General features: G+C 38.9%; 9 protein-coding genes across 13 annotated transcripts in view; 4 read left to right on the forward strand and 5 right to left on the reverse strand.

Moving 5' to 3' along the window:
• dera (deoxyribose-phosphate aldolase (putative)) overlaps positions 1-4804 on the reverse strand; it is a 6027-nt gene extending 1223 nt beyond the window's left edge. Inside the window, exons 1-3 of the mRNA XM_055006852.1 lie at positions 4647-4804; positions 2617-2714; positions 1685-1832 (exon numbers count right to left, since the gene is read on the reverse strand). Of these exons, the coding sequence (XP_054862827.1) occupies positions 1685-1832; positions 2617-2714; positions 4647-4677 (277 nt within the window). The 5' untranslated portion in view covers positions 4678-4804. The remainder of the gene's footprint in view (positions 1-1684; positions 1833-2616; positions 2715-4646) is intronic.
• A 792-nt stretch (positions 4805-5596) lies between these two features.
• hmga2 (high mobility group AT-hook 2) lies at positions 5597-23859 on the reverse strand. Its single transcript, XM_023286515.3, has 5 exons — positions 23353-23859; positions 22045-22131; positions 17318-17368; positions 12763-12795; positions 5597-9801 (listed from the first exon to the last, which is right to left on the reverse strand). The coding sequence occupies exons 1-5, from the start codon at positions 23458-23460 to the stop codon at positions 9757-9759; spliced, it is 324 nt and encodes a 107-aa protein (XP_023142283.1). The 5' UTR covers positions 23461-23859; the 3' UTR covers positions 5597-9756.
• A 1228-nt stretch (positions 23860-25087) lies between these two features.
• Positions 25088-46081, reverse strand: msrb3 (methionine sulfoxide reductase B3). 4 transcript variants are annotated; one of them, XM_023286525.3, is made up of 7 exons: positions 45865-46081; positions 38939-39047; positions 31964-32072; positions 30033-30110; positions 29723-29751; positions 27910-28007; positions 25088-27161 (listed from the first exon to the last, which is right to left on the reverse strand). In XM_023286525.3, the coding sequence occupies exons 1-7, from the start codon at positions 45898-45900 to the stop codon at positions 26982-26984; spliced, it is 639 nt and encodes a 212-aa protein (XP_023142293.1). In that variant the 5' UTR covers positions 45901-46081; the 3' UTR covers positions 25088-26981. The 4 variants fall into 4 exon arrangements, with proteins under 4 accessions (XP_023142293.1, XP_023142298.1, XP_023142294.1 ...); XM_023286530.3 differs by lacking the exon at positions 38939-39047 and adding an exon at positions 35599-35744 and having other exon boundaries at positions 45865-46072; XM_023286526.3 differs by lacking the exon at positions 38939-39047 and adding an exon at positions 35599-35749 and having other exon boundaries at positions 45865-46071.
• A 5920-nt stretch (positions 46082-52001) lies between these two features.
• On the forward strand, positions 52002-68087 carry lemd3 (LEM domain containing 3). The gene is made up of 13 exons (XM_023286516.3): positions 52002-53370; positions 54168-54208; positions 54403-54472; positions 56287-56360; positions 57375-57454; positions 57549-57694; positions 58014-58115; positions 58255-58357; positions 61763-61941; positions 62648-62729; positions 62818-62923; positions 63017-63095; positions 65849-68087. The coding sequence occupies exons 1-13, from the start codon at positions 52026-52028 to the stop codon at positions 66019-66021; spliced, it is 2580 nt and encodes an 859-aa protein (XP_023142284.2). The 5' UTR covers positions 52002-52025; the 3' UTR covers positions 66022-68087.
• Positions 68088-70585: 2498 nt separating this feature from the next.
• On the reverse strand, positions 70586-78699 carry tmbim4 (transmembrane BAX inhibitor motif containing 4). The gene is made up of 7 exons (XM_023286531.3): positions 78477-78699; positions 77905-78013; positions 76510-76615; positions 76087-76120; positions 75884-76001; positions 73480-73525; positions 70586-71788 (listed from the first exon to the last, which is right to left on the reverse strand). Exons 1-7 carry the CDS (start codon positions 78565-78567, stop codon positions 71582-71584), a joined length of 711 nt encoding a protein of 236 aa, XP_023142299.1. The 5' UTR covers positions 78568-78699; the 3' UTR covers positions 70586-71581.
• Positions 78700-79223: 524 nt separating this feature from the next.
• On the forward strand, positions 79224-84738 carry b2m (beta-2-microglobulin). Its single transcript, XM_035955558.2, has 5 exons — positions 79224-79392; positions 81689-81822; positions 83384-83659; positions 83992-84027; positions 84132-84738. Exons 2-4 carry the CDS (start codon positions 81762-81764, stop codon positions 84003-84005), a joined length of 351 nt encoding a protein of 116 aa, XP_035811451.2. The 5' UTR covers positions 79224-79392; positions 81689-81761; the 3' UTR covers positions 84006-84027; positions 84132-84738.
• Positions 84739-101594: 16856 nt separating this feature from the next.
• On the forward strand, positions 101595-118319 carry LOC111579283 (chloride anion exchanger). The gene is made up of 21 exons (XM_023286508.3): positions 101595-101747; positions 102320-102496; positions 104248-104387; positions 105600-105710; positions 105792-105952; positions 107749-107913; positions 108012-108164; positions 108448-108530; positions 109480-109627; positions 109733-109846; positions 112028-112105; positions 112212-112307; positions 112441-112547; positions 113212-113281; positions 113977-114069; positions 114288-114383; positions 115095-115322; positions 115405-115459; positions 117455-117600; positions 117691-117750; positions 117981-118319. The coding sequence occupies exons 2-21, from the start codon at positions 102366-102368 to the stop codon at positions 118005-118007; spliced, it is 2262 nt and encodes a 753-aa protein (XP_023142276.2). The 5' UTR covers positions 101595-101747; positions 102320-102365; the 3' UTR covers positions 118008-118319.
• A 4021-nt stretch (positions 118320-122340) lies between these two features.
• On the reverse strand, positions 122341-127734 carry cbll1 (Cbl proto-oncogene-like 1, E3 ubiquitin protein ligase). 2 transcript variants are annotated; one of them, XM_035955557.2, is made up of 6 exons: positions 127619-127734; positions 126466-126612; positions 124543-124649; positions 124268-124351; positions 124117-124190; positions 122341-123674 (listed from the first exon to the last, which is right to left on the reverse strand). In XM_035955557.2, the coding sequence occupies exons 1-6, from the start codon at positions 127629-127631 to the stop codon at positions 122660-122662; spliced, it is 1440 nt and encodes a 479-aa protein (XP_035811450.1). In that variant the 5' UTR covers positions 127632-127734; the 3' UTR covers positions 122341-122659. The 2 variants fall into 2 exon arrangements, with proteins under 2 accessions (XP_035811450.1, XP_023142279.1); XM_023286511.3 differs by having other exon boundaries at positions 126448-126612.
• A 1869-nt stretch (positions 127735-129603) lies between these two features.
• The window catches only part of ppp6r2a (protein phosphatase 6, regulatory subunit 2a), a 16407-nt gene continuing 1831 nt past the window's right edge, over positions 129604-144179 (forward strand). Inside the window, exons 1-23 of the mRNA XM_023286504.3 lie at positions 129604-130026; positions 132398-132567; positions 133355-133609; positions 134501-134687; positions 134839-134976; positions 135083-135148; positions 135316-135428; positions 135728-135841; positions 136116-136242; positions 136524-136676; positions 137189-137413; positions 137553-137617; positions 138837-138952; positions 139046-139131; positions 139763-139843; positions 139923-140020; positions 140232-140289; positions 140948-141075; positions 141164-141288; positions 141364-141508; positions 141974-142062; positions 142233-142425; positions 143828-143935. Coding sequence (XP_023142272.2) covers positions 133383-133609; positions 134501-134687; positions 134839-134976; positions 135083-135148; positions 135316-135428; positions 135728-135841; positions 136116-136242; positions 136524-136676; positions 137189-137413; positions 137553-137617; positions 138837-138952; positions 139046-139131; positions 139763-139843; positions 139923-140020; positions 140232-140289; positions 140948-141075; positions 141164-141288; positions 141364-141508; positions 141974-142062; positions 142233-142425; positions 143828-143935 — 2642 coding nt within the window. The 5' untranslated portion in view covers positions 129604-130026; positions 132398-132567; positions 133355-133382. The remainder of the gene's footprint in view (positions 130027-132397; positions 132568-133354; positions 133610-134500; positions 134688-134838; positions 134977-135082; positions 135149-135315; positions 135429-135727; positions 135842-136115; positions 136243-136523; positions 136677-137188; positions 137414-137552; positions 137618-138836; positions 138953-139045; positions 139132-139762; positions 139844-139922; positions 140021-140231; positions 140290-140947; positions 141076-141163; positions 141289-141363; positions 141509-141973; positions 142063-142232; positions 142426-143827; positions 143936-144179) is intronic.

The raw sequence follows: 144179 nt of genomic DNA on the forward strand, positions 1-144179 counted from the left end.
GCAAGGATCTAGTGAGGAGAAAACAACCTGGATAAGAGCCATAAAACAAGTTCAAGTGATAATAGGACCATGGTGTCTACAGACAGTGCAGACGAAATAAGAATTTTCATTTATTGTATTTGCAGTCTGTCAAGTGCAAAGGTGTTCAGTGAAGAGCTGTTTTTTTTGTCTCTTCTTGAAGACTGAACAGAATTTGGTAACTTGTTCCACCACTGGGGAACCACAGAGGAGAAGAGTCCAGCTATGGACCATCCCTGTTGTGGTGGTTGGATCAGGAACCTTTTGTTGGCTGAGTGTAGTGAGCAGGAGGGAGTGTAGACCTGAATGAGAGAGTTCAGGTAGGAGGGAGCTGTTTTCATTCTAGTTTTGAATATAGGTGTCAGAGTTTTGAATTTAATGTGGGCAGCAACTGGAAGCCAGTGAAGCAAATACGTTGAAATAAGCACTAACCCACTACAATCTGTCCAACTGTCTGTTTGTGTTTAGTTACCTGCCTAATTTATTCTAGCAAAGTCACCATGTTCCCCCATCTCTGCAATTAACTTGGGGGTAGAGTGCTATTATCACAGAGAAATATAATCAATAAGATAAATTAACTGTGAAAGTATGAAAACAACACCCAAGTTCAGATAAGACTCTATTAAGTATTTTTGTATTTTTCAAAAAACAAGTTAGTCAGTGAAAAGAAGATTAAATGGTCATTTTGATACCTGAATTAACTATTTAAAGCTAAAACTCTTTATTTTGTAACATAGTAAACTGAATGACTGGGTTATGCGCTGTTGGCAAGAAAAAATAAGACATAACATGTCAGCTCAGACTCAGGAGAAGTGACATTATTCTCATACACATAAAAAATTCAGTTATTTTCAATTAGCAGAAAAATCATCAATAATGAACGTGATCATCATCTGGGCTTAATCTGCTACTTTTTTTCTTTATGAGTGCAGTCTATTTGCCATTTAGTTGAAAACGTTAAAAATATTTGATTGCTTCATTCTTTCTGCACTTTCTTTAACTACAGAATGCAGCTGATTTATTTAAATTGATGACCATGTATGAGACACTCTGCAGGCATCAGCACCTCAACACACAAGGAAACTGAGACATGATCTATAGTGATAAGGCTGAGTGGAAAACATTTACATTTACCAACTTGACTTCTGCACAACACAAATGATGGTCCCAACCCCATTAAGAAGGCAAAAAATTCCACAAATGAACCTTGACAAGGCACATCTGTGAAGTGAAAACCATTTCAGGTTCTACCTCATGAAGCTCATCCTGAGAATATCAAGAGTGTTCAAAGCAGGAATCAAAGCAAAGGTTGGCTATTTTGAAGAATCTAAAATATAACACGTTTTGACTTATTTCACACTTTTCTGTTTACTACATAATTCCATATGTGTTCATTCATAGTTTTGATGCCTTCAGTGAGAATCTACAATGTAAATAGTCATGAAAATAAAGAAAAAACTATTAAATGAGAAGGTGTGTCCAAACTTTTGACTGGTAGTGTAACTCTGTACTCCACACCTCATCCCTCACATTCCAAACCACTTTTATCCAATTGGCAAAATACATTTTTTTCCTAATCCTAATCCATATTTAAAACATAAATAATAAAACATCACAGAGTGGCCATATCAGTGAACAGTATGTTAAACAAACAGCAGGAGCAGACCTTTGTCATGCATGTCTATCTTCTTTAGTAGGTCGTATCTGACAGGCTGGATGGCTTTCATAGAGAGACGATGGACGTTGGATGGTGTATCATCTCCAGCCAGAGTTGTCAGGTCGATACATGTTACAGCGTTCAGCAACCACGCAGTCTGCAGGACAAAAAATAAATAAAAAAACAGAAAATGTCACTCAAAATGACAGAGAAGGGTCTTAATTTTTCTCCATCTTCTGAAATAAATCTCACTGTTTTAGAAAAAAGTCTAACAGAAAGCAGCGTGGACATTAATGTGAGACTATTTCCTTAGATTCAGTGACAAATACTCTGAGACATTACATATTTGTCACGCTTAACATTTTGTCATAGTGTAAATACTATTATTTTCTGACTACACGTTTAATATTTGATTTTTGTTTGGGAGTTGCACACAGTTGTGCAGAACAGAGAAAAATAAGCAGAGATAAACATACAGGTACAGACATGTAAAAAAAAAAAAAAAGTTTGGGGTCACCCAGACAATTTAACATTTTCCATGAAAAGTCACACTTTTATTCATGTGCTAACATAACTGCACAAGGGTTTTCTAATCATCAATTAGCCTTTCAACACCATTAGCTAACACAATGTAGCATTAGAACACAGGAGTGATGGTTGCTGGAAATGTTCCTCTGTACCTCTATGGAGATATTCCATTAAAAATCAGCTGTTTCCAGCTAGAATAGTCATTTACCACATTAACAATGTCAAGACTGGATTTATCATTCATTTCATGTTATCTTCATTGAAAAAACGGATTTTCTTTCAAAACTAAGGACATTTCTAAGTGACTCCAAACTTTTGAGCGGTAGTGTGTCAAAGCAGTATGGGGTTCTTGTCATCATGTAATTATGGACACTGCAACATACACTGGCTGCAGTTCAATAAAAAGAGCTCACCTGCCACTGCTTCTTGGGGGTCTTCTGTCCTTGGATACGTTGAGCCCTCTTCAGAACAGACTGTGGGTTCACTCTCACTTTGCATATCTTTTTCAGGTCTGACATCCAGCAGTCGGTAGGAATATAGAAAAAAGTACACTCAGTGCATATAAGTATGTGGGGTCATTATTTTTTTTCCTTTAGTATTTGTAATAGTTGCTTTAATCAGGGGGCAAACATATTCTAAATAGCATATGGGTTGTTCCAACTCAAATCATCAAATATTTTATAGCAGTTTGAAATTATTTTTCCATAAAATATGGAAAGGTCTTTCTGAGATCAAAATATTTTTTTACACATTGAAATTTGTGGCTATTTTTGAATAACTTTATCTCTAGTGAGTCAGAATTTAAAACATTGGATCAGTAGGTGAGTAGATGAGTGAGTTGAAATATGAAAAGAACAACTGATGCCATTATAATAAGTCTCATTTTTAAACACATCAACAAAAAAATACATGATGCAGAAGACAACTAATGATATTTTCTGAACCATTTAGTGTAAATACAAACCAAAATACACACAATATTTTATAATATGGAATACTTTGACATGCAATAACAGAGAGTCAGGAGGAGCTTTTCCCCTCAAGCTGTCAGGACTGTCAACTCTGACCTCCAGTCAGCAGCTCACAAACAAGGATCAGAAAACTGTACATATTACAACATTCCACATGCACATCAGACTGCACATCCACTACCTCTTGCACTGTGTACATTTCATAAATATGTCCATTTGACCTGTCTGTATTTCTTGTATATTATAGTTTTACCTATTTGTATTATTTGTATTTTTCTCTAGTATGTTATATTTTTATCAATTTTAACACTTGTATTGATAAAGCCTGGTGGACAGTCACTGCATTTTACTGCTACACTGTATGTGGATGTGAAGAATAAAAAAATCTAATCTAATCTGATCAACATTATAAAAATATGAAAAATAGAAGAGGACATAGCTTTGCTCTACCCATTCTTTAATCTGTTCGATGATGTTAATTCCAGCGTTTCATGTTATTCACTGTTTTCTTCTTCTTCTAGCAGATAAAAAGGTTATGCTAACAGGGTTCCATGTATAATAATTATTATTTAAAATATTATGTTCATTTAAAAAAATGTCCCCGCAAGTACAAGAGACATCAATGAAAAAAAATAATACAGAAAAAAGGAAATTAAAATTTCATTTTAACCGTTTTATTTGAATTTGGTCATCAGAGGGGAGGACGAGAGAAAAATGGCATTTTAGGGGGAACTCCAGAGTTATTTGGTATTTTAAAAACATTTTCAAACACTCTTTTCTCCTAGTTTTTTTTTTAGATTTGGTCTCAGGACAAGTGCATTTACACAGCAACTGCATGTTTTAGTATTTTCTACATGGATCATTTGAAATTTGATGGGTGGGGCATAAAATGTCCTCCAATTCTGGAATGAGCCTCATCGCTCTGTTGTCAAAACAGAAAGCCAAAGTAGCCACTGTGTTTGAACCCTGTCTTGTTTTCATTTGACCACATTAGAAGCAGCACTGAGCTCCAGTCAGCTGATCAGGGTGATGGGAGTCACGCGGACCCAGTTACAGTCCTGAAGGGTCTGACTGCAGGTCCAGGAGGAACATACTGCAGGAAGACAGAATGTCAAATAGAACACTGCATGGAGAAAACTTTGTGCTAGCAGTGTTTCTTTAACTGCTATTTCACGACCTGTGTGTAAAAAGTTAAGCTGTACAGTAACATGCTTCTGTTCTGCAGGTCAGTTACCTCTGTGTTAATTATTAAACTGCAAAAAGTTAAATCTCGGATAATTTAACTATTTTTCTTGACTGTTGTACTTTTAGTATTAAACGCTGTGAGGTGGCATTTTGTCCAAAGAAAATCCCAGAATTATTAGCTAATAATTGAAGGCTTTGTAAACAGAGATCATCACACGTGTTGTAAAGTGACATCCTTTCAGCGCCAGATGTTTCAGAACAGGTTTCCTCTACAGGGTTCTACTCACCCAGCACCGTGCCTGGATTCCTGGCCGACATATTTACAGATCTACACAATGTGTCTCTACTGACATTAACAGCAAAACATCAGCCCGACGTCTGAACTCGACCCTAAACTAACCACTTCCTGACTACAAGCAGCCTGGCGTTAAGGGGAGGGTCCTATAGAGCTGCACGTTTACAGCCTTTATTCCAATATAGCGCCACCAACAGCAGTGGAGGATCACTACAGTGTGCGACTTCAGGGCTTAAAGCAGGGCTGTCAAACTGATTTTAGTTCAGGTTCCACATTCAGCCCAGTTTCATCTCTAGTGGGCCGGACCAGTAAAATCACAGCATAATAGTCTAAAAGTAACGGCAACTCCATTTTTTCCCCTTGTTTTAGTGCCAAATGTACATTCTGAAAATATTCTCTTTTAAGGAATTATCTTTTTACAAACCGTCATGAACAACTTGAAATTTCTTCACCAACATTATGCCTCAGTTTATCATTTACACATTACAATTTACAGATCAAAGGCACAAAAAACATTTAGTCACAGGTATCTGGTACTGAATGATATAGTATGTTACTTTATGATCAAAACGACAAGTCAGACAAAAAAAAAAAACAAAAAACAACACACCAAAGACAAAATACTACAAAAACGAGACACAAAATGACAAAAGCAAGAAACAAAGTTACTAAAAATGAGACAAACGACATGAACCAAACAAAAAAGACACAAAAAATTTTGATAAAAAAGTTACAAAGTGACAAAAGAAATGGACAAATGACAAAAGCGAGACAAAAAAAACAGAAAACGACAAAAACGACACATAAAACAACAAATAAAGCGAAATACAAAATGACAAAAATAAGACAAAAAACACGTGAGACAAAAAGGAAACACAAAGCGACAAAGTCAGACAAAAAACAACCAAAGCGAGGCAAAATATTACAAAAATGAGACACAAAATGACAAAAGAACAATGAACAATCTAGTATTGTACTTTATGATCAAAACAACTTGTCATGGTCTAGAAATTATCTTAAATTTACAGTTTTACAAATTTACAATCTGCAAGTTAATGTCATCTCAGTCATTTTTGCACTTTACAAAGTCGTCCCGTGAGCCGGATTGGACCCTCTGACAGGCCATTTTTGGCCCACGGGCCGCATGTTTGATGCCCCTGACTTAAAGGATGATTCCACTCAAAGTATACTCAGAAATTCTAAAGTTTATTTAAGATGTACATTAGCAGTCAACAGTTGGGACACACCTTCTCATTGGTGAATGAGATGGTGCTGCAGTCCTAAAATACAGATCATATCTAATGTCAGAATAACTGAAAGTGAAAGTAAACCAACACAATCATTCCATGTCAACACTGGAGGTAGGTATTCATTTAGATCAGCCTGTTTGAGGTATTGCACATATATAAGTAGTACACAACTCTTAGAAAACCCCAACTAACTTAACTTGAAGCTAAAAACAACAAATAAAACAGCTATATATTCACATCATGTATTGTCTTACAAACTAGATGCTTATTAACTTTAACTCAGTTGTGTAAATCACTACAAAATAAATTCAAGTTAACAGGTTGTCCAAAAAAAAGTTACAGTTTGTAAATGTGGGAAAATATGCTTCAGTACAATCTTTATAATCAAATTAACATTGTGTCAAATAAGAAAACAGCACTTAATACATGGGCTGTTACTGCTTTCTAGATAAAAAAAACCAGACCAAAGTAAACCTAAAAATGTCAGGTAACTCAGTGCCAGGTGGAGACAAACTCTGTATAGCGCATTTTAAAAAAGTTTAACTTTTTTATTTCATTCTTATGCCAAATTTACATTTATAATATACTGTAAAAACATTTAAAGATATGCCCTCCGCACAAAAGCAGTGGCATACTGTAGATTATTGTGATATGAGATTATTCATATTAAAAAACTAATTTTGGTTTAAGTAGTTTTGAGTTCAGTCATTTACTTTTTTAGGGAATAACCATATGGTAACACTACAAAAAAATCAAATAAGGACATACGGATATGGAAATTGAGAATGGAAATTCAGTCACATTATTAAGTTAACACTTCCCTGCAGCTTTGCAACAGAAGGTCAGCAGACAAGTGATCAAGTAAATACTTCAGTTTAAATGTCAGAAAGACCAGACTTCAGCACAGACAATGTTACATCACGTACATAATGAAGAACATAAACATCATGGCCAGTGAGAAACTCTCATTCTCCTTTTGTAAGTGCATCTTTAGTTTTAGTGCCTTCTCTTGTTGGCTCTGCTTCTGGGTTCAATGAATGGTTTATCAAAACAATGGGCAAATGTATCCTCAGCACAGGATAGATGGTCACAGGTGTGAATAATAAAGCTGGTGCAGTAAAAAGTAGAATTTTCTTTTAATGTCGATGCACATGTCTCTATCATATCTAACATTTGCTTCTTACTGAAGGGTTTACCTGACTGAAATAAACAAAAACTGCAGACAACTACCATTCCCCCATGACAAGACAACAAACACCACAACCTTGCTTCAATGTATAAAGTTAAACCACATTATCAAATAGAAGAATACACATTGCCTTCCCGCTCACTGGTATGCATAAACTTAGCAACAGCGTTCATGAGTTGGTTGTGCTGAGTTAGAGGTCGTTTGGAATCATGAGAAGATATTATATATGAGTGACCAGCAAGCACTGGTATACCATCAGGTTTCCTGAAAGACAAGGCTCCTGAGACTTAGAGTGCAAGAGGAGCCATCCAATGTGATGGACTGCTGAATTCAGGTAGCAAGCATGTTATGAGGTAATGTGTGATTTGTTCTTGTAGTTTTGTTCTTGAGGCTTTTTGTAAAACAGACAAAGTCTGTGAATGTCTTTGCATATTGTAATAAATGCTAAAATGCATTGTTGAAGCTAGATAGAACATATATAATGAAGCTATGTCCATGAGCTTGTTCATTTAAGTCAACAAACAACAACTACAGCTGTCTAAGGAAATGTCAACCAGTTTGGTTGAGAATTAATAACATCCTTCATCTTGTTCTAATGCAACGCTCTGCTGGGAAACCCTGAGTCCTGACAGTCATGTGGATGTTTGACATGTACCACCAACCTAAACATTACAGGACAAGCAACTCCCCAAACCCCTAACCCCCCATGGCAACAGCAGTCCTTGATGCCAGTTTCCACCCTCAGCAGGACAATGCACCCCAACACACCACAAAAACTGCTCAGGAGTGACCCGGAGAACACGACAGAGCTAAGCTGTTAACCTGGGTTCCACACTCTCCAGATCCAAATCTTATTGAGGATCTGTGGGATGTAACAGGATCAGCCTGATCTAGGTAGGTCCCACCCTGTAACCCACAGGACCCACAGAATTCACTGACTCAAAAACAGCTTTTATCCCCAAGCTGTCAAATGTCTGCTCCCTCCCCCAAAATGACAATATCACATATCACAAGTGCAAAATCTATGTCAGTGCAATCCATATTTCATGTGCAATAATCATGTGTAGAGTAGGTCTCTAACCACAAACAGTTTCCATACTGTATATTTGCTCTTATGTTGTATATATTTTAAGTTTTCTCTCATGTTGTATATATTTTAGGGTGTGTTATATAGTCTGTTTTCAATGCTGCTATTCAGAGAGTACCAAACCGATTTTCATTGTTTTCTGTAACAGTGACAATAAAGATTTATTCTATTCTATTTTATTCTATTTTTGTTTGCAAACTGCCAGTGGACTTGAGCCTATCCCGGCTGGCATTAGGTGTTTGGCAGGGTGCATGCTGGACATTTCACTGTTCTACCACAGGACTAAAAGACAGACTGACTGAATAAAGTTATAAAGTTTATTACTTGGTTAGACTGCCTTTTATACAAATTTAACAATCATCCTGAACACTGCCCTGTGCACTGAAATAATAGCAGACAGTTTTGTCTGACTTCTAAGGTCTAATTTGTCCAATGAGTCAGTAAATCCAGCCTGCACCCTGCATAGCCTTTATTATCATTATCATTAATCATTTCAATCATTACCATTTCAATAAAGGAATTCAGTTCAGTCATAGATTTCAGCAACTAATCCCCAACTAATGGTTGGTTATTGGCATGACTGGCCTTGGTTATATGAGACACATGAGCCACATTGTCAAGGAAAACTTTTGGGACCAGGCAATACTGCAACCTATGACAAAACTTTGCACTAGGTGCTGTTTCCACCCTGCATATTATTCGAAAGAACAACCAGAAGAAGATGGATTTACTGTAAATGTAAAGTGGTCTCTATGAGGACTTGGCCAGTGTGATGGATGACTGAGGCACGATCTCTGTGTCCTCGTCTTTGACAGTCTAACACCAATTTGGGTGACAGTGAAGCCGGCAGAGGATTGGTTTAGTTTCAAAGATAAAACAGATATTTTGAACAGAAGGCATTTGTTTTGCATTTCTATATGACAAAACCAGATTGTTCTAGTGTCTTTTCTGCTGGCGGTAATTAGTGCATTAGTCAACAATCATCAGCTGTGAGAAAGACTATCTGTGTGTGCCTATGTCAGAGAGATAGAGAACTAGGGTGACACACTGAGTGAATATGATCAGCACCTCAGTCCTGTGGTGTTCAGAATGATGAGCTGGTGGTAACTCTCTCATTCACTTAGAAGATGATTATTCACTGAGGATCCTAATTCCAAAATTAGGGATGTGACCCCACTAACACGTGTCTGTCTGTGATTCTCTTTAGTTTACTCTTGTTGAGAAGGGTACGTTTGTTATACGTGAGTAATGAGATATCCGCGTGTTGTCTGTTTTAATGGGTAGGTGTTAAGATCTATTTTTATCTGCCATACAATTAGTAAACATGATATTTTGGTTTTTTTATTTTGGTTTTTTTATTATGTTGCTGCATTCTGAATGGTCGAGCTAAAACTGCAACAAAAGAATTTAAAGATTCCGACAAGTACTCGACATTTCTTCCTGTTAAGCAACAGATCAGTGTAGATGCACTCATAGAACTCAAAACTGAAAGAATTAAAAAAAAAGTGGTTAAGGCAATCTTTTTCCTTTGAAAGACCTGACAGTTGAATGAGGTAGAGATTCATGGTGTTGAAGTCTAGTCCTCCTCTGGGGACTCTCCTGTCTCTTCTTCTTGTTCTTCCTGTAAATCAAAACAAGATGGTCTATGTCATTTAAACTCTTTTTGATCTTTTGTAATACCTATTTCATTCCACGGAGTCTTCCAGTGTCACTTTATGATGGCACAACCAGTGTTCCTTAGTCATTTGTTTACGGAGTAAATGAAGCAGAGTCATTCATTCTGTGTCATAAAATAAAGAGATAGGCTTGACAAGAAATGGCCCTTGATAAAGAATCTTTATACTGCAATGATTCTGATAACCATGGTAAACACACTCATGTTATGCTTTGCTTTTTCTTCCTTCATTTGTATTTCTCATAGTCATAGGGCTTATGTTTACATTTACTACACGACTAGCTTAAAATGGCACATATTGCTTTTAAGAAAAGTTTGGCTATTAAAAAAATCGAACAAACATTACCCGAACAGTCTTTAACATTTATTATGTGTTTTACTACCGTTTATGCAGTAGCTGCTGTCATGGTATGACTCTACAGATGTGTCTCATATAATTAGAATATGGTGGAAATGTTTTTCATCAGACCTTGTTCAAAGTGAATTCTGTATAAATTTGACCCATTACTTATAAACTGAAATATCTCAAACCTTTCTTTGTTTTAACCTTGATATCGGCTTACAGCTCATGAAACCCTCCCAAAATACATCTCAAAATATTAGAATACTTCAAACGATCCACAAAAATCCATTCAAAAAAAGGATCTATAATGCAGAAATTTACAAACTCTGAGAAGTATGTTCAAGTATTGTCTGTTAATACTTAGTCAGGGCTCAATTTACTGCAGCAGCACAGCTTGGCATGGAGGCAATCAGCCTGTGGTACTGCTGAGTTGTAATAGCTGTCCAGGTTGCCTTGACAACTATCTTCAACTCTTCTTTATTGTTGGGTCTGGCTCGTCCCATTCTCTTCTTCACAATACACCACAGATTTTCAATCGGGTTCAGATCTGGTGAGTTGGCTGGCCAGTCTAGCACTGTAATCCCATAGACAGTGAGCATTTCTGAGTGGTTTTAGCAGTATAGGGAGATGCCAGATCTCCAACAAACTCTTCAACAGACAGAAGCATGTAGCGCTCCAAAATCTGATGGCAGCCGGCAGCGTTGACATACACACACACACACACACACACACACACACACACACACACACACACACACACACACACACACACACACACACACACACACACACACACACACACACACACATTCACACACATTCACACACACTATGCACTTTAACCACTCAGATTCAGGACTCTGATGTTTAAACCATGTGATGATCTTTGAATGTTGTGATTGTTTGTCTATGAATGATTTCTGAATGCTGTTGCTGACTTCATGCTGTTTTTGTGTTGATTTTGTGCTGTTTTTGTGTGCATGGAAGAGATGCCAGTCTGAATTTCATTGTACTTGTGTAATGACAATAAAGAATTCTATTCTATTCTACTTCAGACTCACTGCACATAAACTGAAATATGTCAAGCCTTTATTTGTTTTGATAGTAATGGCTTACAGCTCAGATGCTGAGGTTGTCTTGATAGCTGCCTTCAGCTATTGTTTATTATTGGCTCTGGTTCGCCCCATTCTCCTCTTGACAACAAGGCACAGATTTTCTGTGGGGTTCAGATCTGGTGAGTTGGCTGGCTAATCTAGCACTGTAATGCCATGGTCAGTGAACTATTTCTGAGTGGTTTTGGCAGTGTGAAGAGATGCCAGGTCTTGCTGGAAAACAAAATCTGCATCTCTAAAAAGCTCTTCAGCAGATGGAAGCATGTAGTGCTCCAAATACGATGGTAGCCAGCTGCACTGATTTTGGACAGATTATGCATGATGGACCAACATCAGCAGACAGCATGGTCCCCCAAATCATCACTGACTGCAGATACTTCACATTGGACTTCAAAAAACGTTGATCCTGTGGCACTCCATTCTTCCTCCAAACTATGGGACCTTAATTTCCTATATGAAATGCAAAATTTACTTTCATCTGAAAAGAGGACTTTGGACTACTGAGAAACAGTCCAGTTATTTTCTCCGGAGCCCACGTAAGACACTTCTGACATTGCTAGATGTTCAGGAAGGACTTGACAATAGGAGTTCGACACTTGCAGCCCATTTCCTGGACACATCTATGCATGGTGGCTCTGAATGCACTGGCTCTAGTCTTAGTCCACTGCTTGTTAATCTCCCACAGATTCTTGCATCTGCTTTTCTTGGACATCCTCTCAAGTCTGCAGTCATCCCTTTTACTTGTGCACCTTTTTCTACCACACTTTTTCCTTCCAGTTAACTTTCCATTTATATGCTTTGATACAGCACTCTGTAAACAGCAGCCCTTTCAGCAATGCATTCTTGAGTCTTACCCCCCTTGCAGAGGGTGTCAATAATTATCTTCTGGACAGCTGTCAAGTAAGCAGTCTTCTCCATGATTGTGGTTGTGTGTACTGAACCAGACTAAGAATTTAAAAGCTCTCTGCAGGTGTTTTGAGTTAATTAGCTGATTTGAGCCCTTCTCAGGACTGTGTGGGACTGTCTGGGGGTTCTTGATTGATATCTCTGTGGCCCTCTGTGAAATATTCTAATATTCTGATATTGATTTCTCATTAAAGTTAAAACAAATAAAGGCTCAACATATTTCATTTTGTGTATACTGAGTCTAAAAGATATACAGTTTTCCCTTTGAGCAATGTCTGCTGAAAAACGTTGAATGTTTTCTACCATATTCTAATAATATGAGATGTGCCTGTATTTGAGAATGATTACAGAGTAATGTAGAATATGTGTGTATATAGCCTGAATTTAGCAAAGACATTTAGTGCATACAAAGTAAAAAGTTTGAAGCAAAGAATAACAGTCTAATGAGGATTACAAAATAATTCATCTTACAAGTGTATATGTCTGTGTGTGTGTGTGTGTGTGTGTGTGTGTGTGTGTGTGTATACTGTCTTTGAGATCTCTTACTTGAGCTGGCTTTTTCTGAATGACTTGCTGTGGCTGCAAAAAGAAAAGAAGGGAAAGGTAAGTGTTGTTCCACTGAATATCATAAACAAAAAGAAGTTACCTCTTCCAGCGGCGTCCAAGGCAGCAGCCAGCCAGAGGTGCTCCACATGTGCTTTTTATCTTTTAATTTTTTCACTTCTCCTGCATTATATTTGAAGTATTAGGCTACATTTGTTATAAGTAGAAGAATCTGGCCCCAGACTTTGTTTCAACATTTTGTCATTTTGGAAATACTTTTCAATGGCTGCTCCCCGTTGGTGATCCTGTTTCCACACTGACTGTTACCTACCTCTCTTTGGATTTGTTTCATCATACCCGCACATACCTCCAAAGACACGCATTCCTGGATTATGCAAATGACATCTCTCACCTCACTCGCCAAGCTGCTGTCAGCCACGTGGCTTAGTTTTGCTTTCGGGGTTACCTTTGTAATTATCACTCCTGCTCAACTACTTGTTTATTGTGCTTCTCTGCTAATTTTGCCTTTTGTTATCTCAGCATTCTTGTATAGACGCTGAGCAGTTTGACTTCTGTGTTTCTGCTCTGTTCTTGTGCGCCTGTGAATTCTACTATCCCCCTCCCGTTTACCTGTCCAAACCTTGTTATACTCAGTTCTGGTTAGTTCCCTGCTCTGTATTTATCCTGTCTTTTAAGATTAAGTCTGCTTTGTATTTTGTGATTCGCATAATGGCTTTGTCTCCCTCCTGGGCTTCTAATGGTAGTTCCATGGTACTTTTTTGGCTTCCATGGTACTTCCTGCGTAGTTGTGTTGCCTGCAGCGTAATTCCCTGTATTGGCCGTTAGTGTCTCTAGTCCCAGTTCCCGTTATCGTGTATGTGTGTGTTATTGTAAATAAATTGTTAAATCTTCAATCTGTGTGACATGTCTCTCTGTCTGCACTTGGGTCTCTGTACAAACTGTGACATTACGACCTGCTCAGGCAGGAATATGTTGCTGCAGGTGGATGCTCCACTAATGGTCTGGATCACCAACTACCTCACAACTTTTTCACACTTTGTGAGGCTGCAGAGGGCCAAGTCAGAAACAATACTGGAAAGCATTGGTGCACCTCAGGACAGATTCCTGTCACCCTCTTGTTCACTCTCTACACCTCTGACTTCAGATACTGTTCACAGTCCTGCCATTTGCAGAAGTTCCTTCCTTAGTGGGCTGTATCAGCAGGGGGCAGGAGGCTGTGTGGTGGACAGCTCTGTAATGTTTCATCAACCACCTACTGTTTAACATCCCAAAAACTAAAGAGTTAGTGGTGGATATCAGGAGGTACAGGACCACTCAGAGCCCAGTCATTATCAAGGGAACAGAGGTGGACATACTCAAGGATTACAAGTACCTCAGTGTCTACATAGACAATATGGACTAAAAACACAGAGGCTCTTTAAAAGAAAGGTCAGAGTTATCTGTTTTTTCTCAGCAGAGTGAGATCTTTAAACATGTGCAGTACTATGCTGCAGATGTGTTATCACTTGGTGCTGGCCAGCATCATTTTCGATGCTGTAGTGTTCTGGGGCAGCAGGGTAAAGACAGCTAATGCTAACAGACTCAACAAGGTCACCGGGAAAGCTGGTTCTGTCCTGGAAGTGTAGCTGGAGTCTTTGGCAGAGGTGTCAGAGAGACGGATGCTGAGGAAACTACTGCTCAGAGCAGCTTCAGCTGTAGCCTGGGACCATCGAGGAGCAGCACACAATGTCACAGGGGGACTTTGCTAACAGTGGCCATCCAACTGTGCAACTCCTCCCCTTTCTGTAGGAACGGCAGTTAAAATATGAATTGTTCGCATACTCCACCCATGGCAGAAAGATGCTCCAGACAGTCAGATTCTCAGAGGTGACACAGCACTGGAGGATCTCCAGCCTTGAATGGCCCAATAAGTCTGGCCATGGGATTGAGGATGGAAACCAGAGGTTAAACTGACAGTTGCTCCCAGGGCCTTGCAGAATGTTTTCCAAACCTCACCACTGCACCAGAGTCGTTTGGGGATCTGCATGGGCTGGAGGAGACTGGAACTGGACTGGTTGGAGGTTCTAGCATAACAGCAAAACCTAGAAATCCTAATTCTAATTCGAAGTCATTTGACACTTAATAGTCAAAATGATCCTTAATCATTAAACTTATGCCTATCATGATTATAAGATATTCATTGGAATTTCATTCCAAGAATTCCTAAATTGTCATCCATAGCTTCATTGGAATTTCATCATGGACATGTCCATGACATCATTATTGATTTGTGCAAAAATAAATCATACGCATCAAAATATGAGTAGATGAAAAGTCTACAGCACCGTTCAAAAGTTTGGGGTCTTCCAGAAAATTCCATGTTTTCCATGAAAACTCACTTTTATTCATGTGCTAACATAATTGCACAAGGGTTTTCTAATCATCAGTTAGCCTTTCAACACCATTAGCTAACACAATGTAGCATTAGAACACAGGAGTGATGGTTGCTGGAAATGTTCCTCTGTACCCCTATGGAGATATTCCATTAAAAATCAGCTGTTTCCAGCTAGAATAGTCATTTATCACATTAACAATGTCTAGACTGGATTAATCATTCATTTCATCTTATCTTCATTGAAAAAAAATGCTTTTCTTTCAAAAATAAGGACATTTCTAAGTGACCACAAACTTTTGAACGGTAGTGTGAGTATTTGACCAGATTGAGATACAGACACACAACTCTCTATATACATTTACAAATAGTCTTGCTACAATAATACCCCATTAAAAAAGAATGACTAGGATGGAACAGCAGGTCACATTGTACTTTTCTTCACTTCAGTCAGGTGAGCTGTCACACATAGTCACAGTTTATCAGCTGAAGTTCTTTATTTTGTTACTTAGAGGTGCTCCTCTACAATGCCACCATGTTAATGCATTGGTGAGGCCAACAACATGCCATGTCCCATGTCTGAAAGGGCTCAAGGTGCTAATTCATTTACAACCAAATGTAGATTTTTAGGTAGACATCAAGAGGTCAAGGAATCATAAATATCCATACCACATTTCATGGAAATCTGAATCTGTACCACAATAAATGTACAGTCTATATCCAGCAGTAAGCATGTCCAAAACCTCCACAATGACTTCTTTATCACAACTTGATTTTTTTGTTGTTTTTTTTATGTGCACTTATTATCATAACATTGTATTAATCCAAAGCAGCCGAATCAGACTGTCATTGACATGACTTTAATTTTTGAGGGGATTATGGAACATCACATATGTAAACAGCAATCAAAGGTGCTTAACAAAGAGGAAACGTCAAATGAATGCACAAGTAATTATTTTAATTGATGTTGCATTGAGATATTTGAAAATGAAGATATTCCTAATTGGTCAAAATTTCAGATGTCAATATTTCAATTATGACCTTTAATTTGTTCAAAAAGGTTTGACTGAAATGTTCTGTAAATCATAAACCTTTAAGTATTTATAGTGGAAAAAAAATGTGTCGGCCCATAGATGAAACTGCAATATGTGTAAGTTTATGGTTCATTGTTGGTGTTTGTGTCAGCTGTTCTTAGCAATATTTGATCATATAAACAGGTTGAAGTTGTGTCATGCATCGCATTATGGTGAAGCTATTGTGACTACTTTCAATCTTCATTACAGGGAATGAGACACAAGCAACAGGCATGACATACAGTAGATGTGTGAGATGTTCAAAACTGCTACTTTTGACAGTTGAATGAAATCAACTTTTGTAAGTACTAAACATTACAAAATTAAACAAGAAAAGCATTCAGAGAACGCAGGACTCCGCCAAGGCTGCTCAGTCGTATGATTTCCGACAGATGAAATCTTTAAAAAAATTGTGGTCCACAGCGGTGGATTTGTTGTGGGATCACAATCATGTGATCGTCAGCAGGCAGCTGACATAGTGTTCACTTGTCATAGTTACAGTGACGCCGTGCCGCTATCTCACAATTATACAAAAATCTTTAACAAATCCGTGGATCCAGACTATAAGCTGCATCACTGCCAAAATTTAATCACTTGGTCCTTGTGTCATTTCTGACCTTCCCTGAAAATTTCATCCAAATCCGTTAGTCCGGATGTTGCTAACAGACAGACAGACAGACAGACAGACAGACAGACAGACAGACAGACAGACAGACGGCAGTCATCATATAACTCTGCTGTGTTCCTTGGTGGAGTAACAAACATTTGACTGTAGTTGTTGCTACCAAAGGTGACCCAACCAGTTATTAGCTTTGGGGTACAATTATTTTTTCATGGGATGATGTAGATTTTCAGTAATTCTTCATTAAACCATAGTTTTCAAACAGCATTTTGTAGGCTAACATTCAATAAATATTAGTTTGATCTGAAACATTTAAGTGTGACTAATATGCAAAAATAGATTTCTGTTACGGGGCAAATACTTTTGCACAGCACTGTACGTATTTGCAGTTCTTTTTGCTGACATTTGTTCCAGCTTCCAGCATACCAACAGCAGACACAAGCTCAGACCTGAGGAGAACCACTTGCTTACCCATTTCCTGGGTCGCCCCCTGGGTCTTTTCTCCTCCATTGCCTCAGTTTTCTGTGAAAACATAAAGTAAAGTATAACTGAAAAGTTTTTGTTGCATTGCCTCACATGAATTATGGTCTGGAGGGTTTTTTTCAAAGTTAACCATGTTTACTGTAGTGGATTATCTAACTAAAGAAGTTTCAAATTTCCACCAGTTGTATTTTCTATAGTACTGAACTGTAAGCAGCATTTATTTGGAAGGGAGGACAAACACAATCACATACCACAGTCACAAAAATACATTATAATTGTGTACATGAATTGTGAGAAGTATCAAACATATGGCATATGATTTGTAGAAAAACAGTGAACACTTACACTTTCATTTGAAATGGTAAAGTGAACTTGCTATATTCTACACCAGTTTCATCAGTACACAGACTATAGACGATTCTTCTGTTGTCTTAAGATGACAATTCCAACAATTGTAAAGATGCAGTACACAGCATGTGGTACATGGTACAACAGACAATCGGCTGCATGATGCTCTGGATGGACACCTGTATGAATATAACATCCCATTTTACTGCACCCCCAAAATAACTCAAACTTCGCCAAGCCTTTAAGAAAGAGTGGGACAACATTCCACAAGCCAGCATCGACAACCTTAATTACTATTTGCTTCTTAATATATCAAAAATTAATAAAATTTCCTTTGATGTTTATCTACATTCTGCCTAGATCAAAGACAATTGGTGTCCAAATCCTCACTTTCAACATTAACAAAGCATCTTTTATCATCAAAAGTTATGTTGTACACTGAAATGAAGGAAAACATTTCTTTTATGTGCTTGAAAAAGACCAAGTGTGGTCAAATCCCTAATAAATCATTGGACCTATGTGAGCATTCATGCCATTTCCAGTACCAAGTCTGGTGTGGATACACCGCACCACTAAAAACTGTTGTCTTTGTCATTAAATAAAAGCAAGCTATTAGCTTGTGCCAAGCAGGAAAGGAACTAGTTAGGAGCCTCCCAAGACAAGCATAAGAATACAACACAACGATGATGTGATGTTCAGTAGCAGGTATCTGTCATGGCTTATTACACTGCACAATGGCAAGATAATCTGTGTACTGTAATCCCAGTTCTCTGTTTGCGATGCTGCATTTTTAATGTGGAGATTTAATGGTCTGAAAGGTAAAACCCTGTTGAATTAATCATCAGTGTGCTTTATGTGTCTCAGCAAAGCAAGTGTGCAATAGCCCTAAACAGCAGGGATCTGACGTGGAAACCTACCATAAATGCCACCTTTTTTAAAAGAACAAAAATGTTTGTGAGAGTAAAACCATAAGACCTCAAAACAAAAAAAATAGGCTGGTAGGTTTCAAATTCCATTCTTTTGCCATCACTTAAAAAAGTCATTGGCTTGGAGTCAAAATTCTTTAATCGTGTTACTTTTTCAATTCCAGAAATTTGTACAGAAAAGTCTTAAGACCTTGATGCTGTCAATAATGGACCTTTTGAGTTTTCACCAACGTTGTTGTTGTGGTAGCGCATTGTTCACCATAAAACAGTAAAGTGTTTTTGAGGGGCTAGAGATGCTTTAAAACTCACATAATTGGCATCAGAAGGGTTTTGTTATGTGATGTGGTTCTTGGGTTTGTGGTGTGACAAGGGAGCTTTAAAGCAGCCCTAACAACAGCATCAGAGAAGCCCTCAAGGTACATTTCACCAAGATTTCAAAATTTTAAGTTTACAAATTATGCATTATTTCAAGAAAGGTGTACAACATTTTATGTTTTGACGTAAGGTAAGTAATAGTCCAGTCAAGAACAATTTCATTTTCTTATAGATGCCTGTCAGAGACAGCACACGTGATTGGTATAGGAAAGAGAAGTCTTAAAGGTGTGAACTGACCAGGGTTCCTCTCATCTGAAAAGACTGATATCTTCATTATTTATCATAACAATGCCACGTGAGACGAGACTAGATTATTGTTAGAGCAGACTGGCTCACTTTTCAAAGTGCTAGGAATGTTTATAATGGTTCATGATGGCAAAAGAGCACTAAGACTTCCGTCATTCTGAGCTTAAAACCGCTTAGTCTTAGAATTACCTGCCCTGTCCTCTCTGGGATGCATCACAACCCAAATGTTATTTTGATATTTCGGTAAAATTCCAAACTATTCCCTGGATCAGTTTCTCTGTAATCTTGTCTTACTCATCAGCTTGACTTCTCATGCACACTTCACTCGATGCGTGTACACAAACCTGTGAGCGTGATGCTGAGGTGTGGCTGCATGGTTCTATCAACATGGAAGCACAAAAACACTGGCTAGTTCCCGTGTTTACATATGTGTTCTTGTTGGCCATTATGTTTTACAGGTTATGCAGTAGCTAGTGGACTAGTATAATGAAAAAGCATTGTTGCGAATTCTTCTTCAGTAACTGTACAGACTGTGAATGTAGATCATTTCTGTTTACGCTGGTTTATAAGTTAACTACATGAGTTCTGTCTTATGGTGCTGAGTCGACTAAATGCATGAAATAAAAAGTGCGCATTTGCGCAGGTAGTCTGCTGTGAAGGTGATTATTCTCCAGTAGGAACTTTGATGCACGTATCCATCAATCTAGTATCTATACGCCTCTTAATCCACATTAGGGTCATGGGGGGCTGAAGTCTATCCCAGCTCACTTAGGGTGAAGGCAGGAGACACCTGGACAGGTCACCAGTCTATCACAGGACTACACATAGAGATAAACAATCACACTCACATTCACACCTACACTTGTCCCCAGTGTCTCCGGTGTCCCGGTGTTTCTTGTGCTCCTTGAGACGAACCATATCACCACTTCCGGGCTTGTTTTGATCAGCATTACAAGCTGGCTATAAAGCGGACAGCAGAACTACAGCAGTACCACTGAAGCTGCGATCACCAAGTCCGTTCATTCTTTCTTTCTTTTGGGATCTTTTTTTTTCAATTTACCGGGAGAACGGAGGACCTTCGGCACCGGGAACTATGAGTGGACACAGGGACCAGCCCGGTGAAAGCTCTGGCTCCCAAGAGCCCACCGGGGCCGCGGACACACTGAAGAGGAGACCTGGGAGACCAAGGAAGATCCACAAAGTAAGAGTGACTGCTGTTCACTGAATCTGCTCTGAAAGAGACAGGAGTCCTGTCTGTCACTGAGAATCTCATTACACACAGTGGGATCAAGGTGGGGTTTAAATAGAACACAGTCCAGACACCTCACTATGGTGGGAGAGTAGAACTTTAGCATTGTGTTTTGCCATGCTGCTCTCATCTTGTGGCAGTCTGCCTTAAAATGTGTTGAATTTGTTGCATTTGTTATTGATTGTTTGGGTGTACAGTCCACCCTTCCACTATGCACCTGACCTGAAGCTCCACAAGTTTCCAGCAATTTACAGCTGGAGGTTGTTTTTCCAACTATACTGCTGTTTAAATGAATATATCCATCCATACTAATTATTAATGTATGTATTCCTGACTTTGGCTAATGTTTACAACTGAAAAGATGAGTAAGAAGAGGAAAGTGAGGATGGATGTATTTGTGCAAATTTTCCATGAGTTAAATCAGGGGTGTAATGACTAATGAGGGTTCTAAAGGTGCTTATATGAATATATTTACAGAGGTTATTCATCAGTGAGTTACAGACCCACAAAAAATTCACACCACAATCATGTCCATTTACACAGTAGACTACACTGTTACTGTGGGTAACAAAAACCAGACTGTTTTATAAAGGTATGTCTCAGAAGTAATCCTCAGCTAATTTTTGAGTAGCCTGGAGTTTGATTTGAATGTAATGTACAATACATTTTGAAACAAGAAAAACACTCACAGAGCAGTAGTCCGCCAAGGCTGCTCTGTCATTGTATCATTTCCGATGGATAAGTCCTGATAATTCCACAGCAGTGGATTTGTAGTAGCATCACAATCATGTGATCATCAGCAGGCAGCTGATGTAGTGTTCACTTGTTGTCATAGTTACAGTGGCACCGTGCCGCTATCTCGCAATGATACAGAAATCTTTATCAAATCCATGGATCCAGACTATAAGCCACATCACTGATCTAATCAATTGGTCCTTGTGTCATTTCTGACCTTCCCTGAAAATTTCATCCAAATCTGTTTATCTGTTTTTGAGTAATGTTGCTAACAGACAGATTGACAGACAGACCAACGCCAATCATCACATAACTACTCCACCTTCGAGGAGTAATGAATATAGATGATTATGCAAATACAGAGATCCTAAAGGAACCATCCAGAACAGTTTGCCTTTAAATTGTGTACAATACACAGAAAAGGCAAAGAAACTAAAAAAAAAAAAAGGTTATTGTTTGGATGAAATGGAAACAAAGAAACTTGACTTGGAGAACTTCAGCTCAGAACTGGGTTAGACATAAAACCTGAGAAACACTGACACTGTGATCATTCTTATTGACTGTAAATTATACCATTTCTCCTCCCATTTTTAGCATTCTTTCAATCTTCTTTCTATACATGTGGATGGCCTCAATTGTAGATGAAAAATCCAACATGTTTAGTTCATCCTTATGAGAATCATTGGCACAGACTTGACCAGAACAATTAAAACTTTACAGTTACTGGTCCATCGTGTTTATTTGTTGAACCATGCACTGCCATAGAATGTAAATTAATAATGTTGCCAAAAGTTACCTTAAGAAACATGTGTCATTCTGGTGTTTGGGCTCCTCACCTTCTGCGCTGCCTTGGAGGGGCCCTTGTTCTTACTTCCTTTGGGGCGGCCCCTCGGGCGCTTTGGGACAGGCTCTCCACTGGGCTCCTAAAAGGAAGGCAGTGTATGGCATGAATGTCAGGGGTACCGAGGACAGGAAGCAAAGATTAGAACCCAACTACATTTTTGAATATTAGATTATTACTTCACCAAGGAATGCGGCAGAGTTACGTGACAACCGACATACGTTTGTCTGTCTGTCTGTCTCTCTGTCTGTGTGTTAGCAACATTACTCAAAAACAGACGAACGGATTTGGAAGAAATTTTCGGGGAAGGTCAGAAATGACACAAGGACCAAGTGATTAGATTTTGGCAGTGATGCGGCTTATAGTCTGGATCCATGGATTTGATAAAGATTTCTGTATCATTGTGAGATAGTGGCACTGTAACTAAGACAACAAGTGAACACTACATCAGCTGCCTGCTGACAATCACATGATTGTGATGCTACTACAAATCCACCACTGTGGAATTATCAGGACTTATCTGTCAGAAATGATATGACAGAGCAGCCTTGGCGGAGTACTGCTCGCTCTGTGAGTGTTTTTCTTGTTTCAAAATGTATTGTACATTTCAATCAAACTCTAGGCTACTTAAAAAATTAGCTGAGGATTACTTCTGAGACATACCTTTATAAAACAGTCTGGTTTTTGTTACCCACAGTAACAGTGTAGTCTACTGTGTAAATGGACATGATTGTGGTGTGAATTTCTTGTAGGTCTGTAACTCACTGATGAATAACCTCTGTAAATATATTCATATAAGCACCTTTAGAACCCTCATTAGTCATTACACCCCTGATTTAACTCATGGAAAATTTGCACAAATACATCCATCCTCACTTTCCTCTTCTTACTCATCTTTTCAGTTGTAAACATTAGCCAAAGTCAGGACTGCATACATTAGTGATTAGTATGGATGGATATATTCATTTAAACAGCAGTATAGTTGGAAAAACAACATCCAGCTGCAAATTTGTGGAAACCCGTGGAGCTTCAGGTCAGGTGCATAGTGGAAGGGTGGACTGCACACCCAAACAATCAATAACAAATGCAACAAATTCAACACATTTTAAGGCAGACTGCCACAAGATGAGAGCAGCATGGCAAAACACAATGCTAAAGTTCTACTCTCCCACCATAGTGAGGTGTCTGGACTGTGTTCTATTTAAACCCCACCTTGATCCCACTGTGTGTAATGAGATTCTCAGTGACAGACAGGACTCCTGTCTCTTTCAGAGCAGATTCAGTGAACAGCAGTCACTCTTACTTTGTGGATCTTCCTTGGTCTCCCCGGTCTCCTCTTCAGTGTGTCCGCGGCCCCGGTGGGCTCCTGGGAGCCAGAGCTTTCACCGGGCTGGTCCCTGTGTCCACTCATAGTTCCCGGTGCCGAAGGTCCTCCGTTCTCCCCGTAAATTGAAAAAAAAGATCCCAAAAGAAAGAAAGAACCCTCGGACTTGGTGATCGCAGCTTCAGTGGTACTGCTGTAGTTCTGCTGTCCGCTTTATAGCCAGCTTGTAATGCTGATCAAAACAAGCCCGGAAGTGGTGATATGGTTTGTCTCAAGGAGCACAAGAAACACCGGGACACCGGAGACACCGGAGACACCGGGGACAGCGCCCTCAGCTCCAACACGGACACAACACACCGCGGCACCGGGAAGGACCAGCGAGACCTGACAGTCTGTACGGAGCGTGTGGGAGTGTGGGAATACTACATCCAAAAGCAGGCTCCACTCAATGAGGATCAGGTTTACAAACAAAAGGAGAAAGAAAGAAGTCACCTCTGTCGTGGGAGGATAACACACCGGGGTAGGAGGGTCTGAGTGGAAGCAGTGAAAACACAAGGGGGAATCCTGGCTGCGGCCCAGACATGACAGGACATGGCCTTTATGATGTAAGTTCACATTTTACAGCTTTCAGTGTAAGACAACACCCATTAAAATTCACACGTGAGAAATATGGAGTGGTCCAGATCATTAAAGTGAAGAGATGTTGCTGCCACAAAACTAGAGGCTCATTCCAGAACTGGAGGACATTTTACATCCTACCCATCAAATTTCAAATAATCCATATAAAAAATATTAAAACATGCAGTTATAGTGTAAATGTACTTCTCTTGACACCAAATCTAAAAAAAATTAAAAAAAAAAACTAGGAGAAAAGAATGTTTGAAAATGTTTTTAAAATATCAAATAATTCTAGAGTTCCCCCTAAAATGTCATTTTTCTCTTATCCCACCCCTCTGATGACCAAATTGAACCTCGAATAAAACAGTTACAATGAAATTTAAATCTCTTTTTTTTGTATTATTTTTTCATTGATGTCTCTTGTAATTGTGGGAACATTTTTTAATCAACATAATATTTTAAATAATTATTATTATGCATGGAACGTGTGTCCCACAACATGTTAGCATAACCTTTTTAGCTGGTAGAAGAAGAAAACTGAATCACATGAAATGCTGGAATTAACATCATCAAACAATTTTCCTAAAGAATGGGTAGCACAAATTTATGTCCTCTCTTCTATTTTTCATATTTTCATAATATTGTCAGCCTTGATTGAATGTCTCACTCTACCTCATATTATCAGGATCAGACTCATTCTTTCGACTGTTTTCCATCAGTCAGTTTGTCCTCTTGGTCAGCATTAACAGCAGCTAAATATCTAGCTTCTACTGCTGAGAAAAAGATCACATTAGCATGGATTAGCAACCCTGTTACTGTGATTAGAGTAGGGTTAGCAAACAACACATAAAACATGGAATAAAAATTGTACCCATCTTATAATAATAATAGAACCATACACTGGCTTAAAGCAAGCGTATTTTGTATGCTACTGATGACAGTGTTCATGCAGATGTTCTGTTGAAGTAAATTTTGAATAAAACTGTGACAATAGTTTGCAACTATGAACAGCCATGTGATTAACTACTGTGAGATGTTGTAACTGTTAGACAGTCCTGCTATTTACAATTTTCAAATAAAGAACAATGAAACTGTAGTGTTTCTATATATTTTTATTCACTCGTTGACTATTTGAATCCATGCTGTGAACAAAAACTCAAAAGGAAGGGACAAATATAGAAGGTGACATACAGGCAACCGTACATTATTTGTCCACAATATCATGTAATCTGTCACAGTACGCTTTGTCACTGCTGAAAGGCCACTTGCATAGACAATATTATTAAATCAACTTCTTAGTATTAAATATCACTTCAAAAACATATTCTACTAAAATCTTCTAAAAGTTACAATAACAAAGCCCTCCACGGTGTATGCAGGTCTGTTCACTATCATCCCATTCTCTCTAAAATGATGCTAGTGCATTCTCAGTTGTTTTCAGAGAAATGTGCTACATCTGCCTTATTACACTTGTTTCTAATGTATCCCAAGTAACAATTCAAATAGACATTCATTTTAATTTATTGTATTATTTTACAGTTGGCCCTTTTCAGCCAGCCAATCAAGTATTAGATGGGATGGGACTTGTCAATTTGGTAACCCAGAAAATAAAAATCATATATGAATGGGTAGTATTTTTGACCAAACTGTGATACTTTCATAAACATGTAGCTTTGATACTTCATCATAGCCAAGGAGCAAGAGAAAACCACAAGTAAAGAAGTGAAAATCATATTTCATGATGGTCTCATGGATGGTTGTCGTTAATACTTGGGCCTGTACAATAAAGAGAGCTCAACATCCCCGGGATTTCTTTTCAGTATCTGACTTCACTATACATAACCTAACATAAAGCTGGTTATGAAGTTGGTAAGTCAATCCAGGGTTTCTGAATGTGGCTATGAGCCTGTTCACATGAAAAGTGCCATGCTTGCAAAGAACTGTGAGTACCACATCCTCTTCCTGCTCTTTTTCCAAAGTCTGTACAAATGTTAACGTGCTCAACATCCATCTATTATCTATATATCACTTAATCCTCATTAGGGTCGCAGAGGGGCTGGAGTCTTTTCCAGCTGACTTAGGGTGAAGACTTAGGGTTAGGTAATACTACACAATTGGGCTGCACAGTGGATCAGTGGTTAGCACCATTGCCTTGCAGCTAGAAGATCCTCAGTTCAGCTCCCAGCCTTCCTGGGATCTATCTGCATGGAGTTTGCATGGTTGGGTTTTCTTCAGGTACTCCAACTTCCTCTCACAGTCCAAAAACATGCTGAGGTTAATTGGTGATTCTAAATTGTCCGTAGGTGTGAATGTGAGTGTGATTGTTTGTCTCTATATGTAGCCCTGTGATAGACTGGTGACCTGTCCAAGGTGTCCCCTGCATTCACCCTAAGTCAGCTGGGATAGACTCCAAGCCCCCAATGACCCTAATATGGATTAAGTGGTGCATAGATAAAGAATGGATGGAATACTGAACAATTCAATATGAATCCTTTGTCACAAGTCCAAACAAATTGACTTTGACTGTCAGGACTCACACATGAAGACCAAATGCCCCAACCAGCTAATTTCAGGATGGGACAAAAATGTAATCAAGCCAATGTCAGAGACTGATAGACAATTATGAAAAACACCTACAAGCTCAACTAAAGAAAGTCATACTACAGGGTGCAATACCAGTTTCTTAAGCCAAGGGTGTACTTTACATTTAATAAATGGCTGATAAATCTTTCTGGTGGTTGTATACAAGCATACTAACCTTATTTGTAGGCACTGTGTAAAAGAAGATCAAAAATGGATTGGACAATTGTACATTACAGAGTTGTTGGTTAGTAACTGAAGCCTGAGCATATTCTTTCCTTTCAAAATATTATCACTTATCTCTTTACAAAGTAGATTATTAATGTAAAACACCTAACTATTTTATTCATGCAAACTGTTGGACTCTCCCTATAAAGCTGTCAGTGGGTTGTCGTTTCTGTATCTTTGTTTCAGGGCTCAGTCTTTCCGTCACTCTCTGAGCTATGAGCAGCTCCAGGGTTGGCCGTGGAGCTGGAAGTGGAGGAGGCTGTGTCTTTGGGCTGAAAAGCCAAAGAGGCAGAGTTAATGCAGTAGCGTTTTCCTGTGGGTCTTGGACCATCATCAAACAGGTGTCCCAGATGAGCTCCACACTGAAAGAAAGAAATTATTGGAATTTAGCAATTTGAAAATGTTCTCTATGATCATTTTAACCTAGTACAATTATCTGTCAAAAATACTCTTCTTATTATGATCTACATTATTTTATTTGCATTGTTTTGTTGTTTTGTTTTTTGATGAGGGAGGGTGTTTTATTTTGAGTGTAGCATCTTGTGGACACAAGGAAGTGGCCAGTTCTGGCTCCCTCTCCAGTGAAAGCTCTTACTTTCCAAATGTGTCAGTCTAATACAAATATAAGTTATTTCCAAAAATGTGGAAAATGAGGCATATCTTTTATGCCATACCCCAACAATGCATAAGGACATTCTTTAAAAATAAAAAAGTAGGGCATCCAGATAGCTGAGCTGGTTGAGCGGGCATCCCATAAACAGCGGCTCATGGCCCTTTGCTGCATGTCTTTCCCCGACTCTTCTCCTCACGTTTCCTGTCTCTCTCTCCACTGTCTACTTCAATAAAGGCTAAAAAAAAAAAAAAAAAAAAAAAAAAAGCCCCAGAAAAATTTTTTAAAAAGTTTCTTTTCAAAACAGATACAGCAATAGGGTCAAATTGTTGTTTCTAGACCATATATTTTGAAATGTTATTTTTATAACATAATTATATCTGTTTATTATAGCTAGTTTTGTTTTAGTACAATAATAGACAATTTCTCTTTTACATGTTTTTTTTTCCTGTGAAATATTGGAGGAAATTTGTAGCATTCACACTGTGTTTATTATGTACCTGGCTGCAGGTAGTCTCTACCCGGTGCATCCCATAGGAGAAATCATCTGTCAGAGTGATGGACTCCTCCTTTATAATGTCAAAGAAGGACGGCCAACCTAAACCAAGAACATGGAAGGGACACATTAGCAACCAGATAATGGGACGTGGAAATGGAAGTGATGAATATCATGCAGCACTGGTCTTTCCATATGTGTGATGTGGGATGGTGTGTAGGGTTGACTTTGGCCCACATTGGAATGTTTCAACAACTACTGGATGGACTGTCATCAAATCTGGCACAGATATTCATGGTTCCCACATGGTGAAATCAAATCTTCCCCTCTTGTACCTGTCTTTTCCTCGTTTTACCATCCTCACATCAAAACTATATATTCTTTTACAATATTTTGACTGAAAGTATGGCCTGACATCATGTATTAGTAAGCTGTACCTTCTATTAAATGCACTGTAGCAAATGTTGGTATGCTAATATTACAGCTGCGGTGCGACACTGTTACCAAGTTATTAAATTCATCTTTATGAATCACGTGTCGAAAATCAGGGCCCAATCTTTGACTGAAAGAAAATAGACTGAACAAAAAGATCAGTCTTCTAAATTAGTCTCATAAAATACATTGAACTATCACTCTGATATTTTGATAAATAACTAAATTGATAACTATAACAAAATCACCATATCAGTTGCTAAGTTGAAGGATTTTGCAGTATTATATGGTAGAGATGGCAGCATTCACTCTTATGCAACATTAATCAGACCAGCAGATATACACATAAGCATTTATTAAAGGAAAAAGAAGCAAAAGACACAATATTTACAAAATAATCTAACCATATGAACTTACAAGAAGATTTAAGAATGTACACTACCGCTCGAAAGTTTGGGGTCACCCAGACAATTCCATGTGTTCCATGAAAACTCACACTTTTATTCATGTGCTAACATAACTGCACAAAGGTTTTCTAATCATCAATTAGCCTTTCAACACCATTAGCTAACACAATGTAGCATTAGAACACAGGAGTGATGGTTGCTGGAAATGTTCCTCTGTACCTCTAACCACCAGCTGTCTTTCTGATATCAAATAAGAATCACTGATCGCTTACCACCACATTAAGAATCTAAAAAAGGGACCCTGAGTCAACAGCATTTCTAAAGGTAGTATATGAGTAAATTAATCTTAGTCAGGATTTTTTCTTTTGAACATAATATGGTATTTTCTCTGAAAAATCCAGTATATAGCCTTACTTCAAGAACAGCATTGGATGCTAAATTTAAGCACAGTTTTCCACACACTGAAAAATACATTTTAAGTCTTTTCTTTGTATCAACACAAATCTATTTTTTTAGCTAGCTAGCTGTGCTAGTTTTAGGATATTTATGGGTTCTTTAAGACTTTAGTTTCAAAAAACTTTGAATGTGAAATGTTCTGGATCTGTTGGCATATGATTTGGGCATTTTTTTTCTTTATACAAGTTTTATTAGGAAAAGATTCAAGACTCAAGACCTTTATTTATCACAAACACAATTAGAATAGTATAATTGTGGCAATACCAGAACTGTATTGCCAATATGAACCCTTGTTTTATAACCACATTTTCTCCCAAATGCAGCAATACAACAGTGAGACTGGCAGCTGAACCAGGCAACTTAGAGCAAATAATCAAAGAGTCAACTATTCTTGGTCACAAATAAAGAATTTCAAGTCTCATAAATGTGGTCTGTTGTAGCAAAACACAGGCCCAGCTTGTAAAAATGGCAAAGCAAAGAAAGCAGAGGTACAAATGAGAAGCTGACAGCAGTTCAACTTACCTGATCCCGAATCAAATTTAGAGTTTGAGCTATAAAAAAAAGAAAAATGTCAGTTAGAAATAGTGTGTTAATTCAAGTACTCAAAATGGCTTTGTCTCTCTTATGAAAGTCTTTGTAACGTAGCGGAGTGTTGCGGCTCTCGCCATCTGTCAAAAAAAAATCTATTCAAGAAAAGGTCCCAACTGATCACTACAGTTGCTGATTCTCTGGACTCTTAAGATGTGTTATCAATGGCACCATTTCTTTCTGTAACCTTATTCCATGTCAGTATACATATTGATTTGCTAACACAAGGAAACATTTCTCTTACCTGAACAGGAAGGCCCCACAGACAACACACGTATAGGTACCATCATCTTTATGATGTGCAAACTCTCCAGTAAAGGCACTGTGGAAAAAGTTGTATTATTAGTACAACTGAATGGCTTGCCACCATGAACAAACAAGAACTTGTTTTGTTTTCAGTATGGTCCAGTCATTGTGCAGCAGCAAATATTATATTCATGAGACCAAACTAGTGTCTGTGCTTTTAAAGACAAATATTTTATTATTTATATTCAAAGGTTTTTAAATGATTTGTTAAAGTAGTTGTGTAAACATCGTATCTCTGATCAGTTTATCAAGATAAAGTCTGTTTAAAAATTTACTCCAACGATTGTGGAGATGTGAGTGTCCTGGTTAGACAGCCAGCATTAGAAGCTATTCAGATGACTGGGTGGACAGCGCTTACAGTCACCCACCGAGAGCAGCCTTATCTCAGCAAAACTTTTTAAAATCTGTCACTAGCTCTGACGGTTCCATAGAGTTTAAACAGGGATATAAGTAGTTTTCAAAATCAAATCAAATCAAATCAAGTGAAGCTTTATTGTCCTTATATCAGACGAGATAACATTTCTCCAGGATCCAAAAACCAGATCAGCAGTTTAGTATTGTGGCAGCTTGTGGAATGAAGCTGTTTATCAGTCTGGTGGTTCTTCCTCTGATGCTCCTCAAACCTTCGCCTGATGGTAGCAGTTCAAAGAGTTTATGGAGAGGGTGTGAGGAGTCCCTGACAATGTTCAGTACCCTGCTCCTGTTTTACGTGTATGTAATGGTCACACTTTGGCCTCATAGTGTAATTACTCCAACAAGGAATGCAGATGATCAGTGTTGGTTTGTCTGTCTGTCTGTTAGCAACATTACTCAAAAACAGGATTTCAATGAAATTTTCAGGGAAGGTCAGAAATGACACGAGGACCAAGTGATTAGATTTTGGCAGAGATGTGGCTTATAGTCTGGATCCCTGGATCCATGGATTTGTTAAAGATATCTGTATCATTGCAAGATAGCGGCATGGCGTCTCTGTAACTATGACAACAAGTGAACACTACCTCAGCTGCCTGCTGACGATCACATGATTGGGGATCCTACTACAAATCTACTGTTGAGGACCTCAAATTTTTTAAAGATTTCATCTGTCAGAAATCATACAAAGACTGAGCAGCCTTGGCAGAGTACTGTGCTTTCCAAGTGCTTTTCTTGTGTTTTTTATTGTTCAAAGGAAAATTGGTTTGAATAACGTCAAAGTTCATTTTTATAACGTTGCTCCTCATTATGGCAAATTTTATTTTCAATGACCAATTCTTTTTTTTAGTGACAACCTATACAGTCTCTGTTTTAGCTCCAGAGCAGTTCAGACTATTAGACCCTACTGCATATTCGGAAAAAGATTTCAAATACTGAATGGAATGGAGTGACATTGGAGGCGAGTGAAATAAAACTCGACAATATTAAATGTGTCTGGAATCACATCGTTCACTCATTCACTATTCCCTATGTACTGTATCGGCACTCAATCATGAGCAGCAACATGAAATTTTGGACAACCTAATGAAGTGACAGTATGTAGAGCATACTACAAGGAAAAATGAAGTTATTTTGGACATGGCCATTGAATGAAATTCTGAAAATCTGGAATGAAAGTAAAGGCTGTTAAATGAAACTCTGAGAATAGAGAATGAAGCTTGTATCCCTGAGTGGTTATGACATTCTTTTCTTAAAAACGACTGATTTGTGGATTGCCATGGAATAGCTGTTGAACACCATCAAATGCAGCTGTAAATGGCTTAGATTGCATGCAAGTACAGTTTATTTTCTAAATAAATACCATGACATAAACAGTGAGCGATCACTAAAACTCTGAGGCATGGCAAAGACAATAACTTAATTTTAAAGTTGATATGGGACAGCAGTTCCTCCCACCTCTCAGTTCCTCTCTCCTGGGTGATGTGGTACTGCATTGGTGTAAGGCGTTTCCTCAGGTCCTCCTGAGAGAAGCTTACTGGCCATGTCTTCTTAGTCCTACGTGCTCCTGAGACCAAATGAAGGGAGGACAAAATATTATAACTATGCAGGTCTTCTGATGGTGCCAGGAAAAAAAGAAATACCATTATAATGTCCCTCACGTTCCCCAGGATCATTACCTCTCAAACCATCAGGGGCTTTCAGCTCAACCTCTGATTCGCGTTTTTTTTTTTTTTTTAACCACAGCCTATAGATATATAAAATGTATCTGGAAAAATTTAGATTTATACATCAAGCACTAAACAAGATACATTTGTTTTTATCTTTCCTAGTACCTGAGATACTGTCGTTCAACACATAACCTCGAATTTCAATGTGTGAAAAAAAGGTCCTAAAAGTAGCCTGACAGGCATTTTTTTTTAAATGTAAAAATCTCAGAAAGCATTTGACATAACAAGGAAAAAACACTCAAATAGCTTTAGAAATATTTATATTTTCTGGTAATAAATTTTCAGGCAAATCAGCAAGGTTGAGCAGAAATTATTCTAAAAACTTCATGATTTGAGACGGAACAACCCAGCTACACCTCTACAAACTACCTCATGAAGCTCATCCAGAGAATGCCAAGAGTGTGCAAAGCAGTAATCTAAGCAAAGGGTGGCTATTTAGAAGAATCTAAAATATAAAACACGTTTTGACTTATTTTGCACGTTTTTGTTTACTACATAATTCCATATGTGTTCATTCATAGTTTTGATGCCTTCAGTGAGAATCTACAATGTAAATAGTCATGAAAATAAAGAAAAAGCATTAAATGAGAAGGTGTGTCCAAACATTTGACTGGCATTATGAGCAATAAAACATTTTAACATCAGGGTCAATTTGTTAAATAAAACCAAACCACACAGTGCATGGAAGCTGCAAAAGCGCCAAGTGAGGAATTGTTAGAGCATTCTGTGTGACAGCAGCATGTGAGCAGAGCTACAAATTGAACAGATGCTGAACTCGATCCATTTTAAAGTTTCTCTTCAAAATGGTTTAAAGTATCTCTTTAAAATATCTGTAATCAGTGGTGATACAGCAGGAACATGTCAATTCAAGTATTTATTTCAGAATGTTCACCAGAGTTTCTTTGAGATTAAAAGTCTAGCCTTCTGTCGAGTCAGAAACGATGGAACTGTTGAGAGGTCAATGAATCACTTGACATTAAAGTGATATTGCACAGGGGTTTACTCACTTTTGCTGGATACAGTATTTTGAGAATTTTGCATACATATACACTGCCCAGCCAAAAAAAAAAGTCGCACACTCTAATATCTTGTTGGACTGCCTTTAGCTGTGAGTATGGCACTCATTCCCTGAGGCATCGTTTTGATAAGCTTCTGCAATGTCAGAGCACTTATTTCTGTCCAGAGATGCATTCGTTTTTTACCAAGATCTTATATTACTGATGGGAGAGTCGGACCGCTACACAAAGTCTTCTCTAGTACATCCCAAAGATTCTCAATGGGGCTGAGGTCTGGACTCTGTGGAGGTCAATCCATGTGTGAAAATGACGTCTCATGCTCCCTAATCCACTCATCCACAGTGTGAGCCCCATGAATCCTGACATCATCATCTTGGAATGTGCCCATGCCATGAGGGAAGAAAAACTCCACTGATGGAAAGACCTGGTCATTCAGTATATTCAGGTTGTCAGCTGACCTCATTCTTTGGGAACATAACGTTGCTGAACCTGACCAACCCCAGATCATAACCCTAACCCCCACAGGCTGGTAGGCACTAGACATGATGAGTTCATCACTTCATCTGCCTCTCTTCTTTCCCTGATGCCCCCTTAAGTTTGGAACAGGGTAAATCTGGACTCATCAGACCACATGACTGACCACATTTCTTCCTGGAAGATGATGGTTCTCCACTATCCTTCAGGTTTCAATAACGCGTTGGACAGTTCTTAACCTGATTTTAGTAGTTTCAGAAATCTCCTTAGTTGTTTTCTTTGCTTGATGCAGGACAATAATTTGGCCCTTCTGAGACAGATTGACATCGTTTCTACAACCACAGGATATGTCTTCCGACATGATTGTTTAAGAAATGAGAAGCTCCTCCCTGCATCAGCTAGGGTCAGATAACTTGTTGCAGCTGAAACGTATTCATCACTGCAGTAATAATCCAGTGGAAGGCTCTTACATATTTGCTTAGTTCAATCCCGGTGGCGATTTTTATTTTTTGGCCAGGTAGTGTATATGCATATGCCACTTGAAAGTTTGTGAACCCACCAAACATGGTCGTTGTTTTTAAAGAAAAAAAATAAATTAATAGCCTTATGAAATGGACATCCAAATTCAAATTGGTAAAACAGACCTGCCAAATAAGCAACACACAAAAAGAGCTATATTTTCATTATTTATTCAACGAAAGTAATTTATCTATCAAAAAACTGAAATCTGCTATGTTCAAAACTATGTGAGCGACCCATAGCGATGCAGCGGTCATGGCTTCAAATCCATCCCATGTCCATTTACTGCATGCCATTCCACGATTCTTCTACCCATGTTTACTGTCTCTCTCTTCACTGTCCTATACATGACAAAGGCAAAAAGTCCGAAACAATAACTTTAAAAAAAAACTGTCTTTTAAAACAACCCTAGTATTTCTATGCTGCATGAACATGGGAACATATATCCATATAATTTTAAATGCCAAAATAAAAACAAATTAGACAAAGCAAAATACAGTAGACATTGTTCTAAATGTTTGCTTTTACATGTGCATTCACGATATCATAAGTGAATAAATAAGGTATTGTTTACCTGAATTAAGGTGTATTGTGAAGAGCTGTCTGTCATGTCTGCCATTAGCAGTGCCAATGAGCACAGTGTGTAGATTTTCACTTTGGCATGGAAAATGCAACTATATCTCCAAAACTACTTGTATCTCCTCATTAAAACTAATTGCATGGCAATGGCCATGCTTTGTATTTCCTTCCTCCTTGTTTGTTGTGATGTGAATTAATTTTAGTGTGGTGTGAAAAATTCAAGTTAACAGTTAATTCATTGAGTTGTGAATAATAAGAGGATAAGCACAGCTTTTAAAGATGTTATTTATGGCATACTAATTGCAATACGAGAAAGCAAATACATATATGTATTTTATTTAATTTCCTTTGTTTTTATTATTTATATAATAAGTTTAATAAAACTAGCAGTATAAAATGAAACAGCAGTATTTTAAAATAGGTAATATCCAATCAAAGCATGTGGAGAGATGACTATATGTGCTATAACTGAAAAAAAATATGTTTTTTGACAGTATTTTTAATATGGATCATTTATGACTTAAAAAGTTTTAGGTCCAATAACCAATCATGTTCAGATTTGGTCCAATTGTGAAGCTTTCAAGCAATGTTCAATGCAAAAATTTAATGACTATTCCCTGAGAGGACAAATCAAATGTAAGAAAAAACTGAAAGCAGGTCACATCCCTCTTAACACATGCAGACTTTAGAAGTAAAGACATGCTGACACACCAGTGCAGTGTTAAGACTTTAGAGATACAGAGCACAGCAGGCACACAGCACCCAGTCAGTGGACCTGAGGGAAGACTGCAGGATTTCAGAGCAACAGGTTGACTCTTGGTTATTAGGTGTAGCAGATTGAAGCCCGACATGGCTGCTGTAGAAAGGCACTTCCACCCACTACTAGAACCAAACGCCCTTCAGCAGGGCTACAACCAAGGACTGTGCTGCATAAAGGGGAGCAAACAGAGGAAGAAACAACACAAGACAACACAGGTCAAGTTAATGAACAATATCAGACACAAAACTGACGTCTGACGTTACGTTGGGCATATTGCGTCACTTCCTGTTTCTAGCGCTGTGTTGTGTTTTCTGACTATCCTAACTCATTCATCTTATCTGATATTCACATTCTGTGTAATGCGAAAGTTTTGAATAGTAGCATACATTTGTTCTCTTCAAGCACCTATTACTCAAATTCCTTCACAAATCTTGTATTTCATCTGCTATCTCTGGTCCACTAGCATAGCAGTTAGCATGGCTTATCTCTCTCCCTCTTCCTCTCCTTCGCTCTCCTGCTCAGTGTGTCACATGTTCATTTATTCCTCTGCCTCCTTTAATGATAATGGTACGTGTAATAAATGTAGTCTTTTTGTAGCTCTGGAGGCAAAACTCTCTGAATTGGATGCGCAGCTCCACACCATGGAAAGCAACCCGCTAGCAGCTAGCCAGGCACCCATAGCTGGTGTGGACTGCAATAGCATAGCTGCTAGTGTAGCTTCTGCTAGCCGTCCCCTAGCAGCTCCCAGGCAGCCGGGAAGCCAGGGTAGCTGGGTGACGGTTAGTGGGAAACGTAGACCTAAGCTCAAACCCTCTGTCCCAGTTTACCACTAACCGCTTCATGTTTCTTATTGTTTTTCTCCACTCAGCAACACACCCACTGAGAAACCAACTCTGATCATTGACAGCTCCATAGTCAGAAACATGAAGTTAGCAGGACCAGCGACAATAGTCAAATGCTTCCCAGGGGCCAGAGGGGCGACATAGGAGCAAGTTTGAAACTGCTGGCTAAGGACAAACATAAACACAGTAAGATTATTATTCACAGCGTTGGTAATGACACAGAGTTTAGCCAATCGGAGGTCACCAAAGTTAGTGTGGCATCGGTGTGTAACTTTGTCAAAACCATGTTGGACTCCGTAGTTTTCTCTAGACCCTTGCCTGATCTGACCAGCGACGATATGTTTAGCCGCATGCAGTCGTTTGAACGCTGGCTGCCGAGGTGGTGTCTGGCAAACGGCGTGGGCTTTATAGACAATTGGAGCTCGTTATGGGAAAAACCTGGTCTGATTAGGAGAGACGGCATCCATCCCACTTTGGCTGGTGCAGCGCTCATCTCTGGAAACATGGCTGATGTTTATTAGAACTCCTAAAGCATGACGACCCAGAGTTAAGACCAGGACGCAGAGTTGAAGTATTACACACATCTCTGTAGCCACCTTACAGCTGTCACTCTTCAGTAGCTCAGTTAAGTCCACTCAGACTGTCTGTCCTCCGACCACCAAAATTCAACAAATTAAACACATCAAAAAATAAACTAAAGAAATAGTAACCATAAAAATCTGATCAAAATGAATACCGCTATTTCAACAGAGCAAAGACACATGACAGTTAAATGTGGCTTGTTAAATATTAGATCTCTCTCGTCTAAATCTTTGCTAGTACATGATTTTACAACTGATCAACAGATTGATTTGTTCTGTTTGGCTGAAACCGGGTTGCAGCAGGAAGAATATGTTAGTCTGAATGAATCAACTCATACTAACTGTCATATTCCTCGAATCCCAGGCCGAGGAGGAGGAGTGTCAGCAATTTACCACTTAATAATGAACCACAGACCTAAACCTGGTTACAGCTCATTAGAAAATCTTCCTCTTAGTCTCTCACACCCAGACTGGAAAACTCAGAAACCAGTTTTATTTGTTGCTGTATATCGTCCGCCTGCTCCTTACTCTGAGTTTTTATCTGAATCCTCAGACTTTTTATCTGATTTAGTGCTTCATTCAGATAAAGTCATTATTGTGGGTGACTTTAACATTCACGTTGACAGTGACAGCCTTACGACTGCATTTAGTTCATTATTGGACTCAAATGGCTTTTCTCAATGCGTAAATAAACCAACTCACAGTTTTAATCACTCCCTTGACCTTGTTCTGACATATGGCATAGAAACTGAACAGCTTATAGTGTTTCCTCAGAACCCACTTCTGTCTGATAATGTTTTGATAACGTTTGACAATGCTGTAACTAAATTTAAGGAAATGATTCCATCACTATTTACCTCAGCACCATATATTGATACAATGGACTACAGATGAAAATTAGCCCTCGAGGCTAAATCTGGCATATTTACATGTGGACATTTCTTGACTCATGTTGATTAATATGCACTGTCCCATCTTAAATAAATAAATAAATAAATAAATAAATAAAAAAATAAATAAATGGAGGGCAGTGATTATAACTTTACCCACACTGCGTACAACACTCGATAGTGTTGCACCTCTGAAAAAAGAAAGTTATATCTCAGAGAGGGCCTGCTCCTTGGTGCAATTCCCAGCTGGGGACTTTAAAGCAGGAATCCCGAAAGCTGGAAAGGAAGTGGTATTCCACTAGTTTAGAGGAAGTTTATGTAGCTTGGAAAAATAGTCTAGTAATTTATTTAAAAAAAAAAAATTAAAAAAAAGCTCTTTGTAATGCCAGGACAGCATATCATCCACCATTAATAGAGGAAAACGAGAACAACTCCAGGTTTCTCTTCAGCACTGTAGCCAGGCTGACAAAGAGTCAGAGCTCTGTTGAGCCTTGTATTCCTTTAGCTCTGAGCAGTAACAACTTCATGAGCTTCTCTACAGCTAAAATTAAGATCAGAGAAAAAATGAATCTTGCCCTTCCTACAACTGCCACAATTGTATCATCGAGTGCAGTTGCTGTAAAACTAGCTGTAAGACCTGATGGATATTTAGAATTCGTCACTCCTATACATCTCTCTGAGCTAATTTCAACAGTTTCTACATCCAAACCATCACCATCACCATAAAGAGGAACAACTCCTATGTATCTATTAGTGTTGAATACTGAAAGGGCTGGCACTGATGCTGCAGAAGGAGACTACACTAGAGCGAATACATATATCTCGACTTCTTGAAGAATGCCTTGAGATGCTGCTAATGTTGCTCTCAGAAACAGTATGGATCTTGGTAGTAAATATTGCAACGAAGAACCAAGAGACAGAGACACATATAGTGTGCCTCATTCTGTTGAAATGTTTGTCACTGTAGTTTGCACAGTGCTACAGCCTACATTCCACAATCGCATATGGACACATCAACATTGCAGCTAACAGGTTACTCTACCTAGAAGAACAGCAGGCAGCGCACGGTGGCAGACTGAGCTGCTGCCTTGCCCAAGGGCATGGTGTCGGGCAATGACGAACCCACGTCTGAGTAGGACAGCCATGACACACTAAAGAGAGTGAGAGAGAGTAAGAGTGAGAGTAAGAGAAGTACAGCCATTAGGTTTTTCTATAACCGCAAAAGTATTAATTGATGGGATTTATTCACTGTTCTTTGGCTGTTATTTCGTTAAAAACACAACACCGCAATGTTAAAACCTCTATAATGACTTACCTGATGTAGACTTCTGAAATAAGTCTTATATTTCCTCCACGCATTTCATATTACTTTCTCCTCCCATCCTAATGCTCTGCTACTATCTTACAAATCTCATTCACTATGGAAAAGTCAGAATGGAAATAATTTGTTTGGTTGACTTCAACAGTAGGCTTGATGGTTCCTCCTCCAATAATAGAATAGAATAGAAATACAGCTGTTCAGCTAACGGCTGACCCTACTAGAGTGAATTATCAACCTTTATCTTTGTTGGATTAGATTCTGGTTTCTAACCCTGAAAGGATAACTAAATCTGGTGTTGTGTCAGACTTTTAGTAATCCTTCTGTTATCTGGAAAGACTATTGATGTAGGTTGCTTTATTCAAGACTTAATTATTATAAACTGGATCATATTTCAGTTGATTCCTTTTTGTTGACAAAAGAAGCCAAAGTATCCGTTGAAAACCAGTGCAAGCACAAGGAGGACATACAGACTCCACACCAAAGACCTTCGAGCTATGAGGTGACAGTGCTAGCCATTATCCACATTGTTGCCCTCTGTCTTTGGATCCCAATACTGTAATTCTTCTTTTCTCAAACTGCATCACTACCAGTGGCTCACAAAAATTTTTGTCTATTGATGTTTTCCATGCTCTGTGAGTTAAAAATAAAGAAGCAGTACTTGCTGACTTATTCCATCTGTCTCATTCAATGTCACCCACATGGAAATGATTATTTTTATATAATTTTTGTCCTTTATTTGTACTATTGCAAAAGTTCTTTTAAAAAAACATATCAATTATTGTGTGCAAATGTTCCACCAAAGCTTGGACTCTAGCCTCCTCCTCCATGGGGGCCATTGCTTTTTCTTATTCATGCTGTTCAGCTTATCGCTGGATTGCTTTTGCTGATGCATACATCAGCTGGTTGGCCTCAGTAATGATCATAGTAGGGATAGTTCATAGCACTGCATTCATATCTTCCAGCAGCCTTTCGGAGGGTACTTTATTACTCAGCCATGGTAATCGGCTCCACCACTCCAAAACCTTAATTTTATTCGTTTTGAGCTGCTCAGAGGTGGACTTGCTTGTGTGCTTTGGGTCATTTTCGTGCTGCATAACACGTGTGCTTGAGCTTCAGGTCATGAACTGATGGGCGGATATTCTCCAGGAGGATTTTCTTATAGAGAGTTGCCCAGTAAAGCTGTTACTTGCCACAATGTGTATAGTACTGTGGCCCCCTATAATTGTGATGTTAAACTATGCTAGTTTGAATTCAAGGCTCCATCAATTATGACAAGTCGCCCAGGTCCTTTGGAAGCAACCTCAAACCATCACACTACCACCACTATGTTTCACTGTGGGTGTGATGTCTGATAAAGTGATGATTTGTTCTCTCTCACTGCCTTATTTTGCTTAACTTTTTAAAAATCATTTTGATCCAAACCTGATTTCATAGAACAATGCATGGATCAGGCTTGTTCCAATGCATCTTGCAGATGCTTGATCAGATTCTAACCTAAGCGGGATCAGTACACTGGGGTCTTTGTTGTGTTTCTCAAATCATTCCTACGCAGTCCTTGCCATGTGGCGGGAGGCACTGTCTTCCTGTCAGTGAATGCTGGCGTTGGTGAATGCCATTGCTATGAAGGTGTGTGTGGCCTGGAGAAATATTTATTTGGAAAGGTAGGCCTGCAAATTTTAAACAGTTTTTTTAACTGATAATCAGCCGCATTATCATTCAATAATCAATTAATCTTCAAAATTAATAAAGTACAGTGGATGTTTTTCCATACACTACTAAAGACTGTTAACATTCACCACAAAATCAGACCACGTAGTCATTTTTATATTGGAAAGATGTTCCAGCAACATTTGTCTCATTTCCTGCTTGTAAGGACCGCTACAGATGTCTTTGTTATGGCAGTCCTTTGCTATTCAAATTCCCCACAATGATCTCTGCTTGCCAACACAGAACTGCCCTGAGTCTCAGCTACCACCTCCTAGGATTACTACAGTATGAAACACAGTAAGTACGCTACAGTCTTCAATCTCAGCAAACAGTACAAGGTTCCCCTTGGTGGTGCTATCAGGTACTATTGCAAATTTATAAAACATTGTCTGACATGCATTTCCCTCATCCTCTACCTTACTGACTAATATATTCTAACATGTTAAATTAATAATGCCAATTAATTAACAATTACTCATGAACCTACCCAGTGGGCCGCTAACAGCCAAAGCAACATTCACGTGAGTGACAGGTCCCAAGATTTACCAGCAAAATGTCACATTATTCATGACACTTGTCAGTGGTTTTAATGTTGTGGCTGATTAGTGAAATATACTTGCATGTTTGTTGTCATTGAAAAAGCTCGACCGATTCAAAGACTCAAAAGGCAACAGCTTTTAAACAGGAACAATAATAAAAAAAAATCTTTATCAGTGGGCCTTATACAGGACCATCAACAGTTTAACCCAGTAAAGGGTTTAAAACTACAAAGCTAGCATAGTTTAACATCACAATTACAGGGAGCCACAATCAGGCATAGTAAGTAAACTGCAATGCTACTACTAGGAGTTACTATACACATGGTGGCAAATAACAGGTTTACTGGGTAGTTCTGCAGTATGGGGTAATCTGGGTCATATCTGCACAGCGGCACAAGGTCAACTGATCAGTGTAGGTACCACAGAGAGCTTCACAGATGAATTTCTTCATTTGTGTGATTTAACCTGAATTTCTACTTTGAAGTTTAAAGTCACACCATTCCTCCTATCACTTCTTGGAACTGTCACCACTTCTGTTTAAATGACTGTGGTAACTGGGCACATACAGCTAGCATAGGACAACTTTGCTAACGAACATTTACAGTTTTGAGTTGATTTATAGAGGTTAAAACAGTCTAATGAATGTTGACAATCTCTTTTCTGTATAGACCAAGTATTGTTTATGACTGAATTACTGTCCTTGTAGTACAGGCTACAGAAAATAGATTTGGAAAAACTTGCAAAAATTGCATTAGCAGAAGCTGAAAAAGGCTGAACGTTGGCCACTAGAGGAAAGGTGAGAGAACAAAAGCCATACTTGTATGAAAGTAGACTTAAAAGAGTAAATTAATCAGTTGACTAAGCTATGAAGATGTGTTAATTGTTTTTAAAAGTTAAAAATTAAATTTTAAACTCATGGAGAGGAAGGAGCTGTTAAAAGGAATTAAAAATGAGAGATGTGGATTTCTATGGGATTGTCATAAAAAGCAAAATCTCCAATATGTACAAAGTTTTACACATTACAAATTGTGTTTCGGTGACTCTTTAGCCTCTCTCTCTCTGAGAGTCTAGGCCAGCTTTAGTCTGTCTATAAATTGTGGTTTTACATCTGGAATTGGTCTAATGTAATGTAGATGTGAAAAAAAGTTTAGAAAAATAGATCTTTTTTTCATAATCACACCTAGAGTAAAGGTTTGACAAATCAGAAAATGTTCCAGAGACTCAAGCTTCTCTGGGACACTGTAGTCCAGATTTCACCAATCTATAGCCCATTAGCCTATGTAGCGTTCTTTTAATTGATCTGGACTTGGTTTAATATGGACAAGATCTGAAAAAAAAAAAAAAACTTTTTTTGCATTTTCACAAATTTGAAACTGGATTTCAATGTTTCAACATACAGGGTTACCAGAAAGGTCTAATGCATGGGTTTACATCATAAAAATGTGGGGGGAAACTTGAAGAGAAGCTGTAATTTAAGTTTCTCTTAACTGTCGAATCTTTCAGGTTCCTGGGTGCACACACTGATGAAGATCTCTGCTGAACTACCAACACCACCACAACAGTGAAGAAGGCCCAACAGCAACTCCACTTCCCGAGGATCCTCAGAAAAAATTATTTGCAGGAAAGGCTGCTAGTGTCATTTTACCGCTGTTCTGTCAAGAGCAGTGGACAGAAGAGCCCTCCAGAGGATCATAAACACCACCCAGAAGATCATCGGCTGCTCAGTGCCTTTTTTGATGGACTTACTCAGCTCTCCTGCCTCAGCAGGGAATTAAACACTCTTCAGGACCGGTCCCATCCTGGACAACATCTGTTTAACCCACTGCCCTCAGGTTGATGCGTCACGTCCATCAAATCATGAACAAACATATTGAATAAAAGCTTCTAACCAAGAGTCCTAAGAGAATTGAACTCCTCCAAACACACAAACTGTCTGGGCCTGTCTTGTTCCTACGAGCAACTGAACTACAACCTTGTGCATCATGTATTTATTTACTGAAACTCCATGTTTACATATGTTTACATACAACTGTGCAATGTTGCTCTACTTAAGACATACTTTTATCATATGTTCAGCAATGTGCAAGATCCAGAAGTGCAACATCAGCTGCCTCATTTTGTTGTACACTGGAATGACAATAAAGGAATTCTATTCTATTGTCACTAGATGGCAGTATGGTGTAGCACATTGGAATGCCTTGTATAAGACTGTATAAGAAAGATGGACTAGCAATCAGCTGCACGAATGAAGCCTACCTGGAAGTGTCAAAAACTTGCAGTACTACTACGTCCGACAGGGGCTGGCACCAAAAAGCTCTGGCTCCATAGACCCCAATTCGGCACAGGAAAACGTAAAATACGAAAGACTGCTTTTCTACAGCTCAGGATTTTTGTTTTCATTAGCTTTCATGGTCAAAATCAGAGATCAGGTGGCCAATCTGAAAATGAATCAATACTTGAACTTTATATAAAGCATCACAGTTTTAGTGACATCATGGGGCGTGGCTGCTTGATTGACAGTCTGATCTGGAATGACTGGCAAGTCCTATGGAGGAGGCAGCCTTGATGGACACTTTAACTGCCCATTGGCCTGTTTTACCCAGTTTTTGACCTTCAGTTGATTCAGTACAGTAACTAAATGTTTGTTACTCCGCCAAGGAACACGGCAGACATGCTACGATCGCCGTTGGTCTGTCTGTCTGTCTATTTGCAACATTACTCAAAAACGGACCAACAGATTTCAATGAAATTTTCAGGGAAGGTCAGAAATGACACAAGGACCAAGTGATTACATTTTGGCAGTGATGCGGCTTATAGTCTGGATCCATGGATTTGTTAAAGATTTCTGTATCATTGCCAGATAGCAGCACGGCGTCACTGTAACTATGACAACAAGTGAACACTACATCAGCTGTCTGCTGATGATCACGATTGTGATCCTACAACAAATGCACTGCTGTGGACCACGAATTTTTAAAAAGATTTCATTTGTCGGAAATCATATGACTGAGCAGCGTTGACGGAGTACTGCACTCTCTGAGTGCTTTTCTTGTTTTCTTATTGGTGCTGTAATAATGCACTTTTTTGCAACTTTAGTGTCAGATATAATGTGTGCAATGCACTCCAGATGTAGGCACAGTTTATTTCTCTGTGTATTGACCAGAGAAGAGAGTTAGCATCCAGTAAATATTACCTTTAATGTGAATTAGCAATGCTAACCAAGCTAGCTAATAGTCGCAGCCTGATTAAAGTTAATGTAGCAGCATTAAGCTAACGATGTTTGTGTTGTGTTAGTATAATGTGGTACATTTAATTAATGAAACTATCAGTGGAGACGCTGAATCACATTAATGTAATGTTTAGAAAACCCAAATGCAATTACATTCTGTGTTGTGTAACGGAAGTTAGTCACAGCTAACAAGTAACAAGTTGACAAAACTGACTTGCATCCCTGTTAACACCAACTAAGGAAACGTAACGTGAGATTTACAGAACCACTTTTAAGCACAATGTCAGAGCACATTTACCAGCAGAGGTTACAGTCTAATGGTAACTTACAGTAACTTCAGTTATAATAACATAGGTCACTGCTTTTATATGCAGTATTGTCCAGATATGGACATGAAAACAAGTTACTAAGAGGCCTTTAACACTTACCTGTAGAGTTTAGCCCCACACTTGGTTGCTAACTTTGTTAGCAGCAGCGCCTGAAAACCATACAGTCTATGCTGTAAACACAGCAGCAGCCGGTAAATGTGGGCGGGTAGAGAGTACTCGGCTCTCAGTCAGTCTGACCAATCATTACTCTATGGTTCGGCCTTCTTACATTCTCTTTTTCGTCTCCAAAAATGCAAACAAAATCCTGAGCCGTTTCACAATATGCGTACTTGAAACGTCGTCATTTTCTCGGTGCAGAAAGCAACGGGTGACGTCTCGGCAGCTACCTTTCTCATAGTTTACGGTTTGAGGCTTCACCATCTTGAGTGTTTATGTAATGTGGCCATATTGAAACACCGGTGGGGTTGTGAAGCTACACTATATCTCCAACTGAAAGCTTTACTCCGACGCTTCTAGTACAGTCATGATGACGACGCTTGTATTGTGAAGTGCCAAAGCTACACTAATGTTTTGTGTTGAGTTATGCCTCTCTATACCTCGTTGTGTTTGATAACACCAGAGCAGAATATTAATACTGGATACACTGCTACCGCAGAGTTTTGTTTCCACTTTGACAAGTTGTTAGCCCTTTCTAAATCTGTTAAGATTTTGAATTCCTCTATTCCTCAACATACACAAACTCTTGAAACAGCACAAAATCGCCGTATGTCACGGTTTCTGCTGCCTAGGACAACGGTTCTTAATTGTAAATTAGTGCATAAAATACATAAGACACAAACATACCAGAGGAAAGAAGAAGCAGAAAAGCGACGCTGGCATAAAGTGTTGCGTAGTTCTCGATAATCCTCCAGAGTCAGCTCCTTACATTAGCCACTAGCTAGCCCTGGCTCACAGCTAACACTCTGCTCGGTTAGCAGCACAACAGGCTAGAATGTCAGGACCTTCACATCTCCAATTATGGCCAGGACCGCTTCAGTTTCCATCTGGCTGTCACATACCAGCCCCGTCACAGCATGATGCAATACTGTATGCAAACCAAACTGTTAACTTCCTCTCATTTAATTGAATTATTAATAAACAACTAAAACAACACCTGGCAGTAGACAGAATGAATTCTGATTGTGTTAAATGCTATCCTGTACGTTATATATAAACGCAGCTTTAACCCTTAGATACATCAGTGGGTCAAAAATTACCCGGTGAGGTGGTTTTCTTGTAATATCTTTGTAATTAAAAGTTTCGATCATTTCATATTCCAGCTATTCCCCAAAAAATGTTTTTGACATCATTCCATTTAATTTTTTAAGTTGTCTTTGATACTTCTGTAGAAATTGTTATATTTGTATTACTACCCCAAGCTCTTTATCGCTGGTAATATCATACAAGAGGTGATGCACAAACTTGCAGGAAAAGAGTGAAAAAATGTCAAACAAAATGGATGCTGACATTCTTTTATTGCTGTTCTGTGTAATATTCTTTTTTTTTAATCATCAAAATGTTCAAAATCTGTTTTAAAGTGAAAATAAATATATTTCAAACATGAAATCATTCTTGTGTAGACAAAAATATAATACAAACAATAATACAAATGATTATTCTGAACCAAAATGACAAGAATGGTATAAAAACACGTTGAAAAACTAGGAGAAAAAAATGTTTGAAAATATTTTTTAAAATACCAAATAATTCTGGAGTTCCCCCTAAAATGCCATTTTTCTCTTGTCCCGCCCCCCTGATGACCAAACTGAATGTCAAATAAAAAAGTTAAAATTAAAATCTCTTTTTTTTTGGTGTTAATTTTTTCAGTGATGTCTCTTGTAATTGTGGGAATTTTTTTTTTTTTAAATCAACATAATATTTTAAACAATAATTAGAATGCATGTAACGTGTGTCCCACAACAACCCTGTTAGCATAACCCTTTTATCTGGTAGAAGAAGAAGAAAACAGTGAATCACATGAAACACTGGAATTAACATCATCAAACAGTTTTCCTAAAGAATGGGTAGAGCAAAGCATTGTCCTCTCTTCTATTTTTCATATTTTCATAACATTGTCAGCCTTGATTGAATGTCTCACTTTACCTCACATTATTAGGATCAGACTAATTCTTTTGACTGTTTTCCATCAGACAGTTTGTCCTCTTGGTCAGCAGTAACAGCTAGCTAAATATCTAGCTTCTACTGCTGAGAAAAAGCTAACATTAGCATGGATTAGCAACCCTGTTACTGTGATTAGAGTAGGGTTAGCAAACAACAAATAAAGCATGGAATAAAAATGGTACCATTGATGTGTAAGCTGAGCCAATCAAGCCTTTGATAGTTTATTACCTATTACTGATAAATATGGAGCAGAAAATTGTAAAAGAGAAGGTTTAGTTTTCAAAAATTTTGAAGCTCCAATGTCCTCCAATCCTGGAATGATCCAAATAATGATGAAGTGACATTTAAATATTATAAGCAGTGGTGGATCTAGAAAATCTTACATGGAGTGACAAGAGGTTTTGGCAGGGTGGCCTGGGAGGACGGTATGTGGTAAGTCTCATATATGTAAACGGATTCAACAAAAGATCCACAAAAATATGTTTAAACAATTTATTGTTGAATAGTGCAATGTTTCAACACACTGCCCAAGTGCTTTAAATACAGTAAATGCACAAAACAGGAACAACACTGGTGTTCAAACAAAAAAAACTACAACTCTTAAAAAGCCAAAGTAAAACAAAGTATAAAACAGCAGCTAATACTTAATTACCTTAAATGAAACCTTTTCCCTCAGCTATTGTGTCCTGCAAGCTTCAAGATATGAAAAGGTCTTGTTAAAGTTCATGTATTACATTAGACTGCAGTACGACAAGTAGTATGGCAATATAAAATCAGAAAGACTTTATATCATGTACACAAGCAGTTCTATTTAGACTAAATTCAACTGTATTTATTATTTTCTCAGTTTGACAGTAATGTGGTTTCATTTGTGCATATGTGAGAGCAGGGCTGCCAACTTTTGACTTCAGGCTACCTGAGTAGTAGTGAGTGAACTCATGAAACAATAAGTGCTGTGATGCTACAATAATTTAATTAAAGATTTATTTTTGAGCTTTTTTGGCTTTAATGATACTGATAGAGAAAGGAAAAGGGGGACGAGAGAAAATGACAGACTGGTGGAGAGTAGAACAGTGCTCTATCGATCACATCACATATGACATGTGCTTCCTCAGGTGTTTAAACTTCACGTGAGGAAACTGACCTGGCATGTAGATACTCGATCGGCTGAGCCGCTTCACTCTGTGTTCTACTGACAGATTCAGTCTGACGGTATGTGTCTGATGAAGGCCGCTCTGTGCATGATGCAATGCTGTAGCTACGTATCTGAGGGGCGGATAGCTAAGATTATATTTACAATTATTCACTTCTGGTCAATTCATCTTTTGTTCTAATGCATTGAGACACTTGTGGACATAGTGGCGATTTGTTTTTATTAGTACAGTTTTAAGAACATAAAAGTTAGGGGGGTAGCTGGGGGGGCAAGGCTCTACAGTGCCTTGTAGCCTCTGGCTCTGTAGACATAGTTACTGGGACCAAAATGAAAGTGGAATACTCCTTGAATAAACATTTTAAATTCTAAGTATATTTTGAGTGAAATCATCCTTTAAAACCGTAATTGTGCACTTCGGTGTTCATCTATTGCAGAAGGTGGTGCTGTCTATAAAAAAAATGCACTTTACGTGCAGCCCTAGAGGTGGGGTCCTCTCAGTGCAACCCTGAGAGTGCAGCTCTGCAAATACACCCTACTCCACAGTTGGAGCCCGTCTGTATCTGGCCCTGTCTTGCTGTCTCGACCAGCCTCCTGCCTGGCCTCCAGAGGCCCTCCACCATGGAGGTTGAAGTGTGATGATATGGGACTGAGGAGATGACATTTATAGATAGCGCCATGTGTGGCTGTTGATATACCAAAACACAGGCTGACAAAATAACTCCCAGTCTGCAGAAGCTTGGCCCAAGAGGAACACTCAGGCATGATAATGATCCAAGCTAGCACACTGCCACAGTCTTCACAAAGATTAAAGTGAAAACTATGACCTGCTACCACTGTCGGCATCTTTTAAACAGAAAGGTAGTGCTACACAACCACTCCAGTAAAGAGCAGCTGAAAAATAGATTGAAAGAGTAGCAGAACTCTCCATACATTTGTGCAATACTGCTATCTTCCATGGCGAGGTGTATTAAACATGTCATCAAACATTATGAGCCGGGCAAAGTATTGAACAAATTATAGATTTGAATCTCAGCAATGAAAAGTGCTCTGACTTTTGTTGCATAGTGGTTCTGTGGTGGGCCTATTTTGAACATAGTAAACTTAAACAGTTTGTAATGTGATTACTGTAAGGTGATACAATTTTGAATCATTTGACATTTAAGTGATGTTTTACATGAATATACTCACTCCTGTAGTGTACTGTAGATGACATCAGGGGTGTAGTGCAAAATTCTGCTTTCCTGTTAAAAATGATTAATAGGGAACCGTATACTCTATGCTATATAGGGAATTAAATAGTAATTCTCTATACATAAGCAATATGGTACCCTTCCTGTTTTGATCTATCACTCATGTATCTTTTGAATGTTTGTATGTTTTTTGAATACATAATCGAACTGTATACATTAGTCTGGTTATGCTAGTTTACTGCACCTCCAGTTGTGTCTTTTCATTCATATTGTTAAATATATATATATATATATATATATATATATATATATATATATATATATATATATATATATATATATATATATATATATATATATATATATAAAAAATTTTTTTTTTTTTTTTTTTTTCTCAAACTTTACATGCTCCTTCCTCTTGATGTTCCTGTCACTTGGGATTGCTACATCTGTCACAACTGCTTCTTTCGCTGTTTATCAACCATCACAATATCTGATTGATAGACCACCACCATTTCACTCCCTCAGTTAGCCTCAGCATGTCTTTGGACTGTGAGAGGAAGCTGGAGCATCTGGTGAGAACACATGTAGGCAAAGGGAGAACATACAAACTCCACACAGGAAGATGCCAGACCAAGATGCCAAATCAAGACTGTTGAGTTGTGAGGCGACAGTGTATGTGGGCTCTCATCTCAGTCTGATTCTAAATTGTCTGTAGGTGTGAATGTGAGCATGCTTGGTTGTTTGTCTCTATGTGTAGCCCTGTATTAGACTGGAGACATGTCCAGGATATACCCTGCCTTCACGTTAAGTCAGCGGACAGTGGAGAAACACATCCATGATTGGTTAGATGCTGATTTGAATTAGACTCCAAAACTTTCTGTATAAAAGAATGTCACTGGAATACAACAATGGCTCAGAGAAAAAAAGGGGTTGTTTTGAAGTGGGCTAAGGCTCTTGCATGAAAACTTAAAACAAGGGCTTAAAATTGGGTTCTTTTATGATGGCTTAAAGAAACATATCACTTAACTGTAAACTAGGGATTTGTTTTCCTGTGTTTTACTTAAAATTGGACTTCTTAAGTCAACTTTTCTTCTGGCTGTGAGGCAACCACCAACCATCGCTGCCCCTCTGGTAAACACCTCAGAGCAAAAAGGGGAAAAAACAAAAAAGGAAGGGGGGAGGAGCAGAAGGAAAGCACCCCAAACACAAAAACCAAGCCTTACCAAAACACAGAATATAAAAACTATTTTGAAACTTCAGAACTCTGTGCTACTTGGATTAAGCTAACAAGCAATATTACATCTGCCACGCCACATCTGCTCTTTAAGTTTTGAAAATACCTTGACCAAATTGTATTATATTAAAAATTATTCAAAGCTTTTTGTTTTGTTTGATTGTTAACTTTCAACTGTTTTGTTCAATTGTTCAGCAATAGGACTTTCATGATAGCTTTAGATGTTTAAAAAAAATTGAGCTCATCCATAATCAGAACTTATTCGACCTGGACTTTTGCATTATTGCAGATTCTGAACAATAGCATAATGAGAAATAACAATGAACATTTAAGATTTTTATCTATAATAGTTCCTGAAATGTCATCCAAACATAGCCTTAAATTTCAGCGTGCAAACAAACGTGCTGAAAGTGGGTCGATAGGCAGTTTGTTTGTTTGTGTTAAATCAGGGATGAGCAGAAGGCAGTTGATGGAATAACACAAATGCAGCGGAGACTAATATGTAGTCTTTGGTTGTTAGGTGTAATTTTCTCCATCCATTGAATGCTCCATGATGGCAGTCGGAGGTTTCCTGAAGAGCAGCCTTAAGGTTCAAAGTGGTAGTTCTGACTGTCACCCTCTTATAGTACCTAACTTTCCCACATAATCCAAAAGAAAAATAATCAGTGAGACTTCAGTTATGTATCACTTTTCATACAAACAAAATACAACACAAAATGCTTTACAGATAACTGAAATAAAAATGCAATAAAACAGTCCCAACAAAACATTTTTGGTGAGGGATCAATAAAGTACTGGCAACCTGTCCTGGGTTTATATATAAATAATATGTAAAAATGTATAAATGCTTGGAATTGATAAAGCTTAGCTTATTTTATGCTGTTTTATTGGCATACATATTGTTGTCTATTTGCATGTGTTTTGTATAATAGCACTGTTATATTCCTGCAAATTCATTGTTTCTTTTTCACCTGGAATTTGCTTAAAGTTTTTGCACAGTACGTCACATTGTGCATATTTCCGTATTGAACCTCTAAATTTCAGATTTGTTAAGGGACACAAGATGGAATTGGTCACCTATAGACATTCTTTATGTAATCTCACAGGTTTCCGATATAAACAATTGCTCTGCTCAGATTTAGAGCACTGTTATTTTAAATAGCAAGCTACTGGTTTAGAACGCAGCCCCTGTTGGTCAACTGCCGCTTCACCTCTACGTCATTTCCGTCACACGGCTGGCTCCATTTTTTTTTTTTTTTACAAGATGGCGTCAACGCAGTTAACGGACGAGGAGATTTTCTCGGAACTAAAGCGCTTTGGTTTCACTCCAGGTCCGGTTACCGAAAACACTCGTCCGGTATATTTAAAGAAATTGAAGAAACTTCGCGAAGAGCAGCAGCAGAGAGGTTCCAGACCGGGTAAAACCCGAAGCAGCGGGTCTATCAACAGCACCACAGGCGACGGCGGCGCCGCGGCATCTAGGCCAGTCGGCCCTGACGTCACGCACTTGAGCACTAGCAGGAGACCGGGCCGGAAGTCCTCTGTCCTCGGTTTCAGCTCCGACGAGTCTGACGCTGAAACTCCACTGAAAAGAAAGGGCCTCGATCACAGCAGTAGGGCAAACCGAACCCCTGGTTTTCCAAAACAGCCGAAGATTACCTTACCAACTCATAATGCGGCTAGCAAGATTCAGTATGGCGGTGGTACGAGACTGAACAGTAGTTTTTCCCCCGGTCCAGACGGACAGAGAAGTGTTTCGCTGGGCTGGGGAGTTGGTGCTAGCTCGACCCCTGACTCGAAAGGAATGCATTACGACGAATCGGGGGACGATGACGATTGTGAGGAGGAATCGGAGAAGAATTCTTGCTCTTTAAATGGTCGCGGAGCGTCTCGCCTAAACAATAACAAACTAGCCGGGGAGTACTCGGATTCAGACGAGGAGGAAGTTAGGGGCATTGGCACCGGAGACCGAGAGCGAGATAGGTTAGAGTTTCGACGGGGCCACCGGATAGTCTCTGCGTTCTCTTCTCACGTCGTCGAACGAAACTCCCAAACCGAAAAGAAAAACCATGAAGTTTTTCCGCGTGGGGATATAAACATGGTGAAAACCCAAGGTGAGGCTGGAGCGGAAGACGAGTTAAAGAGAAGAGATTTGGACCCATCAGGAGGCTCGCGGAGCAACAGGATTCCCAGGAAGCACATCTACGTGTCCGTCGCCAAGAACCACGGGGGAAAGGCCGGTGAAAACAACCACGTCGACAGCGAGGACGGAACGTCTAGAAGCAACAGCACTAGTAGGTTCGCTATTGGGTTGAGACCGCGCTTCTCCAACTACAGCAGCCTGTCCCAGACATACAGGGACAACCACTCCAATCACACCCCCGCTCCCAACCACTCATACAACCAGACAGTGCTGAAGAAAAAGCTATCTGTCCCGGAGGATGAGCTTCTCCAGCAGTTCAAAAGGGAAGAGCTAGCCTCCTCTGGTAGCTTTAGTGCCCACTACCTGTCCATGTTCCTCCTCACGGCAGCCTGCCTGTTCTTTCTGCTGCTAGGCCTCATGTACCTTAGGATGAGGGGCACTGGATCCTCGGAGATGGATGGCGCCAGTAAGTATCTGACAAAATTCGCAATTTCAGCTTTTCCACGGAGTGTACAAGATACTAACTTGCAATTGAAAGACAGGACAGAATGTTTTGTGGAATTGTTTTTCTTTGCATTAGAGGGTGGTTCTTGGGGATACACAGATAAAAGAGTGGAAGCACAGGTATTAGGGAACAAGGACACAACTGCAGTGAATATAAAAGCACATACAATTTTGGAATACAAAACGAAATGCCCTTCAGATGTCTGTACCAAAAGTGGTCCAGGACAGTGGGGGCATTAATCATATAAACCAGCCCCCTATTAAAAATCTAAATGGTTACTTTGTGTCCCAGATAAATAGAAAAACCTAAAATGTGTCTCTGTTGCATTACTGCTTATTAAAATTGCTCTATTAATTTTAGCACAGTACAGAAAATAGAATAATCTGCATTAAAACTCTGCTAATAGTCCAGCTATCTATTTATGAGTGTAGTAGGGACACACTGGTCTGAATTAAAGTTTGTTGCTGAACAGTGTACAACATAATTCAGTCATGAATTAATGTTGTGTTGGTAATTACAGTCAGCATAGTCAGAGGGCAATACTCCCTGGTGGTATGGTTTTGTGCGGAGATACTGAGGCACATGTTGAGATTCTCTGAACTACAGGCATATTCCACACTGTCCAAGTATGCATTCCTGTTGTAAAATATCTAGTTTGTCTTTTCACTCATTCTGTTTGTGCATATGCATGGTGTGTTGGGTTTACAGGGTGGTTTCAAAGATCTCCCATGACTATATCTCTTTCTCTTTTGTTGTAGTTAAGAGTCACCCCTTTGGAAGTGAGTTTGACGCCTCTTATGTAAGTACATACTAACTCCCTCTTTCAGTCTGTGGACAGCAAAGTTTAAAATGGAATGTACTTAGGAAGTATAATGCACGTGAAAAGCGAACACAGCTGAAATGCTGCCTTGTAGTGAGTCGTACTTGAGCAAATGTATTGTTAAATGCACGTTTTCTTGTAGTGTGGCTATTAATTAAAAACTTTTTTTGCAGGTAAAGGAAGAAAAGGATGTGATCCTGAAGCTGCTACTCAATCTTCATGACCACTTGGCCTTCATCGCTGGTAGCTACTGACTCGCTGCACTGCACCCTCTGGTCATTGACTGACTGACTTTGTAGGCTTTGTTGTCAATGTGACATCTGAGTGAGCAGTGATTCTTTCCTTTTCATTGATTGTGTTTGTTCACAATTCTGTCACTGCCCATATAGGACCCAGTAGATTTACACTCCCCTCCAAAAGCATTGGAACAGTGAGGCCAAATCCTTTATTTTTGCTGTAGACTGAAAACATTTGGATTTGACATCAAACGATGAATATGAGACAAGAGATCAACATTTCAGGTTTTATTTCCAGGTATTTACATCTGATTCTGATACACAACTTAGAAGATAGCACCTTTTGTTTGAACCCACCCATTTTTCATGTGAGCAAAAGTAATGAAACATGTGACTGACAGGTGTATTTTTTTTGCCCTGGTGTGTCCTATTTCCTGGATTATCCAAACAACAAATAGTGCTCCATATCTACATTCAGTTTAAGATTTGGGTTTTGACTGTGCAGACTACATCTATAGTTAGAGGTTTAACTAACAGGAAAACCAGAGAGATGTCTATGGGTGAAAAACAAGCAATTTTGAAGCTGAGAGAAGATGAAAATCAATCAGAGCCATGGCACAAACATTGTCCATAGCCAGTACAACCATTTGGAATGTCCTGAAGTAGAAAGGAACCACTGGTGTACTAAGTAACAGACATGGGATGTGTAGACCAACAAAAACAGCAGCAGTTGATGACAGAAACATTGTGAGAGCTGTGTTCTGTTACAAAGAATGCTATCTTCTAAGTTGTGTATCAGATCCAGATGTAAATACCTGGAAATAAACGCTGAAATGTTGATCTCTTGTCTCATATTCATCGTTTGATGTCGAACCCAAATGTTTTCAATCTACAGCAAAAATAAAGGAAGTGACCTCACAATACTGTTGGAGGGGAGTGTGTCTCACTGATGAACACACATTAAAAGTCTTTATTTTATCCAGCCCTAGTGTGTGCTAAAGTTATCAAAACACAATGAAAGGTAGCAAAACCTGATTCAGTTGGCCTCGCTGTTCTAGGCGTGTAGACCTAATGAACACGTTTCTGTTCTCAGTGCTTTTATGATGCTTATTAATTTGTCCTCAAATCATTAGGTGCCTTCTGCGCAACCACCTCTGATTAAACTATGTTTAAAATAACATCTCTGAAGTTTTCGTTTGAAATATCAAGTACTTGTCAAGATAACATTTTTAAAAATGACCTGCCTACTTTGACAACGTATATTCACACAATAAAATTTGTGAAATATCTCAGCGACTAATAAAGATAAAAGCCTGACTGTTGTTTCTCATCATGCCATTGATTGAGAATCTGCAATATAGGACACATAAAGTAATCTCTAATTACAAGCAAGTTGAAATATGAAAAATATTTAAGCTGCAATGACAGGGCCCATCGTTGAGGACACATTAACAAAAGATGCTAAGTTGCAGAAGTCAACTATTGATACTTCCTGAACTATATATGGTAGCATTTCACAATATTACCACAAAACATAAAATACTTTGTAAAATGAAATACTTGTTCACAAAAATGGAGAAAAAAAGTTATTTTTGTAGAACTTTCATAGCTGATTAAGCAGGTATGACAAGTTGCACCACACACACAGAAATTGTACTAGATAACCTAATCCAAATTTAACAAAATATAGTTTGTTCCTTTATATAAACGTGAGTGCATGTCAGTCGGTAAAGAGTATGTGAAGACGTCACATTGATGCAAAAAGTCAGCAGGAGTTTAATCTTACTCATCAGTAATGGTTTGCTATTATAATTTTTACAGGCCAGCATGACTGTGGAGATCAGCAGCATCCAAACAGGAGTCTGTCCATTGATGAGGCCTCTGCGTATTTATTGGTATGTTTACACTGTCTGCTCAACACAACCTCAGATAAGCTGTTGACATTGTTGCTGATTATTTTGAACAAGCCAAGAGATCACAGTGCAGGGTCTGTGGTTCACAGTGTCCATGTAATTCATGTAATTTGTATACCAGAGTAACCTGAGAGCTTGATATTTTAATTTGAATTTTGTTATGTGAATTTGAAAATCACATTTTGAGTGAACACAGCAGTTTATTATCAGTTAAAAGTTGTATTATCAGCTTTCTTTCTAGCTCCAATGTAATAGAAATCTATTATTTTTCAGCAACACTGAGTGTGATTACTTCCTCCTCAGTAATGGGGTTACAGTTGAATTTGTCCAGTAAGCTGAGTTTCTTACCTGTTATGTAAACAAGAAACCTTGTCACTGTAAGTGGTAATTATAACAGCCTTGAGTGAAACAATGAAAGACAAATCTTATATTTATATTAAGTACAATTTTTTTTATCATTATACACTTAAAACAAAAGAATAGAGAATAATGTTGCTACTAAGCTGTTTATGTGGATTTACAGTAACCTGGTGTAAATGCACAAATGGATTTGGACAGTACATGAAATGAACATTTGGTCACATCTCCATGTCAGTGTTTATGCCATGTATCCCAGCCAGTATTTGCATGCACTCACACATGCGAGTCTTGAGCTATAAGTTAGTGTCAATCATGCATTTTTTTCAGGGAAGAAAGAAGAAAAATCATCTTATAGTGAGCTTTGCATCATTACAGCTTTCAACAGCAGTGACTACCTTGTGTGTTTTTGCAAGTGATGTTTGGCTTCGAGGGATACATCAAAAGGCAGCATTCACCACATTTAGCAGTTGGAGTGTGTTTTCTCTCTGTGAAAGTAGAATGAAAAAACAAACCCACAAAGTATGAAGGATTACTGAAAAGCAATATTACAAAACCTGGACTCTTAGGAATCGGAGCTGGAGAAAGCTAAACTGTTTCTCTCATCACTATCCTCTGTGCCATGTGTCTCTTGTTCAGACTCAGAATAAGGAGTTTAAAGACTTCTTTCATGTTTCTCTGGAGTGGATCATCCGAACAGGACAGGATCTTGGCATAAGGTAATACAAGATGCATACACATTCATGTACAAGCCTCCCAGTGCTCCTCATTGTGTGTGCAAGTAACATCTGTACTCTGTGTGTTTGTGTGCAGACTAACCGGGCAGGTAGCTGATGATCCAGTGACTGATGTGTCTGAGATCTCTCGACTGGAGTCCACACATCCCAAGATGCCCTTCCAATGCCGTTTCCGCCGAGCTTTCCTCACCGTCATCTGCAGGGTCCTGCTCATCGCAGTCGGTGCATAAACCATTTCATATAAACAGCAGTTACATCTGTTCACTTAAATTAATCTTTACTAATCAAGGTGATATTCATTAAATAGATTTTTTATCATATATAGAAAAGACAGTGCCTTCAGGTAGCACTATTTGACCATGTCCATAAATAGCCTGATCGAAAACCACTTTACCATTTTTTCTATTGTTTTTGAGGCTCAGATCTTGTTTAAGACTTTTATCTTTTCTTGTAAATACAAGATTGTTCTAGTAGTTTATCAATGTGCAACACTGAGCACTTATGTAGTATCTGTGTTTCAACTTGTGACTTCTGTGTGCAGTGGTAGGCTGTATGTGGAGTGTGGTGTACTACATGAGGTATCGCTGGAGGAGAGAAGAGGAGGAGACCAGGCACATGTATGACATGGTGGAGAAGATCATTGGTAAGAAGCATCAATGCTTTCGCATGAGTGTCAACCAAGTTGTGTTTGCTTACAGATTAGAAAATGGTTACTCTCATTTGTGTCTACGACAATTTGGCAACATGGTCCCCAACTCATGCAAAACTTTGTTGTTGTTCAGATGTGTTGAAGACCCATGGTGAAGCCTGCCAAGAAAACCAGGACATACAGCCATACCTGCCAATTCCCCATGTCAGAGACTCCTTGGTTCAGCCTCAGGAGCGGTGAGTACCAACACTGCTCCAACTTGATCTTAAGTTTCAGAGTCTAGTAAGAAAACTTAACAAAGGTCACATCAGGGCCTGAAGTGAACAGCTACTCAGCAGCAAAACAAAGTTGTAAAAATGATTTAAAACTATGCAGACCACTATCTGTAGAATTTTTATGTGCTATTTATGTGCTAGTTTCCAGCCATAACTTTAAAAATGTTCTATGATTCACAGTCAGTGTTCTGAAAATACAAACATGATTAACAAACTAATTTTAATGATTTCATATGTCTAATATATCATACTTGATGAACAAATACAACATGTCATGACTGAACAGTGCAACATTTTTGTGGCATATGCTACATAAAACATCGGCCGGTGCAGTGACGGAATTTACCACAGTATGCATAGTGCTCGTGTGAAGTGAATATTTGTGTGCTTGTTTGTGTATAAGAGGTGAATCTATGGCACATCATTGTCACTGTAGCTAAATGTAGGTATGTGACTGGTATGTTAGCCATATATAATTAAACATTCAGAAATAATTTGGAAAAGTAGCTTTGGTACCTGGTTATGTGATGATATGTTAAATAGCCATGTGCTCCATGTTGCTTATACTAATTAGCTGTGTAGAAAATCACAATCTTTAATGTTATTATTTTAAAAAATACAACAAAATTAAGTGAAATATCATTCAATGCAAAGAAGACGATTCTAAACTAACAAAACTGTGCAAGGATAAAAATCTAGAGGTTTATAAAAATGGAGATGCATAAAAAAAAGTGACTACTAATAAATATGTATAAACATAGGAAAATCTACATTTAGCAACGAAAACATGCGGTATGCAGTTCATTGTTCATTTACTATTGCAACAGCCCTCATGTATGTGCTGTTTTTTAGTCTGTTTGTTTTGGCTTTTATTCCCCTGTACTGCCTCCGGTGAGGTGAGGTGAGGTGAGATCCGAGTATTTGGATTGCAAAATTATTATTCGGATACCAACAGAACAACCGGATATTCGTGTCCAGCCCTATTGGCTAGGGTGTTGTTTTTCATTAACCTCATGAAGTGGAGTCACTGCTGTGCCTTCATGATCAGTGCAGTGGTGTTCATTATTCAAGAATCTTGAGAGATCCTCTCCACACATTCCTTGTTGATGTATTTGAGCTCAGGGTCAGATCTGTTTCTCCTGAAGTCCACTATTATTTCTTTAGTTTTCGTGATGTGGTTCAGGAGTTTGTTACTGCAGCACCATAATGACAGTTTTTCCACCTCATCTCTAGAGTGTAGACTCATCTTCCCCTGTGATGAGCCCAACCACTGTCATGTCGTCCACGAACTTCATGATGGAGTTGCTTGGGTGGGTGGGGGTGCAGTCATATGTAGACAGTGACAGTAGGAGACTCGGCACACATCCCTGTGGGGGGCCAGTGTTGAGACTGAGGGTTTGGTGGGGTTTGGTACCCTATTCAAGGGAATTGTGCACTGCAATCTACTGTTGTACATTTGCTGTAATGGAAACGCTGCAAACAGTAATGATTGAACACTTGCACCTTTAACCATTGTTAGGACATGCTGCACTTGATAGGCTGGTTCATTGAAGGCATGTAGATGTCTTCAGACCTGGCCTCCATTTGCATGGTCCACAGAGGAGTTACATAGCACCTTCTGTGTCCACTGTGTGGCGATGGAAGACAACCACTGATTATACATCATGTTTCTGTATATCATATGTAGAACACAGCATGTAAATTTCTTGTAAATTGGATGATGTTTTGGCATATTAACCTGACTTACTGCTGCCAGGAAGTGCTTCTCAGTATTGCCATGTAGATGTGTTCATGTCTGGAGTGTTATTAAGCATGAGGACTTTGTGGCCATTTGAAGATAGCATATTGGTGTCATCACAGCAACAGCTTTCAGTTAGTTACAACTCTGATGACTTTACATCACAAAGGGCTTTAGGTCACACCAACTACACGAATACTGCAAATGGCAAAAGCTGTACATTTGGAAATGATACATATGCCTACCAAATATGGGTCATCTAGATGAATACTAACGTGGAAGCTGAGGGTTTGAAATTTTGTGGGGCGCTATTAAGCTATTTTGCCACGGCCACAATCCGTAGAACATAGTATTTTTCCTGTGCTTTTGACACATGCAAAGTTTCATGAGTCTTTAAGCACTTTAGCCTCTTAAAAATGTAATTTACAACAAAAATAACAAATCTTTTGAACACAAGAGGGCCTTCAAATTATTTTTATGTAAATCCTTAATAATACATATTTTAATATGCAGAGTTTATACGCAGAGTTCAGGTGGATCATTAGGTTGGCATTTCAATCCTCTTGACCACTCCACACACCAACACTGAACCTCAGGTTGCTTCCATATTCCATTCCATGGCTGCTCTGCTCTGCTAACTAGAGGGCTGTGCAAAGAGAAAGCAGTTGTCACAACTTACAGCTAACTCAAGGGTTGAGTATCATTTGTATTTTAACAATTTTGATTCTTGTTCCGATTCTGCTCATTGATTCTAGTTCTTAACAATTCTTCATTCCAAGTTATTACAACAGTAAAATTCTGCTTTTGTATTAATGCGTGAGTAATAATAGTCTAGTAATATGTTACTATAACAACCATAGGGGACATTTTCTGAGTACTTTATTTTTTCTTCCATGGTACATTTTCCTGAGCATACGTTTATTTTAGACAGCATTTCCACTGTAAGACTTTACAGAGTGGTATTAGTACTTTTACTTGAGTAAAGGATGTGAGTATTTTCAAAACCAGTTTTTTTGCAAGAAAATCACAGTTAGTGCAGCTTAGCCACGACTGAGTAGGATAATGCTAAAGTCCCGATTTATTAATACATCAGGAGATATAAAACACAGATACATTCAGCATGCAGAGTGTTGCAAACGGATAGCTATATATATACGGTAGGTGTTTGCAGTACACTGTGTGAGCCTTTTGCTGGTCTGTTGTCTGGACCATAGGCAGGGTCCAGGAAGAGATTCTCTTGGACCAAAGTGGTCATTAGCCTCAGGGCTACACAGGGTCACCCAACACACCAACCCTGCTGGCCGCTTGCTATCCACCACTCACACTTTCTCTGCCTACACATCTGCACTGCTCTACATTCTCTAACAACTGATTGCACAAGCACCAGTGAAATGTGTTTATGAACTGATGAGCAGGATCAAAATTAAACTTTCTTAATAATTCCTTCAAAATTAAAACTTTGAACTGGCTTCAACTTGGAACTTATACAGTTGTGTGACCAAACGTGATTAGAAAAGAGCAAAATAGGTTGTTTTAATTACGAATTTATACATTTTTCTCACATCACAGAAGCTGTCTATTGACTTATCAGGGAAAGAAGATGTGTTAACATTTATATTGTTTTACAGGAAGAAAATGAAGAAGATTTGGGAGCGAGCTGTGAGTTTCCTCTCAGCCAATGAGTCCAGGATTCGAACAGAGACTCAGAGGATTGGTGGAGCGGACTTCCTGGTCTGGAGGTGGCTCCAGCCTTCTCTTAGTCTTGACAAGACCTCCTTGATGCCCTCCAAAGTCTGGCAGGGAAAAGGTAATGCACATTGAAAATTATCTAGTGATTCCAGAGGGAATTTCTCTCAATTTGTAGCAACCATGCCTTCAGAAACCAAATATGAATGGTATCATTTAAAAAAAAATATTTACGGCTCCCAACAGACAACCCTCTTAATTTCCTAGCAGTGCATATTTAGTAAATGAGTTGTTAGACCAGTGATCCATTAACATTTCAATTCAATTTTATTTATAGAGTGCCACCATACACCGATTAGGCATAACATTCTGACCACTGACAGGTGAAGTGAATAACACTGATTATCTCTTCATCATGGCACCTGGTAGTGGGTTGGATATATTCGGCAGATTGGATTGCACTCATGGTTAACTAGCACCATTTCCAGTCTGGTTCATTCTCTCTGCTACAGTATATCCTCTGCTCTGCTGTCTGCTTAAACCATGACACAATAAGCAGAGAAGAGAAAAGACAGGCCAAGAAATGTGTATTAAATGCCCTCCACTGATATGTTATGTGTCCCAAATTAGGTAATTTATTCATGCAGCAAACCGTCACAATCTGGAGGCTTGCAGTGTACACCCACAATTTCTCATATTGTTCTGGTTGTGCAAAACTCCAAGTATTAGGTCATAAAGTTATGTATTTTATACACATATGTACTCTCACCATGACTGCCTGCATGTTCTGTCTGTTGTGACACTATCACTTTGCCTTTTCGTTTCAGCTTTCCCTCTGGACCGGAGGAATTCACCTCCCAACAGTCTCACGCCATGTCTTAAGATCAGAAATATGTTTGACCCAGTCATGTGAGTCTCTTCTGTGTGTTGTATAAGCTGTAAACGACTACGAAGCAGAATATTTTCCCATTCACTGAAGTTGTGTTTGTATTTTCAGGGAGGTTGGGGAAAACTGGGATCTAGCTATTCATGAGGCAATCCTGGAGAAGTGCAGTGACAACGATGGCATTGTCCATATCGCAGTCGACAAGAACTCACGAGAGGTATGCTCAGTCCTATGAGTGAGGACCACAGTTTCTCATACAAAGTGTTAGCAGCAGCGATGTTACTGTGTCTTCTTTCTTTTGTCCCCACAGGGATGTGTCTATGTGAAATGTCTCTCTGCAGAACACTCAGGGAAAGCCTTCAAGGCACTTCATGGCTCCTGGTTTGATGGTAATTTACACACAACATACATTTAGAACACATCAGCATTAACTAAAGGAAAAAACAAATGGGTTTCTACACATGAGGAAACAATATAAAATTTGGGAATTATTGGAGATGATTTCCTTGCTAAGCCTGTGTTCCCTGTCCATATTCACATAGCAAATATTGAATTTCCATACCTTCAAGCAAATAAGGCAAACTTCAATAAAAACACAACAAGCTGACAAAACTGTTTTATTTATTTAACCAACAATTTACAGAATCAGGAGGCGTCAGATACTTTCCTAGAGCACTGTAGTTGCATGGCAACTACCAGCAGCCATACTGAAAATTCTTACACGTTTTACAATGCATTGAGTTTATTCATGCAACTTTGCATTATCATTATTTGATTTCATGGTGGTTTGCATCTGATGCATTTAAATGAAACTATTGAACATTCTTTCAAAATCATTTTTTATTGCAAGTACCTATTATTATTATTATTATTTTATCACCCTAATTTATATATCCCCACTTAGAAAGAGCCAGTTAATATAGAGCAGTTAGCATTAAAACTCACTGGATTAGGCAGTCCTTCCAGGATTTCGCGGGCGTTTTTCGAGATTGTTGCGGCTGAAAATGCCTGAAAATGTGAGTTGCAATGTTTTAAGCGTATTTGTTGCAATGAAATTGCGGGAGACAGTGACAATTGCTTAAAAAAAAAGTTGCGTTTTTTCAGCTTTCAGAACATGTTTCAACGTTGTAATTGACAATATTTATTCCGAAATTAATTACTTAATGCTCCATTTATACAAAAGCTGGCATACCATGGTGGGAAATTAGCAGCAGCCAGATACTGGCTTAACATGAATTGGTTGGTAGATTTAAAGCACAAAATGATAATTTACTATGGAATGAATCGTATTTGGACATATGTCAGTGTCCTAAAAAGTTAATTTCACTTCCTGGCGCTCACGGCTTGTCACGTCAGTTAACAAGACAAGCACTCAGAGAGTGCAGTACTCCACCAAGACTGTTCATTCCCTGACCTCACGCTGAACACAGGCGTGTTATGTATGTGTGTACCGAATCGCGTGACGTAAATATGTAGCAGGCGGCGGGAATTGATGGGACTCAGAAACATCCCCACAATTTAATCAGTTGTTCTTTGTATCATGGGGACTGCTATGATTGGTGGAACTTACGGGAGGCTGGCCAAAATTGCAGAAAAGTTGCGGTGATTGGACAAAATTGCAAGGTCGCACAGAAGTCGCCCACATTACTGCGGATGCAACAACAATCTGCCTGTCCATCTTCTGCTCAGTTTTCTCATCAAGTGTGAACAAGATCCCATCCATACATTGGTCAGATCCATGAATATTTGAACATTGTCACAATTTCCATTTGGATTTGAAATTAAACAATCAAGATGTGCATTAAGTGCAGACTTTCAGCTTTAATTTGAGGGTATTTACATCCAAATCAGATGAACAGTGGAGGAATTACAACACATTTTATATGTGTCCTCCACCTTTAAAGTAATTGAACAAACTAGCAATCATAAATCAAATTGTCACTTTGTCTTAATATTTGGTTATAAATCCTTTGCAGTCAATGACAGTCTGAAGTCTGAAACCCAAAGACATCACCAGATGCTGGGTTTGGTCCCCAGTGATGCTCTACCAGGTCTCTACTGCTGCTGTCTTCACTTCCTACTAGTTCTTGGAACATTTTCCCCTCAGTTTTGTCTTCAGCGAGTAAAATTAATGCTCAGTTGGATTCAGGTCAGGTGATTGACTTGGCCATTGCAGATCATTCCACTTCTTTGCCTGAAAGAACTCTGGTTGCTTTCACGGTATGTTTCAGGTCGTTGTCCATCTGCACCGTGAAATACCATCTTATGAGTTCTTACCGCCACCAAAACTCAGGAAGTGATGTGGAGATTGGGACCATATTTTGGTTGGATACTGATTAGATGAAATTTCTTAAACTCTTCACTATGTTCATGGATGTGACTTCAGCTTCACTAGTTGATGGAGGCATGCAGTGCAACGCGGTATCTTGCAGTGATTCCTGATTCTTCTTTTTAGATATTTATTATGGACAAAAGACTGTTAGGGCAGGAATCTGAGAGCTTCAGAACTTTCCCGAGATAGTTAATTTGGCAAACCTCATTTTCCAAAATGTTAACAAACAGAAACGGGGTTCATGTTGCTGCCCAGAATCTAAATTAATGTACCCGAGGCAACATTTTACTTTCTGGACTTGAAAAAGTTTACAGCTATTCACTCAAGACTTAAAACAACACTCAAATTATTCAAGCACTTCCACTTTATATTCAATTATCTGTTAAATGAATTGAACATGCTGGCTAATTAGTTTTTTATTTAGTCAAAGAATACAACACTTTGAATGCTTTACCAGTCTCTATTTGAGGATTATATTTAGTTGCAAAGTCCTGCAGACACGTGGATTAAGCTGCCCTTTTTCCACTCCATCATTTCCATCTGAGCAGATAATGGTTCCAGTTTGTAGGAGGACTGAGAGAATGTTCTAACAGCAGTAGAAGGTGACAGTTTGTTTCAAAAACAAAAGTGTGATAGCAACCATTAGTACCTTGCATGTAGCTATCACGCTTGTGGCTGAGGAGTTTAAAGCTTTGGATGAACATCTCTGTGGGGTTCCATCAGGGGAAACTATAATCTGGAATGAGTAGCTCTATGTATTGAAGAGCACTGTAGTCATTGGTCTTTGACAGGTCTTCCTTCTGTTGATAGGTAAGCTGGTGACGGTGAAATATCTGCGTTTAGACCGATACCACCAACGCTTCCCACAAGCCCAGGGCTGCAGCACGCCTCTGAAGGCCTCCAGCCACCACCTGAACACCACAAGCACCATGAACACACGTCTGCAGTACTCTGGCTCAGCCAAATCTTCAGGCTTCTCATGAGATGACCATTGGATTCAGAATTAACATTCTCCGCTGTGCCCTCCCAGCATTACAGCACCAGTCTGCTGTTGCTTCTTCACTGCTTTAGAGCAGACTTCAGTTTGTGTCACAGGGAAGCTTTTTTTTTGGTTTCTTTTTCATTTTTCACCACAGGATATTTGCAAAAGAAACTGTTCAGCAGTGCAGTGTTTGTTTTATATAATCTTTGTATTAGAAGTGTCATAGATTTAAGAAAGAAGCAGAGTTCTTCTAGACTATTTAAGATGTGTGCAGAGACTCCAGTTTTCCCTCCTCTCCCATTGTATATCTGATGCCATGATGGAGTTCATTTAGGCACTGTATGGAAATGGCTGCATGTATCAGAACATCTCTATGTAAGCTTTCATTACAACAATGTGGGTGTCGAATCCCAGAGGTGTTCAACCTGTTCATAGGATTACTCTGATTAATAGCATTTTAGTAAAGGGAGGATGACAGGAACAGACGTCTGGAGGTTGTGCTGTACATACATGTGAACTACAGCACAAGCTGGGTTACGTTTTCTCTACTACAGTAAACCTGAAGTGCACATTTTACTTGCAGCTCGCTCACCACAGAAAAGTCCACCTGTAGCCACAGACAGACCCTTCCAGAGGGCCTCAAGTCAGCCAGAACACAGCATCAGTAAGGATGATGATTGGACCAGTGTCTTTGTTCCATGTATGAGCCTTTCTCCCCCTTCGACATTCATCTTGTGAAAGTGTCCTGCAGTGCTCCCAGATGTATGACTGACAGTCCCTTGAAGCTTTCTTCTCCAGATATAGTCCAAGTTATTATTGTTACTTATATTTATTATTTACCTCTTTAAAGTTGGGTTGTTTTTACTGTTGACTTGTCCACTCATTAATTTCCAAAACCGTTGCGAACAATGACCTCGTTTTATCCCTCTGCAAACATGAGCTACAGACTAGAGGAGCTCAGACTTCAGGATGATTCATGTCCAGCTGACTGTCTGTGCTTCTCTCTCATGAGACAAATATTTCTTGTGGATGGAACCTGATGCTGTCACTGCTGATCTTTGATCTTGTCAGCCTCATGTATGACGCTAACATTAGTGTGTTATAACTAGGACTATGAAGATGTTTAAATTCCAATATAAATTCCAAATATTCCAGACACATCAGAGAGGCTGTAAAGAGCTTAAGGATTCCTGGTTGAGTGAGTCTGTTTTTACAACCTGTGTCTCTTCATAAAAGACAAACAAGAAGGAGATGCTAGACATATTTTAATTTAATGCAGTGAATTGAAATTTGGATTCAGTTATTGCAGTGTGAAATTGTACAAATGGTGCACATTCCAAATGTTAAAAGCCTGCTGCAGCAACCTGCAGCCGATGACCCTCACTGTGCCTTAAATTTGTGCTTTTTTACTGGCACTGCATTATTGGAGAATGTACTGGATTTAAGAGATGTTGAAACATTTTAAACGGTGACAAAGGCCTAGCTGTAGTTCTGTCAGTTTCTGCAGATTTGATATTTTGTAGCAATTTCCTTTGATATTAAACCAAAAGCTTCTATTTATTATTTTTGTTAAAACCACCAAGGCATGTACTATTTCAATGTTATGACACCTGCTATATGTGTCAACTTTTTTTTTTTCCATCAGGGATCAACTTTACATCCACTTTGAAACAATTGTCAGGATGTGTAAAACAACAAAATAAAGTGAATAATCTAGTGGTTGGTGCATCAATGTAATCTATTTTTGTATGTCTAACAGATTGGTGCACCTGCAGTGTCTCAGTTCTCACTGACTAACGGGGCTAAAGGTAAATGAGTGACATAACAGCACTTCTCAAAGCTTGTGCTTCACATTTAAGTGCATCCTCCTTAATTCATTTTACCTTTGTGGGTTTTTTTTAATGTAAACACTGTACATTGATATAACTGTAATATCTTCCATTATATGCTTTATTTCCCTGACGTTGTATGGGGGGTGGTATTGGGGAAGAGTAGGGATACAGAAGTTTTAATGTAATTTGCCAGGTGTACAAATAGCTCAAATTAAAGGTTTATCAGGAGTTTTTACATTGTGTTTTTGTGCTTGTCTGTCATTTGCACACATGGGGTGGAAACATTTCAGAAACATCTGTGAGGTTTTTATTCCCATCTCGTTGGCCATTATTTATCAAAGTCAAGAGGCCATCTTTGAAATGAAATCTATAAATGATTTTACATACTAGCTTTTATGTAATGGACTCCTACATAGCTGCCATGGTTACATCTGTCCAAGGTCAGTGCCTAGTTTTCACTCACCACTGAAGCTTCACAGTTGGACCATTCTGATCCCTTCATTGTACAGGGTGTCCCCAAAGTCTGGACACATAGGCAAAGATAGAGATTTTCAAGAAATGAAATGAAATTCATCTGCTGTCTTTCCATATTTCCATCCATCACATCCACTGAGAAGTACCAGTTCAACTCTTTCTTCTTTCGACAAAGCCATATTTAATGTGTGGAGGCAAAAAAAAAGACATTTCCTATGTGTCCAGACTTTAGGGACACCCTGTATTATAGAGAGATACGCTCTCCTATTTACACTGAATATAAATGTGAACGCAAAAAATACATGGCCTTCTTTTCTGACTTAGAGAAAAAAAAATTACAATTTTATTTGTAAATTGTTAAATTTACCCAGTTGTGCACAAAACTAATTCTGGACCATTGAGTTAATTCACAGCCCAGTTAGGTGTGACTTAGCATGGCATTGATTACATAGTGTGACCAGGCACTACTCCACTATTTGTCACTGAAGAAATGGTTTTGGACAACATGGTAGAGCATACAATCTGCTGCATGACCCCTAGCCAGAGACTGACAAATCTGGCCCATCCATCTGCAAAACTGTTTGCAATCGGCTACAGTGACTACTGATGAAATTGCTGGTATGCACAACCAGAGAACATCTGCTCAAACTGAGGAATCACCTGAGAGAACCTGGTTAGCAATCTCTTCGCCCACACCAAGGCCTTGACTCATGTTTAACACTAAACTTTAAAAAAAAAAAAAAAAAAGTTGCCTTGTATCCTACAAATCTGCAGAAGTTAGCATGACTGAATGCATCACAAGAATGAAGAAAGAATGTGGTAATTTAATCAATTTATTCATTGATCGGAGCACGTCATCATAATGTTCACCTACACTACCATTCAAAAGTTTGGGGTCACTTAGAAATTTCCTTTTTTTTGAAAGGAAAGTTTTTTCAATGAAGATAACATTAATTGAATGATAAATCCAGTGTAGACATTGTTAATGTGGCAAATGACTATTGTAGCTGGAAACGGCTGATTTTTAATGGAATATCTCCATAGAGGTACAGAGGAACATTTCCAGCAACCATCACTCCTGTGTTCTAATGCTACATTGTGTTAGCTAATGGTGTTGAAAGGCTAATTGATGATTAGAAAACCCTTGTGCAGTTATGTTAGCACATGAATAAAAGTGTGAGTTTTCATGGAAAACATGAAACTGTCTGAGTGACTCCAAACTTTTGAACAGTCATCTATATCCTGATGCTTAGAATTAGTTTCCACACGCGTTCAGCTCCTGATACCAAACATTTTATCCAGTACATTTACATCATAAAATATGTCTAATCGCAGATATCGCCCTTAAGCTTTAAACTGTATTTCCAATATGCCATCTATAGTGTCCTGTTGTGCAGCATTAACAGACATGGAGCATAAAAAGTGTGCAACAGAGCTTAGAAGTGCAGTGCAGTACAAACTACTAATAATTAACATTATAAACAAAGTAATTAATTCAAGAATAAAGTAATGGTAGACAGCAGCTCCCTAAAGTTGCATTGTCCTACCAGCTTACTGTTACTCTAATTGTACATCCTCTATACCTTACGTCGACTGCTCTCCACACATCTTAGTCCCTCCCACCAAAGACACTAATTGAGGAGGCAAGGAAGAGATACGAATAGAGGAGTCAAGACACTGATTTATACCAAAATGAGACATCCTCACCTCAGACCCATCAGTTTAACCCTTAGATGCGCAACATGGGTCAAAAGTGACCCAAATCCAATGCAAAATGGGTATCTCCTGACCCACACTGCACATCAAAGGGTTACAGCAACATCAATTTAATCTTATCTGTGGCACAGCTGTATCATCTGCTCTTTGTTTTGTTAGACCCTACCTCTGTATTTTATAATCTCTCAGATGAGAAAAACACTGTTCATTATAATGAGTATAAAATGACTTACACAATACCCTACAATGTATTTTACCTTACATTTCAATTCACAATGTGAGATAATGTAATGAGGATGTCTGGTGTCATACAGTTGTATTTCTTAGTTAACACACACATGCAATTAAGTAATAAAAGAGTCGTGACACACAAAATAGTTGTATACTATACTAATAGTTGTAGGATTTTTCATGGCACACCAAGTTTACCATCTGGGTCATGAGCAGGAGACCGGGAGGCTAAAATGAATAAAGTAAGATGAGCCTTTTGTCACTTTCCTGAACAAAGCACAGTGGGCAGACATAACACTGGATTTCAACAAATTTCAAACATCCCAGTTTATTTACATGCCATTGAGGAAAACAAATTAGAGCATCAAAATCTGGCAAGAAACCCTTTAATTACAACTCTTACAATGATTAAATAAGAAAGGTTTGGAAATCAGCAAATCTTCCCCCAAATGCTCAAATAAAAGCCAATATCCATCCGGTTTTCTTTGCACATGCACTCTGCGTACTGCACCTGGCCATACATGGACACAGGCAGGAATGTCATGCGCCACCTTGAGGACACATGAACACAGAAAGCATGAATTGGACCCAACAAAAACCTGAGCTGCAGCTGAAGGTGCTCGTGGCCACAACATTCAAACCACCTGTGTATAATGACAGAATACCGTGTCCTACACTCGCTACCGTAACAGCTTTGATCCGTCAGGACATTGACACAGGACCTCTGGGCTGTCATATGGTGTCTAGCACAGAGATGTTTCCAGTGGATCTTTGGCTCCTGTGGGTTGCAGGGTGGGGCCTCTGTCAATCAGCTTTGTTGCCGTGCATCCCATGGACGCTTGATCAGACTGGAATTTGCAAAGTCTGGAGGCCAGATCCATACCTTGGGCTCTTTGTTGTTTGCCATTGCTCTGAGCATCGGATAAAAAGGCTTGGTCTGAGTGTTCGGGTGGTTGATGCATGCCATGGTAACATCCACTAGACCCAGGACCCAAGGTTTCCCAGCAGAACATTACATTGTAGCATCAGAATATATCAGGTTTATGCACTTCTCCTATAAGTGGTTTCAATGTTGTGGCTGAAGAAGAAAAAGTAGCTACCTGGAATAAGTACGCCAAGTACACACAGTTCTTTTGATTCCACAGTTCTTTTCTAAATTCAATTTTTTGATGAACTTTGGGAAACCAACACTCACATGAACAGATTGTAATCACAGCACAGGCATATCATGGATTTCCAGTGAAGCTATTAGGATACACAACAGTGTGTTAGAGTGAAGTAAAACAGTTTTCAGTATGACTGAAGCTTTTAGTGCTTCTTCATGGAGTCGAGGACACGCAGGATGTGCAGGAAGAGGTTGACGATGTCAAGATAGAGGTTGATAGAAGCCAAGATGTGCTCCTCAGGTGAGAGTTGCTTCATCAGCAGGTTGGTATCATAAATGATGAAGCCACAGAAGACCAGAGCCCCAGCTCCAGCCAGGACCAGCTCTGTGCTGTCACTGTTAAAAAAGAACTGTAGAAAGATCAAGTAGAGCATTAGGGTTGGGGACTGAAAACTGGTTTCAAACTCAGATTCCAAAGCTATCGTGCAGTCATTAAGAAACATTCACTTTGATTCTACTTATCTGCTCCTAAACAAATGCCAGCCGCACTCGTTTTAGTTTCATTGCCAGGATCTGTGCAACTGAGCCTACAGTATTGCGAGGAACCCGGAGAACCAAGTGAAAACCCACGCTACAAAGGGAGAACACGCAAATTCCACACACCAAACCAGGATGTTAGCCAGTGATCTTCTAGCTGTGAGGCAACAGGGCTAACCACCAAGCCACTGTGGAGCCCCAGTTTGCATGCTGGTTTACCGTATGGAGAGTATCCAAGGGGGAAAAAACAACTTCCATTTGACAGCTTCCTACACAGAATCTGTATCCAACATAAAGATGTGAGTTTGGGCAAACCTGTCCAAGTGAGACAGACGACTCTGCCAAAGTCGGGGACTGGATCAAGGGGAAGTTACTGGATGGAAAGCTGAATGACTGAGCAGGTAAAATGTCTTCTATGCACAAATGTATACTGCCTCTTCTTCAGTCAATGTGTGATTTAAATACCACCTATACTGTCTGTAGTCAGCTAAGCATGACTATAGATGGAGATGTCACAATGCAGCGTGAGAAAAACTATGAGACTGATGGAGTGGAGAGTGAGGAAGAGTGAGTGTACTATAGCTGAAACTAGAATGTCTAGGCCTGTTGTTTATTTGTTTAGCAACCACCTCCGTGCAAAAGTTAAAAAATGTCTCCACTGGAGAATCTTTTTGCTGATGAGAAAGCAAAAAAGGAGGAGGAAATGCAGATGTATCTGGACATGCCACAAACCAGTACATGACGACTCTGCTGCTGGGTGGTGGAAACTGTAAATCCTGTACTGTCAGATACGGCCTCATATTTCTGTTTTCAGGCCTCCTCCACTCTGAGTTATTGGGGTTTTTAACAATGCAGGACACTTGTGCATACTGCCTGAGAAGGCAGACATTTCGGTTTTTCTGAAAAATACCAGTTTTTAAGTTAGAGAATTTTTATGCCTGCTAGCCCGAACTAAGCTTTGAGTTTTGTAGATTTGTTGTTTGGTTAGGTGCATCATGCACGGACATCCCTACTGCTCACTAACATGGGCAGCAGCTGTCTAAATTGCAAGTCAGTTGCTTTTAGACTTTAGCCATGCTGTCATTGTGACTGATTACAGTATTACAGTACACTGAATGAAAACAGTATTATTGAATCATATTTAATAACAGCAACCAAATTAAACAGTAGAAAATGAATTTACAGCTTACCTGAACTGTATGACATCAGTTTGTATGATTGAATATGACCTGAATAAAGACTTTAACAAATGTTTCTCCTGTGACCTACATATGGCATTTGTATATAACAACACTTGAAGAATCAGAACTGAAAGGCCATGAATATGTGGACAACCCTATTCCACAGCCTCTACTCATGATGGGCAATTGATCAATGTTCTAAAAATCAAACATTTTCTCTAAATGCCCCAATGTCATATATTCCTATATTCGCACTTCTGTACCCACAGTTTACCTGAAAGTGCAAGCAGTCCAACACTACAGGCACAGAATGAACCCAGTCCTTTTTCTCTTGTTGTTTCTTTCAGATGAAATAGATGTTCATATTAGTTAGTTTCACTCACCCTCATGAAGCTTGCAATGATGAGGATCCAAAGGCAGGCGAAGAGCCTGTAAGGATGGAAGACATCAGATATTACATCTCTCCTTTAGCGGGAATCCTAGTCTCATAGTGGCAACAACAGTAACTTTGATAAAAACAGTGTGTCAACTATCAGCAGCAGCCACAAAACATTTCATCTAGATTTATGGTCAGAGTCATACACAGTCAAAGCTGACTGACTCGCATTAGAATCCCACCCATGCTGGATTTTTGAGGCCGAAGTCCACAAAGAGTTATATATGAAACCAAACTATGTTGTGCTTAGTGTTCAAATAGCTTAATTCAGGCTATTCACTAATTATACATTTATCTTTAAATTTAGGTATATCACCAGTCAATAATTTGGACTCACCTTGTCATTTACTGATTTTTCTTTATTTTTCTGATTATCTACATCAAAACTATGAATAAACACATGGAATTCTGTAGTAAACAAAAAAGTGTGAAATAAGTCAAGACATGTTTTATATTTTAGATTCTTCTAAATAGCCGCCCTTTGCTTTGATTCCTGCTTTGCACACTCTTGGTATTCTCTGGATGAGCTTCATGAAGTAGTCTCCTGAAATGGTTTTCCAACAGTCTTGAAGGAGTTCCCAGAGATGCTGAGCACTTGTTGGCCCTTTTGCCTTCACTCTGCATCCATCTCACCTCAAACCATCTGGATTGGGTTTAGGTCAGGTGACTGTGGAGGCCAGGTCATCTGATGCAGCACTCCATCACTCTCCTTCTTGGTCAAATAGCCCTTACACAGACTGGAGGTGTGTTTGGGATCATTGTCCTGCTGAAAAATAAATGATGGTCCAACTAAATGCAAACTGGATGGGATGTCATCACTGTAGGATGCTGTAGTAGCCATGCTGGTTCAGTGTGTCTTCAGTTTTGAATAAATCCTCAACAGTGTCACCAGCAAAGCACCCCCACACCATCATTCCTCCTCCTCCATGCTTCACGGTGGGAACCATGCATGTAGAGACCATCTGTTCTCCTTTTCTGGTCTCACAAAGACACGGCAGGTGGAACCAAAGATATCAGATTTGGACTCATCAGACCAAAGCACACATTTCCACTGGTCTAATGTCCATTCCTTGTGTTTCTTGGTCCAAACAAATCTCTTCTGCATGTTGCTTTTCCTTAGTAGTGGTTTCTTAGCAGCTATTTGACCATAAAGGCCTGATTGGTTCAGTCTCCTCTGAACAGTTGATGTAGAGATGTGTCTACTACTAGAACTCTGTGTGGCATTTATCTGGGCTCTAATCTGAGCTGCTGTTAATCTGCTATTTCTGAGGCTGGTGACTCGGATGAACTTCTCCTCAGCAGCAGAGGTGACTCTTGGTCTTCCTTTTCTCATGTGAGCCAGTTTGGTCGTAGAGCTTGATGTTTTTTGCGACTGCACTTGGGGATACATTCAAAGTTTCAACAATTTTCCGGACTGACTGACCTTCAGTTCTTAAAGTAATGATGGACTGTCGTTTCTCTTTTCTTAGCTGATTGGTTCTTGCCATAATATGGATTCTAACAGTTGTCAAATAGGGCTGTCAGCTGTGTACCAACCTGATTGCTGCACAACACAACTGATGGTCCCAACCCCATTAAGAAGACAAGAAATTCCACAAATGAACCTTGACAAGGCACACCTGTGCAGTGAAAACCATTTCAGGTGACTACCTCATGAAACTCATTCATAGTTTTGATGCCTTTAGTGAGAATCTACAATGTAAATAGTCATGGAAATAAAGAAAAAACATTAAATGAGAAGATGTGTCCAAACCTTTAACTGGTAGTGTGTATGAATTATTTTCATATTAAAAGACAGAGGCAGGGCTGTGTGACCTGAGGTGCTCCTTGCTCCTCCCCTCTCAGTCAAAAGAAGGACAGAAAGTTGTCATTGAAAACAGACCTTTGAAACATCATAAAAAAAAATAAAGTGCAAAAAATGCTTTGTCTCTGAAAGCACATACTCTAAAAAATGTAACTTCATTTTGAATGACAAATCCTTTCTTTTTCAATGACAACCTGTACTGTCTGTGTTTTAGCTCTGGGTCTGATAAAGACAGAGCAGCACATTTTCTTATCATCATGCTTGCATTGCTTAGAAGAGGAGGCTGGTAGTTATGAAATGTAAACGCATAGTGAACCGCAAAGCTAAACTTAAATGAGTAGTCAGCTGTATGCCACTTCTTGTTTTCAAGACTGTCATTAGTACACTGCAGGTCCAAGGTAGAAATACCCAGCCATGGCATTAATTGTTTATTTTCTTTACGCAGTGTTTGCTAGCATATAAAAACACATCAATAAGGTAAAAAACTTGATTTTGATTGGACAGGTTGTTTAAGAACTCCTCCTGAGAGCCCATAACCAGCACTCACCCTGCACCCATTTTGCTGAAGTCTCTCTTGGACTGGAATGTGTAGATTGTTAGTCCAGTAAACACAGCACAGGTCAGGAACAAAGCTTGCAATACTGTAGAGTATTCATAGAAGGTCACTGTGGAGAGATGAAGAAATGTCAGGACAGTCTGCCAAATGGCTCAGAGCATGGAAACTGACAGATTTCTTCAAAAATAACTCACATGCTGTGGCCACAGAAACGGCCTCCAGTAAAGTCTGTAAACAAAATAGAACAATGAGTGACACGCTAAACACCTAAGAAATACTAATAAATAACCACATACTTTCAAAGTTACAGTCACCAAGCAGCTAATCCAGTATCACTACAGGGAAGCAGTAAATTTAAACTGTACACTATCATTACATTGTTGGACAGTGTTTAGTGTACTGTAACTCCAAATCAGATCATTTGGGTTCTGTACAGCATATTGAGACAATCTGAGTTGTAGCTGGTGCTACATAAATAAAATTGAACTGAACTACAGCTTAATGGATGTTAAATTCACCAGCCAGCTGATTGAAATTTTAAGTTATCTAACAGCCAATTAAATAAATCAACTCATTACTTAATAGGAACTGTTAAATGGAAAGAAAAAAAGGCTTACAAAAACAAGCAGCAGGTAGAGGTTGACTGGATGTTGGTGCCTGTAAATGGCCAGGGCCAGCAGAAGAACCAGAGAGAGCAGAGCAGAAACCAAAACCACAGCAGGACTGCAAAAAAAACAAAACAAAAAACAAAACCAATCAGTCACATAATGTGGCTATCGTAGCTTTATGGATATAATGCATAAGAGATGTGCACAAATGCAATGAGTGATGTGGTGAGATCGAAAAGTGGCCAATGGCATGCCACTCCTTGTTCAGTAGTATATGCCATACCGTAATGGTATGCCACTTCTCTCGGAGAGTATGTTGTTGGTATTTAATCACTTTATAAAAGGCAGGTATGGGTTGATATTGGCAGGCCTTAATATGCCATTTGACTGTGACATGTAATCATCTATATCAGATCTACAAATCTATACTCATGATATACATATCTATAGTCATGGGCTGCACAGTGGCTTGGTGGTTAGCACTTTCGCAGCTTGCCGAAGATCTTCTCGCTGTAAGGCTAGGGAATGCTTCTTTCTGCAGTTTGCAGTTCTGTCTATGCATGCGTGGGGTTTCTCTGGCTTCCTCCCACAGTCCAAAGACATCCATCCATCCTATATACACCACTTAATCCTCATTAGGGTCGTGGGGGGCTGGAGTCTATCCCAGCTGACTTAGGGTGAAGGCAGAGGACACCCTGGACAGATCACCAGTCTATCACAAGACTACACATAGAGACAAACAATCACACCTATGGACAATTTTAGAGTTACTAAATAACCTCAGCATGTTTTTGGACTGTGAGAGGAAGCTGGAGAACCTGGAGAAAACCCACACATGCACAGGGAGAACATGGAAACTCCATGCAGAAAGATCCCAGGAAGGCCGGGACACCAGCTGGGGGATCTTCTAGCTGCAAGGCGACAATGCTAACCACCAAACCACTGTGCAGCCCCAGTCCAAAGATATGCTCACATTAATTGATAATTCTAAATTGTCTGTAGGTGTGAGTGTGATTGTTTGTCTCTATATGTAGCCCTGTGATAGACTGGTGACCTGTCCAGGGTGTCCCCTGTCTTCACCCTCACTTGGTACAGACTCCAGCCCCCCACAACCCCAATGAGGATTAAGCGGTGTATAGATAATGGATGGATGGATGGATCTATTTTCATAGAATTTAATGCTAATAACACAAATTTAACACTGAGATTTGGCATATTCCACTGAATCAGAACAGCGACAGCATCAGCCACATTTAAATCTCTGTTCTATTGTGACCAGTCCCACTTGGATGTTCTTGTATGACAGTGTTTTCCTCTATTCCTTCTCAAGACTATTGTTATTGAAGCTTACAGGGATACAGAGGGAAATTCCATGGATCCCTACGATAATTAGCCCATCCTTACCTGCCATGGACAAAATCTTTGATGTTTTGAGAAAACATGAAGAGAGCCGAGGTGGCTGTGGTCAAGATGATCTGCAAGCTCAGGAGGGTGTACACCTTCCTGAGAAAGTCTGATCAACAAAGAGAGCAGTACAGACAGAGCATCAAAGTAGTGGAACCCACATTTGGTGTAAAGACTCATTTTCAAACAGAGGCTAAGACAAAGAATGTATATTTACAGGAAAACATTATCAGCTGATTCTATTAACTAAACAGCCAATGTATGCTGAGCCACAGACAGCACTTACTTGTGAAACAGTATTATTAATGGTCATGCTGATTTTGGACCTTTAACAAATGGCATGTTAGTCATTCTATAACCTATGAATCCACACTATGTTTTTAAGTGGTAACGTTATGGTTGATCAACGACAGCTAACACTGTGCTGGCTTCTTGGGAGATCGATGACAGAAAGATTAACAATAGCCATACTGATAATGGTACAGTGTCAGTATGAACTATAGCTAAAACGATAGCTAGCACAGTTAGCATACAGACGATGTGCTATCTAACTGCGACACAGCTGTACTCACCCATCCGGATCTGGACACTGGCCGTAGCAACATTAGTCCCGTAGTTAAAGTCATCTTCAATAGAAGACTTGGGGTATTTTTCACTGCTCATCGTGTTGCTGTAACGTTTTCTCAGCTAGACAGCGAAAGGTAGTTTGTTACTTTGGATTCATTAAAACACGGAAGAACTGGACATCGCGAAGACGCTCAGGTTTGACGTCTACGTCGGCGACAGTGTTGCTGACTCCTCAGTAAGGAGAGAAGCTATTGGCTGTCCTGACAGTCGCTGGAGTCTACGGAAGTGACTACATGACGTTATCGCCTAATTTGATTAACTTTTAATTTGCATGTATTTTCGATGGTATGGAGTCACATTTGGAGTTACAGGAGTACCACAATAAAATATAAATCTGTTAAAAATAAGGAAATAAATGTGTAAATATAAAGAGGAATAAATAAAAGATTAAATAAATAAATAAATCCTCCCGTGACTCCATAAAATGGACGTTGTAGGAGAGAGGAATAACGTTGTGGGAGAGACAAAAAGTGAGTTAAAAAAAAACAAAAAAACACCCCAAATATGTTTTTGAACTAAAGGCTGTGTGAGTCAAATGCAGTGATTTATTTTAGTGTGACAGTGAAGAAACATTTTCATTTATATCCATAGACTATGTTTACATCCGGCTCTGGAGGCCTCGACGGGAGCGGCAGCGGCTTTGCGCATGCGCGATTCATTTGCCGTCTAGACGCGGAGTGGTGTGGATCTCTAACCAGACGATAAGGGTGTCTGTAGATCCAGAGGATGCACCGAGAGGGCCATAGACAGTGTATGGAGAGGGCTGCCTGCTTCCTTTAGGGCTCCGGTGTCTGTGTTTACTGCTGAGCTGATGCCAAACGAAGTAGCAGCATTTATCACCACGTGGAAAACGGCCACGACGTGAGTACTAGTTATGAACATTTCTGCAGTTTTCCTTTCATTGGTAACCTGCTAAACTAAAAACAAACTATGTTTGAACTCGTCATTAAGCCATGAAAACGACCACCTTTATGTAGTGACAGCTGCTGTAAAACCAACTCTTAGCTTGTTTGCTGATTTGTTTAATTGAGTCAAAGCCAGATTTTTTCAGTCCAGCTTCACATGATGATAATTAACTACGTCCAGTGTATACTTATTCAAAGTCTTTACAGCTGTCTTACAATGATTTGATAGGTGAAATATATTGCTGACATACATGTCTAAGAAACAGAAAATAAATTTTGCTGGTGGATTGCATTTTTAGGTAAAACTTGACTAATATTAAGATAAGCTAATTTTGTAATTAGCTAAGTAATTCTAATGATTATAAGGGTAATATTGTATTGTGGCAAGCTGCGCAGAAGAACAACACTGGAGAAAGGATATTTGTCTTTTGTGCAATCTTCAACTTGCAGATACTTTCATTTTGACACACGGCGAATACACCTGACGTACCAAGGAAGACATTACAAACTACAACAAACTACACTCCACACTCACAGTCCTGACAACATAAAACTTAACTAACTAGACTGACTAAACCACAAAAGCACGATAAAACACAAACACTAATAACACCATAACACTAACATAAACCACAATAACAACATATAAACTCTAAACACCCCGAACTCCCATGGTGCAATTGCAGCACAACAACTCAGTCACAGCGACCTGCTCCGCGATCACTACAGTATGTTTGTTTTTTCAGGAGATAAATCAACTTTTAAATAATGCAAAGCCAAGCCTTTTATCAAAGCGAATTAAAGTGACTGGGAAGCTATTGAGACAAAGCACAAAAAATTAAAAAAAATGTGTGTGTGGGTGTTAAACATCACACAAGGAAACAGGTCTGAAACAAATAATATCAGGCTCTTTTTATCGAATGTATTGATAAACAGGTCGTGTTAGCAGGATGACTCACAGTCACATGACATACACTTCAACATCAACACAGTAATGTGATGTGCCAGTATATGTAGTACTTTTAAAAAAAAAAAGTTGTGCAGATGTGGCCCAAAAGAAGGAAGAGCTGAATGTCCATTACATGATTGTGTTGCATAAAAACTAGAAGACACTTTGGATCTGTTTCTGGTGGAAATACAAAGTTCCAATGTCGGTTAAGGATTTTATGTTCCTAATTGTGTGTACGTAGGTTCCGGGTTATCCCAATACAAAATCATCCTGGCCTTTTCTGCTCACTTTTTGTGAAGAAATCTGCTTGAAAATGCACACTCTCAATACCCTTCTGTTCTGAACTAACCTGAATAAGGAGTGAACTTCCTGTCCAGCATTCTCATGTTTGTTAGGTATTTTTGTTTGTCACTGTAGGCAAGGACAGGGTGAGGAAGATAGATAGATAGATAGATAGATAGATAGATAGATAGATAGATAGATAGATAGATAGATAGATAGATAGATAGATAGATAGATAGATAGATAGATACTTACAAAAAGACAGGACAGGCAGGTTAGTAACATTAACATTAAAGGTTAGTATATACTCTGACAAAAACTTGCTGTACAATAAAATTAAAAGCACTTCTACTTTCAAAATCTATAGAACACTAAATGTAATTAAAATTTAATAAATATTTACACATTTCAAGGCACAGTGATTTAAAGTGATCTGCTGAAGATGATTTTGGCTTTTGTGGTTTTATTTACTTTTTCAAATTTACTAAGAAACCACAATGACAGTGAATAAATTCCTCCTTTTACTTTCTTTTGGACTTTGTTTAAACATTAATCCTCTCCACTTTAATACAGCCTTAATTGTAACTGCACATCTACAGACGTGGCTGTCTTTGAAAAGTCATAAAAGACTTACATATTAGCAAGTACAAATCATAAAAACATAGAAAGTTGTCAACAACAAGCTGTACATGCTCAGATCACCTGCTGGGGTCTGCTTTACCCACAGCATTGTCTATGAACAAGATAGAAGAGGTATAAAAATAGTTATTGATTATTTTAAGCGTTATTAATTTATTTAAATAAAATTCAGTTCATCTGTTGTCTTGTTGAGGTGGAGACTGGGATTTTAGGGGATTTTCCAAAACCTTTATCAGTTCACAGTGAACCAAACCTGCTTCGTCATAATCTACCCGGTAACACAACAGAAGTCAGTGATAGGGTGGATGGGTGGGCTGCATCATTAAAGTGGGCGGTCTTACAGTGTGTGATTATATTGAGTTGCTGCGTACTTTCACTTTAGTTGAGCTCTACTGGCGACGTGGGAACAGACGTCTACCTTTATCTCCATTAAAAGGCGGAATCGAACAAATAAGATGAAGCTTCTTTGGTTCCTAACTCTGGCTGTTTTCTACTGCGCAGTAGAATCCAAATACAGTAAGTCATTTTTTTTCAATCTACCTATCGTAAAATAGTTCTTTTAGCCAGTATACAAAATGCGTACAACTTGATGAAAAACTGAATTTACGTACATCGGATCTTTTCTTTCCAGAGACTAAAGTGACTATTTGGAACAAATTTAAAAGAGAAGCATAAAAAACGTTGTTGTCGTTCAGTGGAATTCCCCGAACAATTCAGTTTCGATTTCGTGTAATGGCCACAGTGCTGTGACTGCGCCATTATGGGGCAAACCAGGTCACCTAGATGTAATCTACTTCCTGTCAAACAATAAAGTTCAATTTTACGATGTCCCCAAACTTTCAAAATCATGTGGAGCAAAGAGTCAAGACCTTTTTTTTTTCACTGTAATTTCACATTTTCATGCGTCATTTGTGAAGACAGTAAATCCATGTATAATGGGTTTGGAATTAAAATTCACCTGACAATCCTGTCAAAATGAGAGTGATTAAATGTTGCAGTGATTTTAGTTGACCCTGGCAACACAGGCAGGTTCAGTCAACATCAAACACAAAAACACAAGCCGTACTTTCATTGTTGTTTTTCAGGGGCGCTGCCTCACAGGAACAGTACTAGAATTGGGTTATTTGTTACCTCCTGGTTGAGTTCTGAGTTCCATCATATTTTTATTTTACTGTCTGTAAGAATCTGGTCTCTACTAAAGTCAAAAATACTTTTTAAATGTGTTTTTATATTTTCTGCTCAAGTTTGAAGTCATGTACCATTATTGTGTACATATTTCTTATAACTACAGCAACCATTTCCTCTAATGATTAAAGCAATTAACAAAATGGCAACATGAACAGCATGAAAACACATTTTTTTTGTGCCGGAAGTTGCTTCACTAGGGAGAGTTTAGGCCAACTAAAAATAATAGCGATCTGATCGATCCAAATACTGATACCAGCGTTGGTATTCATATTGAGCGATACCAGTGTAATGAGATCGATACTATAGTTATAGTTTCATCTGGGACTAATCTGAAATGAGGACGTTTTATCTCACTCTTTTCAAAGTCGTAAATGTAGTGTCTGTGATGAGACAGCTGGTGAGGCGTTTCCCTGTAACCAGGTGGAACCAGGTGGGTGTGACCAACTGACAATGTCTGGAACTACTGAAAAAGTTAGTCTGAAGTATCGGTGATATTGGTCCTGTATTTACTTGATATCAGATCAAGACCAAATCTTGCAGTATCACACACTACTAAAAAAAATGCAGTTTAGCTGATTATCCAATGCCATCCTCATGTGGAAAATATTTACTTTTATCCCATGATGTGTTGTCTGTAGTCATAAATGGACACGGTTTACAACTTTGCTCTGCTTTCAGTTCAAGCAGTGTAAAAATCACCGTTTTGTTGTTTTTCGTTTGTTACATTTTATTTTTAATGTTATTATAGACATTCAAAAAATGTCATGAGAGTGACAGTCCTACCAAACCCTGATGAAAGCTTCATTCAATATTTCAAACAGTGAGTTGCATCTCAAAAAATGACTGCCTCTGTGAGTCATTGTAATTTCTCTTTCCTTATGGCCTTTAGCTCAACCCCTGGTTAAAGTGTACAGCCGTGACCCAGGGGAGTTTGGAAAGGAAAACACCCTGATTTGCCATGTCAGCAACTTCCACCCCCCTGCCATCACCATCCAGCTGATGAAGGATGGTGTGGAACTCCCTAATGCCGTGCAGACTGACCTGGCCTTCAAACACAACTGGCACTTCCATCTGACCAGAAATGTTCCCTTCACGCCCCAGGGTGGATCCAAGTTCACCTGCAGAGTCACTCACAATGGAGGGAAGCCCCTTGACTATGCTTGGGGTGAGTTAGAGACGGCCACAATGTGTGTACTACACACATTTAGTGTAAAGAAACTGAATCAGCAAGTAGTACATAAATGAATAGATGTATAAATGAAACCTGTAATTTCAAAACATTCAGGAAGCACTTTACTAAGACTGAATAGTTCTCTAAACGTAAATAGAATTTCAGTATTATTATACATCACATTACGTATCACAAAATACATGCAACTTACCCTAAGCTGATGTGAAGTAGGTAAAAAAAAGCATTATTTTTTAAAATATCTACAATATATAATATATATATATATAACAATCTCTGTATGCGTTTTGTTCTTCTTTTTTTCACAGAGTCAAACATGTAACTGTCAGTGGAGTCCCTGATTGGTGAGTTTACTGCTTTATTAGATGTTTTATTTTACTCCACCAGGAAATTCCCAGTTGCTCATTTGTTATTTTCTGCTGCTGATGATGTCATTTTCTCTGTTCAGAGGGATGCCCAAGACTGTCTTCTGCAACAGCGACATTTGATTAGCAATTCTTTTTATCTGACAAAGTTAGTAAGGGTGATTGTTTTATCACGCTTACTAACTTTGTCAGATAAAAACAATTGCTATTCAAATACAAGAAAACAGCAAAAGGAGCATAATCAACCTGCAACATTTGTTTTACATATCTTTAACCAACATTTATTCTTCATCTCTTCAATCAACAATCACATGGTTTTTTTTTCCTGACTTTCACATTTTTTTTCTCACAACAATAAATAGCAGTGTATCATAGTTAGGTAATAATTTGTCACTCACCACTATGAGTAAATGTAGGGACTGCTTGTTTTATAGCCAATTATTGGAAGTGTGTTGCTAAGATAACTTGTGTTTGATACTGAAAATTGCGATTGTCTGAGGCTAAAATGAAAAAATGCTTATGTTTCTGTCTGCATAAAAGAGGGGCCAGAAAGTTAAATGTTTAAAATGAATATTACATGACTGGGGTATTCTTTTCTGAATCAGATGGAAGTGTGCTCTGAAATTTTGATTTACTATTTAAGATGTTAAGAGGACACTCTTCCTAAATAAAGAAATCTGGGAAAATGTGTGTTTTTTTTTTTTTAAACTATTTTTATGATTGACACTTCAATTAAATGGAGAATAATACAAAGAATAGGTATCTATGTGAAGAAAATGGAAACAGTGCTACCCTTAAATAACCCAGTCATTTAAATGCGTCACCCAGTTGTCCTTCAGTCTAACAGATTCCACAGTATTAAAATGTTGTATGCTCTATATGTTATTTTCACATTTCACAAGCATGAAAGTTGATATCAAAAGTCCCTAATTGGATTTGGAGAAAGTGCGTTGTCCAAGAATTAAATATTTTGAATGTTTATTCACAGTGATGTGTTAATGACCAACATCACAAATAGAAAAACTTTTTTATATTAAGAGGGCAGGTGAACTGAAATATACAAAAAGTAGCGTTTGCGTCATTTTAAAACAGTTTTTTGAGCACAGTATAACTGATATTTTAGGCCCTCTGGTTTCTTCATCCTATTTAAAATGAAAAAGGTTCACCAGGTGCCGTCCTGACCCAGGCAAGGAGAGAGCATGCTTGTACTGCTTGAAGTAACTGCTGATGTCATACTCCATCATCACTTACCTATATGAATTTTGCGTGAATCAATCTGTAAGATATACATTCTCTGATACATAGATTAATTGGATAAAATGCAATCTTAACAGGTGATGGACTTTGAAGACCAGTGCATGTTCACTAATCAACCACAACATTAAATACGACTGCTGACCGGACCTGAATACTCTGCTATGAAGCTTGTGCAAGTGGAATGTTAGCCGACTGTACTTTTATGTCATGTAACACTTTAATTGTATGAAACTTACAATTCTATGGGATAACTGGGGGTTTTGCTATGGACATGTGCAATGGGATTACTTGGGAAAGAAACTTGTTGCTGTCCAGGATTCGGTAAATACAACCCAGCTGTTTCAATGTTGGCTGCATCTGTCATCTGTCCATCTACATTGAGGAGGTATTTGGGAATATATATATTTAAAAATTTAACATGTATATTTCTCCTACAAGGAATTAAAATGAGTGTATTTTAGTATTTTACAGAGGGTAGGTTCTGTCAGTTTAAACATATAATAGTACTAAACTAGAAAAGGGTCATTCCAGAATTGGAGGACATTTTATGTTCCATCCATCAAATTTCAAATAATCTATGTACAAAATACTAAAACATGCAGTGGTTTTATAAATGTACTTGTCCTGAGACCAAGTCTAAAAAATAAACTAGGAGAAAAAAATGAAAATATTTTTTAAAATACCAAACTTGTCTGGAGTGGCCCCTAATATGCCATTTTTCTCTTGTCCCACCCCCCTGATGAACAAACAATCTCAAAACAGTTAAAATGAATTTTAAAACTCCTTTTTTGGGGGTATTATTTTGTCATTGATGACTCTTGTAATTGTGGGAACATTTCTTTTATTCAACATGATATTTTAAATAATTATTATGCATAGAACGTGCGTCCCACAACAACCCTGTTATCATAATTTGTTTAGCTGGTAGAAGAAGAAAACAGTAAATCACATGAAACGCTGGAATTAACATCATCAAACAGTTTTCCTAAAGAATGGGCAGAGCAAAACTACGTCATCTCTTCTATTTTTCATATTTTCATAACATTGTCAGATGATTGAATGTCTCACTCTACCTCATATTATCAGGATCAGACTAATTCTTTTGACTGTTTTCCATCAGTCAGTTTGTCCTCTTGGTCAGCAGTAACAGCTAGCTAAATATCTAGCTTCTACTGCTGAGAAAAAGCTAACATTAGCATGGATTAGCAACCCTGTTTTTGTGATTAGAGTAGGGTTAGCAAACAACAAATAAAACATGGAATAAAAGTGCTACCATTGATGTGTAAGCTGAGCTAATCATGCCTTTCATAGTTTATCACCTATTACTGATCAATATGGAGCAGAAAATTGCAAAAGAGAAGGTTTTTGTTTTGTTTTTTTTTTTTTAATGAAGCCCAAATGTCCTCCAATTCTGGAATGACCCCAAAGCACTCAGAGAGCAGCACTCTGCCATGGCTGTTCATTCCCCCATATGGCATTGTCAGAAATGCAGCATTTGTTTATTAGTTACTGATGAACAGAAATCACGGAAACATAGTATGTGGGTGCTTCCTCCCACAGTCCAAAAACATGCAGAGGTTAACTGGTGATTCTGAATTGTCCGTAGGTGTGATTGTGAGTGTGAGTGTTTGTCTCTATATGTAGCCCTGTGATAGACTGGTGACCTGTCCAGGTGTCCCCTGCCTTCACCCAAAGTCAGCTGGGACAGAGTCCAGCCCCCCATGACCCTAATGAAGATGAAGCGGTGTATAGATAATGGATGGATGGATGGTTGATAGATCTGTTGCTATCGGTCAACCCTTGGCCATTATAATACCCACCAGCCACACATAATAATTAATAATAATAATAATAATAATAATAATAATAATAATAATAATAATAATAGAATAATAATAGAATAACACAATAATCATTACTCCACCAAGAAAGGCGGTGGAGTTATGTTACGATTGGCATACATTCGTTCATCTGTCTGTTAGCAACATTGCTCAAAAACGGATTTCGATGAAATTTTCAAGGACGGTCAGAAATGATACAAGGACCAAGTGATTAGATTTTGGCAGTGATGCGACTTATAGTCTGGATCCACGGATTTGTTAAAAATTTCTGTATCACTATGAGATAGCAGCATGGCGTCACTGTAACTATGACAACAAATGAACACTACGTCAGTTGCCTGCTGACGATCACATGATTGTGATCCTACTACAAATCCACCACTGAGGACTTATCGGGACTTATCTATTGGAAATGATACGACTGTGCAGCCTTGGCGGAGTACTGCTCTCTGAGTGGCTTTCTTGTTTTTATTAATGTAAGCTCAAGGATGGGACATTTCCAATATCTGGAAAGATTATGAATAATTTTAAGTTTTACTGGCCTTTTGAAATGGAGAAAGTGCAGTTATAGCTGTAAAGTAAACTGTAAGTTCAATTGTTTGTGTGTAATTTCCACTCACAAGCACAGTGATGTAGCTTCTCATCTGCAGGTCAAACTCTTGTTTCAATGAGATTAAAAAGCTGAAAGTTATTTCAGATATCTGCTGCTTGAATCTGTTTCTGTTTTCTGCATCAAATATGAGGAAACGTCTCCACCTGCTGGATTTAAACAGTCAACCTCCATCAGCAAATATTCTACATCAGCCAGCATCCAGTGAGAAACAAACATTGCTGGAAAGTAACTGAGTACATTTACTCAGGTCATGTACTTGAGTGCATTTGAGTATTTCCATGTTGTGTTACTTTCTTCTTTCACTCCACCACATCTCAGAGAGAAATATTGTTTTTTTCTGCTCCATTATGACAGATTTTTGAGATGAAAATTAAACACAATAAATAAAAGTTTTAAAAATACAGTACAAACTTACAGATTTATTCTTGACATTTTTGATCTTTTGATATTTTTTGAAGATTTGTAAATATGTTTTGAAAAATGTTTGAATACTTGCTATTTTTTACCATATTAAATTTATTATTTGCTTTTTGATTACAAGTTTTTGATATATTATAATTTTAAAAAACATGTTTAGATTTTTCAGATTTATTTAACCATTTACCTTTGTACCATTTCAAGCTCTTTAGTGGACTTGAAAAAAAAAATAAAACCTGTTCCCTTTCTGATTGCAAGTGGCGACTGTTACTGTCCATCTGTTCCGCCCAAGAAAAGGGCAATGTCAATGGCCTGTTCGGTCTCTTGTGACGACAGCATGAGTACACCTGGAGTAAAGTCCAGGCCCAGCCCTGGTGACAGCAGGTCACATGACTTTACCACAGTCTGCTTCATAAGGCCCCCATGCACCTCTCTGCTCTGGAGCCCCATCCTCTTCTACCTCCTCCGCTGTCCCACTCCATCCCTTTTCCAGTCTGTCCCCTCCAGTCTTTTACTTTTTGCTTTGGCTCTCCTCAGCACTCTCACCACTTTTTCAGTTGAAGGCCAAATTCTGGAAGCCTGCAAACCTCTCCATACCCCTCACTTCATGACAGATGAGGCTGGATCAGGGGAGACCACCTCCATGTTGCCTGAGGGGACCTAGACCTTCCTGTACACTCCAACTGCAGTAGTTGAACCAGGCTCCTGGATCGTGGCATCACCTCCACTCTCAAGGACCAGCATTCAGCACAGCTTCTCTGGCCTCCCTGTCAATTAAATATTATTTGTATAGCAGCTTTCAAAGTAGTTGATGAATAATAAGCAGATAAAATGAAGTAGACTTTCTCATGTAGATTTAAAAGATAAAAATGACAAAACATCCAAATAATAAAATATATACACTACCGTTCAAAAGTTTGGAGTCGCTTACAAATGTCCTTTTTTTTAAGAAAAGCAAATTTTCTCAATGAAGATGACAATAAATGAATGATAAATCCAGTTTAGACATTATTAATGTGGTAACTTACTATTCTAGCTGGAAACGGCAGATTTTTAATGGAATATCTCCATAGGGGTACAGAGGAATATTTCCAGCAACCATCACTCCTGTGTTCTAATGCTACATTGTGTTAACTAATGGTGTTGAAAGGCTAACTGATGATTAGAAAACCCTTGTTTAATTATGTTAGCACATGAATAAAAGTGTGAGTTTTCATGGAAAACATGACCCCAAACTTTTGAATGTAGTGTACATTATAAAAAAAAAAATAATATAATGCAAATTCACAACATTAAAAATAACTGAACAAAAGGTAACAAAATCTAGAAACCATGCTCTGTCAAGAATCAGACTCAAAAAATATTTCTTCACTTAACACTTAAAGATTTCAACACTTCCAGCTGATCTCAGGTCACCAGGCAGACTGTCCCAGCACCTTGGAGCATAAATGCTAAAAATGTTTTATCACTGGTCAGGAAGGTCTGGCGACTTAAATTTAGTCATTTCCCAAAGTGTACAGGAGTCCATGCAACAGTGACACTACAAGAGCAATAGTGTGTATGTGTTGAATACGGCGATACCTATTGTTCATATATACAACAGAGTATACCGTCCCAAAATAAAAAGGTGTTACATCCATAAATTAACACATTCTGCCATGTTGAGAATTGAATTAAATGCTAATATATATTGTAGTTTGTCATGAACACTGTTCATCTGACAGAGGTGATAGAATACAGTGGTGGTTTGTAACAAAGCAATGGAGAGGTGAAACAGCTATGCCACACATATTACCACAGTCACTGCAGACTCCTGGAGAGACGATAAAATCTATGTCACACAGACACTTACATATTCATAGATGCAGCAGGTGTAACAACGGGGTAAGAGTTACATGGGAAAGAGTATTGGAGAAAAAATAAAAGTATGAAGAACATATTGAGCAATGACATAAATAAAGTTTCTATGATTGCAGTGGTCCAAACAATCATCCATCCATCCATCCATCCATCCATCCATCCACTTTCTATACACCGCTTAATCCTCATTAGGGTCATGGGGGCTGGAGTTTATCCCAGCTGACTTAGGGTGAAGGCAGGGGACACCCTGGACAGATCACCAATCTAACACAGGGCTACACATAGAGACAAACAATACAATCATACATGTACTTTAAAATTAAAAAAAATTAAATTAAAAGAATGACATCAAACATTATCTATATAGCACCTTTCATACAGGTTAGTGCAGTTCAAAATGCCTCACAGATGACTAATAGTGTCATATACAGTTCAGGAAAAATAACCCAACCATAGCACTCAGGAAGTATAACCATGAACAAATGATCACGTTTTATTAATTTTAGAGGGGGAGTCAGAACAAGAGCTGGCAGGGAAGAAGCTGCAACTGAAGATTGCCAGTGACTACATATGAAATCCAAACAAGTAAGTCAACCAAGGATATCAGAAGGTAAAGACAAATGAAAACTGACACCATAAGAGGAAAAACACAAGAGAATAAATGCATCGGCAAGGGCAGAATAATGTAGTGTAAGACAAGAAGAAAACAATCCATGACATACAAAAAAAAAAAAATTCAAAATAAAGCAGGAAGTCGATGAATAAAACCAGATACGACATAACCACAGTATTAATTATTTTACAATATAATTATTGCACACTTGTAACTCTTCAAAATTGGAACTTTTTAATATATGAATGTATGTATATGAATGAACTGGTGACCTGTCCAGGGTGTTCCCTGCATTTACCGTAAGTCAAATGAGATAGACCCCAACACTCTGTGGGGTAAAAATCAAGATTTTTCCTTGTTATTGTTTCTGTATGGTGTTTTCATATGCTAGGAGATATAAGAAAAATAAGCAGTCAAAACTATGGTTGAGCATTTCCACCTTCTGCACTGTACTGATGACAGTCTCAAAAACACACATTCAGACTTTCAGGGTGTTAGAAAGAACAAACCCAAGGATAAATCCTATCATCTTGCAGTCCAGGGCTTTTTAAATCATTTTTGAACAATCAGTTTGTGGCTCTAATGCAGATGGTGACTATGTGGCTCTAAGCAGAGAATGCTGGACTACACACCTGAGATAAAAACTGTTGGTACGTCAGGTGGTGGTGCCAGAGGTCCAACAAAAATGTAACAGACATCAGAGAGGTTCATCTGTGAAGCTCATGTTCTCACCTGACTTGTCTCAGCTTTCAGTCTGGTATAATCTCAGACGACAAGTGTTTCAGAAATCTGTGGGTTTAGATTTTGAGTTCAAGCTTTAAACATCTGGGTATTGTCTAAGGAAAGTGGAAGCTAAAACAATATTTTTATGAAACTAAGTTCATCCATCCAAGTTCATCCATTATCTACACACTGGTTAATCCTCATTAGGGTCACGGGGGCCTGGAGTCTATCCCAGCTGATTTAGGGTGAAGTGCTGACCACCGAGCCACTGTGCAGCCCTGAAACAAAGTTCATAAAATTAAAAAAAAACTCTTATGCATGTACACTGAAATAAAGTGTGGCCCTAAAACACTAAAACACTGTCATGATGTTATTCAGCTATCTCTCTTAAGTTGTCTTCTGCTTTTCCCTTAAGTTTAACTTTTGGCTGTACAGTAAAAACATATTTTATTGCTTTGGAAAAAGAACTCAGATAACATTGCTTACGGGATTGGTTTACCTTGGTGTCTTTTTGCTGCATCACATCAACCTAATTTTCCCTATTGCTTTTCGTTTGTCATCATCAGATGCTGTTTACTGTGGTTCTGACCCCAATCACAATGGTGCTACTTAAAACTATAAAGAGATAAATAGGAGCTTTTTGCTCCACTGTGTATCCATCTTAATCAGTTGCTGTCCAGGCAGCATGTGGTATATTGTTTTATTCAACATGAACTGATTTCTGCAGCAGTTATAGGTTAAACCATTTACTCAGAGCCTCAGTACAGTGCCAGCATTGTGTGGGTGAAAGGGCTTCCTGTTCCCTGACCTCTATAGGTGCCTTGCCTTGTAGGCAATTGCTTTTGCTTTCAAAGAAAACTTAAGGAATCAGAAAATGCGTGAACTAAGGTGGCATCTGCAGAATATGTTTGTTCACCTTCTTGCAAAGAGTTGCTATACAAAAACTTTGGCACAACTCATTTGTGTCCTTTTAATGTGTAACTGGATTACTATTACAATAAATTTTGGCTTCAACAATACAATTCTATGGTTACTCCTTGTAATATAATAGCAATTCCTGGAAAAAAAAATTGATTTAATATACATACACCCGAGTTTATTTTCATTCCTTTCCTTTCCTTTTATGAAACTGTGGCATGTCTGAAGTAAATCTGATACATAAATAAAATGTCATTATTCATTAAGGTATTAATGTAGTTCTTCATATTTGCTAAATTGTATGCTCCTCTGTACTGGTTATGTTATGCAATTTTATTGCAGTTATATATGTAAAATTGTATCAATTACACATGTCTATCTTCCTAATAATTGTAGAAATGTCTTGGATGTTTTAAAATTGTCCAGAAATGTCAGATTTGGAACAAAAGTTACCTGAAGCTACTTAAGGAGAATTGTAAGGGAATACCAGGAACACTGGGGTGGTTTAAGGTCCACTACAAATCTCTCTTATTTGGGACTACAGGCCATTTTTCACTGCAGGAGTTCTATAGCAAAACTGTGTTATGGAGACCAGAAATTTTGTGAATGTTCCAATTGCAAAAATCACCCATAAGGAACCTCTTTCTCGACCATTTTTGGGGGAGATATACTGCAGGGGAGATTTTTCTGAGCATCCCTGAAAAACTGTTATGGAGGCCTCAACATTGATTGGTTGAACTTGGAGAGGACAATGAGTGCCTTGATGTCCTCATCAAGTAGCAGATTTCTCCTCTCTAACATCACCATCAACAATTTAAAATTAACTATATACACTACTGTTCAAAAGTTTGGGGTCATACAGACGATTTCATGTTTTCCATGAAAACTCACACTTTTATTCATGTGCTAACATAACTGCACAAGGGTTTTCTAATCATCAATGAGCCTTTCAACACCATTAGCTAACACAATGTAGCATTAGAACACAGGAGTGATGGTTGCTGGAAATGTTCCTCTGTACCCCTATGGAGATATTCCATTAAAAATCAGCCATTTCCACCTAGAATAGTCATTTACAACATTAATAGTGTCTAGACTGGATTTATCATTCATTTAATGTTATCTTCATTGAAAAAAAAAAGCTGTTTTTTAAAAAAAAAAAAATTCTAACTTTTGAACAGTAGAATAGGTCAACACAACAAAGTTAAACAGTTTTTTTTTCCCCCTATTTGCTCAGAGAGCTGGAATTAACTCTAGTAGCTACTATTTGTCATTGTTTTGGTAGACTCTGAATTAGCATTGCAGTTAGAGGTGTTTAATTTTAAACCACAATGGAAACAGAAAGGAGAAATAAAAGGCAGATTACAGGCGCATTCCTGTAAACACTGATGCCACCTCATGCTGCATGCAATAAAATAAAGTTTACTCCATTCTTACTGTTTTCCATGATATTGTGCTTCAAAAGACAGTTGCTTTTAATGATTACACAAAGGCCTCACATATATAGATGTTTTTCTTTATGTAACTTTTTACTATTTTGGCCTTTCATCAAAATAGTAAATTCAGTTTAAGGCTTACTGAAACAGATGTGATTGGGTTTTATCTGCCAGTACATGTCCTCCCATGACTCATCTCATTCCATTCATGTGGCTCTACCACTGATTAACCAGCTGTGCTTTGTGTTTACACTGGCATGCAAATACAGTGTTTGTCAGTGGTCATGTAATACAAGTTTTCAGGCTTGTTAGTGTGGATGAAAATTTAGTTTTTAAAATGGCCACCTGGACAGTCAATTTAAAGTGAAAATGTATTACTGTGAATGTATGGATTTTGCAGCAGGCCCTCTGCATCTTTGTAATTAGATTTTCCCTGAAGTTTACCCAGAGCTTTAAATAAATCAAGTTTAAACTTTGTGTCCTCAATATTGGTTTGTAATAGCAAGCTTTGATCTGAATTTAGTTACATTTTACGCTTGAAGCTTCAACATGACTCATTTTAAAGCTACTCCTGTTACATTTGTTGTTTTTGTTTTTTTTTAAACTTTGCACCCCTTGTTGGCAGTCATACCTGTGGAAAGGCCCGAGGGTCTGGATATCCACCAGTGGTCGAACAATGTTTACTGACCTCAAGCATGATTGCTGCAGCCACAGGACAGCAGCATTGCATGGTTGGTAACATTAGTCACAGTGGAGAACATGCTCACATACACAACTTTCTCCTGCACACACACCTACACCAAGAAAACACTCTTTCCATGTACACCACTACTGTTTGTGGTAATTTGTTTAGTTTTTTTTTTTTTTTTTTGCTGTATCACACTTCTTTTGAGTCTACAACGACACTGAGGCTAGCGGAGAAATATCAGAGCAACGACAGACTCCAACTTCAGCGACCTGTCTGCATCAGTAAGTGGCTGTTTAACTGATCACATTTTCTCTGCATCCTCATGTTACTGTAAATTTGTTCAATCAAGACATTTTAGTTTTACTTTATGAATTGTTTTGTCGGAACTGGAAGCTTTAAAAAGTCTGCTGTTGATAGCTATTAGCACTTTATTGTGTATAATCTTTGATTAAACTTGTTATCTATGACATTAAGCAGAAGCTCGGCATAACAAATAGTTCTTGTGCCTGTCAACCATTTCTCCATCAGTGGTTTACGCCATTTATTCATTTATTGACCATAATAAGTGTAAAGTCTTTGTCATAAAAGCATATTTCATGTGTCATGCTGTGTCCGCTAATGATCTCCAGTGCACACAAACATGCTGATGGAAAATTACTGAAAGGAGCATTTATTTTGATCAGTTTTCTGATTGCATTTTGTTGTCAATCAGGTTTTCAGAATGTGGAATACAAGCATTAGTGGCTCCTGTACACTTATCTACTGAGTATATACATTGTGTTTCTCTCAACTTTTAATCTGTAAAATCAAAACTACGAACAGATAAGAGTATATACAGGGAGCAACAAGTGTTGATAATGTTTATCGTCTGTAGATCAGATATGATTAATCATTACAGCTCTCTTAGATGTGCCTCACCTGATCTTTTCAGCTCTTACATGTGATCTTCTGATCAGAAAAGACCCAGTATGGCTGCAAAAATCGTGTAAATGTAGAAATTGGTTTCTCGCAGAAAACATTTTGATGTACACTGATGTAAATTAGAAAATGATTGATGACTGAATTCTATTTAGCTGCTTTTATTTCACAGGACTGCTATTGTGCATGCTGGCTCAGTATTACATCACAGATATGGTGTGAACATGACAGCTATGGGTTTAGGGTGCAAAGCAGAACTACCACTACATCAAGCATAATTCCAGTTTCTTTCCAATAAATGGTGGTTGGCTACTCTAGTATCACATCAGTGGTGTGGATGGCAGTTAAATTGTAATGTGGTAACATGTAAATTCAGTGCTGTTGTCTGGTAGCTCTCAGTTTTTGAAGCTTTTAGACATCAAAAAACAAGTACAGATGAAAACTAGAAAAGCACTCAGAGAGCGCAGTACTGCGCCAAGGCTGTTTATTCCCCCACATATGGCATTGTCAGAAATACAACTTTTGTTTTTTTTTAGAAATGCAGCATTTGTTTATTAGTTACTGATGATCAGGAATCACGGCAATATAGAATGTGGCCATTTAATATAGCCACAAACAAAATATGTAGCGGGTGGCAGGAATTGATGGGACTCAGAAACACCCCCACAATTTAATCAATTGCTCCTTGTATCATTTCCGATGGATAAGTCCCGATAAGTGGTGGATTTGTAGTGGGATCACAATCATGTGATCATCAGCAGGCAGCTGATGTAGTGTTTACTTGTTGTCATAGTTACAGTGACACCATGCTGCTGTCTCACAATGATACAGAAATCTTGAACAAATCCATGGATCCAGACTATAAGCCACATCACTGCCAAAATCTAATCACTTGGTCCTTGTGTCATTTCTGATCTTCCCTAAAAAGTTCATCCAAATCTGTTAGTCCGTTTTTGAGTCTGTTGCTAACAGACAGACATATGCTGAACGTCACATAACCTCCGCTGCATTCCTTGGCAGAGGTACTAGAATTACCTCCTTGCAACGGTACACCCCTGTCAACCAGTCAAGTTGTAGTTTATGTCCAAGTCTTTCCAGACTGACATGACATATTTAGTGAACATTTTTAAGTGTGTACCTTCATTGAGAGAAACAAAGACAGAGCAGCTTTTGTGAAATAAACCTTACCAAGCACCCAATTAGAATTAGAATTAGAATGGCTTTATTGTCATCATACATGGCATGATGAAAATATAAATAGCTTCCACTGGACGGTGCACAACAACAAGCAATAAGAAATAAAATATCAACATTAAATAATAGAATCAAATGTACATATATAACAAAACAATATTAAAAAAGACAATCTGCAAAGGAGGCCAGATATGTGCAATATGGGAGGTAGATGAAATGGAATAATAACCAGTAGAATATGATAAATATGTTATGAAATTGCACGATAGCAGCAAAAAGTGGCATTGTGCATTTAGGTAGACAAGTGTTAGGAGTTCAGGAGTCTGATGGACCATGGGTAGAAACTGTTCCTAAGCCAGTTTGTCCTGCATTTTGTGGACCTCAGTCTCTTCCCTGATGGCAGCAGGCTGAACAGCTTCTGACCAGGGTGTGTGCTGTCTGCCCAGATCTTTTTTGCTCTGCTGATGCAGCGGGAGGTTGCGATGTTCCAGTCATACCGAAGTCACAAGTATGCAGAGTTTATGGAGTTTTTCAGGCTGCAGGTTTGTGTTGGCGGCAACTCTTCAAATTCTGTTCAAGGTGTTTTCCCTGTTAAAACAGTATTTTTCTTGCCACTGATGGCTTAGGGATGCTCTAGGGGTTCAGGCATATGGGTTCTGTAAAGTGTCTTGAGACAATTTGACCTGTAATTGGTGCTATATAAATAATATTGAATTGAATTGAAATTCCTTGTTCTTGTTCACATATTTAGCCAATAAAGCTGATTCTGACAGAACAGAAAATGGTAACCATAGCAGTAGACAGTTCTTTAAATATGGATGTTGCTGCAAAGAAGCTAGAAATTCTACAGCACGGATGCTTTATGAACATCTTCAACTCAGCAGCACAGAAGATCTGTAGAATCCCCACAGTTTCAAGATTAATGTGGCCAATTTATTATCTGACCAACGGTAAAGTATAGTCACAGCCTGACTTCTGTTCCTGAGTTAAATGTGGTAAATATGGGGCAGAAAAATGCTTTTGTAAAACATTGTGACATCACATTGAAGTTGACCTTTTGGATATAAAATGTAATTACCTCATACTTCTATCTTGTTTTTAAACTTATAAGTTGTCATTACTAGTGTGGAAATTCCTGAGTTATGCAAAAAAAAAAAAAAAAGTGTTTTAGGAGGTCACAGGTCACTTTGACCACCAAAATCTGATCAGATCATTTTTACTGGAACTGAACATTTGTGCCAAACTTGAGGAAATGAAAAGTTAAATAGCGTTTAATTTTTTAAAAATTAAAGTGATTCTCCTATAAATGCATGTAATCTTAACAGATTTATCTCACTTTCATTGGTGAAATGAAATATACAATAGAGTTAAGGATAAAAAGCTTTTTTTTTTTTTTTTTTTTAAAATTATGAATTTTTGTAGGGGTTTTATAGGATTCCTTTTTAAATGCAACTTCTCCAAAAATCCCAGAAAATGCCAGCGTCTTGCAAACTCCATGCCGTAGGTTGCAATGCAGATTTCTCTGTTGGAGGTTATAACTCCAGGCTTTCCACTTCTCCACACATCTTGGAAATGGGTGAAATCCCCAAATGACCTCCTCTGCTTCTACAAAAAAGTGCAGAATCCAGAAAATCCTGCAGCAGTCTTCAGGCTTATTTCCTCAACATTTAGACACATTCCTCAGATAAACAGATGATAATGTGGTGTAGAGCTCTCCGTGGAAAATCAGGCATAAACATTAAGTGCGCCATTGTGCATCTGTTTTGTGTTTTTGTGTGTTGTTGGACTCCACGTCCCTAAAGCCTCAGTTTCACGTTTATACAGAAGTCGGTCTCTTTGTCCCTTCAGAGGTGTCTCTGTTAGAGAAGATTTTTACAGCTCTTATTTTAAAAGATCAGTCATTACAACTAGAACTGTTACAGTGTTGCAACATCAATTACGTCCCACTGACCTACTTTTCTCTGAATGTACATCCAGTCGATCTGCCTCATCACATCCTGTTCACACTAGCAGAACAATCCAGGACACTGAGTATTAAAGTTGCAAGTTGTTCCTGTTCTCTGGAATTTGCTGGTTTTTGAGGAAGAACACAGACAACACACTAATTAAATTTACATGCTGACACTGTTGACCTGTTTTGTTATAAATTGTCAGAACAGTATATTTACTTCTGCCTGATAAGCAACAGATAGCACACATAGATAGAACCACACAGTTGTTATATACTATAGTTCTAGTGCACAGTGCATTCATTACTTTGCTTGTTCATGTGTGTTTACCTGTTACATGTTGTGGTGATTTTCTTTATTAGTAACAGCTTTTTTTGTAGTGTTTCTCGTGTGTGTTACATTCAGACAGACAGAGCTGGCTTGAAAGGAGAGGGAAATCGCAAATACATTATGACTGCTCAACTAGTTGGAATGAAATAGTTGGATGTGTCTGGTTGTGTCAGGCTCAGAAGAGCAAACATTTGTCAGAAAATGTTGATCACAAAATGCTCTTGTTGTCAGCGTGACTCAAAATGCAAAAACAACAACAACAAAAAATTGCATACTTTTGTTTGTAAAATTCTGTCTTGGTGGATTTCAGATTGATGAGTATCATTCACATTGTTTACAGGTGACTTCTTCTGTAACTCTTTTTCATTAATATAGGAATTCCTGCAGAAAATACAATGATTCATGCTTTACATCTTTAGCCTTACTAGTGTCTTGGGTCTAATACAACATTGATATTGTCAGTGGGTTTACTGTAACCTCTGCAACTACTGCACTGATTACTTTAGATATATACAGTCAGGTCCATAAATATTTGGACATTGATACAGTTTTCAGCATTTTGCCTCTGTATACCACCAAATGGATCTGAAATGAAGCAATCAAGATGTGCTTTAAGTGCAGACTTTCAGCCTTAATTTCAGGGTTAACAATGGAGGAATTACAATACATTTTATATCTACCCTCCACCTTTTTAAGGGACCAAAAGTAATTGGATAATTGGTTGCTCAGCTGACCCATGGTGTGTGTTACTCCCTCATTATTACATTTACAAGGATCAGATAAAAAGTCTAGAGTTCTAGTGTGGTATTTGTATTTGGAGTCTGGTGAGGTCAACTCTCAATATGAAGTCCAAAGATGATCACTATCAGTGAAGCAAGCCATCATTAGGCTGAAAAATAAAAACAAACCCATCAGAGAGATAGCAAAAACAATAGGAGTGGCCAAATCAACTGTTTAGTACATTCTTAAAAAGAAAGAATGACCTGGTGAACTTAGCAACACCAAAAATCCCAGAAGACCACAGAAAACCAGTGTGGTGGATGACAGAAGAATCATTTCCCTGGTCAAGAAAAATCCTTTCAACAACTGGCCAGATCAAGAACACATTTACAGTTCACCATTGTGAACTATAGTACACCATAGTACAATACAATGCATTACAAAACAACTGCAGCTTTACACGGTGCATGTAGCTGTAAACAGAGATTTTAAAAACATAACTGGGAGCATGTGATACTAACACAATGGCTGGTTAATGATATGCTAACTGCTGGTTTTTGAACTAGTATTAGTTTTCTACTGTAGTTAGCCAACTGGCCAGAAATGATAGCGCAAATACAATGTGTCATGCATTCATCACAGTTGTGATTATTTTAGAAATAATCCTAATAACTATAATAGCAGATTATCTCCGTTGCTTCACTAACATGTACACCAATTCAGTATGTGGAGATAATCGAGGCTCGATGAGCCTGTCTTCAGTTAAATGTCACAAAAAATTTCTACAGTTTGCGTATACGACACACCCTTGAACCCATAAATTCATTGTTTCTTTTGTTGATACAAATAAATGCCTTCCAAGTGGAAAGTTCTCGGCCTTGGTGTAAGTGACAAGAGGTCACTGCGTCACCACTTATCAGATATTAATTACTGTGCTGCCACCTATCACCCAGCATAAATGACAGACCAAAGGGTGGCCAAAAACATGTGATCATAGCAATACAATCAGATCGCAACACTTTATCGTTATTAGTCTCATGTGTGAGACTGGAAGTTTACCTGGGTTTAAGATGACACATCATAGCTGTTGGGTTACAAAATGTGGATTAAAAGTCAAAAACCTGAGGTTAAGTTACACTTGAGCTTGTTTTATGGCTCTTATCCAGGTTGTTTTCTCCTGACTAGATCCTTGCTTGTGTTGTATCTACTCTCAGATGTATGTCACTTTGGATAAAAGCGTCTGCTAAATGAAATTGTAGAACTGTAAATTTCCTCAGAGGGATGTGTTCAGGTATCTACATTCACACAGACATGCAAACTCACACAGAAACACACATTTCCCATGAACCAGGCCTAAACTGGGCTTGATCCTCTACAAACAGTGAAGGCAGGACTAACCTCCACTTAATTCTGAACAGACACTTCGATAAGGTCATTCACACACTTTCCTGTAATGTTTGCATTCCAGCTAAATATAATGAAACCAGTGAGCAACACACACACACACACACACACACACACACACACACACACACACACACACACACACACACACACACACACACACACACACACACACACCTTGTACTCCTACAGTTTCTGCTCTTTCTTATCAGTTTGGCTGCTTCTAGCTAAAATTTAAGGAAGACTTTTTGCTGTTCATTCTCTCTTCTGTCCAGGAAAAACAATAAAGGCCAGTAAAGGTTTACGTTGACTTGTGATTTGTCACCTGTTATGTTGTAATAAACTTTTATGCTGGAGATGTGATTATCACAGAGGATAAAAAAAAGTTTAGGAAACACAGCCCTGGCACTGAACACTTTTCCCTCAAACAATCCTAGTTCCTGCAGCACACAAACTATTTTTATTCCTCCAGTGCAGCCAGCCTTTAGCGCTGTTCCCCCTCCTGAAAAGCTGCTCGATTTCCACTTCATAACAATGACCTGTCCTGTCCTGTCTGTCCTGTCCACATCCTCCCTCACTGAAAGTTGGGTGTTACCGATATCAGTTGGAACAATGGTCAAGGATAAGGCAGGCGTCCAGTGGTTGTGTGAAGCAGGGACTTCATCATAATTGCTGTTAATGATTACAGTCATGATAAGCAGCAGAGGTGGCATTTATTGATGGCAACTCTGTCTGAGGTCCCAGTTGATCTCCAAGTGCTGGAGCAAGAGGAGGAGAACGTGGAAGCTTTGGATTTGAAACAGATTAGACGCTGTCAGGTATGTGGGCTGCAGTACATTAAATGTAGACAGGGAAAAGCATTTTGATATTTTTGGGGCATTTTACCGGACGGACAGAGAATCTGGGGAGAGAGCAGGGGGATGAAGTGCAGTAGGGGTCTATCTGGTTGGAAAGGGAACCAGGGACTCCCTGCTCACAGCATTTACACCCATGTGACATGTGCCCTAGCCACTTGGCCATTAGAGAATTCCAAATTCTGTGTCTAAAATCATCATCATAAGAAGAAACTCCTGTGGTCCTTATATATTCGGGCTCCAGTTGAAGAGTGCTAATATTTTCTTAAGTGATCTAGATCTTGAAAAGCAAAACTGATTGTTGTTAAAGTCAGGGAGCTGAGACATTTCAGCGCCAAAATTCAGAACACTCCTCTCTGGTGTTAATCTGTTTCTAGAGTTCTAATAGAGCCTGACAAATCCTGACCTGTCTCATGGGCTCTGCCTGTATTTAGGGGTCTGGACCTTTGTTGTTTACTCTTAATGTTCTTTGATAAGTGATGTTCAAAAGCAAGACAGGAACCTCTTGCTAAGCTAATGTGATTAATAAATCTCAGAAGTACATAGAGAGGAAGCAGAGGACCTCCAGGCATCAGAGGCGACATGAAGCGAACGGCAGCGACGCAGTATGTGGTGACCAGACCGCTGTACTCAGAGGAAGCCTTTGCTGAAGAGCACGAGAAGGTCTACAGACAACGCAAAACCATCCTGGACCACATCAAGCAATACTTCACGTAAGGAGCTTGTGGTGCTTTTGAATGAATGTTAAAATAATTAATGGGAATTTGGGGATACTGAAACAGGGGAAGCTTCTTTAGTTTTAAGTGTAATGTGTACTCATTGCCATCTGCTAAAATTTGTTTTGCAAATCATCAATCAATCATATTCTAATCTACACTTGTTTAACTTTTGCCTCAGGTTTTACAGTTTAAACTGAGGTCAGAGTCAGACGGTTAAAGGCAGGTTTTGAAAAGATTGGTTGGGTCATTCCTTTATTTACAGTAACATAAAAATAATTCTTTAGTCAGTGCCAAAGACCCAGACTTTAATGTTCAAAACATTATATCTGTTTATAGAAGAACCAAAAATTCACCACCTTGTTTATATTGATGTTTTGGCACTAAAACCAACATTACACTGTTCACACAGACGATACAAACTTTATCTGACAACATTCTGAGGACTGAAATCTTAAAAATAAGCTGAGATATTATCAACACTGTCCAAAACACCTGTCTAAAGGACTTCATAGTCTGTAAAACCTTGTAGCAGTTGTTTGTATACAATATAAATGACCTAAATGAGATTTAGTAGTGGTCCACAAATTTTAAGAATAATATTAATTGGACTTTATTATTTTTAAAGTGGATAATTCATTTATTTTAGCCATATTCTTTATCTTATTTTCTTCTCTTTGCAGTCACCAATGTTGAACCTTAAAATTGTGTTTTTATGGAACCGGTAGTTGAAGTGTCTTTGGAAGTTGGTACTTAGCCACCTGCTATTCTAGGCGTTATTGTATTACAGTTACTTTATCCTTTAACTGATCTGCAGATACAAGGAGCAGTGGCAGAAGGAGTGTTTAGATCTTTAAAAGATAACTTTTTTAAAAAGTCAATTTTGAAACACTTTTGATTTAGTTTTAACATGAAATAAATCAGTAAGAGCACCATAACTATAAAACCAAAATGAACAACCTTGGGCTCTGTGAGAAAGCTGAGAAGATTTTTTTTAGTTGTATCTGAATTAAAACTGTAAATTGCAGTGTGATGACAGCCTTATAAAGAGTCAGCAACACTGATGTTGTTGAACATGTTCTGAAAATCCTAAATTTACTGCAGCTCAGGTGAAATTTCAATCATAGCACTACTAGTCAACCTCCTCACTGAATGTGCCCAGGATGGAAAGGGTTAAACACTGGAAAGCAGGTTTCAGCAACTGTACTTCATATTCCTAATCTCCATATTGACGTTGAGGCTTTTCCTCTGCACATTCCTAATGTTGATTGTGGCTTATATGAAGCTTCAGCTAAAGCTAAAGTGAGTCAGCATCATAGTCAAAGTTTGTGTCTATTCTGTAAAGTTTTCCTCTTTCTGCTTCTTGCTCCAGAGCAGCAGCATATGTGTGGCTTTGTGTAAACTCTTAACTTCTTACTTCTGCAAAGTAAACTACAAACTATAGATGTTAATTAAATTCAGTGGGCGAAAAAGTACACTAGTTTTTTTTAATGTATAATGCAACATCAAATAGAAATAGTCAAAGAAGTATTTAACTACTTGACTGTTTCTGCTTAGTTTTCTTTCCACCTCTGTCAAACACTTTCCTTCAGGAACATGTTAAAAATCAGTAACCAGCTCTATTACACTGTCAGAATGTTGAATCTAGATTTGATCAAATCTAGAAAATCAGAACATCAGATGTAGTCAGTGCTCCATCTTCTACTTCCTATTTAACGTGGACGTAATGCTTTATTATATCACTGTAGATGGGATGCCAAAAGAGCCAAGAACGCAGCCCTGTCCCTTCTGCCGATCATTGGCTGGGTGAAAATCTACCAGATCAAACAGTGGCTGCTCGGTGACATCGTGTCTGGCATCAGCACTGGACTGGTGGCTGTCCTGCAAGGTAAGTAAAAACAGTGAGTTTACAGCATGTGATTGTATGGTCTGATAGTGATTTCCCAGTTTTCTCTGCATGTTTCTGTCCAGACTAGTTGCCACACTACCCAAGAACAAGGACTAAACAGATGCATCTTTAATTATCCAGTATTGGGGGAAAAAAGTCTATAATTCACCATTTTACTCTTACGGGGGCTTTTCTCTCTACTGATAACCATGAGGGGTTCCTAGATTATTCAGAAGGGTTAATGTGTTTTATTAGAAAAATCTGTTTTTACTTCCAAGTCAGAAGCAGAAAATTTCAGAATTTCATGCGCACACACACATACACACACACACACACACGCACGCACGCACGCACGCACGCACGCACGCACGCACGCACGCACGCACGCACGCACGCACACACACGCACGCACGCACACACACACACACACAGAAAGAAATCTTTTGGCCCACATGTGTCACATCTCTGCAAAATGTCCATCCTTTGTTTATTAATTATGTCTGGTATATTCCCGTTTCACTGCATACATTTATTAATAATTCATTATTTAATGTGTTGTTTGTCTCTAATGAAAAACATTTAGCAGCAATCTTTTCAAAGAAATTTCCTTTTAAAAATCCCCAGATGGCAGATGGTAGGAATTCAAACCTTACAACGTTATAGCTTGGCTTCACTCGTTTCTCCTCCTGAATGGCTCTACTTTATCATTAGCTTGTGTCTAATCGAATAATAAATGATAACCTGTAATTAGCCCTGTGTCTGTTATCTGGCTGTTTAGAGTGATATGACTGTTAAGCAGCAGCAGGCTATGGTCCCTGAGGTGTTAGCTTTGTATATATGATCTTGATTTTTCCTGCAGAGGATTATTATTTTTGTAGTTCACAGTAGGGTCATTTTATCATTGTTTATCATTGCTTTAGCATTTACGGAGACAATGATAATGCTTAATACATCAGAAACTGATGTCAGAACATGTGTTTTTGTATATATTTTTCACGAGAACATTAAATATTAAATTTTATTTCTTTTTAAAAGCAAAATATTTCAAAGAAAGTATTGCTTTCGTTTTCATTTAGTAGCTGTGACTGATAGCAACCTTATGATCATAGCACACACTGGTTTGGACAGTATAAAATACTATAAAGTGAAGTTATGTGAAAGAAACGGGGCATCATACTGTAAATATGCATGATATGTGTGTTTGTGCTACAGGTCTGGCTTACTGTTTACTGGCCTCTCTTCCGGTCCGGTATGGACTCTTCTCTGCCTTCTTTCCTGTTATCATCTACTTTTTCCTTGGCACCTCCAGGCACATCTCAGTGGGTAAGGCCAGTTTATTAAAGCTGCTCTCAGAATGCTTCTGTTCAGTCAATAATCTGCCAATGCCCTGCTCTTTCTCTGCAGGTCCATTTCCAGTCTTGTGTCTGATGATTGGGTCGGTGGTCACCAGACTCGTCCCAGATGGAGGGTTGGCCATGAACATCACAGGACTTGAAGGGCTGACAATAGACGAGCAGAGAGTGGTGGTGGCCTCCTCTGTGACCTTTCTGGCCGGTATCATCCAGGTAACACCTCATCACACCTGAAATCATCTCTGTCAGTCCAATTCTATTTTGATCAAAGATTGAATAAAACTAAACATTTGTGAGCTCTAGCTATATAATCCACACACTGAGACGATTTTTAAGCCTCAGTTATACTCCATTGCTGACACACATAGACAGCTGCACCACAGATGCATAGTTATTGTTATTATACTACTTTAGAGTCCGCTGAAGGAGCTCACTTGCGTTCAGTGCAGTACATTGGCATATTCCTTGTATGCTCCCTGCTGCCAAGCATTCGCCTTACTGCCCTTGCAGCATTGCAGCAACGTGGACTGTTGCACTTTCCACATTCACAAGTTTGCAAGTCTACCACCTAGATTTCAGTCATCTAGAGCCCATGTGGACTCCTCTGTGTACGTCTATGTGCGGTCCAAAATGTGTGTCTATGCAGACGGTCTGCAAACTGAACTACGTCACAAGTCCTCCAAGCAGACTAGAAAACAGTATAACAAATACAACCATGTACCTGTGATGTTCACACCTGTCTGTGTGCACGCCTGCAAGGGAGTATAATTCTCAAATACACGCCCGCGAATATAAGAGGATCCACCAGGGTCCACGTGAAGGACATTTTGTTATCTCTACAAGTCTGCGAGACTTCACCACCATTTCTAAGGATGTCTGCGTGTCTTGTCCATATGGAGAATTCACACAAGAGTCCATACTGCACATGCATTCATGTGTTCAGACTCAGAATATGTGGATATGACCTCCTGCACATGTACAGAACAGAGTGTGCTGAACAAACTCCAGCAAACTAGAAAAGCAGCATAATAGCAACAACTACATACCTGTGGTGACCTCAACTGTCCATGTGTGTGTCCTCGAGGGAACCTTGTACTTTCTGCTGATTAGAAAGTAATATAATAACAAATATGGGAGTGGACTCTCCCAGGATGACTCTGTCTCCATCTATAAGAAACAAATGGTCACTGAAGGGTTTCATTTTGTCTGCGCTCTCCACCAACCTCATGACACCATGAGGGAATATCTTTGGAAGAATGGTGTTCATCCCTCCAGTAGAGTTTCAGAGACTTGTAGAGTCAGTGCCAAGGTGTATTGAAGTCGTCCTTACTAAGAGCCTTGTTGTTCTTCATTAAGCTCTGTTCTCCATGTTGCTCTTTTTATTTGTCACCTTTATATCAATTGGCTTATATGGGGGCCTTCAAAATTCCCCACTGGAAAAAAGATCTATCTTCATGGCATGTGTATTGATTTCTCCTAATAATCCTACAGTGCAGTGCATTGCATTGCATGTTGCATAGTAGGTGTCAAATTGAATGACGTAGGTGTAATTTTTGGCCACAGCTGCCAACCTCTGAGGTTCCTACTGATGGGCAACAAGCCCTTCAGTAGGAACATAAGCAACATCCCATTTTCAATCTTTGACAGCACTTCAGACGATCAGTTATTATTTGCAAGTATCTTAAGGTTGCTTGAAAACAAGAGAAAGTTACTGTGATTTGAAAGAAAGTTGCATGTTGAAACAACAACATTATGAGAACCTTAGTAAAAAAAAAACATCTATTTTAGTTAAAAATTGTGAATTTATGGATACAAGACACGCTAAATTTGTTTTGCATTGTGATGTGTAGTGTAAAAATGTCGGCACAATAGGCAGATTTTGACATGTGGTGTTGGTTTAAAGTGTTTTCTTTTCTAGCATTTTTTTTATGTTATTGTCTCTGTTATTTATTTTAAAAAATGTACAAGTCTGTCAGATTTAATCATCATGACCTCTCCGTCTCTTCCAGCTGGCCATGGGTGTTCTACAGGTGGGCTTTGTTGTCATGTACCTGTCTGACACTCTGGTGTCTGGGTTCACCACAGCAGCTGCCATCCACATCCTGGTGTCCCAGCTCAAGTTTGTGTTGGGGTTGCAAGTCCCAGGAATCAGTGGACCGCTGTCCATCATATATGTAAATATAGAACAATGCTATATAGTTCAATGCTTTTGTCTGCTTATCTATCACAGTCACTGAGGAAGGATCCGTTATCTGTTGGACTTCTGTTTCAGACCCTGGAGATCATCTTTAACAAGATCACTTCCACCAATGTCTGTGATGTGGTAATCGCCCTGGTGATCATGGTGGTGGTGTTCATCGTCAAGGAGCTTAATGACAGATATAAATCCAAGCTGCCTGTGCCAATCCCGATAGAGGTTATCATGGTGAGCAGCATGGCACCACACGATCCATTTCAAAGTTTCTATGTGGCATTAAAACCATGTTACCTTTATAAACAGTGACATCAATAACAGCAAATTAAATTTTATGACTGTACTCAACAGACGTCATTGCTGGCACTGATAACAAATCTCATCAGTTCACATAAACAGCTCACAGTCTGTAAACCAGCAGTAAATAAATCTCTCTCCTTTTGAACCGCATGCGATGAGTCAGATGTAACAAGTTTTAGCTGTCTTTTGCTCATATGTGTCATTTCTTCTCCAGACTGTGATTGCATGTGGAGTTTCATATGCATTCGACTTCAGGGCAAGATATGGCATTAACACTGTCGGCGATATTCCAGAAGGGTAAGAAGGAAAAGTTAATGAATCCACAAAAAACAAACAAACAAACAAACAAAAAACTGTTTGGTTTTGGTTTTTGTTATTGTTTTTTGTTTTTGTTTTTGCTGCGAAAGAGTCAGTACATCCCTATTTAACTGGGTATCTCTGATGTCACCCATCATTCCAATCTAAGTCAGCTGGAATAGACTCCAGCCCCCCATGACCCTAATGAGAATTAAGAGGTGTACAGATGATGGATGGATGGATGGATGGATGGATGGATGGATGGATGGATGGATGGATGGATGGTCCTTCTAATTAAAACAGAAGATAACACCCTTATAATCTGTTTTTACATTACTGACAATGGACCAAATCACTACTTGTATGTAAAAGGTGTCATTTATAGTGATGAACCCACAGGGAATAATCACCCCACTCTGCAGTTCCACTCACATTTACAGAGCCTTTTTGGCATCCAAGATAGGCAGTTTTTTTTTAATGGAAAAAGGTCCAAAAAACGTACTCCAGCACCATAACACACAGATAAATTTAGTAATCCGCTGCAAAGGACCACGTTGTGAATAAATGCATTAGTTTTTCCTTTGAGCATTGGAGAGAGAGACACAGAGATAAAAGAAGAACGAAGGTTAGACTTAATTTCTTAGGTGGACACAAACATGACTTCAAACAAAAGCTAATATTGCTGTGCGAGTTCTTGATGTGTACATTTATTCGATGATAATATGTAGTGTGTAGTGTATTTACAGCTTGTTTGCACTGCCACTGAGGAGTCAAAACAATCATATAATGCAGCTTTAATCACCGAACTGAAAGATGCAGTTACTTTTACAGCAGGTGCCACTGTGAAGTCCACTAGGTAGAGATGATTGGCATCTTATTGTTGACAGTAAATGTCAGGTCCTACCACATTTGAGGCACACACCAGTCTGACAGGGTTTTACCATTTTAGGTACGAAACTCCGATGGCCCCAAACCTGCACATCATCCAGCTGACAGCAGGGGATGCGGTTCCTATGGCCATAGTGGGTTTTGCTGTGGCTTTCTCCGTGGCAAAAGTCTACTCTGTAAAACATGATTACACCATAGATGGAAATCAGGTAAGTCTCAACATTTTAACCTTTACGACTTCACAGTAAAAGCTGCAGGTTTAATCAGGACTTGAGTGTGTTTTATATATTAAGGAGTGTGTTATCTGGCTGTAGGAGCTGATAGCCTTTGGAGTCAGCAACATCTTTGGAGCTTCCTTTAGGTCTTTTGCGGCGAGTACAGCTCTTTCCAGGAGTGCAGTGCAGGAGAGCACAGGGGGTAAAACTCAGGTAAACTAATGCATCTGATGTTTAATAATTCTCTTACTGTGCAACACTTTACAATGTGAGCAAGCAGTCATCGAGAAACATAAGAGGAACGGTTCTTTGATGCCCACATGATTCATCTACTTAATGAATAGCTTTTAAATACCTAGATTTCAAGGACTACAGGTAGATAGCGATAAGTTACAAAAGATCTGATGGAGTCATATATTGAGGAAACTTTAGCTAATGATTAGCTCAATATTATCTGTGCTAACAATCACATTCTTCCTTTGTAATGTCCATTCATTACTAATTACTTCATCATTCATCTTCTCTGTTTACACTCTCGGGGTTGATATTGACTGTAAATTTCTCAGTAAAAACTCTGTGATTACTAATTAGTGTTAGGATGCTTTACTTTGCTTCAACGGGCTCAAAAGGTTAACAACCTAATCATGAAGCAGTGAGGAGTACATGTTCAGTAAATAGCGTTTACAACTAATGATGAAAGTTTTCATTATTTTATTGTCATGTGCCCCTATGAACGCTGACATCATATCTTTCAGTCATACAGGCTATAAAAGTGATGCACATGTGCAGAAGAATCTAAAACAAACACACACTTATCTTACTTGGGCAGATAATCAGCTTATCTGCCAAAGTTGAAGTCTGACAGTGCAAAAGTTCCCCTTTGTGTTTCCGTTTGTTCCTGTGCCGAGCTGCAGCGACAGCCCAGTAACCAGAAGAAGTCATTGTACAAAAAAGGCAAAAGTTCTGGATTATATCCACTACTTATTAAAAAAGTCCTCATTCATCCTGCCGTGACCCTTTATGCAACCAAAGTTGTTTAGCTCCTCTCTTTCGAAGTGCCCCTACCCATAAAATCTTGCTCTCTTCTGACTGGCCATCTTCTGGAAGCCTGCTGAGGAGCAGCACTCGGTGCTTGTGAGCTGTACTGCTTGTACTTGGTGGTCAGAAGCTGAAGACTATATAGAGAAATACAAAGAAAAAAACATTAGAAACAGAGTTTACCTCCACATATATGACATACGTTAACTCAATGTTTGAAACTATGGCCACGCTCATAAATACATAAATAAATAAATGCTATGTCTGTATGAAAGAAATCAAAAATAGGTCCCTATTAATAACAGTTATAGTTTTAGGAAATGGAATGTAAAAAAAAAAATCTATTTCTTACTGTGAGTTAGATGAGAAGATTGGTGCTCACATGTGTACAGGGCAAATTTATAATGTAATGGCTCCAACATGTTAGCTTAGCTTAACATAAAGACTGAAATCAGAAGGGAACAGCTAACCGTAACCTATAAAACTACAATATAATTAATTTTAAATTAATTATGTATAATTTTACACTTTATTTTTGTAGGGTTTAAACCAATGTGATTAAATATTATTTACTGCACTTTACAGGCACCAGCAGGTGTTTGTTGTTACATTTGAATGGAAGCACTACATTTTAGAGTGTAATACAGTTTTTACTACACTTCATTTCTCAGGTAGGCAGGATAACATTTTACATACAAGATGTACTGTCAGCTTAAAATGTTTTTCATTTTTATAGCTTACACTCTCATCATATAAGGTCATAAAGCTCACCTCAATCAATGACAACACTGAAATGTAATTTATGCATTAACACATCAGTATTTACAGTTTAATGCTATAATGTATGACAACATACAATACAGAATACTTACCTGCACTACAGATATTTTTGCACTGTCACTTTTAAGTTCATTTTGCTGACACATTTTTTATTCACGTAAGGTATTAAAACCTGTACTTTTTCTTGTATTACCAATATCACTTCAGTATAAGATCTGAACCTTCCAAATAAAAAAGTCTAACCTAATCTTTACATAGCAAGAAGAACAGTTATTAATATGATTATTAGTTTTTTAAAAATATTGTACCATATATTTCAAATGTGTTCTTGGAATCGGAGTACTCACAATATACGATGAGGGACTATTTAAAATCCTCAACAGCACTGACCTGCAGTGCTCAGATGAAGAAAGTATTGCATTCTTCTCCTAATATTAATCATATGAACAGAATTGAGAAATTAAAATCTGCTTTAATGAGACTAAACTTTGTGCAAAGCTACAGGAACTGCAACATGATGTTTTTGATGTCACTTCTGCAGATTTTGCAGTTCTTTATGTCTTCTGTTCCTTTCAGGTGGCTGGTTTACTTTCAGCTATCATAGTGATGATCGTCACTTTGTCTGTTGGATTCCTACTGGATCCACTACCAACGGTAAGAAACCCTCTGAACTTGAACTTGAACTTTATTACCAAATCTCTGACACATTATATGATTTAGATTTTTGGAATCTGACCTGTGGCCCCTTGTTTTTTCACAGTCTGTGCTGGGAGCTGTGGTCATTGTCAACTTGAAGGGCATGCTGATGCAGTTCAGAGAGGTGCCTTACCTGTGGAGGAGGGACAAACCCGACTGTGTAAGACCTCTCACCCTCTGAGCAGTAAACAAGTGTTTCGAAATACATCAACCTCTGCACTTTAGGATTTATTATTGTGTTATCTGACACTTAAAGAAAGCATATTTCCCTATCTGTTTCTCACCATGTCCAGGTGGTGTGGCTGGGTACCTGTATTTTATCCATCTTTTTGGGGCTGGATCTTGGATTAGCAGCAGGCCTTGGTGTGGAGCTGATCAGTGTCGTTCTGAGGACTCAGTTGTCAGTATCTAGCCTGTAACTCTATCTAACTGTTGCACAAAATTTTATAACTATTTTTGTGTCCTAACTTAAAATATCTTTTGGAATTTGTCGTAAGTTGGCCCAGGCAGCATGACTCTATGGCTGGCATTGTTGATCGGCTTGTTTACCACTCGAATCTATTGACATATCTCCAAATGCATTGAATGGATATTTATGAAATTTTTATGAATGTCAGAGATCAGAGATATACCCAGTGACTACAGTGATGATTTCCTGTGGTGTCACAATGAGTTAGACAGCTTTTGTTTTTTGGTGATATGTTTTTGTGGGATGAACCACCATGACATGCAAACAATAATCTTACCTCCAGGATTCATTTAAGAACAAAGAATCATCAGGGGGTTTTTTTCTGTTTATGAACAAATTCCTGCAAAACTAATGACACTTCTATCAGCATATTCTGTACTTTGTGTTTAGAGCGACTTAGCAAATGCTATCATACTAACACTCTAAACTAAGATGATTCACATGGTAAATATTATACTTTCCATTCATCAGTATGATAGCATTTAATACAATCCCACAGAATTGCTATCATGACTGTACAATTTTTTTTTGGTCTTTTTACTGTTCTGAACCAGATTTGAAAACGTTGAAATTTTGACGTCTGTTTTCGTTCCAGCCCTCGCTGCAGTGTACTGGTCAACATCAAGGGAACAGACATCTACAAAGACAGAAAGGACTACACCAATGTAAGTTGGCTTGGTCTGTGTTCTTTCAGGCGAGTTCAGTGAAAAAAAAAATGGTCTGTTACATACATACTGCAGTCCACAGCCAGTTAGCCAAGTTTAGAATAAATGCTGGTATACAGGCTCTGTCTAAAGGTGTTTCTGTTACTGTTTCTTTAAAGCATTTATTGTATAGCATTGTAGTATTTATTCAGTGACTACCAGGGTTTTTCCATTTGCCTGTGTCTAAAGGTGGCCTTTCAGCCTTTCTGTTTCCACTGTGATGTAGGATCCAACAGTTTTGACTGCAATGTAAACTCCAAGTGTGCCAGAACAACAACAAATAGTAGTTATTGGATGTAACTTCTAGTTCTATAAGCACACTGGAAATAGAACAGTGGAGGTTTGTCATGTTAGCCTACAACTTCAATTTAATGTTCTCCATGGTAATATTAGAGAGGAGAGGACTGTTACTCTCCAAGGACACTGAGGGGACAAAAAAGTTATGTTTGTTGTCCTCTCTGATTAACAAATCAGCATCAAGCCCCTCACAGCAGTTTTGTAGAGCTTCTCAGAAATGCCAATCCAGGAATAAGTGCTCCATTTTAGGTACAGAGGAGGTCTCCGTTCTATGTTTGCATCTTAGTTTGAAAAGACTAATCTAAATGCTACCATTGTTTTACAGTCATTTTTTATGTATTGTGGTCGTGATTCTCTAGATATATGATCCAGAAGGAGTGATGATCTTCAGGATCCCATCACCTATCTTTTTTGCCAACATTGAGTTCTTCAGGACCAAGCTGGTGGAAGCTGTAAGTCTCACCTGGCTGTAAAGTGTAATAGTAAAAGAATAAAATGATAACCCTCAATTTTGCTAATTTAATTTATCTGATTTAGTGGGGAAAAACATAAAGGTTACTGTAAAAGGAAAAATAAACTCTAATAAACTTCCTTCTAAAATTCATGTCACGTTTATGTATGACCTGATTCTTTATCTTATCGTGATTTATGTCACACCTGTGCTTTCCAGCTTGGGTTTAACCCACTGAGAGTGTTGAGGAAGAGGAATAAAGCAGTGAGGAGGATTCGGAAACTTCTGAAGAAAGGGGAATTGCAGTGGACATCCGTAAGTAATGACTTTGACCATCAGATAATAACAGCATATACTTTATACTCTCGATTGTACAAGAGATTAAAGTCACAGTTTCTCTGTTGCTTCCTGTTTTGATCAGTAAACTCTATTCAGGTCAGCAGTCTAGAAATCAATCAAACAAACACTGATATCACTAAAGCACACTCACTGATAACTAAACAACTAAAGACTTACTTTGTTACTGAAGTTCAGTCTTAAAATGCCTGCAGAACAATCTGAGTGTGATGGCATTCCTCAACAGATGGTACGAGACTCGCCTACACTTGTCAAACATAAGTAATTGTGTGAATACATATTTGATCAGGTCTGTGATCTGTGGAGCAGTTCAGATTAAATTTGGTTTACGTTTCGACAACTAATCATGTAAGATTTACAACACTGACAATGGTTGTATTTTTGAAATATAAAAGCTTTATCCAGCACCCTATAAAAGTGAATAATAAACACTATGCTAGCTGATGTATCATTGCTATTTTCACTTTCAAAGTATTACTGCTCCTACCTGTAGTTGATAGAGAATATTAGGAAAGTCTCAGCACTCTTGCTCCCTCTTCACTGTGAATCTTGTTGCTCCCACATTTGGCCAAAGGAGATTTTAGACAAACAATGCAGACACACTATCTACTGGAATAAGCTGCAGCCATCTATGAAGTGCAGTGAGTGACCAGTATTTTGCCATTACAGACAGGTTTCCTGAATACCTCATTTAAACCAATCAAAGAATCAGAGGATGAGAGCAACATGGAGGAGTTGGACCTGCCGACTGACTTCAAGGACCTTCCTGCCAGGATCGACTGGAATGCAGAGCTTCCTGTCAACCTGAGTGTTCCCCCAGTGGAGATCCACAGCTTGATCCTGGACTTTGCTGCCGTCTCCTTCCTGGACATCTCCGCTCTGACAGGACTCAAAACAGTGCGTTACTAACTCATAGCAACAATAACCACAGTTATTTCAATGTGGCCTCTTTTAATAAACCATCTCTGAATCTTTGCAGTTGCTGAGAGAACTGATCCGGGTTGAAGTCGACGTCTATATTGTGGCTTGTGATTGTAAGTATGACAGTGCAGGGTTACAGTATTAGTAGAGTGTTACAACCCAATCGCTAGGGTCAGCTGGGTATACAAAAATAACCAGATGCCATTGGTTAGGTCAAGCAATTTATTGCTGTGTGACAGAATTAGCACAAAAGTGGTCAAACAAAGGAAAAAAGGGCTGGTGGATGAACCAAATAAAACCAAACAAAGGCTAACAGAGTTCTTAAACTAGCTAAACAAAAAAAAAACAAACAAACTGAAACTCCTGAGCCAAACCTAAACACAGTAGCAACACCTGACACAAACAATAGACACTAATACAAGTGGGCATAATTAACTAAATAAAACCGGCACCTCAAAACACACATTTCCAAAAAGACATAATCACTCAAATCACCATCTCTCTCTGGCTACACACACGACATGAGTAACTTCTCACTGAATCAGCAGCCACTAACAGAAGCTACTCTACTGTTCAAAAGTTTGGGGTCACCCAGACAATTCCATATTTTCCATGAAAACTCATACTTTTATTCATGTGCTAACATGACTACACAAGGGTTTTCTAATCATCAATTAGCCTTTCAACACCATTAACTAACACAATATAGCATTAGAACACAGGAGTGATGGTTGCTGGAAATGTTCCTCTGTACCTCTATGGAGATATTCCATTAAAAACCAGCTGTTTCCAACTGGAATAGTCATTTACCACATTAATAATGTCTAGACTGGATTTATCATTCATTTAATGTTATCTTCATTTAAGAAAACTGATTTTCTTTCAAAAACAAGGACATTTCTAAGCGACCCCAAACTTTTGAATGGTAGTGTATTTTCCAGGTCTCACTGGCTACAGAATCCACACAACACACACAACACACAACTACTCAAGCGGCACCAGGGTGATCTGGTCACATTAAATCCCAGCCACCCAGACTGAGAGTTTGGTTGCAGATTTATATACTAGTGGTGATGGTTGGGGTCTTGTGGGAGGAGGAGTTGTGGTGGTGGATCAATCCGACGGGTCAGGAGGTGTGGAGAACCAGGGCTGAGAGCAAGTCTGGAGGTCCTGGACAATCACTCCTGATGAGTGCCAGGTGGAACCTGGAGCTCAGTCTTCAGCCAGGTGGAACCAGTATGGTCTCCACCAGCCATCCCAACACACAGAGGCTCTATAAAGTCCATTACCAACCACACGACTAGCAGAGGACATAACATAGAGTAATTCAGATTTTCAGACCACCATTACTTGTCAAATCTTCATTTATTATTAGGGAGTTTGTTCCATAAAAAAACTCGTCATTGAATATAATTGAAGTTGAACTAATTTCATGTTTCTGGTGTTCGTTCCTTGATCGTGTCACTTCTGTCAAAAACAATAAAAACTTGTTGTTTTAGGGCAGAGTTAGATGTGTTTTCTTCACATTTGATCATTTTAGGTATCCAAACTGATGTAGGGGAAAAGAGTAGTACGGTGGCCCTTAAAGACAAAGCACATCTAATCATGAATACACAAATATAAACACAAACATCTCAAGACCACTTGCTCCAAATCTATAGATACATCATATTAAATCTGAAAATTTGAGCTTCAGAGCATTGAGCTTGTGTTATGGATATTATTTTGTATTTGCATTACTTGATTTGGAGTGATTGAATGTATGTGCTCTGTGTTTAGGGAGTCACTTTAGAATACAGAGTGATTAAAGGTCCAGTGTGTAGGATTTAGGAGGATCTGTTGGCAAAGATGGAATATAATAGATAATTATGCTTCAATTAGTATATAATCACTTGTTATCATTACATGAGAAATAGATCTTAACATCTGCAGATGGAGCAGATAATTCATTAAAATGAGAATAACATTAAACTTGCCAAATTGAAGAAACTTGAATCATCAGTGTGGGATATTTATTTGTATTGAAACATGACTGAAACAGTTATCAGATAATCAGCTGTATGAGTGTGTGCTCTACACTGACTGACTTTGTTCCTCCGCACCTGTAGCTTACATCCTGGAGAAACTTCATGACTGTTCCTTCTTTGATGATGAAGTTCAACCATCGATGTTCTTCCTGACACTCCATGATGCTATGCTGCACATCCTGGAGAAACATCCAGAATCTACTGAAAAGAAATCGGATCACGACATGGTAAGGAGTGGATGAGCAGACATATACCACAAGGATGCAAATTAGTGCTGTAAATATGCACAGAATACTAAATTCTTCCTGTTTTTACAGATAATAACAACAGTGACAGTCCACAACCCCAGGGTCAGTTTGAGGAGCAGAGATAAAAATGTAGGTATCCGTTTTTGTCAGTTACTAGCCATTCTTTATATGTTTTTTGGAAAATAACTAATTTGTTTAATTTACTACCTTAAATATTCCCCTGAGCTACTCTATAATTGAAGCTACAGATCATTTAAAGTGTTCCACTTTTTATTTTACCCTACATAAGTACAATTTTGACTGCTCCATATGCTTCAATGTTGAAATAAATTGAAACATGAGCTCCTTTTTACTTTCAGGCTCCAGAACCAGAAACCAAGTTCTAACTTCAGAATGAGAAGATGATTACCTCTGGGAGAAAACTCAGAAAATACCAAAGACTGAAATGAGAAAATATTTTACAGATAATGCTGTTTAATAACTTATATAATGAATAATGAGACATTGTTATTAATTTAGGTTTACATGTAACATAATAATAATAATAATCATGAATACTGAAATGTAAGAAAGACTTCATGCTATTGTTTTTATACTGTACATAGTGAATTTGTAAACAATTTTGGTGCAATATATTTTACATGTTGTATAGTTATATTTTCATGATAATGGAACTAAATAAACCTTTTTCCACAGTGTTTCCAAAGTATTGTTCTCTGTTTAGGACAAAAACAGTGAGAAAAAGAATGAACGAATGTGCATTGGCTGAGACATTGAAATAATAATTACTTTATCACTATAAAGAATAGTGATGAATGATTAAATGGCTTTTGAAAAATCTAGCGCTGAAAAATCAGTTTGACAGGATTTCCTTCTAAGGTTTATTATGAGTGAAAGCCTGCAGTCCGTTTTATTGAGAGGATCATCGCTACAGTGCAGATTAAATCCACATTTTTAGCACAACCTCGGCCTCTCAGCACACGGCTGACTCTCACGCACTGCAATGGTACATACACAATAACGAGGTGCCTGCGAGCGATTTTTCCCTCAGTAAGTAACTGTCATTTAACAAGTTAACTATTTACCTTATTCTCAAATGAAAAACAAATATAAAATCCTACACTTCCTCATTGTAGCTTGTTGGGAATATTTTGTAACTAAAGATCTCATAAAACAGCCACATGAAACCTTTCAGCGTTGACCCTGGAGATGCTACGCTGGAGACTAGATGAAAGTGTGTCTAATGTTTTATCACATTATACTGTGGAAATGTTCTCTTATATGGCCCTTTTTATGATTTTGATAGTATATTCACGTACTTAACTTTGGAATTTCCCTCACTAAAGTAAGTTGTATATTGTATCACATAGCAGATCATTTGTTTCATCACTATCCTGCAGGATGTTCTACAGAAGTTCAACCAATGAAGAGGTCAGAGTTAATACATTGTTAGCTGATAGATTTCAGATGGAGGTTTGGCTCTTTGTTAGTCAAACCATCTTTCTAATAATATAATATAATAAGACTTACAAATGGTTATGACTGTTTTGAAAAGCATAAACTGATTTACTAACTACTAACAAGGACATTACTTATAACTTATGATTAGTGGTACCAGATATTTACATGTTTCTGTGCTCTTTTTGCACGAACCTTGGAGAAGATCTTTGTCCAGATCACCTCCACCAACACGTGTGGCCTGATGATGTCCATAGTGATCATGGTGATCGTGGTGGTCGTGTTCATTGTGAAGGAGCTGAAGGACCGATACAAACCCTTAAAGATACTCATACTACTGTATGAGTTAACTTGTTAACTACAACATTTCCGCAAGCAAGCCATCGTTTTAATAGTGTCCTACCTTAATTTACTTTGCAAAGTTAACACCATCATTTTATGGAAACACAGATGTGAAAAGGAAAAGAGCATGTGACTTTAAATAGAGCAAGTTTCAAAATAGCTGGATTACCATGCAGCAGCAAATTAACCTTGGTTGAAAAAAAAAATTGTCTGACCCCTTTGCAAGCTGATTTTAAACCATTATGGAAGGAAACCAACACCTGCCAATGGTTCGTGTGCCTGTGTTTCTCAAATGTGTTTGGTTCTTTACTTCTCCTCATAAAATACTGTGAAAACACCAAAACAAGCAATGAATTGATCCTACTGACAACAGGTATTCTACATCTATCTTAAGGCTGGTAGATATTATTCCTCTGTGCCATAGAGCTCCTTTGTTGTCAGTACTGTTGCACTGGGCGACTTGTTCCTTCATTATCATGAAGATACCATCCTGCAGCCTGGAATACCAAAAATATGTCAATCCACAATTAAAAATATTCCCTGACAAACACAGTTTCCTCTTGTTTGAGTAACATTTAATTTAAAAAAATCTCCTTAATTTAATTTAATTTAATTTAATTTAATTTAATTTAATTTAATTTAATGCATTAGTAAATTACTTAAAAATTAACAATACATCTGTGGATTGCTTTTTGAAAGGTATGTCTTCTATGGGCTTGGGGCCATGTTTTACAGACTGGGTAGGGAAGTCAGAAAAGTATGGAAAGATGGACCAACACGTTGTTGGATTATGCTCATTTTGTCATTTCTTAATATAGAATTTCGTTACTTTTAAACTGACAACCGAATGAGGAAAATATGGTCTTTTACCTTGCTGACATGTTTCAACTGCATCTGCAGTCTTCCTCAGAGTGTCATCTGACATGTGACTGCAGATGCAGTCGAAACATGTCAACAAGGTAAAACCACACTTTCCTTATTCAGTTGTTGGTTTAAAAGTAACAAAATTCTATAACACATTGCTGGTTTAGGACAAGATATGTTGAGAATAAGTGTAAAATATCACAACCTTTTAAGATTCTTCAATGTCTTATTATTCACACAGACTGTCATCGTTTGTTGGGTGTCCTATGGCTTCAACTTTGAGAAGAGATGATGATGAAGTTGTTGGCAAAATGGTTCATGGGTACATTTAAAGTTCCACACAGCAGTATTTTACTTGATCTTCCATCCATCCATCGTCTATACACCACTTAATCCTCATTAGGGTCATGGGGGGCTGGAGTCTATCCCAGCTGACTTAGGGTGAAGGTAGGAGACACCTGGACAGGTCACCAGTTTATCACAGGACAATAAAGACAAACAATCACACTCACATTCACACAACAATTTAGAATCACCAGTTAACCTCAGCATGTTTTTGAACTGTGGGAGGAAGCCGGAGAACCCAGAGAAAACCCATGCATGCATAGGGAGAATATGCAGACTCCATGCAGAAAGATCCCAGGCCCAGGTGTGAACCAGAGATCTTCCAGCTGTGACAACAGTGTTAACCCCTTACTTGATCTTCCATCAATTCATTCAGATTATTTAAATTCACAAATAAACACTTTCAAGCACGAGTCTCCCATCATTTACTAGGTTGTTTCCTGTAAATGTCTTTGTTTTCCAAAAGATTTACTGTAAAATTGTCTTATAGTCTCGTTTACGGCACTTCACTGGCATCCTAAAATGAAACATTAACTTTTTTACAAACACAGATTGCAGTGCTAATCTCAGCTTTAGTAGTGATGACTGTAACAGTGAAAGTCATCTCTTGTTATTCCATTACGTCAGAGAATGTTGTTAGTGTTGTTTTACATTCCATATCCTTAAAATTGATTTGACTGCAGTCTGTCTTGGATGTCTTGGTGATCGTCACCTGAAGGGTATGCTGATGCAGTTTAGAGAGATCTCGTTGAGAAAGGACAAATCAGAATGTGTAGGTTTGAAGTAACTTTCTGTTGATCACTAGGGGTTGAACGATGTGTTTTTTTCCTGTGCTGATACCAATAGTATTATTAGCAATGAAGGTGACTGACAACCTGTGTTTGGAACTGATATACATTTGCAGTAAAAATGAAAATCTTGGTGTCAAAATTTAGAGAACACAAATTTCAAGATAAAACTTTGTTGAAATGCCTTTAATTATGTTTCCCGTATGTTTAATTAAAAGAGAACTTTTAAAATTGTTCCTTCAATGTGGATGGCTATTATACATGAAGGCTATTAGACCATTCAGATAGATGGCATAATAGTTCAATTCCACAGAGTAGCTACAGACAGAGAGAGGTCACTGCATCAGGGTCTAAGTTGTGCATTTTTAATTTAATTAAACTGGCTTTTAAAAAATATATATTAATATAAAGTCTATTGAAGTCCACCATTTCTTCTAATTTTGTTAGGGATGATTCAGTGTTTGGTGCCATAGACCTTGTTACATTCTGCTGTCATTTCCCTTTTCAAACTGCTTGTTATAACAGCAATAAATCTTAAATACACCCAGAATAGTGTCAATCTCCATATTAACTGTTTTTTGAATGTTTGAAAAAAGAAGCTAAATTCATAAACCAAGACAAACCTACCAATGAAATTCACATTTTTAGTCACAGGAGCCTAACCCTTAAAGATTGAGAATGACAGACAAAGCCAATGAAGCCCGACATCTTTAAGATTGCATTCATTTGCTTATTCGCAGATCTTAATACTTGCTTTTAAACAAGTGACTTTTTTGTGTTGTTTAACCTACACTTGACAGGAATGCTTTATACAGAAAATAATTTTTGAATGTTGTTTTCAGTGAGGTAGTAACTGCTTTACCCACCAGCTCAGATTCTTCTTCCTCTAGTTGTCATTTCAACCAAAGAAGAGATAGAAATCTTCTGTTAAAAATTTATTGAGACGTAGTTAACATCTTTCAATGTACACATATGTGTGACAGCAGACATATATACAGAGATATTTAACATAGGCTAATAAAAAAGGGGCCTTTCCTGCTCTTCTCCAAGTCAACGTTTAGTTCAATGGGAAGTTTAGCACAGTTAACTAAAATGTGCACCACATACACATTTGCTTTGGGGCAGTTTTACCAAAATCCAAGTTCTACATCCTGTAACCCTGAGGTTTACTATCACATTATGCAGACAAGTAGTATGGAACAGAACGATACAGACTCTTGCCCATTCATTCATTTGGCAGCTTACTGATAATAAGGTCGATAGCGGCCCTGATCTGGGTGGTGTGGCCCAGGCATCTGGCCCTGTGGAGGGGGACCCTGCATCCGTGGAGGTGGGGGACCTCTCGGAGCAGGCCACATCCCCGGACTGAGCCCTCCTGGCTGGCTGAATGGGGGACTAAGGGTGCCCTGGTCTTCCGGGAACTGCTGCATGGAGTTGGGGTTATAGTGGTGAGGTGGAGGAGCGTTAACAGGGGGGCCGCTATGTTGAGGTGGAGGTCCTGGGGGTGGGTGGGTCATATAAGGGGGCGGCAGCTGGCCCATGATGTGCCCAGGTGGTGGGGTGATAGGAGGGGGAGCTGTGGACATGGGAGGAGGAGGGGCCTGGTTGTACACCAGGTGTGGTGTCCCCGAGGCCTGGGCAGGATGCTGCATGGGGTGGCTGATAGGAGGAGGAGGGGGAGGCGGGGGGCCGAAGTGCTGCTGCGGTGGTGCCATCATGTGGTGAGAGTGTGACACCACAGGTGGCTGGCCAGGATAGTCCCCAGGGTGGTGGTGGGGGGGCTGACCGGGCCCTGGCCCACCAGAGTGGGGCTCACGAGAGGACGAGGAGTCATCTTGAATGGGAACGGTGATGAGATTACTGTGTTTACGAGTCGTTACCGTGGCGATGCGGAATGTCTCAGGACCCAGACCAGAGGTCGGTGGTGGGCCATCATGAGCGGATGGTGGCGGTGGCTGACTGTAGGGGTCGTGACTGCCAAGCTGGAGTGGGTTGGAAAGGTGATGGTTCTTGGTTAAGTGAGGCGGAGGCACACGGAAGCGTTCAGGGACATCAGCTGGAGGCAGGTGTACAGGCTCCTGGCGGCCTGTAGAAGACTTGGCTGCCCTCATGTGGCGGTGGTTAACGTGGGCCTGGAGGTCACGCTGGGACAGGTAGGTGCGCTTGCATCCTGGCACAACACTGCACATGTAGAGGGAACCACGCTGGCACTGCTCAATGCGCTGAACCGGATCCGTGCAGTTATAGAGGGTGAGACTGAACACAGGGACAAAGAGTGAGTAAAATAAAGCAACAACTCAACACAAACCCACCACAAGAGCTGTAGGACACAATGCTAAATACCACTTCTAACAATCATTTTCAATGTTTTTTTTTCCCTCAGAACAATGCCATTGTGGGTTCTCATTACAATTATGGTTGGACAATATTAAAATACACTAAATACAGTAAAACAAGCACTATAAACTGATGTCTCTCTATCAAATACTGTATTGGTTGAAACATTAAAGTTAGACCCTTCCCTGAAAATGAGGGAAGAAAAAGTGGGTATCCCTTTATATTCAAGCAATGGAAAGTCTCATGTTCAGAACACCAGATACAGGTTTTCTGCAGAGTGTTACTGTCAGTCATATTTTCAGAAGGTTTTCTGTGATGCTGTGTGCTCAACAAAACTCAAATGAAAGCTAAAATGTCTCACCCTGGGCACATCTTCTCTCCTTTCTTCTCATGAAGCAAAGCACAGTCGTAGCAGAAAACATGTTTGCAGGGAATCTGAGGAATGATGGGGCAAAAGTTAGACATAAAACCTAGGATAAACCTCTGCTGAGAAAAGGCAATAAAATACCTACCATCCGTCCATAAAGCTGAATAGGGAGGCCACATTTGTCACAGAAGTGAATTGGAACATCATCTCTTTCACCAATTAAATGTAACTGTTGGGAAAAAAAGAGGTCAAAATCACAGCTTACTACTGAGAAAACACACTCACACAGTTACAGGAATATCATTAGCACAGAGGATTTGCCTACTTTTTTCTTTGCTCATACATTCATCATTCCTGTGTACCAGTGATTAGCAATGAAAGGTGTTTGTCATTAATATTATCTCCCCATGGGTGACGCACCTTATAGTCCCAAAACAGCGGCTGGGGAAATCTCCTCTGACTTGCAAACACATCGCCAGCTTTAGCGCCACAATCAAACCTGTCATCCTGTTTGAAGCCAAAGTTATCTGAAAATGACCAGAGACAAATCATTATCAATGATGCAGTGGTAAAAACTGATAAAGTCTCAAAACCCTGATTGGATCAGTACAATTTTGCTGTTACTCTGCCAAGCAACGTGGCAGACTTACGTGACCATCAGCATATGTCTGTCCGTCTGCCTGTCTGTGTGCAACATTACTCAAAAACGGATTTGGATGAAATTTTCAAGGAAGGTCAGAAATGACACAAGGACCAAGTGGTTAGATTTTGGCAGTAATGCAGCTTATAGTCTGCATCCACGGATTTGTTAAAGATTTCTGTATCATTGCGAGATAGCATCACTGTAACTATGACAACAAGTGAACACTATGTCAGCTGCCTGCTGATGATCACATGACTGCGATCCTACTACAATCCACCGCTGAGGACTTATCGGGTCTTATCCTTCGGAAATCATACGACTGAGCAGCCTTGGCAGAGTACTGAGCTCTCTGAGTGCGTTTCTTGCTCCAAAAGTGGAAGCCAGGAATCTCAGTTGGGTATTTGATGTGACTGGGATTAAATATCAATATACAGGGGGTCCTCGACTTAGGTCGCAGTTCTGTTCCTGTGGTGTAACCTAAGTCATTTTTCACTGTAAGTCGGAACTCCGATGAAAATGGAAACAACACCGCTACGTGCATCACGATATTGATCAGTGTACATATTTGTACAACTACAGGTAACAAAAACAGTCATTAGCTCACAGTGAAACACAACTTTGTAGGAAAATATTGGCGAAAATGTAAAGTCGTCTTTTAGTGCCGCGTGACTGGTGTACATACAGAATTCATCCGCTCCGCTCACTGCATGATGACGTACTCATCCGCTCCGCTCGTCAACTAGTTCCACTGAACCAGTTTCAACATAACGCCGTATGTTAAACTGAGGACCAACCCGTAATCAGTTCTGACATAATGGTGAAACAACGTAAGTTTAGGACGTTGTAAACGAAGGACCTCCTGTTATACTAATGATTGATAGCTCTGTAATATTGACAGTTTAAATGGTTTAACAGTTGGGCATGTGAAAAATACCATGTATGACACTAACCCTAACTGTGACTTCAACACAAGATAAAACTAAAGTCACAGATGAAATCTGATCATGTTTATTTTAAACTGTCCTTGTCAGGCATCTAATCATTACTTAAGACTAGCATTTTTTTCCCCTCTAAGGTCAGATCTAAAAACATGAAATGTTAAGATAATGCATTTTTATACTGCACATAATACAAGTAAAGAGTGCTATATTGTTTGCATCTAAACTTAATTCTGTGATGCCCTCTGGTGGTCAAAAAGTACTACCTGACATCTAATTTTGTTACGACAATATCAGCAATTTTAATAGCAATATTTTTTCATATTTTTTTTCAATAAGATATTGTACAAGACCTAGTGATCAGTAGGCAAGAAAATACCAACAACGAGCATTAAGACCTTCCTTTAAGCAATAACTGCTGTTACATCAGGGACAGACTAAACTGTCATTTTGCTAGCCTTAATCAGCATGACAACATATGGCAGAACAGGAAAACTGCTTTGTCAAAGAGGAAGTCAAACATATAACATTTACCAACAATGCTTTGCCTGCTGTCTCAGAAATAACTCCCAGGATTCACCAAGGCTTCAAATGGACTCAACAAAATCCAAAATATGAGTTTCTACAAACTGTTTCTGTTTTGTGATCCCAACATAGTCACAATAATTCACCATTGTCACTAAGAATGCTATGTTTACAGTGAAATACAGAGCTAATAGGCATGCTGTTTTGCACAGTGCCTACCATCTTCTCCAGCCTCACTTTTACATGGTCTGCTGCTGGGTCTCTGGGTGCGCTGCTGAGGTTTGCTTCTTATGGGCTGCTTGGATATGAGTTTGATGGGGATTCGTCTACGGACATCCGGGCCACCCAAACTCCCAGAGCCATCGCTTCCTTGAAGATCATTGTCTGTGGAGGAAAAAGGCAGAACATAAACTGATGCACTCACTGAGCTTTTTAGAGTCACAGTCAAGGATATACCACAAAGGGGACTCAAACGGTACACCGATATTTCATCAGCTACACCCACTCAATGGGATTTATGCAAGTCTGTAGCAAACTGCTGTGTGAAATCTTTATAAATTACTGGTTTTGCAAGTTTATATGAAGAGACAAAGGTCTGAAATTGACTTTCAGGAAAATGCTCTCAGCCAGGATGTGCAAATGCAATGGCAGGACAAGTGATAGTATGACACAAACGCCTCAAGTTTAAGATAACACTATAGATTAATATTACCATATGTTGATAGAATAGAACATTTCCGAGAAACCCCCACTGTGAAAGCCCCCAGTTTAGACAGAGTGAGCCCAACACGTAAAAGTTAGTAACACATCGTAACTTTAGGTAATCAGGCTCATTAACATTTTGACATTTCAATATATCTGACGTGACTTTGGCAATCTGGCTTTAAATAAACAATCAAATAAGGACTTGTATATCTCAGCAAATACTCTAAAGTCATGCTATTATTGACATCACCTCTTACAAAACCTTTAGCTAGATTAGTTAGCATATGCTAACATTCGTCAGGTAGCATTCGCGCCCCAACACAACCGCAGCTAGCCTAACGCCAACCAACAGCTGGAAATGTATCGTTTTAAGTTAGTATTTGCATAAACGTCAACGCAACACGAAATTCAGTCCTGTGTATTCCTTAGAGAGTGACCGTTAACTTTTAGCGAACTGATGCGTTCTAGCATTACTCCATCTCGAGCCTGTTAGTGGCTAGCTTGGAACATGCTAGCTTCAACACTGCTCTGGAAGATAATTAGACGCTGTAGCAAACTCTCATTGTGCACGGAGGATTTGTCGTTATCCAAACAAATGTTACAACAACAACTACACCAGCTTAAATGAAAATATAGCACAGAAAAGACGTTTGCTGACGTCGGCCCCGCTTAGCATTCTGCTTACCGCTTTGGTCCATGATCCAACGAGTGAACGCAATGCATTGTGGGATACAGTGAATGGGCGAGGAGAGGAGAGGAGGTGAAGTCAAAGGAAAGAAAGGAAAGGAAGCTAGGAGAAAGGTGACAATGGAATGGAAATGGAAATTTGTGGGGAAAAGGTTAAGAAAACATGACTTATAATATTTAAACACTTCATTAAGACTTTTTGGATCAGTTATAATCAATGTTACTACAGTTGTATACCTGAGAGTGACCTGCATGTAGTTTCATGTACACATCAGTGATGAACTGAAGTTAAAATCTGAATCCTTGGCTCCTATACTGAGGAGATGAGTGTGCTCTGTTATGATGTGGCAGCATTTTGCTAGCATGGATTGGCTCTATGTGTCCCATTAGACAGAAGATTACTCTTTATCCGATGATGAAACACTTCTGTCCTGATGGGAGTGGATCGATAAGGCCCGCTCACTGAAAGGTTTGATGCAAATGATGTGAATCATATGCTATGTCCTTCAAAGTGACCAGATCCCAATACCACTGAGCACCTTTGGGAGATTTTGGACTGGTGTGTTTGACAGTGCTCTCTATCACCATCAATAAAACAAGAAATTAGGGAATGATAATAATAATAATAATAAAGGATAAACTTTATTGATCCCACAGTGGGGAAAGTTCACCATTACAGCAGCTCCAAAGAAAAAGTATAAAAGTATAAAGGCAGTGCAAGAATAAATAAGAAAACAACACGGTGCAAAAATTGCAGATAACATTATATAGAGATTTGTGTAGAAGACTATATACAAGAGGATAAGGTATCAATTATTGCACATAAGTAGGTGGATGCATGTGTAAATTGAAGAAAAAAGTGCAGCAGTAAACAGTACACAGTGAAGTTTATAATGCGGCATTGTACAGTTTGACGGATGCTGGAATAAACGACCTGCGGAAACGCTCCTTCTTACACTTAGGGTGTACCAGTCTGTTGCTGAAGGCGCTTCTTAAGGAGTTCACAGTCTGACAATAATAATAATTAAAAAAAAAAAAAAACTCTTTTATCCCTGTTTCAGTCAAGCTCATTAATGAGCAGTTAGTTGTAGCTACCAAAGGGAGGTAATTGGGGATGTGCGACACATATGTATGGGGGAATGTGTGTATTTTAGTTTTGTTCTTATATTATTTTAACTTATTTTAACTTATTTATTATATGTCATGTATTTATTATGTATTCTTAAGTTACGTCCCTCCCCTACTTCTAATCTTATCATTTTTGATGGGCATTTGTGATCATTGGCACTTAATGGACTAAAATGTTTTTACTTAATCACGATGGGTGCCACAATTTAAATGTTCAAAACAATTCATCTTAAAAAACTCTTTTTTATTTTCCAAAATCTGCCTGTACTGCTTATCCTAGCCAAATGATTAAAGCTCAATACTTAACTACTTGTCTCACAACTAATACTTGTTCTGTCAGATAGTGAGCATGTGATGAACTTTCACAATAGCAATGTTTCCATCAGCACGGCCGTTTATGTCATAACACATTTAGGAATTGCTTAAAATATATTTTTTCAACTTATAAATGTTTTATAGTTGAGGAGCTGGAAATACCAGGCAGTCACTCCGAGGCAGTATGTCAGACAGCTTTCTGTGGACTTACTGTCATCCAAGCCATGGTAATGACCAAAGAACATCAGTAAAATCACGTGTAATTCTCTTTTTGGTTCTTGGAGACTCAGGTGAAACATCCTCAAGAACCAAAGAGAAAGTCCACTGGCTTTTTACTGAAGCTCTGAGGGGCCCTGGAGCAGCAGTTTAAGAAATAATATTTATTTTATGTTAAGACTGTTAGAATTTCACAGCTAGTTTAATGGGATGTGTTAAAACAACAGTGTCGCATCCTTCAGTGCTCTAAGATGTTTTGCAGAGCTCCGTGCTGTCTGAAGTCGGTGCACGTTCCCGTGTAGGTCTACTGCGCGCTCCCGTAACCATGTCGCCATTTTGATTCGAAAAATATGACTGAGTTTTTCCTGCTTTGCATGCTCAACTTAGCCCCGCGTTTGAATTACTTTGTGCGTGAGTACGAACCATACACTCTGTGTCTGAAATAACACGCATTGCTATTAACGACAAGTAGCCATTAATGTAGGAGAAGTGTTTATTTTGTAGTCTTTGAAGCCACATTCGACTAACGTTAGCCAAGTTGAGCTAGCTAACAGTAGCCTGTGCTGTCGCAGACTGACCCTTCTTCAAAACAAATCACTATCCGCTCACAGGCTAGTGTATGTTAGCTAACACAGCTAGCTGATACTTAGCTGGAGAGCTAGTGACTTAGTAGCTGACTGCTGGACGAAAAACTCCACCAACAATCCAACACAAACGAAAGGAATAGCAGCGGACTTTCTATCAAAGGTAAGTTTTGTTCGGAAACATCGTCCTGAATCGGAGCAGCTAGCTAATGTTAACTCTGCTGCAGTGTCGACAAAGTTGAACTCAACTTGGAGAGCTATTTAAGTTGGCTAACTCCGCTCAGTACACGTTAGTAGCTAATTAGCTTACATGCTAATCAGCGAAAAGGAGGAACTAATGTTAGCTGCAGTGTTTGCTAACTTCACAAGTTAGTGCCTGAAACTCCCAACGTAACGGTGATAAAGACACTACCGTTGGTCAATCGGCTCACTTTGTCAAAGGAATCTATTCAGTCGTTAGATTAGTCAGCGTCGGTAACCAAACATAGTAGCTAAGTTGACTGTTACAGTTCAGTGCCGTAGGAATAAACGTAATTTATCTTCCCACTGATACGATCCTTCTAACATTGAGTATCGTCTGGGTTTTCCTTATCGCCTGGTAACTAATGTGGAAACATGAGTTTGTTCAGTGCAGCCATTCGAAGTCGGCTGAGGCCAGCAGCAACGAAGCTTTGCTGAGATACTAGAATCAACTACACTCTGCCGTGGTGAATTTGTAGTTTTAACTTGTGATTTGGGCTGATTTTTATATTTAGCAGTACAATTGATGTGGAATTACTCAACGATTTTTTTTGTCTCATATTATTTGGTAGTGGGGCTCCTCTGGAGTTGAAGTAAACAGAAATCTGAGCTCCTACCGCAGTCAGTTGATGTGCATTTCATGCCAAGGCTATGGAAGCTCCGTTTACATTTCTTTAGCTGCTCACTAGTGTATTTTTCATTGTTAGACAATATTAACAATTGGGGTCTCGTTTCTGTTACTAAACATTCTAAAAGATGGATGTGTATACACACTTTGTGTCATTGATTGAGCTAAAATACACAGATTTAGCCATCACTTATAGGAAAATAATACCAATTTCTCATTTCAAATGATTAAAGTCTGAAAGTGATCCTATTTCACAGCTGACAAACACAAAAGGAATCCTTAAAACTGCATCAACTTGTTACATTTGTGAAGGAGACTTAGAAAGTAAAAGTAAAGTCACTGACCATTTTTCTCATTAAGAACTATTTGAATGTTCTGGGACTATCCTCTGTGCATCAAATGTTACATACAGGTGTGTTTTACTCATTTTACAACTTCAGCACATCTAAGTGCAACTAAGCAGGAAGAGGCAGAGTAAAAGTGAAGCTTCTGTTTGTCCTCTGAAGTGCACTGTTGCGGATTAGTTAATCATTTGGCAGTGCATGTCACCAGGTTTCTTGTACAACATGATGAACATTCATTTGCTATCAGCTGCATCTGTATTTACATTCAGCAAGCAAAGGTTCATGTCAACATTTAGGTTGAATTCTCTTTTGCTTAATTTCACTGCTTTTTAGCTTGCTTAATTACAGACTATTGTTAGCTCACAACATCCACATGTGCGCTTTGTGTGCCATTGTTCCTCTTTTCATCGTCTGTTAAATGTGCCAGTAGACTGTTTTTGTTGAGGTTGCCTCTGGTAAGTTCTATTTTGGATGTAAAGTCAAGCATTTGCTTTCCTGCGCAGTGTCCACAGGGAGCGTTCAGCGGGTTATTATTGCACTTGTGTACTCTGTAAATGTATGCCAGATGGACGCTGCTGCTGCTGCATGTGCAAGGAAAGGTCCTCCTCAGGAAAATGGGAAAAGAAAAAGGAGGAAGCACTTTGATTTCCTCCTGCAGTTTTACTTCCATGATCAACAGTTGATAGCATGTTGCTCAGAGAGACACATTAGCTTTGACAAAGTCAGCAGATGTATTTGTTTTATGTTACTGCAGGTGTGTTAGGTTGTCTAGATTAGCTGCTACAGTAACTGCATGAGGAAAAACAAACTAAACATAAGTGCTTAGTCACAACAGCATAAATACTGGTTTTCCATTACAGAACATGAATTCTACATTATCTTGGCAAAGAGAAGCAGAAATTGACCAAATCTTGTTCAACAGTGTTATAGAATTAAAGACACGTGCATTATGGTTGTACACACTTTTAGTGTAATTTTTATAAACAAGTAACCTGACCTATATATTTTTCCTCTTTCTTGTATGTTAGTCTGGGAAAAGGTTGTAGTATTTCATGGTCATTCCCAGGATTAAATATTGATACACTGTAGCATGAACTGTAGCTTAATGCATTTTCTGTATCTCCAACTTTGAGCTGACTAATGACGAGGGAAACACAACTTAACCGGGTCACAAAACACCACTGTAAAACATGCATTCTTTCTCTTGATGTATATATTCACAGCATTCAGTATTTGTGCTGTCTGAATGATATGCTAATACAGGGTGATTTCTTCTGAAGTCTTCTTGATTGATAATCCTTGCTGTTCTTCATGTTGTGCAGGTTATGGTGAGCCTCTCAGCGTCTCATCTCCTAAAGAGGCCTGCGTTTTAAGAGGAGACCCATGCTGATAAATGCCAGGCCTCGCCACACTCTCTGTCGTCTGCACAAACACAAATGCCTGCCTGCCCGTGGGGGAGGTCTGATTAAAGATATCCACATTTCATCCACTGGTATGTGTTAACACTTTACTGAGGCATTTCTGTCTTTTTGTATTGATATGGACTGTGGCCACATTTAACACTGCAAATGTTCTACCGATTGTAGAATTTTGAACGTATACACAATGGCTTTATAGATCTGTTCATTTTGATACATCCATTTAATTACAGCTTGACTGGCATCATCGCCACATTATGTCACAACATAAGTTACCCTTTGCTTTTCAACCCATCAATTTCATCTTTTTTATTTTAGTGAGATTTACCATTGTGGCCCTCATCCTGCAATTTTTTGCCAAAACACTGGCTGCTTTTTTACGACTTTGTATGAAGGATCAACTCAGTAGAGCATATGTTGTTGTCTCAAAATCCTATGAAAAATTCAGCAAAGTCTGTCTAAAGTGCCCTACTTTAATGCCGCATTAACTGGAATAGGCCCCATCTTAATTCAGTAACCCTTGTTCAGGCTGTGACTTTTAACATTAAGGTAGTCAGAGAATGCTGTTTATAGGACAGTTTAAATGAAGTTAATCCAAGTTATATTACAGTTCCCATGGACACTGTTTGTGGTCTATAAGGGTAAGAGTGCTGTCTAACCTCATTCTCAAGCTTAAGCATTTGTTTGTTTACATCAGTTTCTCTCCCTGGCTTCCTTCCCCACCTACTCTTGCCTTTCCTACCCTTCTCTCCTATTGTTTTGGGCCACTGCTGGGCCTCTCTGTGCTCCCCCATCCTCCTCCACCTCTGTCTTCCTTTTGTTTCTTCTACCTCCCTCCTCTCTTGCTGTCCCTCGGCCCAGGGCTGTGTCCCCTGTCCCAGCAGCCACCATGTTTTGGAAGTTTGACCTGCACACCACCTCCCACATTGACCAGCTTCTGGACAGGGAGGACGTGACACTTAGAGAGCTGATGGAGGAGGATGACGTCCTTCAGGAGTGCAAGGCGCAAAACCGTCGGCTGCTCCTCTTCTTGTCCCAGGACCACTGCATGCAGGAGTTGGTCAGCCTCATTACCACAGAGCCACCTGCTGACCTGGAGGAAAGGAGTCGCTTTAAGTGAGGCCTCACACTGACAGACGAATGATGACAGGGACTAGTGATTGGGTTCTAGACTAATGATGTGAACAATACAGGAGATGTTATATGGTTAGAGTTAGTGCATTCAGTCCAGAACAGCTTCACTATCAAAGGTATAGTAGTGTGGAATGTTATCAATTTGTTATAGTGTTGTGGCAGTTTGTTGTGTTCAGTGCCTGTTTTTGTTCAACATTAAGTTTTTGCTACTGCAGTCACTGAAAGTCATTATAAACACTTAACTTATTTCAGTTTGATATAATGAAAAAATTTTTAACAGTATTAAGAATAATTATTATTATTAAAATCATTAATTGCACAGAGAAGGTATGTTATTTATTAATCACTTATTGATTAATTACAATTATTAATTTATCCAGTAGTGCTGAAGATGAAGGACATGCATGTGAGAAAATGTCTTTAGCTGCACTACCTTGCTTCTTACTGTCAAATGAGATGGAAGACTGCAGCTTGTTTGCTCTCTATTGTAGTGACCCAATGTGGCAGTGGCTTGGACTACAGGAAGCTCTGTATGGGCAAACAGAGAGCTTTGTGGGGGTTAAGCTATTAACAGCCACCATGACAAAGACTTCTGTGGCCATTAATGGTTTCCAGTCAATGCTGACTCCTCAAAGAACCTGATGTTTCTTTGGGCTGTTGTGCTATAGCCAAGTGCATTGTGTAATGAAGATGATTTTACAGCGAATGTTAGGTGTTTGTATTTAAACGTGACTTTATCGGTGTCTTGGAAAATTTTGTAACTAGTAGATAACACAGCTGGCAATCGGTTAAGAACATTAGTCAGCGCTTGCATCCTAACATCCCTTCTTCTTACCGTCTTTCTGTTTTTTTTGGTTTTTTTTGCTTTGCAAGGTTTCCCAATATTGCTTGTGAGCTCTTGACATCAGACGTGTCCATTATAAATGATAAGCTGGGTGGGGAGGAGTCTCTGCTTGAGATGCTCTACCACTTCCTGGAGCAGGACCCACCCCTGAACCCTCTACTTGCCAGCTTCTTCAGCAAAACTATCGGTAATCTCATCGCCAGGAAGACCGAACAGGTACAGTGAGAAATATCTTAGCATATAAAGAAATAGGTTAATAGTTACGTATATGAAAAGGGTAAATTAATCCATTTTACTTGGTTGACAGATTGACATGGGTAACAAGCTAAGACAGAAGAAAGATATTGAATATTTTGTGTCTTTCTAGGTGATTACCTTTCTAAAGAAAAAAGAAGGCTTCATTGGTCTGGTGCTGAAACACATTGATGCCTCAGCCATGATGGACCTTCTCCTTCGCCTCATCAGTTGTGTGGAGCCTGCCCCTTTGAGACAGGAGGTCCTGCATGTAAGCTGTTTAGAATTTATTAGCATACGTCCATCAAGTAAACACTAGCCTTTAAGAAACCTTTAAAGCATCTAATGTTTGTTTCCTGGTTTGTTTTTTGTTCCAGTGGCTGAATGAGGAAAAGTTGGTACAGAGACTCACAGAGCTCATCCATACTGGCAAAGATGAGGAGGTGAGTCCGTGTAAAACCTACTGGGAGTTTATATGTTGCTCTGTTGTTGTGATGCTCTCTTTGTGAGATCCACAAAGCTATACTGCTGTTGATGTATTAATATAACTTAGAGGAATCCATTTACTTTTTCTAAATTCATTTCTAATTCAAGTTGGGGTTTTTTTCAGAGACAATCAAATGCGTCCCAAACGCTTTGTGACATCATCCGCCTTAGTCGAGACCAAGCCAATCAGATGCAGGAGAACGTGGAGGCTGACCCACTATTGGCTGTACTAGAGTCGTAAGTTTACAATGCATGTTGTAGGAGGATATATTATATAAAAACGCTCTGTTGTCAGAATTCACGCCAGTTTTGCCAATTTCCTAATCTGGAGTGTAGAGCTCTTTTAAAAGCACACCCAGGTTGTTGCACGTGAAAACAAACATTTGCCGGAAGAGCCTGTTTGGCAACAATTCAGATTTTTATATGCAAGTCTGAGTTTGTGTCCTTCATGATGTGTCCGCATGCAACAATACAAAAGCGTGTGCAAGTTCTCTCCTGCCTTTTTGCTACTGCATAAATCTATGTCTCTGTTTTAGGCAGGAGAGTGTAGCAGGACTTCTCAAGAACATGTTTGAGGGGGAGAGGAGCGAGGCCTCCATTGTTAATGGAACTCAAGTGCTACTTACATTACTGGAGACCAGGAGGCCTGGGTGAGTTTTTCCTATCAAGTTTTTAATTCTAAATCTTTAAGCCTTGTTGATTTTGGTCTTTCTAGGTCTGATATTCCTGATTGTGCTGTACAATAAGATCACAGGGTAAATGTGTGTTGTATTTTCTTCTGTAAGCTTTCAAGAAAGTAGAGGAACAGTTTTCTTCAGTTTTGTTTTCTTTTATTCTAAAAGAGTACTGTCATAGTAGCTGAGTTGATATTTTTTATTTCAAGTCTAGTGATTTATACTGATCGTGTCTCTGTGTGTCTGCCAGGTTGGAAGGGCTGATGGATCTGTATTCTCAGGGTTATGAAAGGTCTTACACTGTCAACAGCAGTATTTTAAATGCCATTGAGCCCCATTTAAAGGACTTCCAGCAGCTTCTTCTGGATCCCCCCAAGGTAAAACCCAGAGTGGAGGGCCAAGTCATGTAGAAAAAAATCAGAACAGAATCACATAAATAGAATTTAATGCAAACTGACAGAGCTGTTAAAAATACTGCAGTCACTAATTGGGATTCTTGAATTGGCAGTGAACCTTTCCTATTTAACAGAGCCCTGTTTTCAGCTGTCAGTATTCTGGTGGTATTGTTGCTGTAGAATTTGAATGTGGTTTTCTGTATTAGTATCAGAACATAATTTTGTGACCACTTGTTTCATTATTTTTCTCAATCCATCCACAGAAAAGTGCAATATTGACGACCGTTGGCGTTCTAGAGCAGCCACTGGGGAACGCCCGCCTTCATGTGGCCCGACTGGTGGCTGCCCTGCTACAGACCAGTGCACCCACTATCTGCCAGGAGCTCTGCAATCTTGCCACCATAGATCTACTACTGGTATGCTAAATCTGGCTCCAGTCTGGACCCTGTAGCCCCTTATTTGTCTTTGCGTGTGCAATAAGTAAGGTGTATTTGGACTATCATGCATTATTTGTTCAAGAGGATGTTTCTGTCTGATTCTATTTGTGTTTTATAACTTAAAAAGTTGCATCAGATTTGCACAAGGTTGGTCATGAGGCAGGGAAGTGCTGATTACGTTATCACACCTTCTGACCAAAGGGCAGCATGTGTTGCTTGTGTGGAGCAGTTTCATATAAGAGCATTGAGCTTTGTCTACTCATCAGCAGAGAGGGAATTCAAACCTACTGTTGTTGAAGGGGCACAGGAATAATTGGCAATGTTGCATTTTCAGTAGCTGACTAAAGTGTTTAAAAATGGCATGTTATATCACAGCTTGACAGCTCTTCACTGAGGTGTCCATTAAGTGTTTCTATCCATTACTCTGTCTTTCATGCACTCTATTGTAGTATGTTGCTGACTTTGCCCTACATGTCTCTACATTTGCATAGGATCTGTTCTTCAAATACTCCTGGAATAACTTTTTGCACTTCCAAGTGGAGCTGTGCGTGGCGGCTATTCTGAACCATCCTTCCTCAGAAGAGCGGCCCAGCCCAGGCCTCCAGAACCACGATGGGAAGCCTGCAGCATCCAACTCGGGGGGGCAGGTGGAGGGAGTGGAGACAGGCAGGACCAGTGACCCACAGACCTCTATCCACAATGCCCTTGTGGCACATGTATGTGGCTTCAGAAGCTTCATCTCCTGAATTTGTCATACTGCACACAACCCTTTATCTTTCCTTTCGTTTGCAAAGTTGTTGTGCTCGTTCTCAAATGTTTCCTCACGGTCAGATTGTGTTTGTGTTGAACCCTCAGCTCTTCCAGAAATGTCGGCTGGTTCAGAGAATCCTTGACGCCTGGGAGGAGAACGATAAAATACAGTAAGAATATTCTCATATGCTTCAGCATTTGCTTGAATGCATTTCTTGAAATAGTCGTCTACCAGATCATTTTTCTGTGCATTTTATTTACACATGGATTTTGTATTTCAAAGCCAGGGCTGCAACTGTTAGTCAGAATAATCTGAGACTTAACATTGATATTTTAAACCAACACGTTTTTCCTTTTTTTTTTTTAAGGTTTCAGTATGTTGTAAGAAATAGTTTATCTTCAGAATCAGTACAAGTGCTATGTCATGACGTCAGCTGTTTTTGTCTCAGGTCGTTGGTCAGCTGCACTTTAGTGCTGCAGTTTTAGCAATGATGGTGGCAGCAGTGTCTGACTTTCTTCAGTGTAAAAACAATTTAACAGCCCAAAGATTCGAAAGTATTGGAGCACTTCAAGCGATCATAAAACTGAAAGGTGGTTTGGAGTTTGGATGGCAGGCGTCATCAGCACGGCACAATGCACGCAACACTTAGTGCAGAGGCGCTTTCCATCTGTTTTCTTATCACCTGTTTTTCTGTTTATAATGTCAAACAATAAAACGTTTGAAATAGTGACTGAAATAAAGCCCATTAACACTAGTTGCTTTAGCTTGTTCGTGCTGTAAAATGCCCACTGTGTCCATGTTGCACTTCCTTTAATGTACAGGCCAAAATTTTTTCTTTATGAAAGGGTTTTAACAGAAACTTGGGTGTCTTTCGAGTTGCACGACTGTCTTAAATAATCTGCCATCTTTTGTAAAATTCTAGTGCCATGTTGGAGTTTCCAGTTTATGTCTGCAGTTTTGTACTTTAAAATGTAAACCTTTCTTTCTATTTTGTACTGTGCTGCATTATAAGAGGACATAGTTTGTCAAAAGAAAATCAACTTAAAACAAATGATCATTTCGCTTTTTTCCTAGGAGAAAAAAAAAATTTAAATGACGAATTGACAAAATAGTAAATACATTAATAGATAGAAGTATAGTCATTCGTGACAGCCCTAAAATATTTTATACATTTTTAAAAAATATATATTTTATATATATATATGTATGTATGTATGTATGTATGTATGTATGTATGTATGTATGTATGTATGTATGTATGTATGTATGTATGTATGTATGTATGTATGTGCATTGTTTTTGAAACAGCAGTACACTATAGATGCGAGACGATATAAGTAAAGTTGCTCTGTAGCAGCATTTTTACTTTGTGTACCTGTGAATGTCAGGGCTGAGGGTGGCACCAGGAGAGGAAACATGGGTCATCTGACCAGAATTGCCAACATGGTGGTCCAGAACCTGGAGAAAGGCCCGGTACAGGCCCAGATCACAGACCTCATCAAAGGTAATTACGTGTGGCAGGATTCTTAATGAGAGTGTTTTGTAACTTAGCAGTCAGTGAAAATGAATATCCCTGCTGGGCTTCACTCTTGTACAGAGCTGCCAGAGGACTGCAGAGGTCGCTGGGAGAGCTTTGTGGATGAGACCCTGAGAGAAACTAACAGAAGAAACACGGTAGAGCTGGTGAGACATCATTCAGAGCACTCGTGTTTTTTTCTGAATAAATACCATTTTTTAACTTCCCCTCATTTGCTCTTCTTCTCTCCCACTTTAAACTCTGTGTTTTGAGCAGCAGCAGTTTAGAAGGACAGGACCATGCAGCCCAGCAGCAGAGCAGCTGTTACCAGCCTCTCAGCAAATTTGACTTTGGTCAAATTTTTCATTTCAATAAATCTACAAATAAAAGCAACAACAGTCAGAAGTGTCTTTAATGAATAAACAGTGGTAGCCCTGATTACACTATGCTGATTTCAAGCCTGGCAGCATCCCCTCAGTGAGTTCAGACAGCATTTGGTTTTCACAGGAGGAGGTAACTGAACTGAACTTGTTTACAAGATGCAGATGGGCATTTGCACAGCAGGAAAATTTCATTCGCTGCATTGCAAGTTAGATGGTATTCTGAAGAATTAGTATGTATGCCCCTTCAGGTACAACCTATATAGAATTACAAATACTCATTTAGACAGCAAGGTTATACTCATATAGGCTTGTTTTCTCTGTAGTATTCTGTCAGTGTAATTTGCAAATGTGTCTTGTAAGGCCACTAGGCATCTGTAATGTTGAACTGAACAAATCTCTGCACTGTGTTCTGCAGGTAAGCACCCACAACATGCACTCGTCCAGTGAGGACGATGACATGGAAAGCCCCTTCCCCAACGACCTGTCTCTCCAGCAAGTAAGATGACCTCCATTAAAAAGCAACGCCTTCATATCAGTATTAACAAATAATGACACCTTTCCTTCAAACTTCCCAGGCTTTCTCAGACTACCAGATCCAACAGATGACTGCCAACTTTGTGGATCAGTTTGGGTTCAATGATGAGGAGTTCAGCGAGCATGATGAAAATATCAAGTAAGTACCAGAAGTCTATTGGCAGCTTCAGCGTCTAACAACTACGGTGCATCATGTGAATCGTCCACAAGAGAGTTCAGAGAAATGCTGAGCTCTTTAGTTTTTGTTTCAGTAATGTTTTATTATCATTAATCTTGCTGTTAAATGTCTTTTCCTTCTCCACGTGATGTCAACTCACATTGTAACATTGTTTGTCTTTTCTTCCCTCAAGTGCCACGTTTGACAGAATTGCCGAAATAAACTTCAATCTAGATGCTGATGATAATAGTGTAAGTGTTTTGCAAGCTGTTGTGTCTTTTGCTGTTAGATAAAAGAATGTAATACTCTAACTGTATCCTGTGCTGCTGCTGCCATTGTTGTTGATAATATAGTGTTAATAAGCACAACTTACGTTTGTAAATGAGAACTGGTTCTGAAACTTTTTTCCCTGGTTAAATAAAGGTCAATATAAATAAATAAAAAAAATCATATGAATGGACACTGTGGTTAAGGGTAGCATCAGTAAATACATTTCTGTACAGAAGGCATGTTAGCAGCATATTTTATTATTTCTCAATTTTGTTCTTCAAAGTAATATTATATTTTAAATCTATGTTTTCATTAATGTTCACAGAATTTCAGTTTTTATTTTATTTTGAATGGGAACAGGGATATCATCATATTGCAGCACTCGTTAATGTGTTTGTTTAATGAGTAACTTTTAGCTATCCGTGTGTGTCAACTCACAGTTTGTCTAAAAACTTGACCCGATTCTAAATCGGACCAAACGCTTTGATGTGATTTCACCATCCAAACTGCCTTTGGCTTCCGTTTATTTCAATGTTCTGTCAATATTTACTGGAAGAGAATTAAATTTGCTACTAATGTGTGGTCTGTGCATGAATCACTGTCACAGTATTCAATTTGACTGTGTGTGTTTGTTCACAGGCCAATGCGGCTGCTTTTGAAGCCTGCTGTAAGGAGAGAATACGCCAGTTTGATGATGCTGAAGAGGAAGAGGACATTTGGGAGGAGAAGGAGATCAACTATGCAACACAAGCTAAATCCAGAACAAGGTAAACCTGATGATAGTTTCCAGCTCGCTGCAGATTTCTGTCGTCAACCTTTTTGTCTATCCCTAACTTCGTTGTCATCCTGTTCCAGGTTTGGGGTCTCCCAAACCTCAGATGGAAGCTCCAGGAGCAGCATGGAAAACGGAGGCCGGGAACGGGATCGTGGATCTGAGTCTGATGAGGACGAAGACTCTGAGCAGAACATATCAGATGCAGGTAGATTAGAGGAAAGACAGCTGAATGCCGTGTTAATCTGTGAACAGTCCTTCTTAATACGACGTTTGTGTCTAGGGCCTGGCTGGACGGCAAATTTCAGGGAATCTGGAGGGACTGCAGCATCCCAAACCCCAGCTGGGTGGGAAAGCTCAGCTGGGAGTGGAGCAGAGACGCAGGAAACTGGCTGGGCCAACTTCACTGAGTTCCAGCCTTTCTCTGGGTGAGAAGAAGCTTTGGTTACCCAAATTAACAGATCATCCTTTTACCAGTCAAGTGACCTTATATACAGGAATGAACCATTACTCTGGCCTGTAGATCTGAGAAAGATGTTCCTCAAGTTCTTGTTTGATCAGTAAAATATTAAACTTGTGTCCAAGGGTTAAATTCTTATCTCAAAGGAAGGGAAGCCCCTTTCCATAGACTTCTGGGTGTTTGTTATGGGTTTGAAATGTGTTTTTATAAACCATACTGCTGACAACCTTCATAGAAACTGTTTATTCAGTAGAAACTACAGTAAGAAGAAAACCTCTGACATTTCCTAGGTTGCACACATTTTAAAACACAAGGAAGAGAAGATAGAACACAAAGGCCACACTTAAAAAAAATATACAGTCTGGAAAATGGACATTTAAAAACCAATTATCGTTTTTTACAACAGCTTCCCTTTCATTCTTGTTTCCTACAGTACAGAGACTGATCCCAGGTGCAGCTCTCCTGTGGACTCGGGCAGCACTGATGCAGATAAACAAGCCAAACAAAACCACGAGAAGAATGGTGAGTGTTCACCTCCATCCTCAGCTGACTCTCTGAATTCCTCCTCAGCACTTCTGTTCATTTCCTGAACTCATTTCCAACTTAAAACATGTTCTTGATTTGAGTTGGCAATAGATTGCAAAACAAACTTGACCAAGCGAATATGCTCATTTCTTCTGACTCTGTTACAGCCGCTGCTGGTGCCTCCTCTGGTCCTTGGCCAGCAGGAGAAGGGAAGAAGGCTCCACTCGTGGCCTCAGACAGCAGCTCCTCCGGGGGATCAGACAGCGAGGAGGATGACAAAAATGCTGGTGCTCCTCCCGCCACCGCCATCGCCTCGGAAACAGGCGACGCCCCCAGCAACAAGACAGCTGACCTCAAAAGGTTTGCATCTTTTTGCTGAGAGTCTAAAGGAATGTCTGCACAGAAGGCGTAGCAGCATGTTAGCAGAGCAGCAGCAGCTCTGGTGTTGTGGCTGTATCCATTAGAAGGTGTTCAGGCTCAGGACTGATTTAGGAGCAAGTCCTCAGACCCCAACACACACTAACTGTAGTTAGCCGCTTAACGCGCAGGAAAAGTGGAGTTGAAGTGTACAAATCTACTTTTGGGTTATGTGTAAAGAACTATGGCACAAGTTCAGTGTGAGCCAAAGTGTAGCAGATCTTCTGTCAGACAGCTGAATACTTTCTGTGTGGACATGCTGCAACGTTCAGATGTGGAATGGTAAAATCCTCCTCTGTTGACCAGTCCACTCTGCTGCTATACATGGAAAACTGGTGTGTGTGTGTGTGTGTATAAACATCTATATTTGAAACATAATTACCACATTGATGTAATTATAGACTGAGCTGGGATTTGAAATTGCTGCATTCAGTTTTGCCTCTCTAAAGTACATCCTGGGAGCTCCTCTGCTCCTCTGAAGAAACTTCTGCTTAAACTGCACTTCACAAGTTAAGGAGGTTAACTAGAAGTTTGTAACCTGACAGGTAGATAGTTTCAGTAACACAATATTGTTTCCAGTAATGGAGAAAGGTGCAGTGAAGTAACCAGTTCAAAATAGAATAGTTGTTCTGTATTTTTTTGGGCCTTTTGTTGGCTTTATTAGATGGGTATAGTTGAGAGTCGGACAGGAAAGTCAGGAGAAGAATGAGGGGCAGACCTGTAGTAAAAGGCTGTGAGCTGGAATCAGACCCAGGCACTACGTCAGGAATTATTGCCCCTGTTCATGGGTCGCCTGCTCAACCAGTTGAGCTGCCTGGGTGCCCTGTTCTTCTGTATTTTTAGTCAGAGATGTTGTCTTCTTGGTATCACACACAGCTAGTTTAGTTTCTGAAGTAAAAGATGTGAACGATACTAATTTGGTTCACTTGAAATGTAGTGGTCCAGATTTTAACCCTTTCTTTGTCAAATTAGTTTTGATTCAAAAGTGACTTTTAGCTTGGAAAGTATAACAATATGTTGATTGATTGTTTTTTTAGCCCTTGTAGGTCTTGTGTTCATCACCTTTCAGTGGTGTCAGAGGTCTGTGAGTCTAGGAACAAGGAAAACTGTAGAAACAAATGTTGAATAGATAATAAATCAGATGAATAGGTGAGCGTAATAAATAAAGGCTTTTATGAACTGTGAATATTGAGGAGCCACACAAGCCACATATATAAAGACTTGGAGAAAAGACATGCTGTTATTTTTCCTTCCTTTACTGTATCCATTCCACAGCCATTTTTTCCAGTAATATAGTTTAAAACACAAGTAATTGTTAACTTTGCTGTTTGCTTGTGTTCTGCAGTGAGGAGAGTCCGGTGTCTCTGGAGAAACTCTCTCTGTCCGATCCTCCTAAAACTTCAGACCAGCAGCCTGCTGAAGACTCACCTGTAAACACACAGACTGACAGAAAGTAAGTACCACCTGTCCACTCTGTAGAGACCTGCAGAAATGCAAATACTCCCTAGATGTTGTCAAGAAAAACAAGTCCAACAAATACCAGAGTGCTGTACACCTCAGTCAGTGCTGATGCTGTCATGCCATTAAAACACTGGGAGATCTGCCTCAGTGAGCTGTAAAGGCCTTCAGCAATGTTCTACATTTTATGGTCTAGTATAACTTCATCAACAGTCACAATAATTGCTCAGGAATATTCC

The sequence above is a fragment of the Amphiprion ocellaris genome, chromosome 21, assembly GCF_022539595.1.
Source record: "Amphiprion ocellaris isolate individual 3 ecotype Okinawa chromosome 21, ASM2253959v1, whole genome shotgun sequence".
Classification (NCBI taxonomy): domain Eukaryota; kingdom Metazoa; phylum Chordata; class Actinopteri; family Pomacentridae; genus Amphiprion; species Amphiprion ocellaris.

Coding starts and splice junctions, on each gene's coding strand:
- hmga2 (XM_023286515.3), bottom strand. CDS start 23,460: ATGAGTGGACACAGGGACCAGCCCGGTGAAAGCTCTGGCTCCCAGGAG. Junction 22,132..23,352: donor GACCAAGGAAGATCCACAAA/GTAAGAGTGACT, acceptor CCTTCCTTTTAG/GAGCCCAGTGGAGAGCCTGT. Junction 17,369..22,044: donor CCTCCAAGGCAGCGCAGAAG/GTGAGGAGCCCA, acceptor ATGTTTTCACAG/AAAACTGAGGCAATGGAGGA.
- msrb3 (XM_023286525.3), bottom strand. CDS start 45,900: ATGCCAGCGTCGCTTTTCTGCTTCTTCTTTCCTCTG. Junction 39,048..45,864: donor TCTGCTTCTTCTTTCCTCTG/GTATGTTTGTGT, acceptor CACTCTCTTTAG/TGTGTCATGGCTGTCCTACT. Junction 30,111..31,963: donor CAGGAGAGAGGAACTGAGAG/GTGGGAGGAACT, acceptor CTTTTTCCACAG/TGCCTTTACTGGAGAGTTTG.
- lemd3 (XM_023286516.3), top strand. CDS start 52,026: ATGGCGTCAACGCAGTTAACGGACGAGGAGATTTTCTCGGAACTAAAG. Junction 56,361..57,374: donor AGGCCTCTGCGTATTTATTG/GTATGTTTACAC, acceptor TCTCTTGTTCAG/ACTCAGAATAAGGAGTTTAA. Junction 61,942..62,647: donor CAAAGTCTGGCAGGGAAAAG/GTAATGCACATT, acceptor TTTTCGTTTCAG/CTTTCCCTCTGGACCGGAGG.
- tmbim4 (XM_023286531.3), bottom strand. CDS start 78,567: ATGAGCAGTGAAAAATACCCCAAGTCTTCTATTGAAGATGACTTTAAC. Junction 76,616..77,904: donor AAAGATTTTGTCCATGGCAG/GTAAGGATGGGC, acceptor TTTTTTTTGCAG/TCCTGCTGTGGTTTTGGTTT. Junction 76,002..76,086: donor CGTTTCTGTGGCCACAGCAT/GTGAGTTATTTT, acceptor ATCTCTCCACAG/TGACCTTCTATGAATACTCT.
- b2m (XM_035955558.2), top strand. CDS start 81,762: ATGAAGCTTCTTTGGTTCCTAACTCTGGCTGTTTTCTACTGCGCAGTA. Junction 81,823..83,383: donor CGCAGTAGAATCCAAATACA/GTAAGTCATTTT, acceptor TATGGCCTTTAG/CTCAACCCCTGGTTAAAGTG.
- LOC111579283 (XM_023286508.3), top strand. CDS start 102,366: ATGAAGCGAACGGCAGCGACGCAGTATGTGGTGACCAGACCGCTGTAC. Junction 102,497..104,247: donor CACATCAAGCAATACTTCAC/GTAAGGAGCTTG, acceptor ATATCACTGTAG/ATGGGATGCCAAAAGAGCCA. Junction 112,308..112,440: donor GGAGGGACAAACCCGACTGT/GTAAGACCTCTC, acceptor CACCATGTCCAG/GTGGTGTGGCTGGGTACCTG.
- cbll1 (XM_023286511.3), bottom strand. Junction 124,650..126,447: donor AAGTGAGGCTGGAGAAGATG/GTAGGCACTGTG, acceptor GGTCATTTTCAG/ATAACTTTGGCTTCAAACAG. Junction 124,352..124,542: donor CGCTGTTTTGGGACTATAAG/GTGCGTCACCCA, acceptor TTTTCCCAACAG/TTACATTTAATTGGTGAAAG.